Source organism: Equus quagga, chromosome 21 (assembly GCF_021613505.1).
Source record: "Equus quagga isolate Etosha38 chromosome 21, UCLA_HA_Equagga_1.0, whole genome shotgun sequence".
Lineage (NCBI taxonomy): Eukaryota > Metazoa > Chordata > Mammalia > Perissodactyla > Equidae > Equus > Equus quagga.
The window spans coordinates 30,456,002-30,589,311 of record NC_060287.1 but is presented as its reverse complement, the minus strand read 5'-3'; the positions used below and the strand labels follow the sequence as shown (position 1 = coordinate 30,589,311).

The window sequence follows — 133,310 nt, the reverse complement described above, 5'->3', positions numbered from 1 at the left end:
TGTGTATGCATGCACATGCAAACACACACAAACGCATGCACACACACTCACACGTGGGCATGTGTGTGCATACACATGCAAACACACACAAACGCATGCACACACACTCACACGTGGGCATGTGTATGCACGCACATGCAAACACACACAAACGCATGCACACACACTCACACGTGGGCATGTGTATGCATGCACATGCAAACACACACAAACACATGCACATACACACTCACACGTGGGCATGTGTGTGCATACACATGCAAACACACACAAACGCATGCACACACACTCACACGTGGGCATGTGTGTGCATACACATGCAAACACACACAAACGCATACACACACTCACACGTGGGCACGTGTATGCATGCACATGCAAACACACACAAACGCATGCACACACACACACTCACACGTGGGCACGTGTGTGCATGCACATGCAAACACACACAAACGCATGCACACACACTCACACGTGGGCACGTGTGTGCATGCACCTGCAAACACACACAAACGCATGCACACACACACTCACACGTGGGCACGTGTGTGCATGCACATGCAAACACACACAAACGCATGCACACACACACTCGTACATGTGCACACACATGCCCATCCATGCGTACACACATGCACACACTTACACACACGCATATGCACACGCTTCCTGTATAAACACACATACACGCTACGCATATGCACACATGCAGCTATGGATACGTACACAAGCATGGGCCTACACATATACACACACACACTTAAGTACACATGAACACAAATATACAGACACACCTACACATACAAATGCACATATGCACACACACAGCAAACAGAATACAGCAAAAACCCAGGTGGCTCTTCCAATAAATGGAACAAACTATCTGGGGGAAGCTAAAACTTTTCTTGCTAATTTCGGCATCCCAAGTAAAGCCCTCGCCCTCGGGCATTTGGGGGTCTATGTGCTGAGGGCTGGCGCCATCCTACACTGCGGGCTGACAGTTACCTCACCCATAACCACATCCCTCCTCACCTAGAGCGGCTACTCAGAAACCCCGGCCATGAGAGACCCTGGGAAAAACTGCCGCCTTCAACAGCAAGGGAAATACACGCTGTTGTCCTTCTTTCTTAACGAAACCAAGGCTCACTAGACACACAAGAACAAGCAAGATGAACCAAGAAAGTCAAACTGCTTTGGAGGCCACGGAGGTAACTCAGAAAACCAAGCCCAAAGTTTTTTAATCGAATTAAAACTCCAGAGAGATATCAGATAATAAAGCAATAATTTAAGAACAGGAAATGTATGTAAAGAAACGACAGAACAATGACGCTCTTGAAGGTTGGATATGCACTTGCTCAACTCATCTACGGGACAGGAAGCAGCTCAGTGGTGGCTCGGGGGTGCCGTGGAGGGAAGGATGACCAGCAAGTATGAGGAAACCTGGGGGGTGGATACGCTCACTCTCTTGGTTGCGGTGACGGTTGCAGCATATGTCAAAACCTATCAATGGCACAGTCTATGTTTAGTTTAGAGCATGTCAGCTACACCTCGTTAAAGTGGCTTTAAACGTACGCTTGCTCCACAAAAAGCCATAAAGCACTGGAAAATGAATGCAAATTTGAAGAAATTGATTAGAATTCTAGCAAAGACCCCCTTTAGGGCTTCCAGGGTAGGAGGAGAGGTGGATAGACTGCTCGACGTACATACAGTCTGACTGTTCTTATAGAATAGTTCATTCATTCTGCAGGATAAATCAAAATGTATTCCTGAATTAAGCCAGTCTGAGGACCGCAGTGTCTGCTCCCTCTTGGAATTGCTTTAGGGGACTAAACAGTGCTTTGGTTCACGTCCCTCCAGCTGGTACTGATGGAAAGTCTAAGAAGTGGTCTTATAAAATGTGCCGTTCTGTTAATTGGAGGGACGTTGTCCATCATCCATTCATTTCTCCAGCAGTCAGTTATCAAATGCTTGGGTTGGATGCACAGATAATTACAGGAAGGTGCTGTAGTTATGAAATATTGAAAGCCTGTGTGCCTGGAATTATACAGGGTACAAGGAGACCCCCACTGTCCCTGTCCTCAGGGGCTCACAGTACAGTGGGTGAGATAGTGGGTAAGAAAGATAGTGAGGTGTTATAATGCAGTATGATCGCTGTGTTTGATGAAAGCGATAAAGAGGGCATTGATAGAGGACTGCATCCATAGCAGACCACGGACCTTGCCTTGGAGGGAGGTGGGTATCACTTATTTGGACGCCCGATCCTTGGAAGTTTCTGGTGATTAACTCAACCACGAATGGAGAAGGCTTCCAAGTCCTCCGCTCTGCTCCCAGGAGCTTCCTGGGAGACACTGGAGGGCACCCACCTCATCATCTAAAGAGAGACAGGACTGGAGGGTGCAACTTGGAGCCAGGACTCAGCTACAAAGCAGTTTAGGTGATCCACATAAGAAATGCAGTAGTCCTGAGCTAAGAGCCTGGAGGTGGGAATCAGGAATGAGGTGAATTAAGCCAATACGGTGTGACGATTCAGCAGGAAGAGTGGACAGCACCTGGTGGTTGGTTATCTGGAGTTGGGGTTGGGTCACTTGGCGGGGTAAGATAGAAAGAGCAGTATACAGGACTCCTGGTTCCTCCCCTGGCGACCAGGCAGAGTGCAGGGTATGAACTAAAACAGAACAGAGTGGGGTGAGAAGGTTCCATGGGAAAGATTATGATCTTCATTCTGGCCTTTCGAATTTGAAGTGTTCTTTGGAAATTAGCCTGTGCTCCTGACCCCAATGATGAGCTGGGAGGGTGGAGAGGGCAGAACTTGGTAAAACCTAGTAAGCTCCACTCACAGAAGTCACAGTACCTAGTCAGAGCGAGACAGTCCGTGTGGCAGGAGCTGTCCTTGGTGGAGTCTTGTTCATTTTCTTTATTTGCCCTAGGGGGTCAAGGTCACATACCGGGGTGAGAGAAAAATAGTAGGACTTCTGTTAATATTTTGGTTTCTATCTTAAAAGGAAGAAAGAGAGAGAGAGAGGCAGGAAGGGAGGGAGAAAGGAAGGAAGGAAGGAAGGAAGAGAAAGAAAGGGAGGAAGGAAGGAAGGAAGGGAGGGAGGGAGGGAGAGAGGGGGAGAGAGAGAGAGAGGAAGGAAGGAAGGAAGAAAGAAAGAAAGGAATTATGCTCTGCTGCCTTGCCATGTGGGTTGACCCTGGGACCTACTCTTGCAGCAGGATGCAGACTGGCAGGTGCGACAGGAGTGCACAAGGCACTCTGATGGAACAGCTGGAGCTCCAGGTAGCATGCATCAGTGAGGCTGCGCATGGCTTCCTCACTTCCAGAATTCTGCTGTTATTGCAGATGCCAAATTCCCATTAAGAGAATTTGCAGATTATATTATCTAGTTTTTAACCAAACTAATCCTCATGAAAACAGACAAGTGCCTTACAAAGATGTCTGCCAACAATGGTATGAGGGTATTTCTAAGTAAGCAAGCAAAGTTGGACAATGAGAAAGGAACAGAGCTGGCACTTCTCCTCTCCAGGTACGAGCAACCACCAGCCAAATTAGGAAGTTTGAGCCTTGACAGTAGTTTAAAATAAACAAACTTAACCTGCCCTTTCAGGGTCAAGGTGACATTTAACAACGAGGGAGAAAGTACTTTCTGTCAGAAACGAGTGCTATGGTGAGAAGATTTTGAAAACAGAAGTTTGGAAAGGTCTCCATCATTAAGTGATTTTATTGCCAACAAATGATGTGTGACGTCTATAAAAGTTCTCATATCTCATACTTTAAAACTTGGAAACACTTTTCTAATCTGTTAAAAAGCTTCCAAAGGACTCTGTGGGTTTTAAAACCCATTTGTGAAACACATAAAAACGAATAATTTCCAATTAATTTGTAAGAACAACTCATTGACATCAAGTGCCTGGAAATTTATTAACTACATCTCAATAATAATAATAAGCCTTTGCAGATTTGGCAGATGGAATTGAAAAATGAGGATGATTTAGTAATCAGAGCACACAATACCCACCACGTGGCTCACCACGTTTTCCGAGAATGAAACGTGTAATCACATCACTGTCACTAAGATATTGTTAACAAGTCATTGAGTAATAGGAGACTTTCTAGAAAACAGAATATTTTTGACTATTGATAAAGACTTTCATTCATTGATCTTCCAAGCTAGGGGAGATGAGGATAAAAACACAATAAACATTTCAATTTGTGTTTATTTCTCTGTTCTTATAATTTTAAAATTTCTATGTATGTTTCATAATAAGGAAGAAAGAAATATTCTGTACATTATGAATAGAGTGGGGGAGACAGACAATTCAGAAATAAATATGTTTTAATTGTATGTAATATACACAGTTTATTAATATGTTATTACGTACATTATCTGCATATATTTCTATATTCATATATGCTGGAAGAACATAGAGTCGTATGCCATATTACATATAATATGTATTAAGTACTGTTGATTTTAATTATTTTGTAACGTGTGTTATATTATACAGATCTTCCTCAATTCATGATGGGGTTACATCCTGATAAACCAATCATAAGTTGAAAATATCGTAAGTCAAAAAAGCATGTAATACCCCTAACCACCCAAACATCACAGCTTAGCCGAACCTACCTTGAACATGCTCAGAACACTTACATGAGCCTGCACTTGGGCAAAATCATCTAACACAAAGTCTATTTTATAACAAAGTGTTGACTAGTTCATGTAGTTGATTGAATACTAGATTGAAAGTGAAAACAGAATGGTTGGGTGGTACGGATGGTTGTAAGCGTATCGGTTGTTTACCCTCATGATCAGTGGCTCACTGGGAGCTGTGGCTCGCTGCCACTGACCAGCATCACAAGACAGAATCGTACCACAGATCGCTAACCAGAGAAAACATCAAAATTAAAAATTCGAGCTACGGTTTCTACAGAACGCTTATCGCTTTCGCACTATCGTAAAGCCGAAAAATTGAAAGTTCAACGACTGTAAGTCAGGGACCATTTGTATTTTACTGATTATGTATAAACATTATATTTGTTTACATCTACGAAGACATATGTATACATTGTAATTATATACATAGATTTACAGATTGTATGCTTATATTATACTCACACTACATTTGTGTGCAAATGTCATCCTCCTACCTTCCCCTAGTGCATTCACTCTCCGCTCTCCTGGAAGACTACTTCACATTTTCTCACCTGCCTTCAACTCTCACTACCACGGTCCTCATCCTCACCCTTAGCTGATCACATTGCTTTCTATTTCATTGAGAAGGTCAAGCAACCACAGGGCACTTTCAGCATCCCAACTCACTATCACATCACCCCTCCCGCCAGCACCTGTCTGAGTTTGCTTCCTTTTTTCTGGGACAATGAATGGATTCCATTCTTCCATCTGGGGCCCACTGCTCTACTCATATACCAGGTACCCTCATCTCCCAACTGCACAGAGATGGCTCCAGACATCCCTCTCACCCCACCCGGTCATCAAGCCTTCCCTGGCCACTGGGTCATCCCCATGAGTGTACAAACCTGGTGTTTCTTCTCCCATCCGTAAACACACAAATAAAACCCGTCCCCTACTCCAACCGCTTCTTCCTGCTACTGTCCCATTTCTCTGTTCCCCTAAACTCGCTGTCTGCAATTCTTCTTCCCCCAACTGGATATTTACCTCCCACTATTTTTCCAAAATTTCCCTTGCCAAGGTCAACAATGACTTCCACACTGTGAAATCCAAACCTCAGTTCCCAGTCCTCCCCAAAGCCGACCCTTCGGCAGCATTGGGCACAGAGGACTTTTCTCTCCTCCATGAAGTCCTTTCTGGCCTTGGTTTCCAGGACGTACCAGTTGCCTCTCTGACCCCCTTTCCCAAGCACCACTGCTGACCATATCTGAGCTCAGCATCTTCTCTTCACTCCCTCCAAAGGGGATGGCAACAGCCTCATGGTTTTAAACACCATCTACAGCTGCCATCTCCCAAATGTGTGACTCCAGATTCTCTACCCAACGCATTCCTTGACAACTCCACTTTCAGGTCCAGGGGTCTCTCTGGCCCAAATTGCCCCAAAGTGAGCTCTGAATAATGGCCCCTCTCCCACCCCAATCTCCTCTTCTTCCTTGCAGCTGCACAGGCCCAAAGCCTTGGAGTCAATCTTGACCCCTCTCTTTCTCTAAGCAGGGTAGGTACAATAATGGTCCCCCTCACCCCAAGATTTCCACGTGCTAATCCCAGAACCTGTGAATATGTTACCTTACAGGCAAAAAGGACTTTGCAGATGTGATTAAATTGAGGATCTGAAGATGCGGAGGGGAGCCTAGTCATCCTGGTGCCCAACGTAATCACAAGTGTCCTTATAAGAGAGAGACAGAAGGGGAGTTGTGACAATGGAAGCAGAGGTCGGAGTAATGTGGGGCCATGAGCCAAGGACTGCGGCAGCCTCGAGAACCTGGAAAAAAGGCAAGGAAATGGATTCTTTTCTAGAACCTATAGAAGGAGGACAGCTCCTCTGACCCATTTTAGGCTTCTGACCTCCAGAACCATAAGATAATTTTTTGTGTTGTTTTAGCCACTACGTTTGTGATATCTTGTTACAGCATTACTAGGAAACTATTACACTCAAGAAATCCTGTTGGCTGAACCTTCAAAATATAGAGAGAATCTTACCACTTCAGGTCTTCCTTCTTGATCCAAGTTCCTATCATTTCTCACCTGGGTTATTAGAACGGCCTCCTGACTGGTTTTCAGCTTCTACCCTTGTCCCCACCCAGTGTCCTGTGCATGCAGCTCCTGAGCGAGCCTTCCCGATTGTCATGACAAAGTCAGATCATGTTAGTTGCTTTCTGTTTAAACCCTCCACTGGCTCCCTGTATCAGTGAAGGGAAAAGCTAAGCCCTTACTGTGCCCTACAAAGCCCATTATGATCTGACCCTATCACCTCTCTGATCTCAACTCTACTCACTGCCTGGATTACTCGCCCCTGCCACACTGGCCTTTGAACCCTTCCTTCAACAGGCTAGGCAGCTGCTGCCTCAGGGCCTTTGCACTTGCTCCTCTGCCTGGAATGCGTTTCCCTAGAAGTGGGCATGGCACTCTCTCCCCTCCTCAGGTCATGGTCTTCCCTGGCTGACCTAGCTGAAATCCTTTCCCCCATACACACATGCACGTGCGCACACACACACACACACATTTCTAATCCCTCTTTCCTGGTTTACTTTTTGTTTCTTCGTACTTATCACCATACATCTATGTGTTATATTTAATTATGACCAACATCTACAAGTTGTATTGGTTTATCTTATCTATTGTCCCCCCATTACCACCACTAGAAAGTACACTTTATGAGGGCAGGGATTTTTGTCTGGTTTTTGAACCGCTATATCCCTACCATCCCAATGAGAATGGGAGTCCCCAAAGTCAAAGTCAGGGAGGGGTCAGTCCTGAATGAAGCTGGCTTAGTGTCGTCACTTTAGCCCTGCTCCTGGTGAGCTCACGAGCGCTAAGTCATCATTATTCAACACACTAGGCACTGTTAGGTGTTATAGGCAAATAAGATCTTACACAAATAACACAATTAGTTAAAACCAAAGAAAGAACCCATCACAGTGGTTTAAAATCATCCCCAAAGAAAGGCACTGGAAGAGGTTCCAATGATGCTCTACCCCAACCCTAAAGTTAAATCTCTCCTGTTGGAATAATGACAATGACATCAGCTGGATCTCAGGACAGGCTACCCCAGCACACACAGGTGGCTTCCAAGGACAGACTGTCAATACAATGGGTACGAGGTGGGACAAGTCATTAATATATCATCCACCTTTCAATCTAAAGAACTCATGACTGGCACAATATCTAACCAGTCCCTAGACCCAGATCCTGCCCTGGTATTCATCCCCTAGAAGCTGGCCAGAGGGGAAGATCTGTTTACCTGCTACCCCACGGTTAAGAGGCTTTAACACAGAAGAGAAGGGAGCCTGCAAGTGGGACATCCAGGACCAAGAGCAGAATTATAATCCTTCCACTCTGGGCCCCTCCTCTGTGACAGGCATAGGTTGGATATGGTTTCTAGTCCCCACAACACTTTTGAAAGGAAGCTATTGACATCACCTTTCTATACACGAGGAGTTAGAGACTGGAAGAGATCAAGTGACTTCCCCAAGGCCACAGAGATAACAAAGGACAGGACCGGAGTTTAGACCAGATCTTCTGAGCTTGTGGAGTGATACAGGAGATGGTGCGATGCTATGACAGGAGCGACAACTTAGCTCAACACCAAGGGAGACATTTTGAGCAGTGAGAACCCCCTGCAAATGCGTGGGCTGCAAACTTTCAGAAGTGGACACCCACTTGCTTATGTGCCCATTCACCACCTCGGATGGTCCCAAGATGGCCCAAAATGACAACCTGGCTTCTGGATAGCCAGTGAGGTTCAGTCTCTAGGACCTTCCCAAAGCCTGGCTGCATTCCTGCCTTTGGCTAACATGAGATGCTCTACAGCCTTAATTTAAATTCCCTCTTGTTTAAACTGGCCCCAGAGGTTTGGGTTACTTGCAACCAGAAGAATCGTAACTCACATAAAAGCCACACAAGTGTCAGCAACTTTGAAAGAGAGCTTAGAGTAATGTAAAAGGCAGTGAACATTCCTTCTAAACTTGGAAAGGCAAAGCAACCAAACTCCAATATTTCCCCCAACACCTAATTTATAACTCGGGCTTTCTGATTTAAAAAGCATCAGAAGATCACAAAAAATAACAGATTTTAAGAGCAGATTTTAAGAATGAATCTTGAGTAGAGAAAAAAGTTCCTTTCTCAGACAAACCAAAGCAACACTAACAACAAAATAGCATATATTTTTATTCATTTTACCGGAGGTAACAAAATAGAAACTTTGAGTTATTTAATGTATCTATGCGTTCCAGCGTCTTTGGAACAGTTCATTCTTTGTGACAGCAAACACTCAGAACATCAGCTATTTGCCTTCTATCTTAAATAAATTTCTTAAATGTCTATAATTTCCCAGAATGTGCAGAAATGGTTCATTTAATAATCATTCAGCGAGTGCCTACTGCACACAGCCCCTTTCAATTTCCAGAACAAAATAGGAAGCAATTGACAGCGTCATACAGTGAAAACTTTCCCACCTGGCAAGTGAATAAGCTAGTTTATCTGCGCACAGGCGTGTTTCCATAACTGGCCTGCATTCAATGTATGAAACAGGTGCTAAGAACCAAAATAACCAAACTTGGCTTTTTAGTGCCTCTTCTCCTTTTATATTCGGTAATTGCCAAGGCTGACATGGAGGAAGTGTAGGGGGAGGAAAATGAATGGGAGGTGGTAGGATATATTAATTAAAATGTGTGCCCCTTTCCCCATTTCAGAGTCAGAATTCACAGAAACACTGAGAGTAGGGTTGGCTCCTGCCCCTTCTGGGTAGCTGAGATCTGGATCAATCTATTCCTGTGAGCCAACAAGAAGGAAAGGCTCTCTAGTGAGACAGATGCCGAAGCTGGAAGCAGAGACAGATCTTAGATTCCCATGCCACAGCTGGAAAAAGAGGGACAGTGAACAATTCCCAGAGACGCTTGAGGAATTTTGTACACGTTCTATGGTGGAACAGCTCTTAAAAGATTACCCTCAAGTTTAATTGATTTTACCTCGGAAATGTCTGCGATCATACGTAAGCAGCATGTTCTGCTTGGTTTCTGCCTGCGCTGTTGACAGCTCACATTTTCTCTGTTTTTTCCCTCCTTGGGAGCCTCCACTGATTGTTGGTGTTCATTGTTAGTGTCAGTGAGGGCATAAGCCAGAGCATCTGCCCTCCTTAAACTTATAAGGCATGACGAAGATGGAACTTACTATAAAGTTTTATTTTCTAAGTGGAAAGAAGCAGCTGACGTTTTATTACTAAATATGTCACCTGCAATAGGGCAAGAACCTTGAGCACCCAGATGTGGAAGGCATGACATTAATCCTATTGATTGGGAGCTTCCATCACTTCGCGCTGATATTTTGAGAGCTGGCTCTCTCTCAGGCATCATGCCCAGCGCTGGCCCTGAGTATCCGAGAGGGGGCCCTGCATGGCAGGCTGTGCTGGGGAGACGCAGCTCTTCCTTAGGACCGTCTCTTTGAACCTCAAGCACCTCCTACCTTCTGCTCTCAAACTCCTTACCTTTCTCTCACCTCTCCATTTCCTCTGCTTTATTGTCTCTCTCCTCTGCTTTTCTCCACCATTTTTCGTTGGTTCCTTCCCATTTTTCTGTTTCCTGTAGCCCCGGGGGCAGAGGCATCTTGGGAATGAGAGCAGGAGGATGGCCTGCTTTGCCATTTGCTGCCTGCTTGCTTATGGGAAGGTCATTCAATCGCTTTGAGCCTCAGTTGTAAGAATCTAGAGTGACAGTACCTTTTTGTGAGGATCATGCGTGCTATTTTATGTGTGTCTTAACTATTTAAGAGCTACCGAGATGAAGTCGGCATTATTACTGGAGTCATACAGACAACTGAGAAATGTCACCGCCTTTCCTTTGCTGCCTGGAGAGTGAGAGGAGAGAGAGAAAGGTGGGAATCCAAAATCACTGCAGGGATGTGTGACTTGGTCTGTCTTGGTGATGACTAACTGCATTCCAAACCCTATTACAGTCATGTCTTGAATAACGACAAGGATTCATTCTGAGAAATGCGTCCTTAGGCGATTTCCTCTCTTAGCTCAGTGGCTAGCCAGCTGTGATGGCCTGCTCTGCGTACATTTCAGGGTTCTGTTTTGCTGGTACTTTCTTTTGCTCTCACACGCTTTGTCCACCAGGCCCACTCTGCATGCTGTAAGCGGCTTAGGGTAAGCCAGGATTGAAAGAGCGTGCTGTCCTAAGGGTGATGACAGCACGGACCCACCCAGCAACGGGGTAGCTGGGAGTTGTTTTTCCAAAACTGGTGCCTCATCCTCTTTGTTACCCTTTCCAGAATGTCTGACTGAGTTCATAGAGAGTTTTCAACTCTGCAATGTCATCCACTCTGCCACAGTTAGTCTAACCCCTCGTGGCCTTTATCACATTCTCTTTTTCGTAAATACCAGCTTTATTAAGATATAATTCACATCCCATAAAATTCACCCTCTGAAGTGCAATTCAGTGAGTTGTGGTATATTCATGGAGCTGTGCAAACATCACCACAATCCAAGTTTTGAACATTTTCTTCACCTTACACCGTTTAGCAGTCACTTCCCTTCCCGCCTCTCCCAGCCAGCCCCTGGCAACCACTAATCTACCTTCTGTCTCTAAGAACTTTCCTATTCTGGACATTTCACAGAAATGCAATCATACAATATGTGCCTTTTGTGACTGGCTTCTTTCACTTAGCGTAATGTTTTTGAGGTTCATCCATGTTGTAGAATTTATCAGTACTTCACTCCTTTTTGTGGTTGCATAATTTCCCATTGTGTGGATAGACATCTGGTTTACCCATTCATCAGTTGATGAACACCTGGGTTATTTCCACTTCTGGGTTATTATGAATAATGATGCTATGAACCTTCATATATACATTTTTGTGTCGACACACATTTTCATTTCTCTTGGGTCTATATCTAGGAGTGGAATTGTTGGGTCATGTGATAACTCTAAGTTTAACTTTTTGAAGAACTGCCAAACTGTTTTTCCAAAACAGCTGCACTGTTTTACACTCCCACCAGCAACATACGATCGTTCCAATTTCTCCAGGTCCTCACATCACATTCCATTTTATGAGTTATCTCTGCATGCATATTACTACTCCCCTTGGATTTAAGCTTGCAGAGGGCACAAAATGCCCTGAGATTGTCATAATAGCAACCATAGCACATGGCATGTTCTGAATTAATCTCAGCTGTCAGTTGACATACTTTTTATTATAATCTCTTACAGTTCCTAACTAGAGGGTAAGCCTATTTTAGGAGAAAATACAAGTCTAATTTCACATCTTTCAAAGAACCCTGCACATAAACAGAACTGTCTTTCATTGGGCCCTTCCTGGATTCTTACCATATATGACCTCATTTTTCAGATGAGGAAACTGAAATTCAGGTTACTTGTCCAAGTAACTAACGTCAAAGCTGAAATTCAGACCCACGTTTTCACTCTCCCACATTGTCTTTTGCAGTGAAAGAATTCTATCTGTTTTGCAGGAAGGGAGAGAGGGAGAGTGAGACGCTTATTTAAGGACCTCTGCTTTCCTTCTATAAACACTCCAAAGGCAAGAACCAATGTTTTACTTCCTTTATCTCCTATTGTACATAGTACAAGGTGGAAATTAAAAAAGTTACTTCTGATTATATAAATTTTGAACAACGATATAATGACTAATACGCTGAAATATAAAAGTAAGGCGTAGTTATGGTCTAGTTCAATTCCCTACTTGCGACTATATCTGATAATATACGGTAAGCATCTAACCACTTGCCAATGGCCACGGAGCCATAGCCAGGACTATATCTCGCTTAAATCCACAGAAGTTGGCCTATGTGCCTCAAAGCGTCACCTCAAGGGAACCACAGAAGCGCTGCCTCTCCAGCCATCATTCCAGCGCCCAAAACACTGCCTGGCGCTTTTCTGCCGGCATCAGCTGTCAGAAGAGCGGAACTGGCTAAAGAGGCCTCTGCCCCTAACCAACATGGCCGCATTGAGGCTTCAGAGTGAGGGCGGCAGAGTGAGGATCACGTGAGGAGAATCCTCTTCTCTTATTGGCTTTTCCTCCTGGAAGGGCGGAACACAATAACCCAGCGGGGGCCGGCCTTAAAGGGCCCACGGCTAAATCCGCCAGAGCTCCGCCCTCGGGGCTGGGCGGGCGGGACGCCGCGCGGAACGGCGGCAGGCGGGACCGGCGCGCGGAGGCCGTCTCTCCGGGAGTCCCGGTGACCGCCGCCGGCTGCGACGCGACCCCGAGGGGGTTAACCGCGGAGTCGGCTGACGGCAGAGCGCGAGGATCCTGCGCGCGAGCCCGGCTCAGCCGACGGGGGCGCACGGGGGCGCGCGCAGGCGGACGCGGGGATGGAGGACGGCGTGGCCGGGACCCGGGTCGGGGCGGCGGCCGAGGCTGCCGAGGCGCGAGCGGGGCCCGGGGTGACGCTGCGGCCCTTCGCGCCTTTCTCGGGGGCGGCCGAGGCCGACGAAGGCGGCGGCGACTGGAGCTTCATCGACTGTGAGATGGAGGAGGTGGACCTGCAGGACCTGCCCAGCGCCACCATCGCCTGCCACCTGGACCCGCGCGTGTTCGTGGACGGCCTGTGCCGGGTGAGGGCCGTGCCGTGGGGCCGTCGGGCGGAGGGCGGACACTTGTTGCCCGGAGGAGGCGGCGCAGGTCGCAGCGCCGAGGTCCTGGCCGGCCCGGGCAGCCGGCGGGGCGGGGAGGCGACCCTCGGGGACGCGGCGATGCCCCCGGCTGCCCGGCCGCGGTCCCCGTCTGTCCCAGCGAGGGTAGGGGCGCGCTCCCCTATAGTCCCGGGTTCCCTGCACCTGCCGGGCCACCCGCGCAGCCCGTCCAAGGGAGTGTCAGGGGTTCGCCTTTGGGGGTAACCGCCTCCCCGCGATGCCCCTGCCCCCGGGTGTTTCCTCGGGCGGGGAGGGGGCGATGGAGTGGGAGATAATCAGGGGATGAATTAGCCCCAAAGTGGCCGAGAGCTTCTACTGTCCCCCTGGGGCTTTAACCGTCGCCGTGCCCTTACTCATTAGAGGAGGGGGTCGCCTCATTCATAGGGAAGCAGACGTTGAGCGGCGACGTGACTCACTGTTCAGAAATAGGACGAGGTCCCTGCGTTCTCAATCTGCACCATTGGAAGGAAATCCAATGTTTGGGTGAGGATCCGTGGTTGCTCATTATCCTGCAGTTGGCCAGTTTTGGTCGAATGGTGTTGGGGGGGAAGGGGTCCATTTGTTAGGCCTTCAGAATATTTAGTGAGGAGTCTTGCTCCCTGAAGGGGTGACATGCCACCATCGGGGACACTCAGTACCTGGGGAGTTGATTTTTTATTTTTCAAATTCACACAGTTTAGACACTTGGAGGGTGAGGGAGCAGATAATGAGTAATCAATGGTGGTGGTGGTGGGGAGGAGGAATTTATTTCAAATCGGCAATTAGCATGCAGAAGAAAATTTGGACAACGTAGGCGTTGCAGAATGAAGCCTGTCTTTGAGAGATATGCTCCATTAGGAGAGCAGCTGTTTAAAAAAGCAATGCTTTCCATGCTTGGCTCTGGGTCTGCACATACTGTCAATGAACTGTAGTCGAAGGCTGCTGCCAAGAGGAACACCACTGTAGAACAGAGAATGGTGCCCTTAATCCCATTTATTTATAATTTATATGCCCGTCTACTTTCAGAAAGGCTTTACAGTGGCTGCGTGCTTAGGTAAGCTTCCGTGCATGCTTTCTAAAGCAACAATTGTCACAAATACAGGGTCTCCCTTATCTTACTCTAAAACCTTTTCTCTGCCTGAGGCAAAGGTCTAACCAGCATTTCAAGTCTTTCTTAGGGGTCCTAGGCTCTCTTTCATGGAGCAAGGTCAGCTTATATAAGAGTGCACTTATTACCTTGATGTCTAGCCATTCATACTGTTGCATTTGTCTCATTCATTCATTTGTTTATTCTTTTGCTGTTTATTGAATGCTTACTTGTTCCAGGCACTGTTTTAGGCCCAGTGGAGACAGTGGTGAACGCCATGAGCTGCCTGTGGTTGAGGGGAAATAGACAATAGAAAAAAGTAAGTGAACAGGGTCACTTCAGATAGTGATAAGTGCAGTGGAGACAATAAAGCAGGATAATGTGATGGAGAGGGACCAAGGAGGAGATGGGGCTGGGTCATATCAATCAGGGCCTAACAGGGACGTTTGGAGGTTCAAGAGGTTTTAATGAAGAACTGATTAATTGGGCCCGGACTGAGGGGATCAGCAAGGGGTGTTGGACCAAGGGGAGGAAGTAGTGTTGCTGGAACCCTAGGAGAGGAGCCGCCTGGCAGGAGCTGCTGATGTGAAGGTGTGGAATTGAGATGCTGAAGCCAGGAGTGGCAGGGAAGAAATACCCTGCTCGACTTGGCCCGGCTTTCTGATCCCGTTGGCAGAACCCAGCTGGCAGCCAGGAGGCAGGGGAGCCCAAGCCATACAGTCCATAGATGGGGTCAGCCTTCCAGGGCCAGGAGAAGGAGGGAGAGAGGCAGAGAATGGCTCTGGGGACAGTGCAGGTCAAGAGGACGTGCAGAGAGGAGTCAACATGGGGCCAATTCAATCTCAGGGGCTGGGAACTGAATGACCCCCGAAGGCCTCTTTGCACAGCTTGGACTTGGCTCACAGGATGAAGCTCCTTGTGTAGATTTTGTGTGGCTGGCGTCCAGGCAGAGGGAATAGCAAACAGGAAAGTTCTGGTGCAGGAATGAACTGAGTGTATTCAGAGGGCACAAAGGGGCCCCCATGGCAGAGTGAGAGGTGGGGGTGGTGGCCCAGCTTGGACGCAGCCAGGGAATGGTTCCATGGAGGACCTTGGAGGCCATGGTAGGGATTCAGATGTTATGCTAATTGCAAAGCTGGGTGGAGAATGTCTTTAGGGAAGGAGGGTGCGTCGGGAAGAAGAGAGGAAGCAAGGAGACCCCCTAGGAGGTTCTTGACATTCGTTGTCCAGGGGAGCCGTTAAGGTGTTTGGACTAGGTTGGTGGCATTGGTGACGGAGCAAAGGAGCCTCTGTTGGAAACTGGCCTCTCCACTAGGAGGGTCAGGGGCTTCCGATGGGGGCAATAGGAGCTTTGCCTGTTGAACCTGTAAAAGGTAAACAATCGGTGAAGAGGGGAAAACCCACTGGGCTAAGGAAGTCGGAGTCCCTGAAGACGACGAGCCCTGTGATGGGCTCAGACAAGGAGATGGGAGCAGATGTGACTGCAGGCCATTGGGAAGCCGTCCTAGAAAGAGATCTTTCTCATCTAGCTGAAGCCATCCCTCTGGGTGGAAAGATGTGGCCTCTGAGGTTTCAGTCTGGCAGCTTTATTATTTTAAAGGCCATTCTTCCTTAAGGCTGGCCTGTCACCTTTGGGTGCTGTTGTGAAAGTGTGATTCTACTTCAGGTTGGTCGTGTCTGACCCTTGCGTAGGCAGACCCTTAACGGCGTTGCTGACAGAAGTCCCTGTGCTGGTGGTCTGGCCATCCCCTCTCCTTAACCAGTCTGTTGGAGGGCCCCCTGGGTGAGTGATGGTGTCTTAGCCTGCTGGGCTCCTCTGACAAAACACCACAACAGACCAAGTGGCTTAGAAACAGCAGAAGTTGAGTGCTCACAGTTGATCGGGTGAGGGCCCTCCTCCGGGTCGCAGCCTTCTCGCTGTGCCCTCACATGGTGGAAGGGATGAAGGAGCTCTTCCGGGTCTCTTTTATAAAGGGACTAATACCATTCATGAGGATTCCGCCCTCATGACCTCATCACCTCCCACAGGCCACACCTGCTGATACCATAACCTTCAGGGGTTAGAATTTCAGCATATGAATTCGAGGGGGACACAAGCATCCAGACCACGGCAGATGGTGTGAAGGAAAAAGGTTGTGTCAAACCTGTTTACATTTGTTCATACTGTTCTCTAACCTTAGTCTTAGAGGAATGAAAGAAGTTGACCTGAACTCCCAATTTATTAGAGAATTTGCATCCAAAGCTGTTTTCTAACTATAACAGTTGGGTCTGATATGTAAATTTGTTTTTGTTAGCCAGATCATCATCAATATTGTAAATAATTTATACTGAATATGTTCATTAAATGTTTATCTAAAAAATAACTGTATCGTCATTAATTTCAAGTAATATTATTAGAGAGATCCACACTGTTACAAAGGAATGCAAACTTTTATTAAAATAAGATGATTTTCTGTTGTGCAAATATTCCATTACTTTGTTCTTTCTGGGCCTTTTTTCTTTTTACTGAGAAAGCAGAGCACTGCTGCTCTGAACCAGTAATTACATGTGCTTTGGGTTGTTGGCAGTGGTTCGTTGGTTCCCTAGAATAAGAGTTTATTCAGTTGTCACCAAGCTAACCAGACATTTAAGGGTTCTCAAATAATATTGTTAGTTTCCAGGCAGTAAATATAGTTCCATACAGTAATGGAAACGAGTACCATTTTTTCGGTTGTCTGAAACATGGATCTGTATTTGATAGAGCTTTGCATGAATGCCAAGTTGGAAAATGCTAATCCTAGAAAAATTTACTCTCCTCTAGTGAATAAACTCATTTTTCTTAAAGCACATGCCCGCTTAAGATTTTTGCTACTTCCATGACTTTCTTTTAATAACATGAAATATTCTGATAGGCATAAAAGAAGTTTGAGTGACTTCTTTAAATTCTTTGTATCAGTGAAGATGCTGAGCGGTTCACATCTTAGCAGCACTTGGAATCCCTGGGGAGCTTTGCAAAACCCCCATACATTGGGGCTGCACACCAATTCAATCTCAGGGGCTGGGAACCACCTAGAAAGTTCCCCCAGGTGATTCTCATTGGGAGTCAAGGCTGAGGACCATTGTCCTAGCCAGAAGGGGTTTTGCCTGACCAGTGGCATTGTTGTGTCATGAAAAGATCTTTGGGTTCCACTTGTAGCCAGATCTGTGCCTCAGTTTCCTCGAGCTTCAAATGGGAGTCAGGCTCTTCTTGGTCTGGCACCTCCCTTCTCCTGATTGGCATGTGACCTTCTAGCCTGACAGCAGGATGATGGGCCGTCAGCCAGAGAGCTGGAGTCCTTAGACAGGTGACACATGAGATAAGAGCATTTTACTCTATCGTGGGGCTGCCCCCACCCGCCTTTGTATGCATCCTCTTCACAATGCTGCTCGCTCTCCCTCCAAATGTTAGATCCCAGACTCTTTCTCCCAAAATTTGTTTTTTGGTAGACAAGCTATCATTCAGTAGTAATTTGACTATTGACATGTTTTTAAGATCCAACTGCTGATACGCAGTTTCTGCTCAGAAGGTTGTATCTACTTGGCTGTGTTTCTGCCTGTTTCTATTATAAGTCAGTCGGTGGCAGCTTGTTGTAAAATGTGACATTCCATCAGGATAGTAACAGTTGGATCCTATTACAGTGTAAAATCCAGGCGTTTTTAGGCCATTTTCACTTTTCATCCCGGTGTCATAGTCATGTTTCTCGGACTTAAATTAGCACAAAATTTCCCCCTTAAGCCTCCTTAAGAGTGAAGCAATATTAAACTAATATGACATGGTTTAATCTACTTGGGAATGTTCAGAATGTTGTATGTTAAAAAAAACTACATAATATAAACATGCAAAATTTTTAGAAGTTATATGCTATTTCCCTAATTTTAGAATTTCTGACTCTTAAATAAATCAAATTTTTCTTTTACATCCATGAGGTTCTTTTAATCCCTCCTTCCACTCCACTCCCAAGCAAGAGTCTGGGGTTTTTTTCAGCTCAGTGGGCCACCACTATACAAGGCTGAAAGCATGCTTTTCTTCAGTAGCAGTAGCTTTAAATGGTTTCCCCACAACTCCAGGCTTTTCAAGCCCCAAGACGATTACATAAGGGAACAAAAAATTAGGCTTTGTGATAGAACAGAATAGCTAAAGCAGAGGCTGTTTGATTTCAGTGTTTATATTTCAGGCTGTATTCTTTCTTTCTTTCCCTTTTTTAAAAATGTCATCAGACAACACAGCCCGCTCTTTTTCGTACGTGTCACTGAGGGACCTGTTTGCCCTGTTCTGTGACTGCCTCACTCTCGTTACAGTAATAATAATTGTGCACATCAGAGTGTGTGCTGGGGGGAGGTAGAGCCCTCAGTGCGTGTTTTCTATTGTTAGGACTCATTTCAAGGGCCTTGGGGGACTGCTGATCATTTGCAATACAATCTAGTTGTGACAGAGTTTTTTCCTTTGTGAAAATACTAATCACCATCAAAACCTGGGGATGCTGACAGTTAATGAGACGTGAATGACTCTGCCACGTCCTCTGAGCATTGCCAGGCTGTGCCATGGCAATAGGAAGTAAAAAGGGCTCTTCCACCCTTCTTGGGCAAAACAAACATTTTCAAAATATAACATCAGGAAAATATTAATTACCTTAACTCAGACTTTGACGTTGGAGAGAGGGTTGGCATCATGTTATATAGATTTCAATCATGGTCAAAATCCTCTACCTGTATTTGATTTGGTTGGTGTAGAGTGTTGTTATTTATTTTTTTAACCTCTAAAGATTTAATTGGGTTTCATATGCTCACATTCCCCCTTGAAGTGTGTACTTGAGGAGGGTGTGGATCTTAAGCATACCTTTACCACTTATGCCTCGTGACTCTGGGGAAGCTATTTATCCTACCTGTGCCTTAGTTTCCCTACCTGTAAAATGGGGTGCTAATAGTACGTAATATCTTAGGATGTAAGTGCTTATCATAAAGTGCTTATCACAGTGACTAAGACATAGTAAACCATAACATAGCTTAAAAATAGTCTAGATGATTGTATTATAGATAAAAACATAGAAATAATATAGATAAATAAAAACAATATAGATTGTTAATTACTGCTTTGTAACTAACTCAAAACAGTGGTTTAGAACAATAAACACTTATCTCACAGTTTCTGTGGGTCAGCAATCCAGGGATAGCTCACCTTCGTGCCTCTGCCTCAAAGTCTGCAATAAAGTATCAGCTGCGGTCTCATCTGAAGGCTCGACTGAAGGAGTATCCACTTCCGGGCTCACGTGGTTGTTGGCAGGATTGCACTTCTGATGGGTTGTTGGACTGAGAGCCTCAGTTCCTTGGTGGCTGTGGGCTGGAGGCCTCCCTCAGTTCCTTGCCACATGGACATCTCCATTGGGCAGCTTACACCATGGCACTTGCTGCCGTGAGAGCAAGCAAGCAAGAGCATGCAAGACGGAATGGAATTCATAGTGTTTGCGTAACTTAATCTCAGAGGGGTATCCACCACCGTGGCTGTGTTGTCCTCGTTAGAAGGGCGTCCATGGTACAGGTCACCCTGAAGGAGGCTCAGGTCAGGGCGTGAATGCCAGGAGGAGGAGATCACTGAGGACCCCACAGGCTGCCTGCCACGGTAGCTGTTTATTAGGACATTGTTTTCTTTGTAAACTTTTCTGACTTCTGTGGAGCAGTGAATGTTCAGAAATGTTTGTTAAGGTGTTTTCTCATCTGATTTTTTTTTAGCTTCAACTATAAAAGAATTCTATAAAAGAATACAGTTTTAGGCTCCACATCTTAGTATAAAATACCTCATTGGTAGGATTATAGCCGGGTTATTAAGTTTCTAAAGTGTCAAGAGCTGTTAGCCACTGCATTTCCGAAAGAAGAGCTCAGGAAACCACACCTGTAACTTGGGCAGGCCCAGTACTTTTCCTCGCATACTAATTTCAGCAGGTGCGCTGTGTACGAAATTCCCATGTGTGATCAGAATTAACACCATAGGAAGAGGAGTTTGAGGCTAGCCTGCATTCAGAATTGAAAGACAAAAACGTTATTTAATTCAGATAGCTAATTTTGGATTTTTTTCACTCCCCATAACAATAGCTTGTTTTACTTTATCACCTTCATATTTTTGGTTAAACTTTCTGCTTTATTTTGAAGATGATAAAGTAATTTCTGTTCATTAATGTGAAGTGCTTTGTGTGTAATACATATATCATTTCATCTTTTTACAAGAATTCCCTGAAGTAAGTACTATTTTCATCCCCATTCTACAGAGTTGGAAAGTGAGGCCAGGGGAGGCCCAGTGACCCATCTCAGGTCACGTAGCCAGTAAGCGTTGGTCCTGTGATTCAAACCTAGTTTTAGCCAACTCGAGAGCCTGTCCTGTAATCAGCTTACAATATGCAGTAAGGTACATGAATTTTTCATATCTTTCACATCTTATTTAAACCCTAGGACAGCTCTGTGAAGAAACTATTTTTAGCCACAGGAAACTCAGGTTCAGATGAGTTACAACTCTTGTTCTTCCAGTTATTTATTTATATTTGATGGGCGTATTTGAATGGCGGCCCTGGTGATGTTCTTGTGTGTAAATGGAAGGCCACGCCTGGGCATTGGAGCCAGACAGATCGGATTTGAATCCTGGCTCCATCACTTCACTGTTTCATTCATTTATTCAACAAATATTTTCTGAGGGCCTGTTGTGTTCTGAGCTCTGTGCTGGTTGCAAGACCAGCTGTGGGACCCCAGGTGAGTCAGTCCGGGTCCCCAAGCCCGGCCTGCTCAGGTGCAGAATGAGGACAGTGTATGGTGAGGTAGGTCAGTGTGAGGGGGGCACAGCCCGGGACAGCCCTGGGTGAATGACGGACACCATCCCTCCCTTTATGGAGCCCACAGGCTAGCAGGGAAGATTTTTAATTTTTTTTGTTGTGTGTTATGTAAATAACCAAAGAGCTTAATGGATCCATACTAAACCACGTGTCCTTGGGCACATTATTCAGCCCCACCTCAGTTGCTTCACCTGCAAAGTGAGCTGGTCGAACTGTCTCTGTGAGGCCATTTCCGGCTCTCACAGCTGGATGGCTCTGGTTGGACTCTTCCATCAGCGAAACACGGCCTGGCCCCATGGCCCCTTGCTCCCCTGCATCCCCAGAACGTAAGATCAGGCTTTTCCAAGTAGGAATTTGCTCCGGAAGAGAGTTTCTCTAGTGTGATTCTAGTTCTCTTCCATCCAGCCCTTCCAGCCTTGCACCTGGGGGAAGACAGAGCTTGACCTCCACCCTTCCTAGGTTTTCAGCCGCGGATCTTTAACGAAAAGACAGATTAACGAGAGAAAAACAGTTATTAACGCACGCAGTGTACATGGTGCGGGAGAAACCTCAGCGAAATGTAACGCAAAGTGGAGGCTTCAAACTCGGCTTACGTGCCTCTTCAGCAAAGAACAATAAATTCGTAGAGAAATAACAGGACGGAGCTGAGCAGTTTTAGGCTTCCAAGCGGCAGCAAAGCGTAGGAAGGTAAATATGTGGGAGGAAACCAATAGAACAAAGTTTGCTTGCAGATTCCTCTGGGCTGATAAGAGTCTAGAGTCATCTCCAGCAAAAGGAGAATTTATATCCTACCTTTAGGCAGAGAAGGCAGAGAGGATAGAGCAAGCTGCTGCTTAATTGCCTTCAGCTCAAAATAACTTTATGTCAGGGAGGCATATTTTGGGGTGACATTCGAATTTCCCTCACACCCCCTCTCCAGCCTTGTCCTGCATTGTTCAGTGGGAGGCCTGTCTGCTGGTTTGTGGCTAGAGAGGAGGTAAATTTGTCACTTAAACTTGGTCTTGAATTGGTCTTGGAAATTTACCTAGGACGGGTCTGAGAGGAACCTGTGTCAGAGAGGGTATAACTGAGCCCAGCACAATTCTGTCCAGGCACCATTTGAGGATTTGCCAAAGACACAGCCTCGCAAAGCCACAACGCTTGAGTGAAACGTTTTTTTAACTCTGTCGATTATTGGGAGCTTTTCCAAATCTCCTGATAGCGTTTACTTATTGATAGGGTGACGGTATGTCCCGGTTTGTCCGTCTGGTTTATGCCTGTCATCCGGGGAAAATTATTCGTAGTACCCCCTTTTAAGCATGGATGATAAATTATATGGTTGGTAGTTACACAATTAATCATAAGCACCCTATTGATTTAGCACTTAGCATTTGTGCCACATATTTCATGTCCATCATTTCGTTTAATCCTTCTTACAACCTTCTAAGGGAAATACTATAGTTGCCCATTTTATAGAGGAAGAAACTGCCTTCTCCCTTTGCAAAATTAGTCAGCTCATGGATTCCCGCGGGAGCCAGGTGTCTGACCTGGGGTTTCTGGAACCTCGGCAGGGAGGGCCCTCAGACCCCAGCCTTGCCTTTGTCCGGGGAGGAGTCAAGGTGCGGACAGGTGGTGACGATTTCTCATCGGTGCTCACTAGATAAGGACAGAACTCAAACTTACCCGCCGGTCTGCTTCCTCCCAGCTGGCTGATTTTTATATCACTCATTTAATTCTCTGTGAAATAATGTCCTCCGCTCTTCCACCCCCACCCCACTCAAAAGAACCCAGGGCGTGCAAATAATGAGGAGGGCATCTAGGGTCACGTCGGCTAGAACAGGCAAACTGTAACAACACATGGGATGGCCCGTCCTCGGCGCCACTGGCCCTGGGTCTGTGCGGCCGCTGCTCGAGGAGGGGCGGCGAGCTTCGCCTCGAGAGCGAGTCCGATGCTGTTGAGAACGGCAGCGGTGACCACCAGGGGGCGGTAACCACACGTGTGTCCTGCGATGGAGGCGGGTGGTTGACTTACACTTCTTTCAGGCGTCAAAGACAACGCGCATCTTCAGAAGGCAGGAGCCATGCCCTGTGCTGCACAGGAAGCTACTGTAAAGATAAGTTTGCAGTCGAAACTTGAAAGCGGAGAGACAGCCCCCAGCAGAAAACCAGGGCAGTGAGGGAGCCCACGTCCCTCGCTGCACCCGTCCCTGCTGCTGGGCCGTGGGACCCCCTTTGGTTAAACAGGAAACACAGGGGCGCTGTGTTCGCCTGACGGAGTGACCCTCCTACTCCAACTAAGCGTGGGTACAAGTTTGTGACCTTCTCTGCCGTGTGCTCACATTGATTGCAATTTATTTGGACTCTGACTCAAATTATCACCATAAAGAAATACCAAGAGAGAACTCAGAGGAAACAGAAGCTTCATTTCAGGGACAGGGGGAATTTTCTGAGCCGGCTTCAGATATTAGGGCACCACGTGGATTACTTTTAAAAGGCAAAGGTTGTGGTGGTGGATAGGTCTCCAGACCTGCGTGATGGGGAGTGTTCTCTCCCATGGGAGCCCTGTCTTTGGATGATTCCAGAATTACCTGCTGCTCAGGGCATATAGTGACAGTATTCTTCTGGGCTGGAGGAGGGACTCTGGGGAACCCAGATCTTGGCTCCACCAGCACAACTATCTTTGCATCCTAAGCTGCAGATCGCAGACGGTGATGGAGACCCCCTCAGGCCTGGGTCAGCAGTCTGTAATCTGCTTTGCAGCCCCTAAAAACAGACCACTCATCGGAAAAATTCACTGGGTTGCATACAGGTCAGGAACTGGCCTAAAGACACTTGTAGATGTTTGGCAACTTCAGGGTTGGTTTGTATCTGTACCTCTCTTTCTAGAATTGCTGAATCCAGGATGTGTCTGTCCAGCTCGAGCACCTGCTTTTCCCCTGACACAGTATTTCCAGACTGGTTTTCATTTTCAAAATCAGTGCTGAATTTGTGTAATTCTTTAAAGTGAATCATAAATTTGCAAGGGGCTAACACTCTAATGCACTCTGTTTTGTCAAGTACTCATTTAATCCTCGCAGTGTACTGGGAAATACTGTTAACAGATCATAAGATACTTTGTAACCTCCACATTTAGAGTATTTCGGTTCATTAGAGCACGTTTGGGAAAGTGAGCTGGTCCTCAGCACCGTGAACCTGCCTGAGACTTTGGCATAAGGTGAGGTGGGGTGGGGGGTAGAGAGGTTGTCTGTTGAAGTGGTGACTTCCTGCATTTATTCAGGGGGTGGTTGCGCAGAGGACGGAACGGAGCATTGCGTGCTGTTAGTGGTTCGGAAAGAAGCAGTACCAGCCGGCCGCCTCGAGGGCTGGAGCTGAAATTCTAAGCACCTTCATCTTCTATCTGTAAAAGGAGGGTTGGCGGTGCCTTCACCTTACTAGGATGCTGTGAGAATTAAATACAGCACGACAATGTTTGTGATAGTATCTGAAGGCAGGAGATACTCTGAAAATATTTGTTTAGTCTCTATCAAGGACTCTGTTTTAATGTCAATATATCATTAGAGGTTTTATATTGGGTTGCTGTTTAATTTTTGTTTGTCCATTTATTTCCTTTTCATTTATTTTCTTTTCCTCCTTTATCTACTAGGTAGCACAGGAGCCACGTTGGCAAGATCGTCTGCTTGCAGGTTTTCTTACTGTGGTACTAATCCTATTTTTATGGGTCAGCCGAGAGTGGAAATGTATGCAGTGTGTTTGCATATTACCCCTGAGTGTCCACCCTTCTTTATGGACAGATACCTACCTTAGTTTGGAGTTGTGCATTTTAAAAGGCAGACGATGCAGCAGTTAGGAGGTGGGTCCCAGACCCAAGTGGGCCTGAATTCAAATCCCAGCTCAGACAGCAGCTGGCTGTGTGACCTTGGACAAGTAGCTTAACTTCTCTGTGCTTCAGTCTCTTCTTTTGTAAAATGAGATAAGAAAAGTACCTACCTTATGGGGTTGTTGCGTGATGAAAAGAGAGCATATAAATAAAGGGCTAAGAAGAATACCAGGCTCGTAGTAACTGTTTAATACTATACGTGTTAGCAATTTTATCAAAATGCAAAGATTACAGTATATATATTGCTCACTGCTATTTATCCTATGCCTAAGACAGTGCCTGCCACATTGTAGGCACGTAATAAATATTTACTCAGCAATGGAAGTAAAACACTGACATAAAAAATGAGAGTATTGCTGTTTAAGTCTGTTAGATATTAAGCCTTATTTTCCCATGAGTAATTTAGGCTCTTCCAGAAGTTGCAAAAATTATTTTAAGCCAGTGGAGTCTTCGCCTTCAAAATTATTGCAGTGATGTCTGTGTGTGTGTGTGTGTGTGTGTGTGTGTTGCAGGCACACACACTTCTGTGCACGTGTATGAAATTAACAGGCTTTGATATTGCTGAACATTTAGGAAGACTGACATGGCTTGTTATCACTTGTAAATGCTTAGAAAAAGCGTGTTTTAACATGGAATGAGCATGGCTACAAAGTTATAAACAACTCAAGGACCTAAACACTTTTAAAAATAAATAAAAGAATGGATATAAAAACCCCATGAACTCCAAAGCATAAAATCACTATTGCTGATGATAAGACATCCTAGGCTTCCTAGCACAATTTAAAAAAAAAAAATATCTTGTAATTGAAAAATAAATACCATGTTTCCCCAACCGGACCAGCCCTTTCTCCCTCCCCTCCCTCCCTCCCTCCCTCTCTTGCTCTCTTCCTCTTCCCTTCCTCCCTCCCTTCTCTCATTGTTCTTTGGATGCCTTCTAGGAGACACAGGGATCATTCCTTGGCATCTGCTGAATCTCCACCTACTGCACCAGCCAGCCTCTAGCACTCCTGATAGAAGGCAGCTGGTCACCCTTTGCCCAGTCTTGTCCTAAGAGGGCAAAATCAACTTGTGATCTGATCTCTGAATGCCACCCTGGTTTCCATTAGATTGTGCCAGGAAAGATGACCTTCTTTAATGAAATGCATGCTGTCTTCTTGGGAACTCAGTAGCCTGCTGTGCTTTTAATTAAAATATACCAATCTCCAAAAACTTGATTCTTACCCCCGAAGCGGCATGTCACCCAGCAGTCTGTTCCCAGTTACAGGAATGCAGGATGATTACATCATAGGGCAGCCCCAGTGCGGACTGAAGGTTGGAGCAAGGGGCCTTAGCATGGTGTAACCTGGGCTCATAGTACTTGGGGCCAGTTGTCTGTGCTTAGGTCCAGGATAACTCAACCCCTTATGCAGCCTGCTTGCAAGCTGACTTTAGCAAAAAGTTACCCACTGTTGTATTAGCTCTACACTGTACTGGGTGTAAGGGTGTTTAATGGCATTGGGGAACACAACTCATAATAACTACCATTTGCTGAGTACCAATTTACAGGTCATTACATTTGTCTAGATTGCTGTGTGATTAGAAGAGTAATTCATTATAAAAGTAATATTTGGTTGTAAAAGTCAATAAAAGCCTTTACTAAAAATTCCCCATCCTCTTCTCTCAACCTGTTCTTAGAAATAGCCTTTGTTAAGTTTTATATGTACTCTTTCATGTGTTTCTATGCATGTTTAAACATATATATGGTATATATAAAGAGAGATCAATGCAATTAAATATATACAGTGTATATACATTTATATGATATCATACTATATACACTCTTTTGCTACTTGCTGTTTAAAAATATTGTGAACATCTTCTTTTCTTTTGATAGATTTCATTGTAAGAACGAAACATAATTTAACCAGCAGTTCCTGTTGCTAGCCTTGGGTTGTTCCTAGTTTTTTCCCATTATAAACAATGTTGCAAGCAGCATCCTTATACATATTATCTTTGTTTACTTCTGTAAATATGTTTGTAGAGACACATTCCTAGAAGTGGAATTTCTGAGTCAGAGGCTATGCTTATTTTGCATTTTGATACATACTGCCAATCTGTTCTCCAAAATGTTTTTACTAATTTATATTACTGCCTGCACTGCATAAGAGTTCCTTTCTCCCACGTTCTTGTCAATACTGGGGATTATAAATCATTTTGGATCATTGTCAAGATCCTTGATGGATGAAAATAGTCTCTCTGTGTTTTAATTTGTTCTTCCTTAATTACGAACAAGGCTGGCCATCTTTCATGCTTGTAGGTCATTTGTTGTTGCTTTTTTTGTCCTGTAAATTGATTGTTTATATCTTTTGCTTCTTTTCTGATAAGTTTTTGGTCTGTACTTAGGAATTTGTAAGATTTTTGTACATTAAGGAAATTGTTATTTTATCATGTATATTGCAGATATTTTTCCCACTTTGCCATTTGATTTTATGGTGTTTTTAGCTCACAGAAATGTTTATTCTTTTCGTTTGTAGTTCAGATATAGAATTTTGCCTTCCTGTGTCTCGGCTTGTCTCATACCTAGCGTGTCCTTCCTGGGCCAAGATGTTAGGAGTAAGTTTTTTCTACTACTTTTACATTTAATTTTTGATGTTTGCCTTCAATTCACTGGATGTTTTGGTATAAGGAGTAAGTTAGGTTCCTGGTTTGCTTTTTTCATGTTCCCAGAGTCCCAAATCCTGCAGATTGGAAGTACCACCTAAATCGTCAAATATCCTTGAATCAGGACTTTTCTGTTGATCTTTTTGTCCATTCTGAACCAGGTTCATACTATTTTGAATGCCTGTGACCTTACATTTTCGCCTTATTTGACAATGAATAGGGTGAATCCTCCCCTGTTCTTTTTCAGAATTTATTTCCCTGGCCAGTTTCATTTTTATTCTTCTTCGTGAACTTTAGAATCATTCTGTCATGTTCAAACTATCCTTCACTCCCCTACAAAGAACGAAAACAAAAATACAACAACCAAACCTGTTGGTATTTTGAGTGGAATTACATTGGGTTTATACTTACTTGAGGAGAACTGACATCTTTGACTATTATGTTCCTATAATTTAATGTTCCTATCATTTATTAATATTCTTAATAATTTAAGCCATCTTTTGTGCCACTCAGTTTGACATTTTCTTCACATAGATCCCATTTCTTTAGTTTGTAATTTATGTTTTAGATCCTTCAGTATAAATATTTTTATGTAAACTTAAGAAATGCATTAAATTATGAGATCTCTTTTTCCACTTTACTCACCTTTACTTTCATGTGAAGGGAAGTGATGTTTCTATGTATTAACTTTGTAACGAAACACCATAGTAAAGCCTCTTACTATTTCTAATAGTGTTCCAGTTGATTCTTTTGCGGGTTTTTTTTGCATATAAAATCGTATCCTCTGCAAATAGTGATGATTTTGCCATCTTCTTTACAATATCTGTGTTTTATTCTCTCATTCACATGGCACTTCAACATTAAATTACAGTGGCAACAGATGGCATCCTTGTCTTGTACCCAACTTGTAAGGGAAACGTGCTCGTGTCTCACCACTGACCGTAACCTTGGCGTGGCGCTGTGGTATCGTAACTCACCTCAGGTATCGGACAAACACTTCCCTGTTCTAGACCTGGTCACACACAACAGACACACCCAGCTTTCTCTCCCTGCCTTTTTGTAGGCTCTAACCCAGCATTCAGTTATCCTTTTAAAGAAGTGACTTCCAGAATGTTCTATGAACCATATGTCTCCATCTGCTGTCTCCATGCTGCCTTATGGAACTCTGCATGGATGGAAATGTTCTGGATCTGCACTGCCCAGTGCAGTAGCCACCGAGTGTTTGAAATGTGGCAGATACAACTGAGGAACTGAATTTTTAGTTTTGTTTAAAGTTTAATCGCTTTTAATTGAAAAAGCCACATGTGGTTGGTCACTACAGACTCGGGCATCATGGGTCCCTCATGTCATGAAAGGATAGGATGTGAGCACTAAGAACGACCTAGTGGCCACTCAGTGTGCCCAGAGAGGTTGAGATGAGCCCCAAATCACACAGCAAGTTCCTGACTAAACTGAACCTCGAAGGCCAGGCTCCTTGTTCTCATCCTGAGCTTTCCCACTATGCTTGACCCTCACTTTACTCCTCGCCTCCCATTTTCCTTCTCTAAATGACAGCCAGAGTCCCAGGATGTGCAGCCTATAAGCACTCAGTGAGCGTGCCTCAGCACCGCTGACCCTTCACTGAGTGTGGGCTGACTCCACGACGTGCAGCTGTGAGTTTCCGGCTGTCACCTTCCTCTGCACTCACAGTCCTTTCCCAGTCAGGGCAGGGCAGTGGGCCTGGGAGGCCAGTTCCCGGCTGGTGGTCCAGGTTCTGCGTCTGGCCTCTGCAGCAGGACTGAAAGCACTGTTGGGCCCTGGTCTCATGTTCCAGCATCCGCAGGAAATATTAGTTCTGTACGCTTTTGGTCCACATGTATTTTCTAGTCCTTTTCCTGAAGGATTATAAACATCCGTGCTTCCAACAGGATAGCAGCGTGTTGCTCCTATCCGCTATGACTAAACTAAACCTACAGAGAACTCAGGTCTGCTGAGTCAGGGAGTGGGCTGGGAGAAGAAAGAACGGAGAACCTTCCAGAAGGCCCTCAGCAGGGCTCCAGCATAGAAGTCAGGTCTCAGTGATGAAGATACCACGGCGATGCTCGAGTGTCCCTTTGAAGTCTTCCTCCTTCATCTACCCTGCCTGTCACACCTGGGGGCTCCTGTCTCAGTCACTTGGGGCCACTGCTGGTACATCCTTAGCTTTCCCTTCCAGCCATCAGTCACATGAAGCAGGGTGACCTCCCCTCCAAGGAGCTCTTGGCTTTTTCTGGCCGATAGGAAGACCCTCCCCTTGCATCTGAAGGTCACTGGTCAGAGCGTAGCAGTTAAGACTACCGGCCCACCTGGGTTTCCTTCCAGCTCTGCTGCTCCCTCGCAGTGTGACTCTGGGCAACTCACTCACCCACTCTGATCCCTAGCTTGCTCGCCTGGAAGATGATAACGGCCCCTCACAGGGCTCTGGTGAAGATTACTTGAGTCCATACAGGGAAAGTGCTCCGAGGTCCAGCTCACCAGGATGTCCTGCACAAATGTCTTCACCCAGGTGATGGCTCTGCCTGCTCCGAGGGCAGGGGACCTCCAGGCTCACTCGCCCCGCCCCTCAGTGAGAGTACTCAGTGCAGGCGTATCTGGGGGGCATTGTCTGGGTGTATGCGGATGGCTGCACCAGTGTCCCCAGAGAGTCCACTTTCCTGGCCTGACCACACGTATGTCCCGGCTCGGCAGAGTGGTGGCCAGTTTATCTGACAGTAGGGTCCCAAACCCCTTGGGGACAGCTGGTCCAACCCGAGTGGGCTTGTTCAGAGCTGTCGGGACCCATTGGGTGGCACGTCCCAGCGGCCATGAAGGCGCATCCGTGTCTGAGCCTGTTGCCAGTTCAGAAGTCAGCTCCTCAGGTGGGAAGAGGCCCCGGCCTCCCGGGAGCCTGAGAACCCCCCAGTGTTTCTCTTTCTCAGCACAGGCTTCTGCAGCGGCTTAGACGGAAGCAGCCACCTGCAGGGCCTGGCCTTCAGGACCCCCCTCCCCGGATGCTGGAATCTATGATGAATAGATGGATCGTGTACACTCTTAGCAGAGTCAGTCATTTACTAAAAGGTCAAACTCAGCTTGATCAGAACACAAAATTGCCAGGATTCTGTTCTTTCTGCGGGTGTTGTCCATTTTTTGTTTTATGATGGGGGAAGAGCCTGGGGGTACTTTCTTCGAGCTTAAAAACTAGGTCACTTTGGGGCTGGCCGGTGGCATAGTGGTTAAGTTCACACGCTCGGCTTTGGCAGCCCAGGGTTCACAGGTTGGGATCCTGGGCAGGCAAGTACACACCACTCATCAAGCCATGCTGTGGCAGCGTCCCATGTGCAAAACAGAACAAGATTTCCACTGATGTTAGCTCAGGGACAATCTTCCTCAGGTGAAAAGAGGAAGATTGGCCACAGATGTTAGCTCAGGACCAATCTTCCTCAAGCGAAACGAGGAAGATTGGCATGTCCGTTGCCAATCATCCTCACCAAAAAAGTCAAATTTTTCCTCCCCCTCTGGGGACCCTCTCTTCCTGCCTCCCACCATACCTGCAGAAGGGAAATGGCTATGGTGACTTTCCCCAACCGTTTACTCAGCTCCTACCGTGTGCTGGTTCGGTGGCAATTGGCTCATGTGTGTGCTTAAGTGAACGCTTTTACAGTGTTCGTCCTGTGCGAGGCGCTGTTGTGCACGCTTAGACGTGGATGCATTGAATCCTCACGCAAACCCGGTAAGGGGGATACCACCGTCGTCCCCATTTTAGGGATGGAGTAACTGAGGCAACTGAGGTGGAGTAACCTGCTCCATGTTGCACAGCTCAGTTGTGGGAGGGGCCGGATTTGAACCCAGACTATCTTGTCCCAGAGTCGGCGCTCTTAACCACTACCCCCTGCTGCCTCCGCTCCCTCCCTCATTTAGTTTGTGGCCGCATCCCTGGGAGGTGCGCACTTGTTGCAGGAGCCCTGGAGAGTTCGTGCGCAGACCATAACCTGCCTGGGATTCAGACGCAGCCCCCGAGGCCCTGACTCCCGACACTGCTCTTCCCCGTGTCCCCGGCTGCCCATCCATCATTGCCCCTGAGCCCTGGACTCTGCCTCGCCGCTGCCCCTCCTCAAGTCAAATGCAGCTAACTGACCTTAGGGGGTTCGAGGCTCCCTTAAAGGGGCGCCTCTCCTCTTCCTTTTGTAGAACGTTCTGGGGTTTTTTTTCCGTTAAGTCTCAGGCTGCAAAGTTGTTCTGTCTTCCCACATGCTGTGGACTTGTTCTCTTTCGTCTGGACAGTTCGTATCTTCCGCCTGTCCAGCTATGAGGCTGTTTATTTTAGGTAGGTCCACTTTCCAACTCAAGAGTTGGGACAGAAATTCCTCTGAACTCATCAATTGATACATAACATTTTTGTACCTTTTCTATTTTGCAACAACTCTGAAAATAATCCCTACCCATGATCCTGAATAATAGGATAAGAATGCAGATTTTGTCCACCCCCCAGCCCTCCAGCCTCAGAATACAAACAAGTGTAAACTAGCAGTTTTTTCCCTACATGTAGTATGGAATTATAAGTCTGTCTGGGGCAGCAGTTGCCCAGGGCATAAGCCACTCCTCTAGCCTGTGCACCTGTTCCTTGAGGGCAGGGACCGTATGTGGTTCACCCTGTCCTCCGGCCTGGACCTGGTATGCGGGAACCTTCATTCAGTGACTGTCAAGGGAACGACAGTGGGCAGCTCACATACATTCAATGGGAAGGGACACCCAGGGAAGACAGAAACTAGCCCTGAACTTCCATGCAGAGAATGCCCTCGATTGTTTTCCAGACACTTTCCCATCTGTGTATTTATCAAGCCTATTTCCTATTCTGAAAACTGTGCCCATCCTTTCTCCAGGCTTCAGTTGGCTCAGCAGCCAGAGGGCCCCTGAGCCCACCATATAACTCATCGAGGCCCAGTTCCTTAATCTCTTGGAGGTTCTATGTCTTTGTCTATAAAGCAGACACTGTTGTTCCTATTCAGGCTGCCTCTTTCTTGCTCCCTCCCTTCCCAAGAGAAAGGCCAAGTGGGCTCATGTGTTAGAGCCATTCTCAGTCTTAGTAAATGCAAAAGATCGCAGAAATACCAGCTTGGTTAGCATCCTTTCAGACTTCCCTAAAAGGAAGCTTGCGACTCAAGCTGGCATCTCAGCCCATGTCACAAGCCAGATCTTATTCATAACCATTAATTATTTTATAATTTGTGATGAGGCACTTAGAGGGTTAGCCAAGTGAGGATCAGCTTTGCATATGAGCTTTGCAAAATAGCCTGGTTCTTGAACGGCAGTTCCAGGCACTATGCAAGCAGAGTTGGGTGAGGGCTAATTAGCGTTACGTTGAAACACATGAAATGCCAATATCTGAGCATTTTTGACTTAAAACTACTGGCACTTCACTATTATGCCTCTCTCTGTGATCAGATTTCTCATAGGAGACCATCTCATACAGAGCTGCTTTCATAGCTAAAGCAAGGTTGAGGACACCCTGTGAAGTCCTCGTCTGAATACACCAGGGTCAAATTTTATCGTAATCTAGATGAGGGAAGATTTAGCTCATTTTGGAAAGAGGGCCACCATCATTGATTTGTGATACTGGTCAGTGTTGGCACGTAACTGTGCTCTGGGGTCTTCTGTGGATTGAAGCCCTCGTGACTGCTCGGATCCCAGCGCCCGTCCTCTGTCTTCATGTTCCACGTGCGCTTAAAAGAAACAGCAGTACCGTCCCTTCCCGCGTCCTCCTGTCACTCCAATTAAGTCAAGCTGTTGAGGTTTTCCTGTAATTGTAGATCGATGTCTCCGCATTAATTACTGGAGTACACGGAAGTTATATAGGAAAATCAGGTCAGGGACAAGACGGCCTCAGCCAAGAAATGCTTTTCTTTGGAATCAGAAAATTCAAGTAATAGATGATTGGGATCTGTTCACTTTTTAAGGCTACACGAATTAATGTGGGGCGTTGATAAACAATTCTCTCCTTACTGACTTTGAGTCCCAGTGTAGACTAATGACAGGCACCTAGATGGAAAAGGCGGCTCGGGTGGCAAAGGGGGCCGGGATTTGTGTGGGAGAGTGAGGGAACAAATTGTCCTGTTAGACTGACTTGCCATCTAATCCCAGTGCTGGGAAAATGGGACTTACCCCCCTGCTTGAACTTTAATCACCTCCTGACCAGTGTTTTATTCAGAAGAACAGCAGCCTAAATACTGATCCTTGGGTTTTATCGAATCTTTTTTTAGCCAGTCAATCAGAGGGCAGTGCCAACAGAGTGTGGGCGTGTGCTTGGGTGCCATCCTCCTGAAATCATGAAGATGGTGCCGATGGTAGGGTTGGCCTTAGCCCAGCAGGAGAGCTACCTGCCGATGAGGCCAGAAGAGGGGTCCCGACTCCTCCTGACGTCCAGGTGTGCTGCGAGGCTGGGAGCTTCCCCGACGTCCCCTCCCCCAAGCAGAACTTCTCTACAGATGGAAGTTCAGACATCTGAGTCAGTCTGGGTAGTTTTCTCAGGTTTTCTGGCTCCTCATCATTTGTCTCTCATCTATCTAAGCCCAGACAGAGGAAGGTTTGGTAAAGAGTGTGGGATCTGAAATTCTGGCAGGGGGCAAGGGGCGGGAGCACATCTTCATTACATTTGATGGCGCCCTACAGCTCGGACCCCAGTCATGCTGCTCTTTGCTCCGTGACCCCGTATGTTGTACTGGGGGCAGGGGCCGGGGGAGGACAAGAGAGGATGGGTCAAACGAGGTGATGGCTCATTCTGTGGACTCATGTAAAATAGTGGACATCTGGGTATTAACCTGACAATCATAAAATTCAACTTGTAGGGATCTTGAGCCCTTTAGATCAATTCATGGAATTGGACTTCAGTGGCTCAAGCCCCATGTAATCTTAAAGTCGTTGTGTGGAAGCTCAGCTTTAATTCCGCTCCCCTTTATTCACTCCTTCCAGGTTTTCCCAGGTCTCCCTGGACAGCATAGCCGGCTGGCCCCTCCTCACTGCCTCCTGTCGTTCCTGCCTCAGCCCTTTGTGCCTGCACTGCCCTCCTGCTGAGATAGTTTTTGCCCAGAAAGCCATAGCTGGCTGCCTCACCTCCTTCTGGTGTTGGCTCAAGTGTCACCTTCTCAGGGAGACCGTCCCCAGCTATCCTGTTCCAGTCGTACCTCCCTCCTCTGCATCCTGTCCCCGACCCTACTTTTTATTCCTCCGTGCCACTTCTCACCACACGACACACTGTATGTTTTACTTATTATTTATTGTCCATCTCTTCCTTCCAGACTGTGAACTGCACACTGGAGCTGTGCCTGGTACACAGTAGGTGCCTAAATAAATATTTATCAAATGAGGGAACGAATCCTTCCTGACAGATTTCCACTGGCTCTGGCTGGGTGGCGCCCTGGCAGCGAGGACCGAATCCGGCTTCTCTCTGGCTTCCACGCTCTTCATCAGGACATAGCTTCCGTGGGTCCCGGCAGGTCTCTTGTTTGGAACACTGCACAGGCGTCACCTGTCCTCAGATTATAAGAGAACAGCTTGATTGGTCTTTACTAGATAAATACTTATCATCACCTCCCAGGTCAAGACAGAGAATATAGTTGGGCCCAGAAATGTCTAGACCGTCCCAATCCAGTCTTTCTGATCACTTCATTCTACAGTAATTGGCTAGATAGAGTCTGAGTTTCGACATGGCCATAGTTTTACTTATCCGTGAGATTCCAAGCTTCTCAAGGGTGGGAAACGTGTCTTCTGGTTCTTTTGTAACCTCCCTTCTGTGGCCTTGCACACGGGGACCATCACGGATGTGACAGATCAGCCTTTGTCCCTGGCTTCACCAGCGTAGGCAGAAATGCTGGGTAAAGACACAGCGTCCTGGAATGTCAGCGCCCTGCAGGGTGCTAGGTGCTGGTCGGCGCTGGGATGGGAGGAGGTTTGTTATGTGTCAGGATAATATGGAGAAAATACTCGGTTGAAGAGATGCAGTTCAGAAGGGGAATTCAGGACACTTTCCCCTGTAGGTTTCTGATCCTTACTCCCTTGTAGATCAGGGTGCTGAAGTTAATATCCTGTGAGGCCTGCTCAGTAAACATTCGCTTATTCATTCACTTGTTCGTCCAACAAATATTTATCGAACCCTTCTGACGGTGTACCCAGACCCAGGGGAAAACAAAGCCATGTCTTTGTCCTCACGGAATGTACCTTCCCACGGGAACGACAGATAATATTTTCTAAGTGTATTGGTTGTAGATGATGATTACTGCTCTGAGTAAAGCCAATGAGGGGCTGCGGTAAACAAGAACAAGAGGCTCCTAATGGGAGCCCAGAAGGTCTCTCTGAGGAAGAGATGTTTAAGCTGAGGTTTGAGGGAGGCAAAGAGCCAGGTAAGGTCCAGGCAAAGGGAATGTGGTGCAGAGGCCTCTGGTAGAAAGCGCATGGTGTGTTCACACATGAAGCCAGTGTGCACAGAAACTAGTGAGCACAGCGAAAATGGGTAAGAATTGAAAAGTGTTTGCTTGACTTCTGTATTAGTCAGGGTTCTCCAGAGAAACAAAACTAAATAGGAGAGAAAGAGGGAGACAGACAGATAGATAGATGAATAGATGGATGGATATAGATATATAGATAGGCAAAACTAATCCCTTATAAGTGTGTATATATATATATATATATATATATATATGTATGTATAAATATGTACATATGTTTATAGGCTATCCTAGAGACAGAGATTAGTTTTGCTTGTTTGGAACTTTATATAAATGGAAACACATGTTTTTAATTATTTGTGTCTGATTTCTTTTGTCCAACATAATCTTCATAAAATTCATCCGTGTTGCATGTGGTATTAGTCAGAGTTCAGAGCCAGTAGGATGTGTATATATATAGAGAGAGGGATTTATTTTAAGGAACTGGCTCACACAATTATAGAGGCTGGCAAGTCCAAAATTTGCAAGGGGGGCCAGCAGGCTGGAGACCCACGGACAAGCTGATGTCACCATTCAAGTCCAAAGGCCATCAGGCCAGAGACCCAGCAGACACACGATGTTGCAGAATTCACTCTTGCTTCGGGGAGGTCAGCCTTTTTGTTCCACTGAGGCCTTCAACTAATTGGATGAGGCCCACCACATTAGGGACGGCAATCTGCTTACTCAAAGTCCACCAGTTTAAACGTCAGTCTCCAAAAACACCCTCACAGAAGCATCCACAATAACGTTTGACCATATATCTGGGTACTGTGGCGCAGCCAAATTGACACATGAAATTAACCATCACACATAGAGTAATCGTTCATTTTCGTGGTTGTTTCTAATCTATGATGTGAATACATCACAATTTATTTATTGTTCTACTGTGGATGGCCATTTGGATGTTTTCCAGTTTGGGGGTATCATAACAGTGCTGCTGTAGCATTCTCCTACGTGTCTTCTGACATACACATATTGACATTTCCCAGATTGTGGTGCAGTGTTCTTTGTTATAACTCCAGTTTTGCTTTACTATTATTTTCGTTTTGGAATTTTATATCTATATTCATGAGAGACAGAGGTCAATAGTTTTCTTTCTTATATCCTTGTCAGTTTTTAGGATCAAAGTTAGGTTAAAATCATAAAACTAGTGGAAAGACTTCCCCTTTTTATCTCTTCTATTGAAGAATTTCTGTAAGATTGATGTTATTTCTTACTTAAATGTTCGGAAGATTTTACTGATCTTCTGTGAGGGCCTGGGGTCTTCTTGTGAGAAACTTTTTAGTTAGAGATTCAATTTCTTTAATAGATATACACCTAATTGATTTTCTCTTCTGTCAGTTTTGTAACTTGTATTTTTCTAGGAATTTGACCATTTCATTTAAAATTTCAAATATGTTGTCGAAAAATTTTTATTCTATTTTTATAGGCTTTTTAACATCTCTAGGACCTATAGTCATGTCTCCTTTTTCAATCTTGGTGATGGCAGCTTGTTTTTCCTTTCCTTTTTCTTCATCGTCCTGTCAGAGGTTTATTGAATGTGTTAATGTTTTCAAAGAGCCCACGCTTGACTGTTATTTTTTTCCTATTGTATATTTGTTTTTTATTTCAATGTTTTCTACTCTTTTTCTTTTCCTTCTACTTTCTTTGGGCTATGTTTACCGTTCTGTTTTCCTGCTTTTTGAGATTAATATGTAAATCGTTGATTTTCAGTCTCTCTTTCCAATATATGCATATAAGGCTACACATTTCCCTCTAAATATGGCTTTGGTTGCATCTTAGAAGTTTGGTATGTCATATCTTCATTATCTCTCACTTCAGATATTTTCTGATTTCCATTGTAATTTCTAAAGTGCACTGCTTTGTTTACTAACATTTGGGGGTTTTCTAGGTATCTTTTATGTTATTGGTTCACAACATAATTCCACTATGTGATCAGAAGATGCTCTATCCCAGTCCCCTGACATTTTTTCAGAATTGCTTTATGGCTCAACAAAGAGCCAGTTTCCTGTGTACTTGAGAAGAATGTGCATTCCACAGTTGTTAGGTGCACTTAACAATTTATAGTCAATTGGGTTAAATTTGATATTTGTGTTGTTCATATCATCCCTTGCCTTACTGAGTTTTGTTTGTTGTATCAGTTGCTGAGAGAAGCGTGTTAAAATTTCCAACTATGATTTGGATTTATTTCTCCTTTCTGATCTGGCAGCTTTATATGTATATTTATTTGAGGCTATATTATCAGGTACATACAAATTTAGAATGGTTATATCTCCCAGGCAGATTGGCCCTTTTATCATTATTAAATGTCTTTCTTTTCTGCTAAAATGCTTCTTGTCTTCAAGTCTGTTTGCATGATATGAGTATACCTATGCCAGCTTTTTCTGATTAGTATTTATATGATACATCTTTTTCCACTCTCCAATTTTCTGTCATCTTACTATTTATCTTCCAGTTGTTCCACTTTCCTTTCTTGCCTTCTTTTGAATTAGTTTTTATTTTTTCATTATTTCACTGTTCCCCCTCTACTAATTTATCTGTTCTTTACTGTTCTTTTAGTGGTTATTCTAAAGGTTCCAATATGCATCCTTGACTTATAAAGGTCTAACATGAATTAAAAAGTAGAATAATATCTTAGCATATGCTGCTTCTGTAGCTAATGCATTATTCAGGGAATGCCTATAAATTTGCTTCTTTTTTTTTTTTTTTGGAGGAAGATTAGCCCTGAGCTAACATCCACTGGCAATCCTCCTCTTTTTGCTGAGGAACATTGGCTCTGAGCTAACATTGGTGCCCATCTTCCTCTATGTTACATGTGGGATGCCTGCCACAGCATCGCTTGATAAACAGTGCATAAGTCCACGCCCAGAATCTGAACCTGTGAATCCCAAGCCACTGAAGCAGAGCACACGAACTTAACCGCCACCGGGCTAGCCCCAAATTTGCTTCTTTTTTTTTGTATATCAGTAGGGTTCCTAAAGACCTCTCAGAGGTGTTAATGTTATAAATAATCACCAAAATGAGTTAAAAGAGTGAAGTTGAAATCTTACATAATCTTTAGAAATTATTCAACTTTTTTGAAATTCTGTTACTAATTTTCCTAGAAAAAGGGAATATTTGTTTTAAACAAGGATAATTTATAAATGATTTTTATAATAATCAAAGTACACAGTTTATGTAAAATTTTAAAACACTGCTCTTTCAGCATGCAGAAGTAGTATCTATTCCACGCGTATCAAAGCAGGGTCCTCAGAAAACAGTTCTTCTTTTAGTTGCTAATGCCACACATTTGCATGAAGCTGTGGGGACGAGTGGTCAGTGTGCATTTAATTTTGTCATTTGGATTCACGATGCTCTTAGGAATCCTCCGGTGAAAGTCAGACTTAAAAAACATACAGGTTTATTTTCAAGGAGACTCCGTCACCAGGCAAGCAGGTACACGCTCCTGCACGGCTTGACGACGCCTGGCCTGGGAGCTCTTTTGAATTTGTAACACATGATCCAGAGTTAAAAGCAACTTATGATCTTCTCATTCTTTACCTCCTTTGGACTGATGTCCTCTGCATCCTTTGTAATTTTCCCCTTGCCCGTCCCTAATTACACCGTCTCACCTAGCAATTTGATGAAAACCTTAATAGGTGTTAATATCAACAGGATTATATTTCGCAGAGGAATGTAATTTTCCACTGCAGTCAGCGATGGAAGAAGAGAAGGGGAAAGAAAACCTTTTGCAGGAAGGATATATTTGAGGAGTTATTCACAAGAACGAACTATAATTATGAAGCCTTATTTTTACAAAGTACAAATTTTTTTTAACCTCGGTAATGTCTGTTTTCTTAGATGGGAGAAACATTAGGAAAGAGAGACACTCTGGTGTTAGGTGACTTATTTTTCATTATCATTTTTGCTTTGAAGTTGTCTGGTGAATTCATTCTGAATGAGACATTTTGGGTGTTTCTAGCTAAGTGAGTTTCTGATTTCCCTTTGGATTCTTAGCATCTTCCGAGGGTTAGGGAGGGAGGTTAAGAGAGATTGCTTGAAATAAGGTGTGAGATTTTTTCTGCCTCTAGAATATAGGCAAAAGGTTAAAGTCAACAAATTGTTGTGTGATGACAGTCAGCAGGCTGGGCACTCCAGATGGCTCTTGCAAGCTGTCTTTGGCCAGCCCTGTCCCCGGGAACCTGGACAGGAACAGCAGTGTGCATGCTCTTCAGCAGGAAGTTCAAAGAAAAGTTGTCCTGAGGTAATTGGAAGTAAACAATAGCTGTTAGTTGGATTTCATAATCTATGTGAATTTTGCGTGTGTGTGTGTGTGGGCACGTGTGTGTGTAATTTTTTTTTTTTAATGGTTAGCCTTCAGGTCTCTGCAGTGGCTGATCTGGTCACAGGACCTCTGTAAATTGTGGCTCAGTTTATCAACCTATGCAGATTCAAAGCAAAATAGAGGCTCTTTGTATCAATCCGCTAGGGCTGCCGTGTCAAAGTACCTGGGGCTGGGCGGCTTAAACAACGTACATTTATTTTCTTACAGTTTTGATGGTTGAAGTCCAAGGTCAAGCTGTTGCAGGTTAGGTTTCTCCTGAGGCCTCTCTCCTTGGCTTGCAGAGGGCTGCCTTCCTGCTGTGTCCTCGAGTGCTCTTTCCCCGGTGCATGTGTCTGACGTCCCTCTGTGTATCATCTCTTCTTATGAGGACTCTAGTCAGATTAGATTAGGGCCCACCCTAAGGGCCTCATTTTAACTTCTTTACCTCTTTAAAGGCCCTGTCTTCAAATACAGTCACATTCTGAGATAGTGGGGGTTAGGAATTCAACATATGAATTTGGTGGGGGGCGGGGGGGGGCGCGGGGTACAATTCAACCCATAATACTATTAGGGTAATCTTAGCTCTCTAGTGGAAATAGAGAGTAGAAGGTGGTTACCGGGGGCCCAGGGGTGTGGGCAAGATGGGGAGACGTTGGTCAAAGGGTACTCACTTTCACTTATAAGATGAATAAGTTCTGGAGACCTAGTATACGGCATGGTGATTACAGTTAATAATACCGTATTGTATACTTGAAATCTGCTGAGAGTAGATCTTAAGTGTCCTCATCACACACAGACACCCCCGACACACACAAAGGGAGTATCTATGTGAGGTGCTGGATATGAGAATTAGCTTGATTGTAGGAATCATTTCACAACGTATTTGTATATCAATTCATCATGTCGTATGCCTTAATTATATACAATTTTCATTTGTCAATCATACCTCAGTATAACTGGTGGGAATAAAAAGAGTCTCTGCAGGAATTTATTAGCACTGTTCTTCCTAAAACCAGCATCAGGTTGTTCTCTCTTTGATACTAAGGACTCCAGACCCAATTCCAACGTGTGTGTGTGGAGGGTTTCCCTATACCACCAATTCTCGGACACCAGGAACTCAATCCTGACACCGTCTACCCAGTGGCTGCATCAGATTCCACAGGGGAAGGGCTCAAGTCCTATAAGACGGCCCTCCCTCCTCCGCCACACACACATACACTTCAGATGTCAGTTGCAAGTCCAGGTTGTCACCTGTGCTTCTGATTGACCAACTATAGATTGACGTTTCCAACGGCCCCTCCGTGGGTTTGAGTAATTTGCTAGAGTGGCTCACAGAACTCATTTACTTACTAAATCACCGGCTTACTATAAAAGGATATAACTCAGGAACAGACAGATGGAAGAGATGCATAGGGCAAGGTATGGGGAAGGGCGCGGAGCTTCCATGCTCTCTGAGGGTGCCACTCACCGAATGGCCCTATGTTCACCAACCGGAAGCTCTCCACAGCCTGGCCTTTTGGGTTTTTATGGTGGCTTCGTTGCATAGGCACGACTGATTAAATCAGTGGCTCTTGGTGACCCGGCCCCCCTCCCCTCCTTGGAGGTCAGGGGGATGGGCTGAAAGTTTCCACCCTCTGATCACCCTGTTGGTTCCCCTGGCAACCATCCCATTGGTCGGAGCTGTGCAGCAGTGGCCTCATTAACATAACAAAAGACACCTTTATGCTCTTATCGCTTTGGAAATTCCAAAGGTTTTAGGAGTTTCACGCCAGAAACAGGACTAAGGCCAAATACATATTTCTTATTATAAATCACATGATCACAGATACACTTTAAAATGGCACCAACCTCCATCTGGCAGCCACTTGGCTCCTTTCTCTGCACCCCACATCCAGCGCAGGTGCAAGACTAAATGATTCGTCTGGCTTGGAAGAGAGCAGCCCTGTTGGCATTTGGATAAGAAATTCAGAGCCGGGAGGTCACTGAAGAGGCTGGTCCCTGATTCTGTGACCTAGATGGACACGCACCTGCTTCACAAGAATGCCGCTGAGCCCCTGGGAGACGCCCTCTCACCGTGCACGCTCAAACAACACCTAGGCCACTTCCTGATCTTGCTGGGTTTTTTTTAAGATTTTTCTTTCATAGTGATACTCTATTGAAACTGTCATGCTAGGTATCCTGATTGTGTTTAATATTTTTTAGGGCCGATATGCAAGAGAGGCTTTTCAATTTTAGTGATTTTTTTTTTTCGTTAGCAATGGCACTGATGTCTGGGGATGACTGCTATTTTTCTTTTGGGCTTCTTGCGACGTCCATGGTCAGAATCCAGCAAATGGAGAGAGGAGAGTTGGGGCCTTCGAGGGCTGGGAATTTCCTCTTCCTCCTCCTCTTTCTTCCTCTTCTTCCATTTAGGAAAACTTTCCAAGTAAAGGGAAAGATGGGGTATGAATAATACTTTCTCAGATTGAAAAGATCTTTAAGCAGCAGTATCAATTCATTCTTTGACTCTGGGAGATAATCACTTTTCTTTTGTTCTGTTTTGTTTTGTTTTGTTTTGAGGAAGATCAGCCCTGAGCTAACTACTCCCAATCCTCCTCTTTTTGCTGAGGAAGACTGGCCCTGAGCTAACATCCGTGCCCATCTTCCTCTACTTTGTATGTGGGACGCCTACCACAGCATGGCTTGACAAGCTGTGCCATGTCCGCACCCAGGATCCAAACCGGCGAACCCCGGATCGCCGAGAAGCGGAACGTGCAACCTTAACCGCCGTGCCACCGGGCCGGCCCCTCGTTCTGTTTTTTAATAAACCTTTTCTCCTTGCCTTCCTTGCTCTGCTCAGTCCTGGAACTAACTGTGCAGGGTCAGTCAGGACCCTAGAAGCAGCACCTTCATTTGATTGAGATGTTAGAATAGGTATTTTTCAATTCTAAGACACTCTTGGAAAAAAATTAGGAGGTAAGTTCAAACGTGTTGGTTACTTAAACTTTCCAGCTTGAACACGTTTCCAGCTGCTCTTTCCCACAGAGACTAAGACATCTGTGGAGCAGCTCTGGGCCTGTCTGTAGAAGGGCCTAGAACTTCCAACTCGCTGCTCAGTGCTTTTGCTTTTCCGGGTGCTTCTCCTAGTGCTTGTCTAAAAGACATTTTTGAAGCTTTAGCCTAAAATTCTCCTCTCCCTCCTCCTCACCAGTTTGGCTCACAAACGTCCCCTGTTGTCACTTGCCTTTCTATGCTTTTCCTTTACTTACAACAACTTTTATATGTAAGTGAATGGAACACAGGCAGCGTCACGGAAAGTTCACAGGTCTCAGGTTTAGACTCACAGGTCTCGGGTTTGGATCCCTGCTCCCTGCAACCTTGGGCAGGTCATTAAACCTCTCTGGGGTTGGATTTCCTCATCTGTGAAGTGGGGAGAATACTGCACACCTCTCAGGATCACACACGGAGATGAGGGGCCAAGAAGCATCCAGAGAGAGCTCTGCTGGACGCTTGGTGGGCAATTAGCACCGGCAGTCACCACACCCATCCCTCCTCCCCGCTTCGGTTCTCAGGAGAACGCCCCATCCCGTGCCTGTTTTTGCAAGCACTGTCTTCTTCAGCTGCTTCGGGTTGCAGCATATAATTCCTGCAGCCCAAAGGACGTGCCTGGATAACAGCCTAAGTGAGCTGCAGTGATATGTGAACACGAGCCCCGATCTGATTATTCTGCAGTCATTCAACCCCAGGCAAGAATGGATTCATACTTTCCACTGCCGCCTGCGCCAGCCGGTTTCCATATCAGCCGGAGCCTCAGGAAGATGGAAGGACACACTGTCATTCTTTCCATTCACACTGACCCTGCTCGCTATCAGGCCTGAATACCAGCACGTTCAGCCAAAGGAAGTGGCAAGTGCTGACCAGGCTGTGCAGACATCTGTTTCCAGCACACTTGAGGATAGATAAGATGCCTCTTGATGCTCTAAAGCTGGACTCGCCTTCCCTATGAAAGCAGAACCAATAGAGCCCCTTTCTCCTTGGGAATCCTTGGTCAGGTTCTCTTATTCTGAGCTGTTGAAGTAATTACAGTGCAGACGCTTTGAGTCTGAAAGTAATGCAATGTGACATTCTCCCCTCTGTTCCCTGGCGCCTGGTGTTAGCTGTAAAGAGTCAGATTGATGGCAAATTCCATATGAGTTCTTCCCAACAGCCCGGGGAGACAGATTGGTGGTTGTTCGTTCTATTTTACAGAGTAGAAAGGCAATTTAAAAGAAAAAAACAAAAATTCTTCTGCTCAGGGTCGTCATGACAAACCAGTGGTCCAGATGGAATGAGAGCACGTGGCCCTCGACCTGCCAAGCCACCACCTCCCGCCTCTCACCTCAGGGATGTTGCTGACACTCTGTTTCAGTTTGAAAAAATTCATCCAAGGGAAACGAGAGACAGGGCTATTTTAGGACCCCTGACTAATTCATTTTATTCTGTTTTCTGTAAAGCAAAGAGCTATTCATCAGCGAGTATAAGCAATGTCTGTGTAAGGTAACCACACTGTTGGGTTTAGGGTCATGGTTATGGAACTGGTCATGAGCATTTATTAAATACATGCATTGAATCATCTAGTGTTAGAGCTGGGAGAGACTTGAGTAATCATTTCATTCAGTGGCTCCCAAATCTGACTATTTATCAGAGTCACCCAGAGAGCTTATTAAAAATTCGGATACCCCAGTGCTATCCCAGGCCCAGGGTCAACGTTAGCACTGCATTTGTAACAAGCTCCCCAAGTGGTTCCTAAACAGCCAGGCTAAAAATCTCTGAAGTTCCCACATTTGAGAATCATTGAACACAAATCCTTCTTTTTTTTCATTCGCTCATTTTGTGTTTGTTTGCTTGCTGTTTTTGTTGTTTCTCAGGTGAGGAACCTTGGACCCAAGTGCCAGGTGAGCTTGCCTGGGGTCACCCAACTAGTCAGTGTTAGAGTTGGGACCAGAAGCCCAGCTCTGCTCTTGCTAGGGCATCAGTGTGAACAGAGCCTGAGAGGGTGGCCAGCGGAGGCTGATGACCAAAGCACTGTGTGCAGGGCCATGCAGACCACTCCTGGGAACGTTCTGTAACATGCCCAAGGCTCCTGCAAAGTCTCTGGTCAGGAAGGACCCACTAGGCTCAGGAGATTCTCAGGGCCATCTACAAAGCCGTCTCTCCCGCTCTGGGCAGACCCATCTCCCCAGGGCCCAGGCAGGGCCCAAGAAGACCAGAGCGGATGCTAGGGCTTAGCCCTGAAATAGAGCTGACCTGTCCAGTCTACCTGCCGCCCAGTGACAGCAACGTGCCTGGGAGTCCTGCTCTCAGACAACCAGTTCACTTGCCCTCACCAATGATCTTTACTTGTCAGTGGCATCAGTTAAATGGCCCACTTTTAAATGATTGTCCAATAGGCTTTGGATGGGGCACGAGCTATCTGATTACTTATTTGGCTCAGTTGAGACATGATAAGAACACGTCATCTGGTTTGTCTCAGATTTCTAGGTGGTCTGGATAATTGTTACTCACAGCAGGAGACCTACTAACCTATGATGTAATCCATTTCTTCATTTCCTCCTGCAAGATAATTCTGATGTCTTTCCTCCATCCTTCCCCTTCCTGGAATTTCTCATATTCTGACTTATTTCCAGATCAAATAGGTAGAAACGTATTTTTCCAGATTGTGCCTATCCCTGGTACTCCTTTAACATGAAGTGCAGTATGATATCCTCATTTGTTTACCCAAATCATATATTTTGGGGGGAAAAATCATGAAGTATGTAGTCAGATACAAGGGTCAAGGACAATATAAAATCTATTCCCGTAGCACACTTCTTGCTCTTTCACAATTTTGAATTATCACTTCCACAGTTGCTTGTCCTCAGGACTCTGACCTTGGCTGGCTGGGCTTCCTTATCCTATTCAACCACTTTTAACAGTGTGCTGACACACCCAGACCCCTCTGCCGGGCTCCACACCCAGCTAGCCCCTTCTCAGCGGACCTTCCACTTGGACGCTCTGCGGGCATTTCAAACTCCATGTATCCAAACCTAGGCCATTGTCTTCACTCCTGGACTTCCTGTTCTTCTTTTGTGCTCTCCCATCCACTCAGTTGTTCATGCCCAAAACAGAGGAGACATTGCTGACACCTTCTCTCTCATCCTCATTTATTCAGCCAAAAGTTCTGTCGATTTCACATCTAACCCTGCTTTCCATCTGTTTCTACTTTCCTGTCCCCACTACAAGGGCCGTAATTCAGTCTCTTAGACTGCCTCTTGCCTGGGTTCCTGCAAAGCCTCCCTCCTAGCTTGCCTGCTGTGCTCTGGCCACGTCCGATCTACCTGTGGTCTGCTCCCTGAGACCTCTCTGAAGAACTATTTACTTATCTCACTACCCTGCTTTGAACAACTCTTCCACACTGAACCATTTTCTATAAGCTAAAGTTCAAAGTCCTTACTTTGCAAAAAAGGCCTTTCCTTTGGCAACTGCTTCTATCTCTGCCCCATTCCCTAATACGGGATGTTAATGGAGGGGTGCAGAACCACTTGGGGTCCCCAGACACAGCGGAGGGCTGTGTGATGGAATGCGGCCTGCTGTTGGCTCTGCCTGGGATGCCTCCCCCCACTTCTGCATCTAATTGACCCCTGCCGTTCCTTTGGATAGCTTTTTAAAATCGTTTTTAAAATCAACTTCATATTTTAGAGCAGTTTTATGTTCACAGCAAAGTTGAGCAGAAGGTGCAGAGATTTCCCATATACCCCCTACGCCCACACAGGCACAACCTCCCCCACTATCGACATCCCACACCAGAGTGGCACCTTTGCTACCATCAATGAACCTACACTGACACATCATAATCCCCCAAAGTCTGTAGTTTACATTAGGGCCCATTCTTAGTGTGGTGGTGTGCATTCTATGGGTCTGGACAAATGACATGTGTCCACCCTTATAGTGTCGGACAGAGTATTTTCACTGCCCTAAAAATCCTCTGTGCTCAGTCTGTTCATCCCAGATAGCCTTTTCTCAGTAGAGGTCATCTCTCTTCCCAACTAACTTCTGATCTTCTCCAATGAAGAAACTCTCTTAGTCCTGCCAGCTCCTAGCCCAGTTGCTTGCCATGTTATGTTATTAATAAGTGTTTGATCAATGAATGAATGAGTTAGCAAGTTGTTTAAAAACCAAGTCATATACTTGAACCAAAGGGGAAAACAGAATTCATTAGGTCTCCTCGGGTCTTCTCCGTCCCCCAACCATTTGTATTATAAAATTCATTTGACTGCGATAGATTTCCTGCCAAGCAGCAATTAGGCCCCCTGGAAATCTGCCCAGTTTAGACTTTAAAACATTCATGTGTATTTACCAAAATATGCAGACTTCCAGGGCTAGTACATTATTCTCAATCAAAAGCAATTTATTCCTTCTAAAGACCATACTTGCTGGCTGGTTTTGGTTTTGTTTTTAATAAAATTCATCATTCTTCCTTAAAAAGAAAGGCTGAGTTTAAGAGCACACAGGACAGTCATAGACGGATTTGAAGTAAAAGGAGAGGTCCGTTGAGCCTGTAACCCCTAACAGCCGCCCACCCCACACTTCGCTTGTGTCTGAGTTGGATGGTGTCCCAGAGGCCCTTTTCTCCTTGTCACAGGCTCCTCTGGAAGCTGTCCAGAGCCCTGCCCTCCGAGAGGCCCCAGTTCTCATTGCTGGAAACAACAAGTCAGGGAGAGGACATGGCCCCCAGGCTGGAGCAGCGCAGGTGCGAACCTGCAGAGCTCCCAGACTTGATTATCACACTGATATGACAAAGACAGGGCAAAACCCTTCATGGTGTTGGGAAACAGAAGGAAGAACTAGGAGGCCAATTACGGAGTCATGGAAGTTTATCATTGGGTGGCACTGAGGGAGCATCTAAGGTGCGCCTCATTGTTGAGCTCTTGGACTCGAATCAGAATCTTCCTCGAGCTCTCTGACACGTTATACTTCTTCTCCAGCCATCACATCTGGGGTGCAGCATTTAGAGACTTTTGTAGGACCCTGGCTCTCTCGCTCACTCACAGTAACCAAGAGTTAACGATCCCAGACAGTGTGATGGAAAGAACCCAAACTCTGGTGCTACCCAGGCCTGGATTGGGCCAACTCAAGTTCTTTGAGTTTGTTTCCTCATCCTTAAAATGACGCCTACCTCAAAGAGTTGATGTGAGGATTACATGAGATGATGAGTTGGAGGGTCCCTCAGCAAAATGCTGTCTCATCTACTCTTCTGTATTTCTGCAGGCGGATTTCTTGCACAGTCCTTCTGGTTAGTGGAATTATGCTTAGGAAGTCCTAATCTCTGATCTTTCTATGTTAAACGCCTTTTAGAAAATACTTTTATGGCACATGTTCTCTGTCACCTCCAGGCATAGATTCTTGGGGCCTTAGGTCTGACCTTGTTTAAGATGGGCTCACCTCAAGAGCAAGCCATGATGTTTGGCATGTACAAGAAGCTTCATAATTGGGAGAGAAGAGAGGGAGGGAGGAAGAGAAGGAGGAGAGTCAGGAAGAGGGAAATGCTATGACTAGCAGGTTGAGTGTGGCAGTTCCAGGCAGGGACAAGGAGAAGAACTGTGCATTTTCCTGTGGAGTGTCGCTGTCCATGCTGAGGGTGGGCCCGGGCCATTTGGGGCCACCCAGGCAAGGATGGCAATGGTGGCCGGGGAGCTGTTGCAGAGAGAGGCTCACTCTGACCACCTCTCTGAAAAGCCCAGGACCAGTTTTCATGGAGTGACCCACGATGCTGTTCGAAAAGTCACTTGATATAAATGGACCAGTTGGAGCAGATCCCCTCAGATTCTGGAATCGAGAGTTTCCATCTTCCTTTTCCTGTCATTTCTTCTTGACTCCCTTCCGCCTATCCAGTTCCACCTTCCAGCAGCCATCATTTTTCATTTAGGTGGTTAACATTAACATTCTATGCTGTAACCGTTATCTATGTTTTACTCATAAGTTGATTCTAAAACCTGAGAATCAGGAAGTAGGGTTTATGCTATTATAGCTATAAAAATATTCTTCAATGCTGGGTCAAGCTATTGGTTGGGATCATGTTTCCTTCTAAGTAGGTCCAATTTCACGACCCAGGAGGCACTTGAAGAGAATGTATTTAGCATCAAAGGCAAATGGATACTCCTTTTACACACTCAGAAAGCTGTCAGCTTAAAACTGTGTCCTGTTATGCTTTACTTCATATTTAGACCTGACGTTTTTGAATAGCATTTTAATTTTTCTTCGGGTTTCTGGGGTTTTTTTTTCCCCATGTGTCATGTGATTTAATATAGTCTTGAGTTTTTGTATCTTCTCAATTATGGGAAACATGCTGTTATTCACATTTCCCATTCTGGAAAGAGAGGACAAAAAGTAAACTGTCTGATTTCTTGAAAATATCTTAAAATATATGTATTTCACCTTCACACTTGAGCCCTAATTTCTCTGCATGAGGAATTCTATCGTGAGCACTGTTTCCTCTCAAACTTGGAGGGAAAGCTCATGGTCTTCCAGGGTCTGGTTTTGCTGATGTGAAGGTTGATGTCAGTGTGATTTGCACACTTCTCTAGGTGACTCACTTTTTTCTCTCCTAAAACATCTCTCTTCCTCTTTGATATTCTGAAACGCTTTGTAGGTGTGCCTACGTTGGGTCTCTATTCATGTTAGTCTTCCTTTGGTGAGTTCTCTCCCATCTGAAGACTCATCCTTTTAGACTCCAAGAATGCTTTTTTTAGCATCTCCAATCTCTTGCCCTTCATTTACTTCTCTTCTTTCTGGAACCCTAGTAATTGAATGTTGAGCCTCCTAAATTGGTACTCTATAACCCTTATCTTTTCTATCTTTATGTGTTTTCACGATGCAGATAATTTTGGCAATTTTCTACGAATCAGAGAAGCAATGTATATTGCAACAGCAATAACAAAAATTATAAGTAGGAGTCATTATAAGATGGAATAAGGCCTTGGAGGAGGCAGGAGGGACCAGAACTGACGGAACAAATGAAGGCTTTAAGTTTGGGAAGGAGGAAGGATGCTTCTCATTGACATGATAGAGAAAGAGCCAAGAATGAGTCAAGATTCAGAAAAATGTTGTAGTACACAGGGGAGAAATGAATTCAAGTTCCTTGGCCTTGATAGTCTTATAAAGTAGAAGTTGAGGTTGTCTGCTTTGACTGAAGACTCGGGACGTAAAACGGCATGAAATGTCTGCAGAGGCAACAAATAAGTGAATGGAAGTTTGACCCAGAAGCCTTGAAGACTCATCTGAAGTTATATAGGATTTTTTTCTGTAGTGGGACCAGTTGGCCTGGTTTTGTAACCTCCAATAATTAGAACCTGTGAACAGGAGTGGGACTGAAATTTGGCAAGGCAAGCATGGTAACAGGACAATGAGGAGGGAGTTCAACCAAGGCAAAATATTTTTATCAGTGATATTAATATGAGACGTGAGCTAAATGATCTTGACTTTATCCAAGTCCGTGACTTAACGTTCTCTCTGTGGCCCTCCCCCAATCACCATCATCATGCCAAAGTTTGTCCCAGGAAGAAGTGAAACAAGGAAGTTGGAAACTTTTGGTCCCAAAATTTGACGATCTCTGCTAAAATCTTTCCATTTACATCAAGTCCATTTTCACACAGCATCCTTGGATCGTTGTTGTGAAGCCAAAGTCTCACCCGAAAGTAATTTCCTCTTTTATGCAGACTTTCCAGCTGACGTTTGCTTGTACCTAGGGGCAGAATCCAGATAAGCCAAATTCACCCACTTTCATGCACTTTAGAATGTTGAACCTGGAAGGAACGTTAGAGATCAAGCTCAGTGGTTTTGAAATGGTCTCATTTTGGGGTTTTGTTTTTGTTTTTAGTGAAATATCTTTTCAAAATGAACTCTTCCACTGAACTCGACACATACACAGAGCAAATTGGAGCTGCCCCGTTGTGCAGTAGGGTCTGCCCTGGATCCCCACGCTGAGTCCCCTTCACTTCCTGTACCATCTCCATAGCCTCCTAGGACGTCCCCCTGTTTTATGATGAATGAAAGTGAGCCCAGAAGAGGGTAAGTGGGGTCAGAACTGCACCCTGGCCTCCTCTGTTCTGTTCACTGTGCTCTTCTCCCTGCCATCTGAGAAGCAGTGGGTCCTGGACCCAAAAGGCATGTGGATGAATCCAGACCTTTGATATTCTAGCTCCTCATGGGGATGGAAGGAGCTTTCTCAGGAGAGCTTTAATCCGAGGCTTTTTTACTGGAGGCTCTTGTGAAATCTCTCGGTCAGAAGGGAGTTAACTGCTTGTGTTCTCACCCCACACATGCCCATGTGCCCTTTAGATAAAGTGCAGGTTAATTCTGTGGATTTTCCAGGCTACCATCCAAGGAACCGCTGGGTACTGTGTTCCCTCATCACAAAGAGGGCTCTTCTTGCAAGAGGATGATCATTCTCTGCCTTTTCCTGGTCCCCAATTATGTTAGTGATCATTAAATTAGGTCTTGACAGGCACGCAAGTAAAAGCAGTTTGCTGTAATTTACCAAATTAAATAAATTGTCTGAATGATCAATTGTGAAGTCATTTAAGATTTTGATCTGTATTCTCTGCATAGTTTTAATTTAAAATGAACTCATTGGCATTCTTAGGGAAATGTGACTTCTTTAATTAAAAGTACATTCACGTTTTAACATAATACTTATTTTTAAGAGGTAGGTGTAAGTTTAATTCTTCTCTTTTATTTTTTGGTGAGGAAGATTGTCCCTGAGCTAACATCTGTGCCAGTCTTCCTCTATTTTGTATGTGGGATGCCACCATAGCACAGCTTGATGGGCGATGTGTAGGTCCACACCTGGGATCCGAACCTGTGAACCCCAAGCCACTGGAGTGGAGGGAAAGAACTTAACCACTGCACCACAGCTGGCCCTAAGTTTAATTTTTATAGAATACATTTAATCAAATTTTAAGTGGTGATTTATTTTTATTTTTTCAGGAGAAGTTTGTCAGAAAACCGACATATGTTTTGACATATTTAAATATGTTCCATTCATTTATAAAGCAACTTCCCTCTGAGAACTCTCCATAATCAAGATTAGTTTGTGTGGGTCTTTGTTAAAGTTTGCAACTTGCTTGAATCTGTGACTGGGGAAAGGATTTTTTAAAAATATATATCATTTATACAAAGTCATGTAAATCTCTATAAACAAAGCATATTCTAGCACTGTACCAAAAGCAATTTGCAGCTCTTCTTTTCAAATTATATTTGGAGAAGGTTCACTAAGTACATGAGAAAATTAGATGGAGGGTTATGGTCATGTTCTATTTTTGGTTTATAATAGTGTTACTAGGTTGATCACGCACTTCATATACCAAAGTTTGGTTTCAAGTGTTAAAAAAAAAAAAAAGAAACCAAATTCACCATCATCAAAGGGCAGAGATGCATCATCAGAAAAATGTGTTATAAAGGCAATATATAGAGATTGTGACTCCTAAAAGAGTTTTAAGCCATGTAGCATAGAGTACGTGGACAACATGCTTTATATATTTTAGTGGTGGAGTGCTCGTTCAAGATGTCCGCCATGTTGCTCGATAGTCTAAACGCCTATTGCCTAAGAAGTTGTCGTTTACATCTTGTTCTTAGGACTTCTTTCCATATTTACTAGACCTCTTACACTGCTGGTACTTTAACGGAAGTTATGTGCTGAAGCAAATCATCTAGTTTTTTTGAAAATTCTTGTGCCAAAAAAGCTTCCTTCTTTCTGTCTTTCTCTCTCTCTCTTTCCTTCCTTCCTTTCTTCCTTCCTTTCTTTTTCTCTCTCTCTTTCCTTCCTTCCTTCTTTCTCTCTTGCTTTCCTTCCTTCTTTTTATCTTCTTTTTAAAATGATTATTCCCTTACTTGATTTGTTCTCTTTTATTTTCTCCAGAGCATATTTTACCTCTAACAATTTTTTACTCTGAATTTTTAGAAATGGACTTTTTCATTGTCTAGGATCTTCCAGATGGACTGGTTATCTTTAAAATCTCTACAAGCACCACGCTATTGAAAACCCAACCGTGCTCATATGGGGCCCCAGTGGTCAGGGGCATCGACCCGCCCCTTCCGTGTCCTCTGTCACTCAGCTTCAGTCTGTGGTTGGACAATGCTACAGGCTTCCCAGGGGAAGCAATGGGAGTACCACCATCTTCACACTGGTGCTTCCTCCAGCCCCTCTTGCCTCCAACCGAGGCCCCTAGACCTTGCCCAGTGGTCTTTGGCTCCAGAAAGGAATTAACTGATGACCTCAGGCAAGGCCTTTCACCTGTGTGAGATTGTTTCCTCCTCCGCAAATGGAAATAACACGTATCTCATAACCAAGATGAGAAATTGTAAAAGGTAGTATATTTGAACACCTACACACGGTTGCTGGCACATAGGATGCGCTGACATTGTTAGTTGCTTTCCCTTCTGTTTCTTTCCTCTTCTCTCCGGTTATCTGTCCATCCCCACCCCCTCACTGGCCCCATCCCAGCAGCTCTGCCGGTGGCTTCCCCACCTTAAGCAGTGCCTGGAGGGTGCACCCGCAGCAGGAGCTGCTCCACCTTTTTCTAAAGGTGCAGAGAGGAGAGACCTTCCATCCACAGCTCTGGGTATTCCTTCCCACGGGACAGTGCTCAAAAATGGGTTTCTAATCTAAGATATGTAACTACGCAAAGAACCACCACAGAATAAAGGTAACATTAATTTGTTACTATTTGTATTAAATTATTTTTTAAAAACTTAAAGGAAATAGGCTCTTATTTGAGGTTCAGTCTTTCAGGATTTATGGCAAGTCCTACACAGCAGTTGTCCCGACTTCAAAAATAAATTTTGTTCCCAAAAAACCTTTCTGCAAACCTGCCATTTAGAGTTTGTTAGGCATTTTCCCACCTGCCCCTGAAAAGGCAGGTCCAAACACACCCTGTTTAGTTGGTTCCGCCCCACTTGTCCCTGAGCGCTGTTCCTTAGAGAAACAACACTCTTTTCTGCTTAGAGCCCCTCACCCTTCACATACAATCAATATGAGATTCCTCCGACTGAGGCAAGGAGACCCATCTAAGCAGCACAGTCAGCTGCAAATGTCAAGGAATTAAGCTGGCGCCAATACACCTATGCTCCCTGGCATTGCTGCCATCTCTTACCAGCAAACACACTTCTTACACTCAGTTACAACTTCACCTTGTTGCTGTAGGGGAGGAAGACATTTCCTCTACCCGCTCTGGGTCCTTCTGCTGGACAACGAATTACATTCACATGAGACAGAATAATAGGAGACAATTAAACAAAGCTTTATAGCATGTGTACACAGGAGAGGCTCAGGCAAACTGAGCAACTCAGCCAAGTGGCCAAGGCTGCGTGTTTAAGGATCTCCAGCTACAGACAAGGAGGACGTATAGGGTAGTGGTTTGGGTCTTCAAAAGGGAGGAAGGCAACTCACCTGGAAGCGGAAAAGCAAATGTTTGGTAAATAGAACTTTGATAAGAGTGGGCTTAGCAAGGATCCTCCCAGTCTACCGGGACCCAAAGTTATCAATGGTGATGGCTTGCCCTGGGGACAGGCCTTTAATTTAAATTTCTTTTAGGCAGTTAGAGGGGAAAGGGCTAATGTTCTTGCTGAGTCTGAGCCTTTATTGTCTTCAGCTGGAAATAATCCGCATACCACAGTGGCACATGTTGGGGCAGCCTGCCCTGGACCCCATCATTGCAAAGTTGGAAAAGTGGATTCTCAAAGTTAACCGAAAGGTTAAAAGACGCTTGAGGTCAAACTCTTAACAGAAAATCTAATGAAATCGCAAGATCTTTTGATGGGTTTGATGGGGGGAGAGGTTGTGCCAAATATAGAGCACCCTTCTCTCGCCTAACGTGAGCACAGAAAAGCGTGTAGGTTTCAAGACGGAATTCCGACTACTGGGGCCTCAGTAGCCAGCTGAAGTGCTGGATGAAGCAGGTGGTGGGCTTTCAGTCTCCATATCAAACTTGCTCTTAGTGGGACCTTGGTGTACTTTCAAAGTTGGAGCTCCGGTCGTCAGTGGAAGACTCATGTCCTGGGGGAAGGTGTTTTAAGTGCCTTGCCACACAGATCTCCCAACACCTCCCCTATTCTCAGAGCTAAGCCCTTTCTACACAGTTATCCATCAAGTGGAATTTGGTCTGAGATCGACCCACCAAATGCACGAGAGGCATAGGATCAGCTCTATTTCACTCTGATTATTTCCACCCACATAGCAGGCGGACCTCTGGACTATAAAAGGCAAAAGGGAGGTACATGATTCCTCCCCTTTTTTTCCTCTTATGTTCCTATTTCATTACACCAGCAATGCAGGGACAAGTAGAAAATTCCGATGAAGCCCGTGGATGCTACAGACTTCTTTGGTTGTAGGTTAAAACTTACAGAGATTTCCCCAAGCATTTTCCCTGTCAGTACCTAGGCTGAAGTTCTGAGTTTCAAAGTGGATTTGAGAGTATTCTGAATGGCTGTCTTTTTCTACACACGGATGCCTCTTAGAGCTTGGGTTCTCAATCTTTTAAGCATTCAGAATTTCTTTCTAGTGGAAATGACCTGACCTTTTCTAACTTTAAAGCATTTGTTTCGTGCCTACATAAAACCTCAAACTGCAGAAACATGTAGAACCATCATGCGGTTTGCTGGTGGAGGCGTGGGTAGAAGGCAAAGCAATACCATTTATCAGATTTTTAGTTTAAAGCCGCAGAGAACACTGAAGCGAGGGTGCTAAGTGTGATTCTCACCTCTCTCAACCCCCACCTCAGGTGAGGTCTGAGTCTCTCGCTGGTCCCCTGTGTCTCCTCCAGGTCAGATGCGCTCTGACCGTATCCTGTTCTACCCTGGGGAACATGTGATTAGTCCATAACGGCATACGTGCGCATGTGCACCCAGGAAAACACGCATGCATGTGTGTGTGTGTGCGCGTGTCTGCACGCACTGAGAAGGGAGATCGGAAAAGGAGCTGAGAAGAAAAAGCAAGGAGAGTCTGGTTCATTGTAACTGAGAAGCTACAGGACAAAGAAACCATGTTCTTTTGGGGAGTAGGGAGCATGGCGGTGCTTGTCTTATAACCAAGACCTCCTGTAGACCCAGCACTGGGCGCTAGCCAGAGCTTCCCCACTGGAGCCCTCCTCTGTCCACACCCCTGTGTCGTTAAGGGGACATGCCACCCATTCCCTACACCCCGTCCATTTACACCACATCCTGGGTACTGGGGACCCTGGAGTTCCTTCCTAGAATGGCCCAAATCCACTTCCAAGGTCTGAATGGACCTCTTCCCCAAATCTGTGGACCAAGCCACAGGTGATGCCCTTTAGGCCAAAGAGTGCTGAGGAGCAGCTGTCTCCTGGGGCTGTGGGCAGAGCTTCAACGTCTCATCAGGGGTGCCGACCTGGAGTGGACAAGGCCCCTTGGGGAGTGACCCCAGGGCGTGGGGTGCAGGCGTGCTAGGGAGAGAAGGGGTCAGTTCTCTCTCCCCTGTCACATTCCATGGAGGGGCTCCAAGGAGTTTGAGAGTCTTGGAAGGCCATGAGCCTGGCCTTCCAGGTTACCATGACTGTCTTTGTCAACTTGAGCTGCCATAGCAAAATGCCATGGACCAAGTGACTTATAAACAACAGAAATGTATTTGTCACTGTCCTGGAGGCTGGAAGTCTGAGATGAGGGTGCCAGCATGGTGGGATTCTGGTGAGGCCCTCTTCTGGATTGCAGAGGACCAACCTCTCCTTGTGTCCTCACATGGCAGAAGGAGCGAGCTAGCTCTCAGACCTCTTCTTGTAAGGGCGCTAATCCCGTTCATAACGGCTCCACCCTTATGACCTAGTCACCTCCTAAAGGCCTCACCTCCAAACACCATCACATTGGGATTAGGGCTTCAGCATATGAATGTGGTGGGATCATAAACATTCAGTCCATTGCAATGCCCATCTTTTTTTTTTCCAGATAGGAAGATAACGACATATTTTATTCAAAATTTATTATTGATGTATAACTTTTAACCATTTAGGCACCTGGTACATGGGCCTACATTTGTTCAGCCTGCTATAAACCCAAGTGCTGTAAGATTGAGCAGGTCTGGAGTTCTTCACACAGAATTTGGAGACCCGCGGTTGGGAAAAGACTTTCCACGTCCAGAAGCCATCTGCGCTGAGCCGCCTTGACATGCCCATGTCCACACCGCATAGTTGCCCAGCCTCCGCACCCAGAAAAGGGCAGCTTCCTCTGTCCTACGGAGCCCATTTCATCTTTGCATGGCTCTGAAATAGTTCCCCCTTCTCTTAAGCCAAAAATATCCCCATTTCCACCGTGGCATTATCTAGTACATTCCAGAAAGATGGCAGGTCAGGGGAGAAGTCCAAAGTGTTTCTGGATGAGCTTAGTAACCAGTCCTCCCCATCTAGCAGACAGGGTGCGGCTCCACTGAGGCGATAAGCATGGAAAGGCTTTAAACCATATCGTGCCATTCAAACAGGAGGTGGTAGCACTCTTTCTGTGGGCCCGCTTGGTGGTCTGCACGCGCACGTGCTCATATGTATGATGGTGACATGAACCTCACCCTTATGGAGCTTCAGTGAAATGCATAAAGAAGTCATTGTTGAGGAAACACGACAAAGCCCTTTGAATCGAAAGGCATGTCATCTCTCTGTGGCTGTAGCTCTTATTAAATGTAAGTTGCAAAATTTTTGGAGAGCACATAGAAGGAAGGCCATTGGATTCATCTAACGGTGCCTTTTAAAAATGACAAAAGATAGAGGTGTCGGTCAGGAGGAGGTTCTAGTGCTATTTAATGGTACCCTTTCTTGTGTCGGCAGTGTTTCTAATCTCTTGTAGTGTGTGACACATGTATGCTCATCTCAGCGATCTTCCCCCAGTTATGGCTGTCTGATTGTACAATATGGCCGTTTCCCAGCTGCTGAACCCTCGCCATCCCAATTACCATGTCAATGGAGCAGCAGCCCAGGCTTGGGGGTGGGGGTGGGCTAAGAGACGCTGGTGCTAAGCCGCGAGTTGGAGCAGGCGGCCCTGTGTGGACCATGCCAGCCTCTGAGAGCCTGGCAGCTGTGTCAAGTTTTCAATCAGAGCTTCTCCAACAATCTGTGAGGATGACCTGCTTTGTTTCAATTTCCAATCTCTTGCCAACTAATAAATACGGTATAATAGAAATAAATTACTAGAAGAATGAAGTAGAACAGAAAGACGTAAAAAACAGAAGCATTAACTTTTTATGATTAGATGCAACAGACATGAAATTTTTCTGATAAATTGCTTTAAAAGTTTCTAAATGCTTACTCCCGGTTTCCGTTCTTACCTCACTACAGACTGGCCTCTGTCCACAGACCACACTTGCGTAGCACTCTCCTAAAGGACAAGTAGAGGTCAAAGCCGGAATTTGAAATGATAAGTATGTATATTTATAATTATGACGTTTTCATAAACTTTTCAGGGGAAAAAAAAGAAAATCAATGCACACCATATTCGATTTGCATTACTTTTAATTTATTTTTAAACCTTTTCTGGTGAACAAGGACACGTTTTACATCATTGTAATCCCTAACTGTGTTTATATTCTGCCTTTTTTGACTGCCCTTTTCTCACACCTACATCCCCAGAGCCGCTGCCTGGGTCCTGATCCTCTTCACCTGCCACCTGGGCGCTGTCCTGGCTTCCACGCTGTTCTCCCCTCTCCCCTCTGCTCTCTGTTCAGGTCAAGCCCCGAGAGGTGCTCAGCGTGGTCTTCCCGAGTCACAGACCTAGTCTCATTCCTTCCAATGGTCTCTCAGTTCTTACAGGACGGTGTCTGCGTTCCTCCACAGTCTGATCTGGCCCCTGATTGCCTCTCTGGCTTCATTTCTCATTTATTTCTTGTGCTATAATCCTTCCACCCTACCCCAACCCAGCCACACTGAACTCCTTGCAGGCCTGGAAGATCCCTGCCTTTTCATGCCTCCCTGCCCGTGGCAGTGATAAACCACGAGTGCCCAGCACTCAGTCAATGCTAGCTGTTTGTCCTTACGGAGAATTCCCCGTTCTGCTGCATTTCCCGGGATATTTTTCTATCATAAACAGCACTGGCTTAAGCATCTTTATCCAATCTATTTTTTAATACAAGAATTAATTCCCCCAAATGGAATTAGAGAGTCCAAGATTATGGACCCTATGTAAACATTGTTGCATGTTGCCAATTTGTTTTCCAGAGAGGATGAGCCACTTTTCAGCATCAACATCAAGAAATCATGAATTTTAACTCAGAAATATTGTGCCAATATTGGCCCCAATTAAGTTTTGCACTAGAGTATATGATGTCTTCTTCAGTTTGTAATAGCTAATGTCACCCTATTGGTTTTCTGCTTTGGATGTTAGTTCTGCAAAGGCAAGGGCCTTATCTTCCAATGTTCTTTCACCCTGAAAACAATGGACACATAATCAATACATGATGGCAATGATGTTGATGACGCCAAGTCTTCTGCTGAGGTGAGAAGAAGTTAAGATAAAAGGTTCGTTGATGGAAAATGTCTTCCCTATGTGTCCAGCAAAGGTGGAAATGAAGAGTATCAAAAATAGCCAGCTCAGTACATAAGATATGCCTGGACGTGGTGGCGGCAGAAGGTTGACATGGATGCGCCGTCAACATGGTTTTATTTGGGGTGAGAATATCCTAACACTTGCACTTATTGCAGGATTGTTGGCACTGTGAGCACGTCACATGTACACTGAATCCTCACGACAACTGTACGAGCTAGGACCAGAGTGCTGTTAGCCCTTTTTATGGATGAGAAAGCTAAAGCCCAGAGACATTAAATAACTTGCCCAAGGTGGCAAGTACTCAGCACGGGACAATGAAGCCAGGATTCGATCCTGGGTGGCCCAGAGCCCCAACATCAGCCTGGGACAATGCTGTGTTTAACCTCTGCATTTACCCGACCTGATGTGTAAGTTCTCTCTGTGGCAGTTATCATTATGTGTATTGTTGTTGTTAGTATTACACAAAAGTTGCAAGTTCAATTCAAGTAAATTTTTTTCTGAGACTTTTGAAAGTCGTTGCCAACCTGATGCTGCAGCATCCCTGAATACAGTAGAATATCTCCTTAAGACAAAGCCATGCTTCTAGGTCATCATAATAAAACTGTCAGGGTCCGTACTTAACACTGACACAGTACTGCCACCCAGCCCTGAGACTCCGTGTAAACTTCCCCGTTTGACCCAGTCATGTCCTTTGTAGCAACAGGATCCAGTTGCACATTGTCAATAGCTGCCTCATCTCTTGAGTCTCCTTCAGCCTAGAACAGCTCCTGTCTTTCCTGGGCTTCATGACCTGGACGCTTTTGGAGGGTACAGGCCCGTCATTTTCTGGAATGCTCTCAGTCTGGGTTGGTCTGACGTTTCCTTGCGACTAGATTCAGGGCATGCATCTGGTTTTTTTTTTTCAATTGTGGCAAAATACATATAACAGAAAACTTACCATCTTAACCATTTTTAAATGAGCGGTTCAGTAGTGTTAAGTATATTCACGTTGTTGTGCAAAAGTGTTCTTTCGTATGCGTCCTAGGCGTCTCAGGTAGGTAAGAGCCCCCTGGGAGGACGAAGGCTCTGCTGGCATTGCCACCACTCCCTCCAGTTCTCCCACTGCTGTCATCCCAAGGCCGTTTGCAAGTGCTTCCCCAGGGCATTTGTCACATGGCTTTCTTCACTTGCTGCCCTTTCTTCTGGCTCTGCTGGAAAATACACTTTCTTGGGAATGCCTGGCACGTAGTAGTTATCCAATCAGTGATGACCAAGTGGAACAGAATATACATGGGAAATTATCAAAGGTAGCGTGATTTGATTTTCCGGGAGCATAAGAAGGTCCCCCAACTGATGTCACTGCAGAGTGAATCAGTGCTCCATAAAGTCTTTTATTGATTTTTAGCCAAAATGTGACCTTAGGAGATGACCCATGAGGGAAATGGAGCGAGATGATTGTTTTATGTGCCTTCATAATGAAATTCACAGAGCGTGTGGCCAGATGTTCTTAAAGTGCTTGTTCTGCATGACCTCACAGAAACTATGAGACCGGTCTGGGAGTGCCCGACTCAGTCAACGCAGTCACATTTAAGAAACTGTAATGGAGTGCTGCACTAGAGTACTGGAGTGATAAACAATCTGGAATTTTCTGGGTAGATCCCTGAATTGGAAAAGATGGGATCTTGAGCCTTTTAAGGAGCCAAATTCCTGAATCCTATGTACCTGTGGAAAACGCAGTCGGGCAGGAGCTGATGCTGTGAGCACAGAACTGTGGCGGCCCCCTGACAGGGGCCAATATTGACAGAATATTTCTGAGGGAAAATTCAGGTTTTATTGGCATTGACACTGTGTATTAACTTCTCTTCTTTTCGTAAACAGATTACTTAGGTAACTAACTTTTGTGTAAAATAATCCAGGAAGAGGTAAACGTTTTCCAGAAATTGCTAGTTGTTGCAATTCTGCCTTCAGGTTTTTGAACGAGCCAGGTAAAACTAGCACAATATTTTTAACTCTTGGAGGAAAATAAGACTATTCAGATGTATTTTTGTTTACCTACAGATCCTTAGACTAGTATTTAAAATCCATAGGATATGCAGGCAGATCGCTATTTCTGACATCAGAAATAATCCAACCATGGCTTACAAATATAGTTCGGGGTTTATTTTTCTTTGTACTAAAAATAAAAGTTTTAAAGTAACCACTTGCCAAAAAGAGTTTCCTGGTGCTTGAGTAAATGGCATAGATTGGGAACTTTTATCCTGTGTTTATACCGATTATGATTTCAACATATGTTTGTTTGTAACTATAGTCAGAGCGGCTTTGCTACACGTCGCTCTTTTTCCTTTCTTTATTTCACTGCTAATTCTTCCTTTAGCTTTCCCCACACTCTGTTTGTGCTTCCTAGCTGATGTATCATTCTTCTGATGTCTTTGTGAAATCACGTCGATATTTCCAATTTTTAACACATTATTTTCTTTTTGTTGTCACTCCAACCAAATTTTCTTCTGGCACATTTCAAAGTGTTATATTCAGTATTAAAATTATTAAAGAATTGCAAAATAGTTTCCATTATAAAACCCCATTTTCATCGTTAGAAACTTCACAACAATCCTCCTTTTGTTAAGATGTTTTCCAGTCGATGGCTGTCCCACAAAAATCAATGACCTTGAGATGAATATCAATGTGGATATTCATTGTTTGCTTCTCTTCTTTTTCCTCAATTTTTATTCTTATTCTCTATTACCTGTTTGTAAAAGATGGAGAAACAATAAAGAAAGACCCTGCTTTTAAATTCTTACAGAAGTCTAGGTTGGTATCCTTATGTGGAGCAGTTCACTGAGGGAGCCTTCTTGCAGAAACTTCCAGTGTGGGAGTCTTCCTTACTAGCACCTTCATGTGCTGCCTGCCTCTGTGCCAGTAGGTGCCTTTCATCAGCTACACCTCCAGACTAAAGCGTGCTTGTTCGAGTCATAAATCCTGCAACTTCTATAAGCTTAAGCAGGTTCTGGGTTTGTCTTAGGGCTCTAGAAAATGCCTAGAACCTAACTTCCTGTATTAGAAGATAAATTTGGGGGAAAGATTTTTTTTTAGTTATCTTAACCCCTTCTCAGTTCAGAGCCTGAGCCCTGAATGAGCTCTCCAATGATCCCTTTGAATAGTGTTTACTGACTCACCACCCACAGGGGCGCCCACATTTCCTTGGCGTTTGGTGATTGCGACATCACAGACCCGCGCTCGTGTGGTTTGGACCCACACATCATGCAGCAGAAGGCAGTGGTAAACCACTACTGTATTTTCCCTTTTTGTTTTTCTTTTGAAATATGAGATAGTGGTGGAAGATGAGGTGGCCCAGGTTGGAAGGCATTCACTTCCTTAGGAAGAACAATGAATAAGCACGAATAGCACTGTTGCTGATGATGCAGCCAGTCTCAAGCCCAAAGGACGTCTAGCAGCTGAAGCGCACGAAGGTGAAAGCAAGGTCCGACGCTGTACCACACACACGGTTGGAACAAGGACCCTGAGAAGCATGAACCAAAGTAAACTGGAAACGGTACAGCAGGAAAGGGAATATTTAAATATCACAGTGCTTGGTGTTGCGAATGCAAATGGACTGGAATGGGACATGTTCAGTGAGACAACTACACAGTGTTCTGCTCTGGAAATGACAAACGCAAAAGAAACAGAGTGGCTCTAATACTGAGGCAGGAGGGAACACAGGCAATTAGCGGCTCTAATGCAGGGTCAGACCAAATAATATATCCATCAGACTTCAGGGAAAACCTTCTAACATAACCATCATCCACGTCTGTGCTCCAACTACGGAAGCTGAGGAAGATGAAAGTTTTTATGCAAGTATCCAAGAAGAAATTGATCATACACCCAAACAAGGTACCCTGATGCTTATAGGTGACTGAATGCATAGGTAGGAAAGAAAGCAGAATCAAACATCGGTGGAAAATTTGGACAAGGGGTCAGAAACAAAGCAGGAGACCGGCTTGTGTATTTCTGCGAAGCCAACTCCCTGTCCATCGCAAATACATGGTTGGAGCAACAGAACAGACAACTGTCTGCACGGACATCACCAGATGGCTGATATAGAAATCAAACAGGCAGGAGATGGAGAAGCTGTATTCTCTCTGCCAGAACAAGACCAGGAGCAAATTGTGGTACTGGCCCTGAACTGTTAATATCAAATATCAGAGCAAAGCTGGAGAAGAGCACAAAAAGAATCGCGGCGCCAAAGCATAACATAAACCACATTCCCGATGAATTTAAAGTCCACGGAAAAACCAGATTTGCATGGGTAAACTTAATGGACCAAGAACCAGAGGAACTAGGCACTGAAATCAGAAATATTATTAAGGAAGAATGCGAAAAGACAACGCCTGAGTAAAAAGAAAGCAAAAATTGAGATGAATGACAGAAGAAACTCTAAAAATCATACAGGAGAGGTGAAAAGCAAAAGTAAAAAGTGACAAAAGCAGCATTAGAATCCTGAATGCAGTTTTTCAGGCTGTCACACACAGATAAAGAGAACCACCACGATGGCCAATGCAAAAAGATAGAAGAGAACAACGAAAAAGGAAGAACAAGAGGTCTCTTCCAGAACATTCAAGAAATCAAAGGGAAATGGCAACCTAGATTAGGGATGCTGAACAGCCAACAGGGAAGCTCACTCTCAGGTCAAGAGAAATTAGAGAGAAGGTGGAACAGTCTACTGATGGTCTATACAGAAGAGACAAAAGGATGACAGATGCCTTTACAGAAGATTCCACTGATGAAGAACTAGGAATTCTAGAAAGCGAAATGAAAGTTGTGCTGAAAGTACTGGGAAGAAATGTCACCGGGGTGGATGGGACATTGATAGAATTATTTCAAGCTACAGAGGCTGAATCTGTCAAAATCCTAACAAGAATAAGCCAATAAATCTGGAAAACAAAACAATGACCTACAGCCTGGAAACACTCCACATACATCCCAATCCCCAAGAAAGGAGATGCCAAGGATTGCCGTAACTATGGGACCATTTCCCGTGCAAGTAAAATGAGGCTCAAGGTGCTGCCACGAAGGCCTTGACCTTATATGGAACAAGAAATGCCTGATGTCCAAGCTGGGTTTTGAAAAGGGAGAGGCACATGAGATCTAATTGTGATTATTCATTGGCTGCTGGAGTGCCCAGAGAATTTCAGAAGAAGGTTGGTCTCTGTTTTACAGACGACAGTAAAGCCTTTGACTGCGTGGATCATGAAAAGCTATGGGCTGCTCTGAAAGAAATGAGCATGCTCAGTACTTGATTGTCCTGATGCGTAATTTGATGGTGGACAAGGAGCCACTGTCAGGACAGAATAGGGACAGACAGAATGATTTGCTTTACGCAAAAGTGTCAGACAGGGGTGCATTTTCTCTCCCTGTTTAATATGTACACAGAACATATCGTATGAAAAACTGGGCTAGACTCAGAGGAAGGAGGAGTGAAAATTGGTGGAAGAAATATCAACAATCTAAGGTATGCAGATGACACCATCTCTCCGGCAGAAAGCAGCAATGTCTTGAAATGACTTCTGACAAAAGTAAAATAAGAAAGTGCCCAAGCAGGACTACATTTGAACATCAAGAAGACAAAAATCATGACTATAGAAGAGCTACACAACTTTAACGTGGACCAAGAAGACATTGAAATGGTTGAAGATTTTGTTTACCTTGGTTCAGTCAATTTAAAGGGAGACTGCAGCCAAGAAATCAAGAGAAGACAGAGACTCACGAGGGCAGCAATGAAAGAATTAGGAAAGGCCATCAGGTGTAAGGAAGTGTCCTTAGAGACCAAGGCCAAGATTATCCACACCCTCATACTCCCAATTACTACATACAGGTGTGAAAACTGAGCAGTGAAGAAGGCTGGTAGGAAAAAAATTGATTTATTTGAAATATGGTATGAGAGGAGAGCTCTACCCTGGTCTTCCCGAAAGCTGAACAAGTGGGTCCTAGAGCAATTTAAGCCTGAACTATTGCTGGATGCAAAAATGATAAACTGGGAAAGAATAAACAAATGGGACTTCAACAGACTAAAGAGCTTCTTCAAGGCAAGGGAAAACAGGATTGAAACAAAAAAACAGCCCATTAATTGGGAAAAAATATTCACAAGTTATTTATCCGACAAAGGGTTAATCTCCATAATATACAAAGAACTCACACAACTCAACAATAAAAAATCAAACAACCCAATTACAAAATGGGCAGAGGACATGAACAGACATTTCTCCAAAGAAGATATACGGATGGCCAATAGACACATGAAAAGATGCTCATCATCACTAATCATCAGGGAAATGCAAATCAAAACTACACTAAGATATCACCTTACACCGGTTAGAATGGCAAAAATACCCAAAACCAAGAGTGACAAATGTTGGAGAGTCTGTGGAGAAAAGGGAACCCTCATACACTGTTGGTGGGAATGCAAACTGGTGCAGCCACTATGGAAAACAGTATGGAGATTCCTCAAAAAGTTAAGACTAGAAATACCTTATGACCCAGCCATCCCACTACTGGGTATCTATCCTAAGAACCTGAAACCAGCAATCCCAAAAGTTCCATGCACCCCTATGTTCATCGCAGCATTATTCACAATAGCCAAGTCATGGAACCAACCTAAGTGCCCAGTAACTGATGATTGGATAAAGAAGATGTGGTATATATATACAATGGAATACTACTCAGCCATAAAAAAGGACAAAGTCATCCCATTCACACCAACATGGATAGACCTTGAGGGTATTATGTTGAGTGAAATAAGCCAGACAGAGAAAGACGAACTCTGTATGACTCCACTCATAGGTGGAAGTTAACATATAGACAAGGAGAACTGATCGGTGGTTGCCAGGGGAAGCGGGGGGGAGGGCACTAGGGGTGAAGTGGTGTACCTACAACATGACTAATAATGATGTACAACTGTAATTTCACAAGGATGTTAACTGTCATAACCTTAATAAAAAAAATTACTCCTTGAAAAAAAAAATGATAAACTGAGGCTGTCCTACTTTGGGCACATCAAGAGAAGGCAGGATTCCTTGGAAAAGGCAGTGAGGCTGGGAAAAGTAGAAGGCAGCAGGAGAAGAGGAAGACCGAATATAAGATGGATTGACTCCATGTAGGAAGCCATAGGCAGGAGTCTACAGGAGCTGAGCAGGGCTGTTGAGGACAAGACATTGCTGACATCACTCATTCATTGGGTCACCAGGAATTGGAGCTGACTTGACGGCATATAACAACAACTGAGTCACCACGGAAATCTGAGGATGTCCTCTACCTCAACTGTGCCTTTTTTGGTTCTATCTTAAGTGTTTACAGCAAGGCGTGTTTGGGTACAGCCATCCTGGGTGACAGTCAGAGGCATGACTGTGCATGTTGATGTTGTCAGTTATGAGCTGTATGACCTTGGGCAAGAAATCTAAGCTCACCGAGCCTCATTTCTGCAAAGGTGGGGTTAAGAATGCCTTCCCTATGTCCTCTCAAGGGTTTAGGGCAACTTAAATGAGTTAATACATGTGAAAAGACCTTGTAAACTGCAAAGTGTAAGTTGAATGTAACTTAGAATTATCATCACTCAGAGCCTGCATAATAAACTGGAAAATGTGAGCTACACTCTCAGAAGAACATCAGGGCCTTTGTGGGATCCAGTGCTGGATATTTTGACTGACCGAATCCACTGGAACAAGGGGATATTCAGAGCATGGCATTTAAAGCATTAGGCTGATTAGAGTATTACCAGGAGGACATTGGTGCACCTTACAAACGAATTCTCCATCCTCTCCCTTGCCCAGGAAAGTTATGGAAACGCCTGTGTAATAGGATTCATCACGGAGCTCTCCGTTAACTTGCACTTGTCTGAACTCATTCATGAGCATGTCAGCCATGATCCAGAAAAAACAGAGTCTGATGAGAGTTCTTACAGAAAGAATCCTGTGCTGTAAATCAAACAGATTGTATTAAACTTCCTGACACTACTTAATTGTCAGGCTAGTTTTCTTTTCTTCTTTTTTCCCCTAACCCTGGCCTTATTCCGAATTTTCCACTGATTCCTGGCATAAGCAGGCTACATTTATCCGTCTTTGCGTTCTCACAGTTTCCAGTGACTCCAATGGGAATTTCATGCAGCTAGGATGACAGCAATTTATGATCTTTTTTTACTATTATGATGATTACTTGGAAGCCTATTTTTAGTATTCAGGTGAAACGTTTTTATAGTGCTCCATTAGCGTAGATATTAATACACTCGAGTATTAATAACTCTGCCTGCTTTCCCACACTTCGTTCCGTTATATGAGCTGAATTATGTTATACATATTATGATCTTTCCCGTCCCTGCTGTCATGCTTTTGGATTCCCTGGACTGAGAGCAGTGGAGCTGAAGGAGCCCTTACCACTGATTTTGCAACAGATGAGACTGAGACCCAGGGAGGTGAAATATTCTGCCCAGTGCAACACAAGTTGTTTGTTTGTTTGTTTTTTCCTCTCCCCAAAGCCCGAGTACCTAGTTGTATATCTTGGTTGTAAGTCATTCTAATTCCTCTATGTGGGTTGCCGCCTCAGCTTGACTTGGTGAGCAGTGCTAGGTCCTAGGTCCGTGCCCAAGATCCTAACCTGCGAACCCCAGGCCACCTAAGCGGCAGTGCACGAACTTAACCACTCGGCCGAAGGGCCGGCCCCAAGCAACACAACTTGTTTTTGCCCAATCTTGGGCTAGAAACCAAAACTGACTCCCGGACCGGCATCCTCTCCACCAGAGTCGAACTCGGCTATTCAAAATCCTTAGATAGCCAGGTTTTCTGAAGAGAAGTGTCTACAGTATTTTGATCGTTAGAAGTTTAATGTTTAACCATTTGGGGTTTGATGTCTAAAATGGACAGTCCAACCCTGCCTTCTTAAATAGGGATGAAAGGGGTTTTTTCTTGATAATTTCCTTTCTTGATAATTCTTGATGATGCCTTTTCTAGATCATTCCAGGTTATCAATCACCCTGAGCCTCAGTCACTGTGTTTTGCTATTGGTGGAGATGGTGTGGTGTATAAGATGGAAAAACAGGGCCTGAGCTCTCTTAGAAAAGGTCACGGGCCTTTAAGACATTTTGATCTTTGTCTTCCTCGAACATATTTCTTTGTTAGTTTGTCAGTGCAGGACGCCTGTGCGAGGTAACATCTTCCATAGAGTGGCCAAATGTCTCTGGAACTGTCAGCAGCATTGAAAGCATTATGCTTTTTCCATTGGTAGTACATGGGGCCACAGGCACCTCCTTGACAGCTTGAACTTGTCATCGTAGTTTGCCACCGGGTGTGATGGATCATTCTTCACTATTGTAAGAATTTGTGTTAGGCTGGGTACAATTTCATCATCACTTTGCTTCAGATTCTGAGGCCAAGTCAAACATCCAAGAGAATTAGGCATGACATGTGGTCTTAGTTCTTCATGTGCAGAAAAAAGTATAGTGCATATCTCATAGAGTAGTTTGAGGATGAAAAGAGAATGTTTGCTGCATACCTGCCTCAGTACCTGGCAGAGAGTAAGCTGTCAATTTATGATAGCTGCTGTTGCCCATTATCTTCATCAGCATCCGTATCACCATTTGCTACTAAATCTGTTAATGTCATCTTCTGTGAAAATTGGACACCACTTTTCTCATTTTTTAAGTACATTAAATGTGAAAGTTGTCTTAGTGTTTATTTTTTAAAATTATCTGGAAATTTAAAAACCCACCACCGGATACTTGCTAATATGCATCTTAGTGTGTCATTCAGTTTAGCATCTTCGCCAGGCTTGGAAAAGGTACATTGTAATGGTTAAAGCTGTGTGCTGGGATGTCCAAGTTGGGTTGGGTTCCATTTCTGGCCTTCCCCTTGAGTTACTCCCTGACTTGAGCAATCACATTGGTCATTTCATAGATGAAATAACATACCAATTGCCACCTCCATGCCTCCTTGGATTGTTGTGGGAGTTGGGCGTTAGTCCTTCTGAAATGGGTGGAATGAGCCGTGCAAGCATGAGGTGGCTGAGTGGCGGATCTGGTCGAAGGGGCGTTACCTTTACAGATACTGTAATGGCTCCCGTGTGGTCTTCCCAGCTGTGAATATTTCATCAACAGTGCGGTATGGGCACCCTTCTCTCCATGGCCCTTAGACCTCTAGGTCATGTGACTGATAGAGGTCTGTTACACAGTAAGAAAGAAAAGCTACATAGTACTTGGTCTTCACCTGAAACGTGGGCTGAGACGTTTCTCTGCTGATATTGTCCAGCAATTTGAAAATTGTTCTAAATACTTTCCCTACTATCTGTATTACCATGATTGTAAAAATAATCTCAATATTTTCCCTACTGACTGTATTGTCATAGTTGCAAAAATAACTCATGTCCAAGAGAGTTCTGTTGTATACTTTTACTGTCAGAGTAGGAAATTTTTCATCAGAGACCTGGCTTTCTTGAAAAATTGTTAAAACTCAAATTATAGATTTTCAACTTGTGCGAATTATACATTTTATTATGAAAGCCATCTTAGACCATATATGTCGATTTAGAATTAGTATGGGTAGTGCTGACCTTATTTTAAATCCTTTATCAACTCTTCACTACTTTTGTTTTTGCCTTTTAACTTTTTGTAAATACTTTATTATGGAGGTTTGTAAACGCGTACAGAAGCAGAGAGGGCAGTCTAATGAACCCCAAGTACTCAGCACCCAGCTTCAACAGTGACCAACACATGGAACTCCCCCCCCATCCTCATACCATGGGGTAATTTTAAACATACCCCCAGGCATCATATTATTTCAACTGTATGCATCTCTAAGAGATAAGGATTTTTTTTTCTTAAAAAAAAGATAAAAGTCCTTTCTCAATATCAAATTCCCATTCTGTGTTCAAATTTCCTCAGTTGCCTCATGAAGCTATTTTTGTAATTAGCGTGTCTGAAGCAGAATCCATCAAATGCGCCCGGTGAATTTGGTTATATATCTCTTCTGTCTCTTAATATCTGGGTTCCCCATCCATAGTCGTTTGCGTTTGAAGACACTGGATCCTTTGTCTGATAGAAGATCCCACAATCTGGAGGCAGTGATTGCATCCCTTTAGCATCCTTTAGCACATCCTTTCCTCCTTCTGTTTACTGTAATCTCATAAGTCTGGGAGACTGGTCAAAATCAGAGTGTTTTGTTCATTTTGGTTTTGTTTATCTGAGATGTCGTGTTACTGACTGCTGTTGCACCTCGAGAGGCACACAATGACTGGTTGTCTCTCCTTTGGTGTGTCAGACGGATCCATCCCAGGATCACAGTGTGATCAGTCTGATCCAGCTTATAAAATTCCCTATTAACTTTTCCGCTGATGGTTTCAGCAGCCATTGCTGACCCTTGCCTCCAGACCCTTCATTTCACTAGAGTTTCAGCACTTGAAACCTAACTTTCAGCACCCAATGCATGATTCATTTTGAAAGATTTTCCAAAAATATTCCTCAGTGGGTATTAGAAACACTGAGTGATTCTAATAAAATAGATTTTTTTTGGTAAAAGCAATTCAAAATGTTTTCACATTTTTATATAGAAACATGCTTTTCAAGAAGCTAATTAGAAAAACAATAACAATTCTGTCTCAAAGAAAGAAGGTATGAGAAATAATTAGTAAAAGGTTGACTTGTGTACTCTCTTCCCATAAGCTCCAACTAAAGATTTGAAATGTGCATTGTTTCCAAGAGTTTGTTTATTTTATGTTTGGGTTTTTTTTTGGGGGGTGGGGAGAAGATTAGCCCTGAGCTAACTACTGCCAATCGTCCTCTTTTTGCTGAGGAAGACTGCCCCTGAGCTAACATCCATGCCCATCTTCCTCTACTTTATATGTGGGACACCTACCACAGCATGGCTTTTGCCAAGAGGTGCCATGTCTGCACCCGGGATCCGAACTGGTGAACCCTGGGCTGCTGAGAAGCGGAACATGCAAACTTAACCGCTGCGCCACCGGGCCGGCCCCTATGTTTGTTTTTATTTAGGGAATAGAGAACACAGTAATTTTAAAGCATTTGTCTCCCTTAAAACACAGGCAAATCTAGGCAATTTAAAATACTTGATGTTCCTTTTGCTAATAATGTAAAAAAGAAAAATCAGTGATTAAATATTGAAATGACCCTTTAAATAAAGCCTAACGGTGTGCAACCTTATAGAGCAGGAACACCTGTGCTGCTTCTAATTCCCTTTGCGCCTCATCCTGCTTCTAGACTTCAGATCTCTCTTTGGTCTGGAAGGATTTCTGCTTTATGGCTTCTTTGTTGCATTACCAGGAGATCTGATTCTGGAACTGACGTCGGTAAGTTTTGGTCATGAGCCCCGCACTGTGCTACAGGCCCATCTACTAGAGTATATGATGTCCCAGAGAACCCAGAAACGGTGGTCTATCTTATAAATTAATGGCCAAAAGTTTATTTGGGACATAGGGTTAAGAATTTAAAATTGTACCTAGGTTTCTGGGTTTTATATATCGTTTCAATTTTTATATGGCATAGCCTTCATCAGAATCATTTCAGGAAATGAGAAAAGTAGGATAGGGTTATGAGTCAGCCATGGAAAACTGCAGCATGGAATGAATTAGTCAGAAGAAGGGTTTCGGTGGCCAGCGTGAGCTGTGTGCTATCAGGAAGTGGCGTGACTTTCCATGATTTTACATACTGTAAATCATGTGGCCTAATGCTCCAGACACCTGGAGTTTCTTCTTTTCTTTTTTAATCATAAGTTTTGAAATAAAATTGAGAGGTACTATGGAGCAAAAGCGCCACAGCCCTCTCAGTAGTCGGCAATCCCTACTGTCAGCTCCAATGGATCTCCCCCACTCCTCCCACTCCATCCCGGATAGGGGCACTCACACGAAAGACCCTGGAGCTGCCAGATCAAGTCCGATCAACGACTGGCCTTGACAGTCTCTGCTACAAAGGGCGGCATCTGGCTCTTTCTTTGATTTCTAACACTTTTTGTCATACCCCTGGTCTTGCTGCTTATAAAACCAGGCCATTTCTGGTCCGCAGGAGAGTTGCTTCTCCCTGTGTTATGCTGTGTTTTAGAAAGGGACTCTGAAATGCAGATTCAGGCCGTGTGTTCCTATCTTCCATCAGCCTGTTAAAGAGAAAAGAAAAACTTGTGGAAATGGGTGGATTAAGAGTTTTAGTCGTGTGATGTCTGTAAAATGAAATCTCTAGAGGAAAATGCCGGAAATATATAGACAACCACTAAAACTGGAGAGAAATACGTTTGTTGTATTATTGGCAATGCAAGTCAATTAAAATATAATCAAGTAATCAAGTCACCTCTTCTCTGTCTGTTATGCTTGATAGGTACATACAACATTTAAGAATTATGGCTTGGGAGATATATATGTATGTGTATATAATTATTTATATACGTATATATGATAATGTAGTCATTTATTTATATATAAAAAATATATACATATTTTTAACCAGCATATCTAATGGAATAATTCACATTTTTTTAACCACCGTATCTAATGGAATAATTCAGTTAAGAATGGAGCCTGCATGTGAGTACTGACATTCCCCATTGAACATCAGTGAAATTTCCAGTTGACTCTGATGCGCTTGGCAACCTGGTAAACATTTTCTCTGGAAGAATCCTGTAAACCGCGTTTGCCTGGTTTGCCATTTGTGGCAATCTGGCAGGATTCCTGTGGAGAAGTGTTGGTGCACGGTTAACCCAGGACAGTTTAATATTCTTGTCACATGGTATCGCTGAACAATCAAGGCAGCCATGCTTGGCACGTTCTGTCTCCCCTCTGCCTTAGACCAGTGCTTCTCAAACCTTACCTTGTGCCGTCGACTGAATATCCAGGTCCCCTGAAATTCGTATGTTGAAATCCTAATGCCCAACATGCTGGTGTTAGGAAGTGGGGCCTTTGAGGGGTGATGAGGTCATGAAGGTGGAGCCCTCATGAGTGGGATTAGTGCCCTCATAAAAGAGACCCCACAGAGCTCCCTAGCCCCTTCTGCCATGTGAGGACACAGTGAGAAGATGGCACTCTATGAACCAGGAAGCAGACCCTCACCAGACACCAAATCTGCCGGTGCCTTGATGTTGGAATCTAGCCTCTAGAACTGTGAGAAAGAAACATCTATTGTTTATAAGTGGCCCAGTCTACGGTAGTCTGTTACAGCAGCCAAACAGACTAGGACAGTGTGCATAGGCATCACCTGGGCATCTTGTTCAAATGCAGACTCTGCTTCAGTAGATCTCAGGTGGGGCCTGGTGCTCTGCATTTCTCACAAGCTCACAGGTGATGCCTGTGCTGCTGGCTCAGGGCCACCCTGTGCGTATCCAGGCCAGAGCTAGATAAAGGAACTATGTCTGCAGAGTTAGCAAGATGCCAAACCCTAAAAGGTGTCGCTGCCTGATACAGAGCCCTTCTTTGTTCACAACCTCAAGTCTCTTTACATCATGTTAACCCTCCCCCACCCAGCAGGACTGGGAAACACCCCAGGATGGAGGGACCCTCATAGCAGCATAGCGTGAGTCCCCTGCCTCCCTTCCCACCCAGCATCTCAAACCGCACTGCGTGCAGCACATGACCGTCTGCCCCAAACTCTGCCAAAGCCTCATAAAGGTCTGGCGGTTCCTTCCCTTTCTCCATTGACCGGCCCCTTTCTAGTATGAAGACGATTTCTAGAACTGCTGGCCATCTAAGTCTTCTCGTGGGACCCATGGGCCCTACTCTTAAGTAGTAATTCTAAGATTTTTTTCCACAGCCCACTTGTCTTCATCCTCCGACATACAGAGAAAGGGCTCAGAAAGTGCAGAAAGGCAAGAAGGGATTTCAACGTGAGTGACCAAGGAGTCATTGCAAGAAGTTCTATGAATAAAGGTTGAAGAGGTTTAAGAATTCTTTAAGGCTGATTTAAAGAAAGAATGTTCACCAGGAGTGGATCCCAGCCTAGAAACTTCAGCAGTTCCTGTATTTCAGAACCACTCATTGTCAGAACGTGGGTTTTAGACTAGCTGAAGAATTATTAAGCTAAAGTGACAGAGCCACTTTCTGCCACCTCCTTTCCCTTGATTTCCCTGATGGAAATAGGTTAAATCTTTAGTTGGTTATTTTATTACCATGGAATTTTCAAGTAAACCAGCAAATCAGCATCATTATTTTAAGATCCTAGGAAATGTGATTCAGGATTTGTCATTATTTTTTCCAAGGAAGAAACCATTATAGATATTTTCTACAAGGATAAATTTCTGTGACTTTTCCATTAGAAGCCAGCCAGCAGACCTTTCATCCCCCTAGTTTGAAAAGAAACACTGTTCAGCATGTAGGAGTAAAAATAGTTACTACTGGCGTGCATACATCCTCAATAGTTTCCCTTCGTGCAATGGGTGCCTTTGAAAGCCTTTGCGCTGTTCTTCTTGAGTCTTTGTTTAGGAAGGAAAAAAAAAGCCCATCCCAAATGATTGCCAAGAATGTGGCATTTGAGGGGTCAGTCCTGTGGCCAAGTGGTTAAGTTCGTGCACTCTGCTTCGGTGGCCCAGTGTTCGTTGGTTTGGATCCTGGGCAAGGACCTACACACCGCTCATCAAGCCATGCTGTGGTGGCATCCCACATAGAAGAACTAGAACAACCTACAACTAGGATATGCCACTATGTACTGGGGCTTTGGGGAGGAAAAAAAGGAAAAGAGGAAGATGGGCAACAGATGTTAGCTCAGGGCCAGTCTTCCTTGCACACACACACAAAAACAATGTGGCATTGAGTTTGATCATTGTCATAGACTTGCTCGTCTCACTTTAGCAACATCAGAGTTCTGTGGTTTTGCGTATCTGAGTGACTGATTTCCAGCGTGGAGTCGGATGATGGCAGAATACGAATTCCAGTGGATACGTGATAAAGCCCTGCACACTCCACTAAACCTGTGTGAAGGCAGCTGGGTGTGTGTTCCAGTGGTGGACTGGAGATGTCATTACATTCCTGTCTATCATTTCCTTCCAGAGACTTTTCCCTTGAAAACATGAAGGCAAACCAGATAGGAACTGGTGCTTCTGCAGGCCCCGTATGCCGGGATGTTTAGTAGGAGTAGCAGTTCAAGATGGGCACATTGTATGTTGTTACAGACTCTTAAATTGGAGGTGTGTTAGTTTCCTAGGGCTACTGTAACAAAATACCACCGGCTGGGGGGCTTAAATAACAGAATTAATTTTCTTGTAGTTCAAGAGGCTGGAAGTTCAAGATCAGGGTGTCAGCAGGGCTGGTTGCTTCTAAGGCCTCACTCCTTGGTTTGATGGCTGCTTTCTCGCTGTGCCCTCATACGGTCTTTCCTCTGTGTGTACACAACCCTGGTGTTCTTGTGTGTCCATATTTCCTCTTCTTATAAGGCCACACTCCTGTAGGACTAGAGCCCACCCTAACAGCCTCATTTAACTGTAATTACCTCTTTAAAGGTCACAGTCACAATTTGAAGGGTGGGGGGTTAGGACGTCAACATACGAATTTTGCGGGGACACAATTCAGCTCATAACAAAGGTCAGAGAAACCCCTTTGAATCTGCAAAACTATTTGTCAGACTCAGGTCACTTTGCATTTCTTCCATTTCTTTTCAATAACGGTCCTGTCTTCATCTTAGTAAGGAGAAGGCAGATCTGGAATATTGTTGCGGAAGTCAAAACTGCAACAACAATAACGTGATTCTCTAATTGGTATTCAGGCCACTGAAGAGGGTTTCCTCTGTAAGAATAAACTGTGGGACTGTCTGCTCCTCAAGGAACCATACGGGAGTTATTTCTTGGCCCCGGCACCTGGCTTAGTCGGTGCCTGCCCCACAGTAGATATTCAATGAATGGATGAATAAAAGAATGAATTAATTGATGACAATGGCAAACCACTTCACAGCTGCCTCCACTCAGAAGTATTTCAGAAGAGTCAACCATTGAAGCTACCAACCTCCTCCTGCTCCTCCATCATGACCTCCACCCCGTGCAGCTCTTGCGGGATGGCTGCTGTAGATGCCACAAGTGGCACTAAGCCTCGTTTTGCTTTAGGGACATAGAAAACAGGCAGTATTGTGCAGTCCTGTTTTAACCTGGACAGGAGGGGCACCAGCACCACCCTGTCTGTGAAAGAGGACTAATTTCCCAAGTTTACGTCCATCATTCGTCCTTTTGGGGTCATAGGCACCCACTGCTTGTGCTGATTCTGAGCAACCACAGCGAGTCATCTGGTAGATCCATGTTCAGGCTCAAAAGCAGATTAGAACGTCACTAAACCACAACCAGGTTAGAAAATGAGCATTGCGATGAAGAAATAAAAATAATAATTATATAAAGTCATACGCACTCCTAGAAAGTGCCTTCGTGGCAGAGTTCACCTTTCTGAATGCAGGCTGCCACAACTGTGGCTACTGGCTGGCTGACTCTCTTCTTTCGCCCGGTAACTTTGAGGCCCACTGAGAGCATAAGGCGGAACACTCCGGGACCCAAACCAAGCATGCAGGGGCACGGCGCCTTAGTCATTGGCCAGAGACGCTGGGTTTTCTTGCGTCAGATAGGATGGAGGCAGTAAAGAGCATGAGTAACCGAAGGCAGATGAAGGAGAACTTCAGACATGACTATTTGGTCATTGTCCAGCATCCGGCAACGAAATCGCATCATCTCTCTCCTGGGTGTTTGACCACAAAAAGCCAGTTTGTTGGCAGTGCAAGTTAGAAAATCTACACAAAACAAGAAGTGAGCACACAAAATCAGGGCAGAGGGAAAGCATGTGTCTCTTCGTAATTGCTTCATACTCTGTTACATCCTTTACTTGAGTTTACACTATAAACTTAGAAGAAATTAGGTTTTATTTAGGTGGCACAAAGACAGAACCTAACCTTCTTCTGCCAGCCCATTTTGCCCTAGACATTAGTAGATTTACTGACAGGTCTAGAACTTCTTAACAGCTTTTTAAATTCTCATGAATAATGTTTTTCAGTTAAAACAATATTTCTCATGATGTTAAGCGAAATATCAGTTTTATCACAATATAGTTAAAGGTGAAGATTTTTTAAATACCCTAGTGGAGTTTAAATTGTATCTCCATACAGCTGTTTAAAAAGGTACTGTGCTCAAATTTCAAAAATTGTAATGTTGCAGAAGTTTTAAATCCTGAGCATGTACTGATTTAGCCGTTTTGATGATTTTTACCCTTTTGAGAACTACACTTTTTCAGTTTAAATCTGAAAACTCAGCTTTCCCAGTTTAAGTCATTAAAAAGCTTTTGCAGAAATCAGAGAAATATCTTTTTATTGAGAACTCATTTGATTATTGATATGTTGTTGTTTTCCCAATTCTTAATCATCCAGCACGTGCCTAACCATACAAAACAAATTTCCTGTTTAGCTTTGAAAGCAAAAAGTACATTGTAATTAAAACACATCAAATGTCTTAATTCAGGGCTTCTCGAAAAGTGGTAAAGTGCAGTTGTTGAGAACATGCACTTAGAATCCATAGACTTTGGTTCAGAGTCCTCGTTTCAAAGCTGAGTGGGTGCCTTGGCTCAGGCTGTTGTAACAAATACTGTACTCTGGGCAGCTTAAACAACAGATATTTATTTCTCATGGTTCTGGAGTTGGGGAGTCAGAGCTCAAGCTGCCAGCGTGGTGTGGGTTCTGGTGAGAGCTGTCTTCCTGGCTCAAAGGTGGCCACCTTGTTGTGTCCTCACATGGCGGAGAGAGAGCGAGAGAGCCCTGGTGTCTCTTCCTCATTTGGCAAGGACACTAATCCCATCATGGGGGTCCCATCTTCATGGTCCCGTTAGTACCTTCCAAAGGCCTCAGTTGGAACACTGGAAGTTTGGGAAATTAGTCCTCTTTCACAGACAGGGCGGTGCTGGTGCCCCTCCTGTCCAGGTTAAAACAGGACTGCACAATACTGCCTGTTTTCTATGTCCCTAAAGCAAAACAAGGCTTAGTGCCACTTGTGGCATCTACAGCAGCCATCCCGCAAGAGCTGCACGGGGTGGAGGCCATGATGGAGGAGCAGGAGGAGGTTGGTAGCTTCAATGGTTGACTCTTCTGAAATACTTCTGAGTGGAGGCAGCTGTGAAGTGGTTTGCCATTGAATTTTGGGTGGGGACACAATTCAGTCCATAAACTGGGCAAGATACTTAATTTATCTCATCCTCCTGGCCTCTTCAGGACAGATTTTTACTTTTTCTTTTGGGACTATTTTTTTCCAAATTTTCTGTCGTAGGAATATTTACCTACATGGCAGGAAGCAGAGGCGGGGAGGGAGTCCTGTGGTGGACAGAGAGCAGTAGGCCTAAGTGACAAACTGGTCGCCCATGAAAAGTCTTCTTGACTCCATTGGAAGTGCCCCATTCTCTCGGCGTGCTGGGAAAGTCCCCGGGCCTGAGCCCATGCTCCTGAGACATCTGGACACTGGGGGCCTGAGCGCTTCACTGGCTTCACTGCTCCTGGGTTCTGGGGGTGGCATGGCTGCAATGTGGTGGGAGTCCTTCTGTGACTCTGAGTTCCAAGGAAAACACAACCCACAAAATCCACCTGTCTTGCCCACTGTACAGACCTTTTAGAAGAATGGATCCCAAAATAGAGGTTTGGAGAAATGTTCATTCACGTAGTCCCGTCCCTGTTATCCAGAAAGTCATACACTTATGACTAACCATTCTCTCCACCTTTTATATTTTCCAGCTAGGACACAGTAATAGGTCAAGCTACATATACCTTTCCTGTTTCCCCTTCTAATGGGAAAAACACACTATCTTTCCATATCTGAAATGGAATTGAACATTTCTTGTAAAACATCTATCTCAGGGGAAAACCCGTTGCTATTCTAAACCTGCTTCCTCCTATTCTTCAGTTCCTGGTATGGTGGACGTTGTCTGTGACCTCTGACTTCTACTTTCTGAGTTGGAGAGTTATAATAACTTGTTTGCTTATTAATATTTGAGAGTGCTGTGTTTATCTTCAAACTGCAAAGACAGTTTTGCTTTTAAGCTGCACTGATTTTTCCTTTCACCTTCAAGATTGTGGTATCTTCTTGGTATCAGCTTCTAAAATAAATAGTAGTTACACACCTGTTGAGAGTATAGTAACAGCATTATTGGGATTTTTCAAATAATTTAATGCTGAGTTATACCAGTAAATGATTTTAAGTTAAAGCCCATTTAGTTTGAAACCAAGAAAATGGTTTCTACGTTAAAAATAATAATAATAATGATAAGAAAGAAACGGCAAACAAGTACCTAGAGTCAATATTTCTATGTCATTTCCTCTTAGAGGCGAAGTTTAGTAAGTTCTCAGCCTGCTGGCCATTGTTTGGAGCAGGAGGTTGCTATCAAGCAGGGACTTTTTTTCTTTCTTTTTTTAATGGAAAAAAGTGAACTTTTGCCTAATGTGATTTGTGGCCATTTTCTGAGTCACTGCAATGTTTGTTATTCATTTTATTTCTGTAAATCACTTTCTTTTACTATCCCTCAGATGATCCAAGAGCCTTGTTGCATCTCTGAGGGATTTCTTTTTATTCAAGACGGACTGAAATCTTTCAACATTTCTACATGTGTGTTTCAATGGACCGGTTGAAATGCAAACAGTATCTCCTCCGGACCCGTTTGAAACGACACGTTTCAAAGGAGCTCCATATTAAAAGACGTCATTCTTTCCTGTTGCACAAGAAATTAAATGAATGCGTTTGGCGTGCTGGGGCTATTCTTAGGATGCTTGAACAAACCTGCTTAATTTTAGATCCGAGAGTTATTATCCCCCTGGGGACCTCTGAAAATCCGTGGGAGACAGTCGGGTTGCAACCATGATGGAGGGAGAGCTGCTGGCCTTTTGGGAGGGGGGAAGGGAAACCTGCAGGGTGCAGAACAGTCTAGAATGCAAAGGACAAGTCTGCACGAGGAAGAACTGTTTTGTCTAAAATGTCATTGGTGTAACTGTTGAGAAACACAAACAAAGAGAAATCATAGGCTCATCGAATATTAAGACATAAAGGATCTTCCCATCTGGTCAGACTCCTTCGTTCTGCAGAAGAGCAAGCAGAGGGCACACATCTCTTTTTCAGCGTTTTCCTCCACCCCAGCCCCACATTGCAGAAGTTTTCATCAGAAACCACAGGGAGCCCAAGAGACACTTCCTCATTTCTAAACTGACTTTCTTAGTCATGGCTCAGATAAGCTTTCTGTGGGGGACCGCGGCTTATGTACTCCGCCAGCACAATCTTCAGTTAGAAAACTTCAAGCCGGGGTTTCGGGAGTGTGGGTCATACACATGGACAGGCCCCCACTGCCCATTGTGCAACGCTGTGATCTCCCCGGGAGAGCAGGAAGCAAACTTGAGGTGACACTGACACGAGGCATTGGAGGGGGCCTGCCTCGGTGACTTAGCGTTGCTTTTGCCTTCCGGTTCGGTTTCTCTGAGGGATCATGTCCTGCTGAGAAATATATGGGGCTGCCAAACCGGAGGCCCGTCCAGCCTGCCCCCGATGGCAGGCATGGGGCTCAGGAGAGGTGGTCCCAGCCGCCCTCCCACCACTGACACTGGGCCAGAGAATTCTGTTGAGCTTGTCAACATAAAGTCGCATATAAAAGGCCTCCATCTCTCTAGGTGCTTCCTGGCCTTCAAGGATAGATCCTGCAGCTCAGGTCCCACAGCCTGTAACAGGCGCCCCTCCCTGCACCAGGGGCACTGACTGCTCCCTTTGCTTTGACATGCCTCGCTGATCCTGCTGTTTGCTAAGACTTTAAGGATAGTTCCATGAACTCGCCTTTCACTCTGACCTGAAATGGGTGCTTCCTGAGAGCAGGGCCCTGGCTCCTTCACCTCATCTCTCTCTCAGGGACCAGCCTGGCTCCTCAGACAGGGAAGATGCTCAGAAAATGCTTGTTGAATGAATGGGGAAAGGCAGGCTAGGGGACTGAAAATCGGATTTTCCCCCACTCATTTACAAGTTTTAAAAGGTGCCAATTACCTGTTTTCTATTTTTTTCTAAATTCCTCTTTTTTAGATCAGTATTTTGGAGTTTACAGAGAGCATGATCATTAATTCATTCAGTCATTCAGTTAACAGATGGTCGCTGAGCTGTCTCCTGGGTGGCCAGCTTGGGACTAGATGTGGAAATATGGCCGGCCACAGGAAGGTCACTTTCCAGCCCTAAACCCGGGACCAGTTGCACTTGTCATATGTGCCAGCAAGGAAAAAGTGCTCTTAATGGAGGACTTAACCTCATCTGGGGGGGCCAGGGGCTACTTCTCTGAGGGGGGATATTTAAATATTCAAGAGGGAATCAACCAGGAACGGACGCAGGAAGTGCTCCTGGCAGAGAAACCAGTTTGGATAAAGACCCTGCAACCTGAGATGGGCCTGGGGAGCACAGATTAACCAGGATAGTGTGGCCAGTGCCGGACTGTGGCAAGGACGAGGGTGGGACCTGCCCGGGAGGTAGCAGGAGCCGCTTGTCAAGATGCTGGATTTTCTCCTGAGAGCAAATGGAGGCCACAGAAGGGCTGACAAGAGGAGAGGGGTGAGCGATATTTTGACGCTCGCATTGGGGATGTCTCAGCTGGCTGAGGTAGTACATTTTCTGAGGCTTACCTTCCAGAATGCCTCCCAAGACACGTCTTCTTCCTTGTATGCCAGGGCCTGTAGCTGTTGAGTAGCATGCAGAGAACTGAGTGGGGCTGCCAGCCATCCTTTCCAATAAACAGGCTGCCCTAAGCTTATCTGAAGGCACCGGTGGCCATCCATGGGACATGACCTCCCCAGGACCCTCTGGGTGACCCCAGCGAAGGAAGCCTCATAGGAGCGAAAGGGGAGTTGGAGGATGACTCAGGAACCAACCAGAGAGCTGGAAAGAGGGATGGGGGTTTGAAAAAGAGTCAGAAATCACAACAAATATCATAGATATTAATCTGACTAAATCAGTAATCTCTTTGAACATCAGTAGTCTAAATGCACCAATGAAAAGATGGAGAATATGAGAGTGGATCAAAAAGTAAGACCCAACCATATGTCGTCTATAAGAAACCCACTGTAAATGTAAAGACACATATAGGTTAAAAGTAAATGGATGGAGAAAGATAAACCATGCCAACACTAATCAAAAAAGCGTGGGAAAAAGCTGGAAGGAATGAGAGATGTGCAGAAAGAAATGGAGGGAGACAGAAAAGGGGTCCACCATGACTGCCCGTCTGCAGAGTGCCAGGCCCTGGCACTGGCTGAACCGTAGGTGTGGGTCATCTCATTGTATCCTCACAACCACCCTACAGGGAGGTCCTGCTCTTATAGTTTTAGTGACTTGGGTCCGCCCCTCCTGCTTGCAGCCTCTCCGAATACGGGCTGTGATCCCACCCGCCCTGGCCCACTTCAGTTAGAAATCTTCTGCAGCTCCTTTAGCGGGATTACCTCTAGCTGCCCTTGACCCTTCGGCTGAAGGGGAAAAAGGGACTTTCTCATGGTCCCCTTTTCTGCTGTTTGCAGAATGTCCAGTGCTCACTCTGATCTTACACCTGAAAGGGAAAGTCTAGAAGATTCTTTTGTTTTGTGCTTTTTAAAACTTTTTCAAATGCAACAAAAGAACCAGAGGATTCTCAGAAAATATAACGATCGTCCAGCCGCGGCTGCCTTCACTCCCTGCTTGCAGTGAGCTCTGTGCTGGGTGCGCCCTTTGTGTACACCAGAGGTGCTCAAACTTGAGCGCGCATCCTAGTCACCTGAAGGACAAAACACAGAGCTTGTGATTCAGTAAATATATTCTGTAGCTGCGTAAGGAATTACCACAAATTTAGTGGCTTAACAACACCCGTTTATTAGCTGACAGGTCTGTAGTCAGAAGTCCAGGCATGGCTGGGCTCTCTGCTCAAGGTCATGTAAGGCCAGAATCAAGTCATCGGAGCCAGCTCTGTTTCTGCCTGGAGAAGTGGGGAAGAATCTGCTTCCAGGAGCATTCAGGTCCGCCTTTCCTTGTGGGGAGAGGCCACTTGCATTCCTTGCCACCTTGCACCCTCCATTTTCAAGCCAGCAACAGAGGATCTCTCTCACGGCAGATCTCTGGCTTCAGAAAGCCCTGGACCCTTTTATGGGCTCGCCGTGGATGGTCTTCCTTCCACAAGCTGCGCTGTATAACCAACCTGATCACGGGGTACAATCTATCATGGCCACAGTCCTGGAGATTATGCAGGACGTGTCCACCAGGGAGCGGACCATGGAGCCATTTTAGAATTCTGGCTTGTACAGTAGGTGCAGGAAAAATCTCCACCTCTCACAAGTTCCCAGGTAAAGAGATGCAGCTGCTCTGGGAATCAGCGTTTGAGAACTACTTACCCACACCAATTCCACAACTTTTGACTTAGATTGTGCCTAATTTACAGACGAGGAAACTCAGAGTTTTAAGTCTAGAGGAAACACTCAAAATATACAACAACTAGTACCTCGTGGGCACCGACCAACCAGAAGGGACATCGAGCCAATCAGGACAGGTTCTGGCTGTGAATAATGACTGTGGCCCTGCTGACCGGCACCAGTTGACCCAGCAAGTACGGACCGGAGCCAGTGCTCATGCCTGAGCTGGGGCTTTGCCTACTCCACCACGCTAAGAGTCAAGAGCAAATGTCATCCCACCAAGGCCAAGTCAGGAGAAGGGGAAATAGAGCAGTTTATTGATTCCAAATCCATCTTCTTTTCATCATTCTATCTGCTCTATGTTCTGTAAAGCCACCTTTCTCAAGGTTAAAATCTGAATTAGTTTCCTATCACTGCTATAACACATTATCACAGATTTAGTGGCTGAGGGGCCGGACCCGTGGCCAAGTGGTTAAGTTCACGTGCTCCGCTTCGGTGGCCCAGGGTTTCGCCAGTTCGGATCCTGGGTGTGGACGTGGCACCGCTCATCAGGCCATGCTGAGGCAGCGTCCCACACAGCACAGCCAGAGGCACTCACAACTAGAATATACAACTATGTACTGGGGGCTTTGGGGAGAAGAAGAAGAAGAAGAAAAAAAAAGATTGGTAACAGATGAACAGATGTTAGCTCAGGTGCCAATCTGTAAAAAAAAAAAAAAAAAATTAGTGGCCAAAAACAACACAGACTTATTATCTTAAAGCTCCAGAGGTCAGAAGTCTAAAATCACTCTGAATGGACTAAAATCAAGATGTTGGCAGGACTGCGTTCCTTCCAGGAAGGAATCTGTTTCCTTGCCTTTTTCCAGGTTCTAGAGGCTACGGCATGCCTTGGCTCCCTGCCCGGCATCGCTACAATCTCTGCTTCCATCATCACGTCTCGGTCTCTGACCCTGACCCTCCCCCTCCTTCTTATGAGGACCCTGAAATCACATTGAGCCCTGCCCTAGACAATCCAGGGTCGTCTCCCATCTCAGGATGCTTAACTCAATCACATATGCAAAGGGCCGTCTGCCATATAATATAACGTGCTCACAGGTTCCAGGGACTAGCACGGGGATGTCTTTTGAGAGGCTATTCTTCAGCCTACATCACCATCTAAGGCTCGCATTTGTGTGGCTCCCAAGAGCAGACACGTTCCTAGAACCTGCCACATGCCAAGCCCTTTGTAGTCGTTAGGTCAGTTAGTGCCGCAACCACCAGATGAGGTAGCTTCTGCTATTGTCCTTCCTTTGCAGACAAAGAAGCTGAAGTCCGTGGGAGCTGAGAAACTCACCCAAGGTCACACAGCTCAGAAATGGCAACGCCAGTGTTCAAACCCAGGTGTTCTGGCTCTGGAGTCCATGGTCTTTACCACTGTGTTGGGTGCCTCTCATAGATGTGCAGGTGAAAAGCAGGCCACTTCATATAAATGGCAAGAAACCAAAGTCACCAACCCTGCCTCAACCCCTCACCCGCCCTTCCTCATAGTCCGCTGTCCCTGGTAAGAATTCTACGCTCCTCTGGTGTCTCAAGTGGGAAAGCAGTTAAAAACTTTGGTCTCTCCTTTCTTCCTTTCTATGTCTAACCAGTAACAAGGCCTTGTCACTTCTGCCCATGTCTGAAATGTTGTTCCAGTTACTCTTGCTGTGAAACAAACCACCCAAAATTTAGTGACTTAAAACCGCAAGAAGCATTTATTTTGCTCATGAATCTGCAATCTGTGTAGAGATGTTCCTTCTCTCCTCCACGCGGCGTCTGCTGGGTTTGCTTGGCTGGGGACCAGAGAACTCACTCTCAAGATGTCACATTCACATAGCTGACAAGTTGTGCCGACTCTCACTTGGCAGCTCAGCCAGGGCTTTGGGCCAGGGGCCTCAGTTCCTCTTCACGTGGGCCTCTCCACAGGCTGCTTGGGCTTCCTGACAGCATGGTGACTGGGTTTGAAGAGAACGAGGTGGAAATGCATGGCTTTTTATGACCTAGTGTCACTTCCACCATCTAGATTGGGTTGAGGCACTCACAAAGGCCCTCCCACGTTCAAGAGCAGGAGACATACACCCCTCCCTCTGCTAAGAGAATGGCAAGTTCTACAAGAGCATGTGGATGGGAGATGACGTGGCAGCCATCTTCAGAATATTCAGTCTGCCAGACCTGTCATCACTGTAGCTCCCTGCGTCCTCCTCACCCCGCTGACCCTTATCAGTACATTATTCTCCAAGCCCAAATTTGGGTACATGAGCTAACAGAAGATTTTGTCCAATATATTCATTTATTTTGATATCCTTATCAAAATATTAAATATGTAGCCACATATACTGCATGAATTGTCTTTATTTTAGAAATAAATCAAAGTATGCCAAGGTAAATTTGTCCTGAACTCCAGTACATCAGATTAACAAATATCAGCACTTAACCAATGCTACGTAAAAACGCACTCAATCAAAGAAATTTGTTCAAAGTGAGTAAAGTTTTTATGTCCTTTAATAAAAGCAGCTCCTTATTTGATTCTGCATGATAATGGAGGAAGAAAATGTTAACTTTCCTAATCCTTTCCCCATCCCCTCCCCCCCATTAGGAATGAGGAAATACAGAGATATATCTTTTTCCCACGCATTTAAAAATCTAACCCTATTTTCAAGGCCTTTGTCCAGAGGACTTTCCGTAACTAGACTAATTAGGTAGAAAGATGGGATCATTAAATACTAGACTAGCCTTCACTCATCACCACCCTCCACCTCCTATATCTTGACCCTTATTGCCTGCAACACACAATGGACATGATTCATCTTGCCCCTGGAGTTGCAGTCTTGTCTCCCAGGGTTCAATGTTAAGCCCCTGGAGGGACAGGAACTGTGTCTTGGGCTTTGAATCCCCTAGTAGAGTACTGAGCACCTGGTACTGGCTTAGGATGTGTTTCCTGGTTGATTTGGCGAAGAGCTTTTTGAAGGAATGGTCATGACTTACTCTTTGTATCCCCATGAAGAATCACGTACTTGGCTGCATGCGTTCATTCAACAGATATTTGTGGAGAATCCTAAATGTTCCAGGATCCATGGCGTGGTCTATCCTTAGTTTAGCAGAGGAAACCAGTTAAAATGTGGTAAATGCTAAGAACCAGAGGTTCCCGGTGTTATGAGAATATGTAATAGGTGTAGTTTGACCCAATCATGGAGTTTGAGAAGGCACATAGCAGATCCTTGTTAAATGGTGGTTGAATGAATGAATGAGTGGTTTTCCTTTAGACTTGGAAGTCTGTTCTTAACTCCAAACAGCCTGTGCAAGAATCTGCTCAATGAAGGTACCTGAAAAATATGTGTCTCATCTCCAGGTAGGCAGCACCCAGCCCCAGAAGAGCTCACCGGTCCAGGGAATTTCTCCTATAACTGACTTGCTGCCTGGAATTTTCCCCTTAATGATGCATTCTTTTGGGGCTAAGACTTTGATCTCCACAATTTGCTGATTAAATTGGTCGTATACATTAAACAGCTGTCATTGTTAATGCCGTAATGGGAAGTTATTAGGGAACATGCCAGTCTTATTAGAAGGGAGCTGCAGAGGGCAGGACAATGCCAGGGAGAATGGAAAAGACCTGGATGTGATTCTGGAACAGCAAGAAGAATGGAGAAAATAACACAGAAGAGGAAGTAGTAAATGTGGGGACAGGACAGTGATGAGAAAGAATTTCATAGTTTTGCTCAGAGAAGGCATCCTGCTGGGGGACATTTGCAAGGCCTGAGTAGGAGATTTTCCAAAAAACATTGCATATCCTCTGGGGCTTGCAGAATGTGCTGCGTGAGCTCTGTTCACACTAATGCAGAGCTCCGCCCAGCTACCCGTGCTGGAGCAGGACAGAGTGACAGCACTGCTTTCTGGCATGCGTCGGGCCTTTACTCCAGGGAGATGACTCTGTCAACACAACTGATTAGCTGGGCAATTCACCCGATAAAGACGGTTGGCAGGAGAGGTTATCAAAGAAAAGCAAAATAAATATTTTCTGGTGAAATCCCTGTTTCTAAAGATATTTAAGTAAGAAACAGAATTCTTTCAACACTTGGCACTCCAAAATATTAATGGGCTAAAAATACCAGGTTTGGGAATTGTGCATTACAAATACTCCCAGTGCAAAGAAATTAAAGCCGTAATACCACAGCACTATGCGAAGAGGGGTAGATTTCTTGTCCGACTAAGCTTTACCCTTATGTCTGTTAAGCATGGTTAACCATGGTTTTCATGACCATTGACGTATAATATATAGCGGAGGGAGGGGAAAAAGGCAAGCTTATTTGTTATTACAAAAGAAAGTAATGTTCATTGTGGAAATTCTAGTAAGTCCAAGTAGGCAAAAAAGGAAAACATTGCAATTTTCTTTAATACTAACATGCATTTTCTTTTCCCACCAAAATGGAGTCACAACAATAAACATTGCTTTGTCACTTGCTTTTTTCTTAACAGCAAGTTGTGGACATCTTTTTAGGTCCTTAGATAGTTTTCCCCTCCTCCGTGTGAGTAGCTCTATAGCCTGTTGAATGGATTCAGCATGTTTATTAACTGGTCACTGATTGGATGTTTAGGTTGTTTCTAGTGTGTTATTTGCATAAACAGCATTGCAGGGAATGTATTTGCATCTAAATCTTTGCCCACAGCCATGAGGATTTCCTTAGAATAAATTCCTAGGATGGAAACTGTTGGGTCAGTATTCAGAGTTTTAGTTGACCTGGTTTATATGACAAGCTTAAACCAATGAGTTTGCTGCTTATTTTACCATATTCCTTTAGAAGTCCCTCACAAGGATAGATGAGCTAATGATCTGGAGTGGAATCAGTAATATTTTCATGGTGTCCAGTTTAAAGTCTGCCATATCTGTGAGAAATCTCAGATGATTAACTTAGGGTACAAATCTTTGACCTTGGGTCTTGTTGGTTCCTTGACCTTGGGTCTTGGTTCTTTGACCTTGGGTCTAGTTTGCTGGTTGGTTGGTTGATTGGTTGGGGGACATAATGACACACCCCAGGTTCCTTCAGGAATAAAAGATTTGTCCCCCGGTTGCCCTTGGCAGTCGCCCCCTTTGGGGATTACTTTAGCTGAGGAGAACCACCTCCCTAAGTCCCCTCCTTTCTCAAGGTAGCCCCTATCCCAGAGCTGACCAATGTGGGGGTATCAAGGCCCAGCCCCTCTGCTCCAACGAGGGCTGTCCCATCTTCAGAACTTCCCACAGGGTCAGCGAGGCTTCCATTGGGAGCACACTGTAGCTCTACTCTCCCTCTGCCTAGTCCCAATTTCTCCCCTCCCTTCCCCTCCCTTGCCCTTCCCTGGGCGTTGATCCCAGGAACACTCCCTAATAAACCTCCTGACTCAGATTCTGGAAGCAGCCAGTGACTGTTGAGTTTTTCTTGGTTGGTTGGTTGGTTGGGTCAGGGGGCAGAAGTGGGGGCTGAACAGACCCCAGCTGTTGATCACTGTATGTGACTCATAATTTCACCCTTACAGAGGGCAGTACTGCCACTGTGACCTCCCTCAGGATGGAAGAGCCCAGGGCAACTCCCACTCATGGGGAGGGTTTCTTACAAGTATAAAGTCAGGCGTGATCTTCCTAAGAGTTCTTTCAACATAAGAAGATTGATCAAATCAAGTTGTATCCTAGATTTTTACAAGAGCTGTTTAAAAGGCTGTCTTCTCAGAAAGGTCTTTTAAAAACCTGTGTTGAAAACCTCACCCTGAACATACCTGGGTCTCAATCTACTTTCAGATAATCTTTCTGACTGCGTCTTCTATTGCTGGTCATGACAAAACATTTATGCCTCCATTGGTCGTAAGCTAGGTCTGTAGAAATCTGTAAGAGTGTTAAGGTTCTGATCCACAGCCATGCTGGTCACCTCCCTGGTATGGCCAAATCACGTATAACTAACAATTGCTAAAGAAACCAACTGTGGTTTGTAAACATTTGAGCAGAATCTAGGCCATCTCCATAATGATGTCTCCACTGTTCACTTGTGTTACGGTATAATTTCGGGCATGGGGGAGAACATTCTACAAATCCCTAGGGACTCACCCATGGGAATCTATTGTGCTAGTGAATGGATCAGAAAAAAACACAGAATTGCTGTGTAAGGGGTGAGGGACACGCTCTCTAAATGTATTATTTGGAGTAGATTATTTGACAGAACATTTGGGGCCCTGGGGATGGATGGTAAGCTGCCGTACGTGTATTCTTACTTCTCACAGTGTCTGGCTTATAGCAGGTGACTAATCTATTTTTGATGACTTACTAAATTAAACCAGAGGCCAAAAATTCAGATGCCTTTGGAGTCGAGAGCAATGGGGCCATTGATATTTGGAGAGCATAGGTTTGGCCAAAGTTTCAGCCATGGTCACGTGGGCCTCTGGGCCCCAGATCGCAACATCTTCCTTTTTTCTATCCTCCGGAGGCCAGGAATTCTGTTTCTGTGTGAAACCTCCCAACTTTTCAATATTGACAGCTAATTTTTTAAATATTAAGCTGCCAGTTCACAACCAGTGAACGAAGCCAGCCATTCTAGACCCCTGGTGGAAAGAGGGCAGCGCTTACATCTCAGACGCTCTGGTGCAAAGGCCTGTGCCCCACTTTTAGTCACTTGACATGAGCACCCATATTTTTCTAATGAACAAAGTTGGCATAATCGTTCCCTTCTTTGATGGTGTGTGTTAATATCCAAGTGTGGTGGTGTCTTGTTTGTTCTGTGCTTTTTAAGTATGTTTTGAATCATTGTGTTACCCCTATGAAGAGGACATGGCATCTTTCCTCATGCGACGTATTGCCAGACTTTTAAATAATCAGCGAAGAAGGCAATGTAAGTGTAAAAAGACAGCGTGTGCCACGGCCTATTAGTAACTTCTCAACCACAGTCGCGGGAACAGGGCCTGTGGGTAATGGAAAGACTAAGAACACTTAACACACTTTTCTCTTCTCCCACACTTGGCAAAAAACAATTTCTGAGCTGACTCCTGAGTTTTAAAGCTGGGTGTGGATACAGACTCCGCGTAGCAGGGTTACTGAAAACCGTTTTATATGTGGTATTAAAGATTCACAGATTTCAATTTTACCCCATTTCCCCCTCCCTCTCTTTCGGTCTTCAGTGTAGCCAGTCACTCACCGAGCATCAATAGGCTATTTGCATTGCGCCCACCACTATGCCAGGTTCCCTGGGAGAACCTACCAGACTGAGATCCGGCCTCTGCCTCGTGGCAGCACACAGCCTGGCCAGGCTTTAGTTGTGTCAGTTGTTCCGAGGTGAGTCTGGAGTATGGCAAGGAAAGGAAGAAGGCTTTTCCATCAGCATTAACACTAAGCGTAGAACCCACACTTGGCGTGTAAAGGGTTTTATTGATGGGAATGAACCAGTCTAGGGCTGGGAAAGCTGTTTCGCACTAGAATGAAAGATCATCAGGTCCTGGTGGTTGATGAACGGTGCAGTGGCCGCCCGTCACCAGCCCACCCCGGCACAGCTGTTCCTGCCCAGGTTTTTGTCACCGCAGGTTTGTGCCCTTGCCTGAGAACGGCTTCAAAGCAGAAGTTAAAATCAGTAATTGAAGCAAGGTGGGTCTGGAAGGGAATAGACTACAGAGAACAAATCAGGAATGATTAATGAGAGTGGCTTTGGCCCCTGTCATCTCTAAATAAACGTTACCTCCCTGAATCGTGCGGCCGCTGGTCTCCAAGTTATTAAGTATAGTTTTGATTTGCCTGTGGCTATTTCCCCATCTTAAGCATTGCAAGCAGTGCGTTTCCAAGAAGTTACAGAAGGGTGGTTAACCTTTATGTACTAAGGAAAGATTGAGGTAATCAGGAAACAAGAGTTAATGGGATTTCGAGTCACATGGAATTTACCAAACAAGACGAAATCTTGTACAAACTGTGACCTCTCTCTTAAGGCATAAATTTGAACACGCTCTTCCTCCCTAATTTCTCCCAATCAATTGGCTGTTTTATTTTATCTTATTTCTTTTCTTTTCTTTCTTTGTTTTTTTTTTTCAATGATGGCAATTTTCCTTTATTTCCACCATGAGCTTTAATGGATCGTGATTACCATTCTGCTAAAATACGCATTTAGCATTTTCATCATTGCATCCATCCTTTTTGGCACTGGCATCAATAAGCCACTTTTCTTTTTTATTTAAGTGATTGAGAGTTCTGTGTTATCTCAGAAATACAAATTATTTGTACCCTATCTTGTACTAACCTGTGCAAAGTATCAAACGATATTTCAGGCTTTTCTGTTTTTTTCAAAGCGTCAGGAATGTGCCAGGCTGAAGTTTAGTATTAATATCATTTCTTGTGTGTTATCCTGCAGATTCAGAAGATTAATGCTTATCAAACTTAAAGGAGATTTCCATTTAAGATGGTTTTCTCATTTCAGATTTAGAATTCCAGGGGGCGTCATCCTCTGTAGTGGGAGAAACAGCGCTTGACTGTTTTCTCGAGGGGGTTCTGAAAAAAGCTTATCTGCTTTGTTTTACATTTTCCTTGAAATGGAGGCCCCTCTCCGTGGCAGAGCAGATTTTACCAGTAATAAAGCAAATACTAAGAGCAATAAATTCCTGAGCCCAAATCTGGCCTCCTGACCCCATTCCCCGATTACCCCTAAAAGTGAACAAAACTGGAAATTCCTTTTGAGATGCAAAAGAAGAAGAGTTTTCCTGTTCTCTTTCTTACCCTGGATCATTACGAAGAAGCCTAAAGAAAGTTGGGAATTCAATCTCATCGCTGCTTCTTGGATAAATGGTCTCCAAATGTTTTTGATCATGAACTTCATTGGTGGGAGATTTTTGAGTACCGCCGCCAGTAAAAGCATTTTATTTGTAAATTCTGTACAATCTCTGCTCTCCACTGGGCACCTTATAAAACACACCCTAAAAATAAGCCCTTAAAAAAGACAAGGGGAACATATATTCAGTTGACTGTGTTCTTCCCACATGCAAAGTATCGTGGAGACCGCTGCTGTAGATGCATGAGAATCATAAGGCTCTGGTAGTGCCGCCTGGGGTGGGGCCTCAGAGTCTGGAGCTGATGGTGCAGTCCCATGCCCCGGCACCCTGTGAGCCCCCACACAGCAAGGGCAGAGAAAGGACACCAGGAATGTGATGGCACCCGCTGAGCAAACACCTTAAGCAATGCTGTACCACATCCTATGACAAACAGGAATGGCGTGGCCTTTGCTCAAAGACACAGACTGCCCTGCAGTCAGGAGCATGAAGGGCCATAGCTCTTCGATGCCTGGTGAGTTCCAGCTCCTCACCTGCTTCAGATGGGCCCTCCCCAGTTCAGCCCCTGAACTCCACAAGCATTCATCCGCATCTTGGGGGAGTGCCCTCATGCAGCTTTCACTGTGGTGGGGAGATGACCAAGTTAAGAACAGCACCAGAATGCCAGGCAGACTATGGTGAGAGCCGGGGGCCACCAGGGTTCAAGGATGGAGAGAACATTTAGTTGAGAGGGGCGCCTCCTAGAGAAGTGGCCTTTGTGATGGGCTTTGAAAGATGAATAGGAGTTTGACAGACAGAGAAGAGACAAGGGAGGAGCTGGCTGAGGGATCTGAGGAGAGTAGGTGCGGCTGAGGGCATGTCTGAGAGCCATGGGCTCCATGGCAGAAGAAGGCCCCATGCCTCACTGGGCATCTTGCCTCCACCCTGCCCTCTCCCACTGTTCTGAACCCAGACATTGGAGTGATTCTGGTCTACAGAAGTCAGACCATGCCCCTCCTCTGCTCAAAACCCTCCAGCAGCTCCAACCTCAGTCAGCACACAAGCCAGAGGCCTTCCAGTGCTAAAGGTCTCATACAGCCTCGTTTCCAGCCACTTTCTCCAAGTCCCTCCTTTACAGGCACCCTGAGCCTCCGGCTGGGCCTTCAACATGCCTTGGGTCTCTGTGTCTTCTGTTCCCTGGGCCTGGAATGCTGTTCCCCAACACCCCGCAGTTCACTCCCCCGCTTCCTTCAGGTCTTGATGCATCCTTATGTCCTCTCAGAATGCCTTCCCTGGCTAGTCTTTCAACATCTCTTTTTCCCAACTTTTCTAGCCCTCCTCTCTGCCTTATTCTCAGCACTTATCACTATTCCAACCTACTGTATATTTCTCCCCATCTAGGATGTAAGCTCCGTGAGGGCAGGAGTGTTGTCTGTTTTGTTCACTTGAACCCCCAACATCTAGAACAGTGCTTGGGTGAAAGAATGGATGGATGAATGGATAAATGAGTGGATGCATGCCTGGATGGACGCATGGATGGACAAACAGAGAAATACTAAGCGAAAGGCTTCCCCTTCAACCTAAGGAGCAATGGGAAGTCACTGAGCTTTTATAGTAGAAGAGGACTCTTTTATGTTGTAGGAATTACACGCTATATTGGAGCAATAAGAAATTGGCCACAGTGAGGCCAGTTAGGAGGGCACTGTGGGTGCAGAGGGCTGCCTGCAGTGATGTGCTGGGGGAGCAAAGGGGTACAGAGAACCTACAGAGCTTGCCATTGGCCTGTGGGGAACAGGGCATCCAAGGTGCCCTGGATGGTCCAGCGGAGCGACTAAGAACAGAGATGGGGAAATGAGCTCCAGTACCAAAGGGCACTGTGCCAGGTGTGTGGAGTCCATGGAACAAGCATGGAATCTGTAATTAAAAGACCACGGTGAGTCCTGGCTCTCCACTTGTGTCTCAGGCACAGTGCCTACGTCAGCTTGTTCAATCCTCACCACAACGGTGAATCTGATATTAACCCACTTTGCAAGTTGAGGACAAGAACACCTATCAGTTAATAACACCTCTCAGACTGGGAAGTGATCGAGATGAGTAAGGGGGTGAGCCGCTCTGTTTTTCTTTGGTATGGTGACTTAGGTTGGGGAAACAATGTTCCACATTAGAGAGAGAAGGGCTGCAAATACTCAATAAAAAGGAGGCTATTCCATTATCTCAGAAACTAAAAACTCCACTACAAAGTAAGTTTCATTCAATTCCAGATAAATGCTCTGACACCTTTTATCATTTTCCTTCCCAAGAGACCTTTTGCAAATTGCCCCATTCTTTGCTCTGCTTTGGTTTGCACGTCAAAGTCAGAACTCAGTTTCCCTCCCTGGTCATTTTGTAGAAAGTTCCACCCAAGGCACATTCTTGGTGTAGTTGTAAACTCCTTGGGGTTTGTAATGGATGTGCTGAGGTCATCCTAACTATGTTTTAGGAATGCTGTAATGGAGTTGATGGAATTCAACATAAACCTCAAATTTTCCTCACTGAAAATAGAAACTTCTTAATGAAAATATGCTCTTACTATTTGGAGCCAGAGAATGCAGGTTAAAAAAAACTCATTTAAGATTTTTATGGTGTGAATGGAAGAAATGCAAAGCATCTAAAGCTTTCAGTTGACTAAAGCATTTCATTTCTTCAACTTCTGGTTTCAGTTTTACTATTTTAAGTGCAATTCTTAGTATGCTTTTCAAAAGTTCTAATGAGACATTAGGCACTGCTTCCTTCAAATCTCTTACATCCAACCAGCAAACAAGAATCGAGAATGTACCTGTCTCCCAAACCACCAGGGGTATAGAAGTAGGAAAGTGAACATTTTAATTTATTTATTTAATTTTTTTCTTTCTGCTGTTTCTCTCCAAATCCCCCCAGTACATAGTTGTATATTTTAGTTGTGGGTCCTTCTAATTGTGGCATGTGGGATGCCACCTCAGCCTGGCCTCATGAGCAGTGCTATTGTCTGCACCCAGGATCCGAAACCCTGGGCTGCCTCAGTGGAGCTCTCGAACTTAACCACTTGGCAACAGGGCCAGCCCCAAAAGTCAACTTTTTGTATACTTGCTGTCAACGAAGATAATCCATAACCAATCTATAAATGAAGATTTGGGTGAGTTTATTCTAAGCTAAAATGTGACGACCATGGCCCTGGGCCTTTCTTCCCAAAGGAAGAAAGGGCACCAAAGAAGTGAGGTGTACAGAGTGGTTATATACCCCCAAAGAGGATGTTTCACATATGATTGAAATGTCCCTTTTACAATAGTCACGAGACTGCTCTGTCAGCACGGTGATTGATGGACACAGCAGGTAGGTCTGCTGTCTCGGTGGACACAGCAGGGTGGCAGGTCTGTTGTCTCTAGCTGGGTGGTCACAGGTGGGCTGGGTGGTCAAAGGTGAGCGCAGCAATCAGTTACTAGCCTAAGGAAAGATGCTTATCCTTAAGGAGTTGCCAATGTGGGGGAAGTTGCACCTTTATCTTAAGGGCATTTGTTCTGGCCATAGTGAGTGTTTAAAGCAGATAAACAATGCATGCTCAATGGCCACGTCAGGCCCTTTTGGAAAAAACAAAGGCTGAATTAGGTTTACACCAAATGGCTTCCTCATATACTCCAATATATCCTACTGCTTGCCATTTCTATTTGTCATTTGCTTTGGATCAGTTTTTATTTTCAGTGGGGAAAATTGCTATTTACAAACTGAATTCTCGCATAGGATGTTTAGAAACCCAAGTTTGTGGATAATAGGCATGCAGTCAAAGAGCGGACATTCCTAGCAAGAACTGTCAGCTTAGCAGATGAAGGGAAATCGAGATGAGTGTAAAGCAGTGTTCCCTCTGGATACAGGGACAGGTGTCTGTCCCCTTGGCCAGCCAGGGTGTTGGAGCACCATAAAGGAGCCACACTACTCAGAGTGACACGATGGAAACACAAATCTACTCCACACCTCTCACACAGCTGTGGAAGCCTGCACCGGTGGACCCTGGGTGCCCTCTCTCCTGGTCCAGGGTGCTGGTATACTTTGTGACTCAGTGATTTTTGCCAGATAGCGAGCGTCCAATCCAGCCTCCCTACAGTTGGCCACGATTTTGAGCCCCTTTCTCTGATCTGAAAATGGAAGCACTCAAGTTCACTAAATTTGGTTCAGATGAAGCTTAAAATCAGTTCAAAGACAGGTGCAGAGTTATACATTTTGTGAGGGTTTTGGGGCAGCCTAGTGAAAGATTGATCGTTGATCATTTCTTTCTTTTTTTTTTTTTTAAAGAGAGATGATCTTTCTTTTCACTTTTTTTTTTTTTTTAAAGATTGGCACCTGGGCTAACAACTGTTGCCAATCTTTTTTGGTTTTTTCCTGCTTTTTATCTCCCTAAACCCCCTGTGTACACAGTTGTATATCTTAGTTGCACGTCCTTCTAGTTGTGGGATGTGGGACGCCGCCTCAACGTGGCCTGGCGAGTGGCGCCATGTCCGCACCCAGGATCCGAACCCTGGGCCGCCACAGCAGAGCGCGCGAACTTAACCACTCGGCCACGGAGCCGGCCCCTGATCGTTTATTTCTATGAGCAAAGATGCTTGAGCAATCTTCAAATACCTCACGATTCTTTCTTTCTTTTCATCCCTATAATGAAACCAAAATTGTACATTTGGGTGACTGTACTGTTGTCTCAGACAAACAGAAATGTTCCAGATTTGTCTGCACGACTGAACTGGAGCTTCATGTCGCGATTTTTAAAAGAAGAAGGAGACAGAGGAGGAGAAGAAGACAGTGAAATTAGCCTCTTCTTCCTCCTCTGATCACCTATGAACTCTGTTTGCCAAAGTGGACCCCAGGAGAAAGAGAAAGGAGGGGGCAAGAGGTTGGAGCTCAGGGACGGAGTGTACTTCAGAGAAGATCCCGGGCTCCCTGGAGAAGAGGAACGCCGTTCTGTGTCTCCTGCCTCCCCGTCCCCTTCCCGTTAGCCTCCCCACCAACATCTCCCGTACTCACTCCACCAGCACCAAAGTCTGCATGTGCCTCCAGAACACACTGCAGACTGCACGGAAAATGCAGCTCGTCCATGCGCACACTCCCCATCGCCAGGCACCATCAATGTGGCAATTTCCCCAGGGTGATTGATGTATACCAAACTATTGACAGCGTTCCAAACTTTTTTAGAATCTATGCGTTTAGATCTTTTCAGGTTGGGAGTTATGGGTAATTTGGCAAAGCAAACACCATAACTGGTTTCTTACATAACTCTACAGTTGGCAGCAAATTAAGCAATGCGCCTTCATACAAGAAGACTCTGCTTCTCCTTTTTTGGAGGGACATGCTCTGGTTTGTTTTTTCCCCATTGCATATATTCTTTTTATTATTGACTGACTTCAATGATTCTTTGAAGTCAATTTTTTTAAGTGTGAATGGCAGGGTTCCATTTAACTTTCAGAAGCTTGAGAGGTGTATCTGTGTGCCTCCAGACTAGAGAAAGCTTTTATAAATAACGTGAGTGCTTTTAGGTGATAATGAAATTGGGGAGTTTGAGAAGGCCTTTGGACCCAGACTGCCATAGGGATCTAAACTGGTAAAGTGCTTAAAAGTTCAAAGAGGGGCCAGCCTGGTGGTGGCACAGTGGTTAAGTTCGCATGCTCTGCTTCAGCAGCCTGGGGTTCACTGGTTCGGATCCCAGGGGCAGACCTAGCACTGCTTATCAAGCCATGCGGTGGCAGCATCCCACATGCGAAATAGAAGATTGGCACAGGTGTTAGCTCAGGGCCAATCTTCCTCACCAGAAAAAAAAAAAGTTCAAAGAGTTGCAGCCTTTTGAAAGAACTGGCCTCCTGCCATCCCAGTATGTTTCTCCAAACCAGACGTGTACCTGAAGAAAGGCCAGCTGAATTAACTTTTCAATTGTAGTGTACATTCTTTCTATTTCTTCTTCCTTTCCTACTTAAAAAAAAAAAAATCAGTTTGTGAGTATCAAAGCAGGGCAACCTCTTACTGTTTCTTTTCTCAACTTCAGAGACTAGATTCTCTAAACTGTTTCTGTATCTTTTTCTGAATTCAGTAGCTGTTAGAAAATGATCAAAGTGTTGCATATTCCTAGTTCTCAAATTACAATAATAAAGTTTTCCAATGAAAATCCTAGGATGACTTGAGGATCTCTTCCCACATTTTCACTGTGGAATACAAGTGGGAATTAGGACCTTCATCCAATAAAGTTAAACTGGGGGGGAAAAAAGCCCCGTATTTCGCAATGAATTCCACTTTTCTTCTTTAGAAACAGAGTTCATTGACCAAGACAGATTTCAAAATGTTTTCTCTAACACCCCAATATGAAACTTTGATTGAGGCTTTCAGGAAATGACAGGGATCAAAGAACTCACCAAGACTTTGGTTTCCAGGTTTCCCAAAGCCTTGAAACTTCCCTGGAGGCTAATTGCTGTTTACTGCTGTAGATCTTCCTCCTTTTTCTTCCGTAACATTTTCCATCTTAAGACGGTTGTCCCATTCAGCTGAGCGGCGTGGTGTCTGAGTGGCTGAATGGAATTACTACCAGTGGAAACTATGCTGCAACAGGGGTCGATAAAGCAGCTGCAGAGCAAACCTTGGCTGTTTTTTCCATCCTCCCCAAGCAAAGTTAATTAGCATAGGGAAAATGACTAAGGTGTTGACGTCATCTCTTTCCAGTAGAAACTTACACTCCGTCCCTGTCTGCCAGCAAGCATGCAGGACTTGACTCAGGAATTTGCTGTCCAAACAGGATGCTCTAGAAGCTGCGCTTTTGTTCCCAGGGGGCTGGACCTCGGTGCTTTATAAGCGCTGGCTCCAGAAAGAACCCACAGCCTCTTGTACAGGAACCCCACTTGGAGCTCGGCTGTGTGCGTCTCTAGGGCTTTCACTGTAAAGAAAGCAAGATGCATTTTAGAAACTTTAACTACAGTTTTAGCTCCCTGATTGCCTGTGTGGCAAACAGTGATATCTTCAGCGAAAGTGAAACCAGGGTAAGGCTTCTAATATAATGTGATTTCTGAGAGTTTTCAAAGCATTATGTTAATTGGGACTATTAACTGAAATATTTGGGGGGGTGGTTTTTGGCTCTCTTGTGGGTTTAGGGGTGTTGAAATAAATCCAAATTACTTTGAGCCTTAAAAATCAAAAGCTGTCGCCTGAGGAATTAACTAGGAAGGAATTTTTAAAGCTCTCAATATTTGAAAACATCCAGGTCCCCTGACCAACTAGGAAGGCAGAGTTTGGGCATCGTGTGTTTTTCATTCTGTGCAGGTTTGTAAGTAAATTTCTTGGAGGGAGGTCTTTTCTGGTGATGAACAGGATGTTTCACTTTGACGTCTAGAATTCGGAATATTTGATTTTATCTTAGGAAATAAATATTGTAAAGACATTTATATGTTTGCAGTAATTACAAGGGTCTGTCCTCGAGTTTCCAGATTTCTCTAGCTAGAGAAAATGCAGTCGTGGCAAATAACAAAACTGCATAAATAACTTAAGTGTGGGGTAAGCATACCTCCTGGAAAGCAGCTCTCATTGATGGTAATTAATGTAATTAGTAATTTTAATTATTATGCTTTGCTTCTCCATTTGATTAAAATGCAAGATTTTCATCAATAGCTACCCAGCTATCTAAATGATCTTTAACAATATTGTATATGGATGAATTCTGTATGTTCTGTTGGGGGGTGTGGTGTTTGTGTTACGTGCTTTATACCCAAAGCTGTATTGGGACGTATGAAGTTTTCTTCTTTTTTTTTTTTTTAAGTCCAATTTAACTCCGTAATTGTGTACTATGCTTGTGAGCCAGGACTGCAGTTTTTGAACTAAATATTAGAGCACATTCTATATGTAGAAGTATAAAGTCTGTGTATTTAGTATTAGCCTTATGTGAGTAAAATCACTATTTTGTTTATTTAATTAAGTAGAGATTCTATCCAACAACTGTAATAACTAGATATCAGTTATCAGAACAAATTAGATTATTTTGTAAGAGAATGGTATAATAGTATCATGGCCTTAACAGATAACGTGAGTTCTGTTGTGTTCTTGTCCTAAGCCTTGATTTGTATTCTAAAAATATTCACGAAAGTCATCTCACCTAAATTATGAATCATAGCTTCAAAACTACACAGTTGGTCACAATGCCCATCGATGAGGTCATGCGAAATTCCAAATTTACACAGACATCCATATGCCAGAAATTTGCCCATGCACAGAGAGGTGGGGAAAAAAGTCAGAGGCAGCCAGATGAAATCCCATGTGAAGCATCTGCTCTGCTTTCTTTCTCATTCTTTGCCTCTGTGAAACCCCTCATGGGAAAGTCACAGAAATTTCTAGAAACTAAAGAAAAGCCAAGGAATTTGCAGAGAGAAAGTTGTGGGTTGTTCCCACTCCCCGTTAACAACCTGCCTCTTGGAGACACCACCAGACCTGCTGGCAGCCCTGCCATGTGGAGCGAGCACGTGGTCCAGGGTGGCCCCTTCGCTCCTCCTCTTTCTATCGCTGAGTATTCTTGAAGACGTTCTCATCTCTATTCAGAATCCTCTCTCTCCTCTGCAGAAGTCCTGTGCTTTCCATCAGTTTCTATGTTACTTTGTGGGCCCTGCCTCCTCTTCTGCACCAGTCCCCTGTGTAAATGGCATGCTGCCCCATCCCGACTCTCAGCCACCCCCTTCTGCCTTTCACAGGGGTTCCCGAACTTTCCTCAGTGTTTAGTCTGGAATAAAAGACTCGTAAAACACAGCAACTAAGTCCATGTAATCTTCCTCAGTTTCAACTGCCCATTGCTCTCTGGTTGGAATGCTGAAGGATTGCAGCGGCCTCCCAGCTCCCCCCACCGACACCTCCACCCCTGGACCCACCAAGGGGGCGTCCCCCAGAGCTTTTCCCAGGAGGCTGATGAGCTCTTTCCTGAATCTAAGCTAGTAACCATTGACCTCGGGCATTTCAATTCTAAGAGCTCCTGCTGTTTCAGAATTTTCACCAGCCCTTATAACATTAGAGCTAGAGATGTATATATGTTCAAGCCAGCCTGCAGAAACGGCTCCATTGGCAGTCCTCTCATCTTTTTAAACCAGTATTATTTTTAGAGAGTTAAAAAGTAACAGATTGAGTGGGAAAACAATAGTGGGAATTTTTTTTAAACCCACTTCCTTTACGTTAAGAATGTAAGGCTTTTTATTAACTTCTTTTCCAGTTCAATAAAAATGGGTTTTTCAAATTAGTTCTAGCGCTTTTAAGCCCTAAAGAAGTATTTGATGCACACAGCAAAGCCCTCAGCTGAGTGGGGGATGGCCAAAGGTCACCAGATACAGGAACTGTCAGGCCAGAGGGGTGGCAAATTACCAAGCTGGTCCTCTTTCGAAAATGCTCATTCTACTTTAAAAGGAAGGTTTCTGTGACTATAACAAGTATTTAAGTATTAGTAAGTGTTCTGCTGAATAAATGAAGTTAGTAAATCGTATACATCCTTACTTTCATATAAAATCACCTGTATTAGAATTAAAAGGGCACAATCGCTCAGAGGAGAAAGTTGAGTTTTGTCTTCTGGAAGAAAGAAGTTAGGAGTTCTTGAAATGATACTAATAATTATCGGTATTATAATTACTAGTAATTACTAATTCCATTGCTCAATAAGAAATGTAATCGGTTGTCTAATCAAGGGTCATATGCTGGTAAATTTTAACTCCTTTCATTTTATTTTTCAGGCCAAATTTGAATCCCTCTTCAAGACATATGACAAGGATATCACCTTTCAATATTTTAAGAGCTTCAAACGAGTCCGAATAAACTTCAGCAACCCCTTATCTGCAGCCGACGCGAGACTCCAGCTACATAAGACTGAATTTCTCGGGAAGGAAATGAAATTATATTTTGCTCAGGTCAGTCGAGTTCATCAATCCTCCCACTCACTCCTTCTAAAAATAGCTTGTACATCAATTGAGTTGATTTAAGACTCCAAGAGTTCATCTTAAGAAGGGCAAAGTTCATACTCCAAATTTTCCTTGTCTGCCCTATTTTAAGAAAACATCAGTGTGTATTTGAAAGCTCTCTCAGAAATGGTTCCTGACCTCCTTGGGTTGAGTGATGATGGAAGGAAGAACGAGCTGGTAGAGAGCAGTGTTGTGGGCACGGCTTCCCCAGAACCCCAGAATCTGTGTAGCAAGTTTTTATGAATTGGCTCAAGGATCAGGGCTAATGACTTGCTCCAGGCCCAGAGCAGACCAGACTGGCTCCTGGCTCTGTGCAGGTTCTCAGCAGCCTCCTCTCTAAGTGGAGAACTTGTAGTCTGCCAGCAGGATACACATCAACACAGGGCTGCCAGGCCCGGCTTGAAGGAAAAAAATGAGTTGACCAGACATGTACCCAAGACTAAGACTTCCTCCTGGTAGAGGGGTCCCAGCCCCAGGGCACTCAGGCGGTGCTGTGAGTGGGTTTGCTTTTTCTCTTGCTCACCACCCTTCCAGCTCTCCCCCTGGGGACCCTCCATGATAGGTGGCCCACCTTCCAGGCAGCTCACAAAGTTCCATTTGATGATGTAACAGGGGTCGAACAGGTTGGCAGTGGGGAGGGGGAAGAAGCTTCTCTCAGATTCTGCTCCCTGGTTAATGTGAACCCCAGTCCCCTGTGGGGGCTCTGAGTTCCACACCAGTTTGGAAGCAGACCCTGCAGAAAGGCTCCAGCCCGAGAAGACGAACTTGCCCGCCCTGCCCCCTGGTAGTGGATGTGAGGCAAAGCCTTGGCCTTGGATCCTTAGTGCTGAGCTCACTCCTTTGTGCATTTCTGGGGTTCCATGTAAGTAAAGACTTGGTCCCTCCATGACTTTTTCTGATTATTAAAGTAAATGCCTGTTCATTCTGAAAATCCCCTAAACAACTGTATAATCCTAGAGACGTTGCTTAGCCTGTTGGAGCTTCAGCTGCACTTTTGTGATATGAGGAGCTAGAAGAAATAGATTCTGAGATCCCTCCTGACCTGGACGACAGTGGCTTTATTTTTTCCATTTCTAGGAAAACCATTTCTGTTGATCTTCCCTCAGTCTGGGTCAAGCATAGTTACTTGCAGTCCCCGTGCTTGGAGTCCCAGGCTGGGAGGGGCTTCTAATCACGTTTGCACTAAAACCAGAGTTCTTCCCTCCCCCTCCGCTCATGGACCCTGTTACCATTCGTCCCTGAACTGCCCGGTCCTGCTGCCCCCACGTGGCTCGTCCCCTCCCGCCTGTCTTCGGTCGTTCAGTGCTGCTGCATTTCTTCAGTTCTTCCCTCGAGAAACATCCGCCTGTATTTATTTCTCTCCTCAGACTTTACACATAGGAAGTTCACACCTGGCTCCACCGAATCCAGACAAGCAGTTTCTGATCTCTCCTCCTGCCTCTCCCCCGGTCGGTTGGAAACAAGTGGAAGACGCCACTCCTGTCATAAATTATGATCTTTTATACGCTATCTCCAAGCTAGGGCCAGGTAAGTGGTGCTCTCCGTGGGGAGCGGGGCAAGGAGATGTGGAGAGATTGCGCTCCGGGTCCGAGACACAGATGCTCCCCCGCAGCAGGGAGCAGTGGCGGCCCCATTGCCTTTTCAACTTTCCGTGTGATGGATGCCAGTGGCGTTGTGAATCTTCTCTATTTGCATTCTTCCTCATCACTGTAACTCACGCTGGGAGCCTGCGTGCCTGCCTCGGGCCTCATTCCTTGGGAAGGTGTATAAGAGGGACTGTAGCTGGCCATGGGGACCAAGCACCGTGACCCTCCCACTCGGCGTCACCTGAATCCGTCCCCTCACCCACTGAGCACACCTCATCTGGGTGGCTCAAGACCTGGCCCCACGTCCTGTTGCTCCAAGTGGGGATGAGCAGGTGGACTTTGGAGAGGCAAAACAGACCCCTCCCTTTTAGGAATTTCATTGTAGTGGAAGGTAATTTTGACCGTTCATCTCATTCTCGCCTGCCCTTTTGAATGTGTGAGGGAACAGAGAACCATCAGTTGTCGTAAGAAAGAGCCCCAGTCTTGCATGCCCTGACTTGGCCCCATACGGGTGCTCCCCCGGCAGGGGGAGGCTCCAGTCCTTTGCAGGGATGAAGGGAGACAGGTACTCTGGCTCAGGCTCCTCATCTGTAAAATGGGTGTTACCCAGTGGAGTGACCGGGAGAGGAGACCATTGTGGAGAATGCACTTTAAACAGTATCTGGCTCATAGGCAGCACTCAATGCATGTTTTTTGAAAACAATAAAATGTTAGTGACCCCTGTCCTCTCTGATAGCGTTTGGATGAGAGGTGGGTACAAGAGGGTCTTGGGGTACAGATGTTTGAGCCCCACTCCTGCCCCATCTTTGGAGCAAACGCAGTAAGTGCTGAGACCATCAGCTTTCTCCTTGACCAGCAGTCCGATGTTCCTTTGGGTTGAGAGTTTTATTTTCTTGGACCATCAGCAGTTTCGTATTGAAAAGATCACATTTCTGAAAACATGGCCCGACGGAAATCCCCCGTGTGGTAGGAAGCAAGGATCACGTTACTTACTGCTCATCCTGGCGTGAAGGTCAGGATGGAAAATGGCTGGTCTGAGGAAGCGTGTGCTTCTCCGGGCAGCTCCTGGCCCAGGCGCATCCCCACAGCTGAGGGTTGGAACCTGCTGTGATGTTAGAGGAGGGAGAAACAAAATCTCCACCTGCAGAGAGGTGTCACACTGCTCCAGAGGCAAGGAGAGATGCTAAAGAGAATTCCTCACTCTCCAGAATGTACCACTCCCTTCCAGAAGGCTTATTTGAGAAGGCTTTATAGAAAATGGACATAATGTCCATTGGCCCCTTAGTTTACTTAACAATGAGCTTGAACAATATTTCTTATCTCAGCTTTACTTTGCCCCCAACAAGATTGCACATACAGTCCTACGCCAAGCTTTCCAGACTATGATTGATGGGGAGCTAGATAAGGATTTGTCAAGAGCCTCCTGACCCAGGGGGACTCTGACCCTCCACCTTAATTCTTGCCAGGAGAGAGCAGAGGCGCCTTCACCTTCTCAAAGGCAATCATGATGACAGTCCAGTCTCCCCTGTGGGATAGAGGGAAGGGAACCACCTTTTTTATGAGTCACAGCGCATTCTGTGTTCAGAGGAGTCGCCAGAGCAGGGTGAGGCAGGAAGCCCTGCTTAGCTGCCCTTCTAATCCAGTCAGGCAGGAAGAGAACTTGGAGGAAAACCCACCCCAGGCTCCCCCGCAACTGAGAGGTAGAGCAAACTGAAGCAAGCTACCTCCCTCCCCACCGCACCCCTATCTGAAATCCCCAGCATTTCTACTACTCCCAGCTTTCCACCAGTAACCATTCACGTTCCATTTTTCAACATAATGAAACGAGGTGACACTTATGGGGAATGGGTACCGTGTACCAGGTACCAGTGCTTTGCCTGCATTCACTCATGTAATCAGCTCCCTGAGATCAATGCCTTTATTATCCCATTTTACAGAGGAGGAGTCTGAGGTGCACAGGGGGGTGAAGGGACATGCCCATGAGCACCGGGTGCTAAGCGGCAGCACTCACAGGCCAAGTGCTGGCCTCTGTGCTGCGCTGCCTTCCTCAGCTCCCAAGATGCAGACTCTTCTGTGGCCAGACCGGTGCCATAGAGCGCTGCCAGGGCTTGGCTGCTGCAGAAAAGTCCCCCAGCCCTTGCTGGACCAGAGTGGCCTGAACTTGACTGAACTGGAAAACTAAGGCTGACCCAGAGCAGCAGGACACTCCTGGTTCCAGGGGGTTGATAGCTGTCGTTTGAAAAAGGATGCCGTGGTCCAAAATGTTTTGGGAGCCCCTGGTTCAACCAGCCACCCTTGTGTCTTCATGCAGGCCCTCCTTGTGCCTCCTGTCCCCTGGGGTGCTCTGTGGAGGAAGGCTCACTCTGTCCTGTCCTGACACATTTATTCATGTGGCATCTTTTCCTGAACAGATACTCCTCACACCACGCTGGTTGGGGGGGGGGGGGGGGTCGTCTGGGTGTTTCAGGAGACCTGGTGGACATGTTAAGTGTAATTGGAAAACACATTCTTTCTGTACCTTTCATCTTCCTGGACTCAGAGTATTTGACTGAAAGCAGAGTAATATGCAATGATGATATTGTATATTACAGTCATATGTCACTTAATGATGGAGACACATTCTGAGAAATGCAACCTTAGACAATCTCGTTGTGGTGGGAACATCATAGAGTGCACTTACACAAACCTACTACACACCTAGGCCATATGGTACTGATCCTACGGGACCACCGTCATGTATGCGGTCCGTCATTGATCGAAATGTCATTAGGCGGTGCATGACTGTGTGTGTGTGTGTATATATATATTTTTCCTGGATGAACCAGCAAAGAAACACTAATCCGGAGCATACCGGCCATGTCCCTCAGTCCCCACTGAATGTCCACAGACCCCTACTGCTATTCCAGTTACTGTTGCCCATTGGCTGTCAGTGACTTCCCTGAGTTACCCCGCAATCGTTTTCTTTCCCCAGGGGAAAAGTATGAATTGCACGCAGCGACCGACACCACTCCCAGCGTGGTCGTCCACGTATGCGAGAGCGACCAGGAGAACGAGGAAGAAGACGAGATGGAGAGAATGAAGAGACCCAAACCAAAAATTATCCAGACCCGAAGGCCGGAGTACACGCCCATCCACTTAAGCTGAACAGGCACCGGGACGCAGAAGTAATCCAAGTCATACTCAATGGGGAGGAATCTTTTACTGTGGAAGTGGCCGGTCACAACTTTGGAGGTGGCAGCCGTGATCACGGTGGCAGAAATTCCAGTTCATGTTGCTCAGGAGAGAGGCAAGGCTTTGTCTCCTGGTTCTAGTGCTGTGCGTCAGTCAGTGTTCATGGCTCCCAGGAATGTCCTGGGCCAATCACTGAGTCTGGGGTGATCGCACAAGGACATTTGGGAACGTCTCGAGAAAACTGATAACGATAGTGTTTTGTACTTGTTCTTTTCTAGTAGGTTCTGTTTTTGCCAAGGGCAGGTTGATAATGGGTCCGGGGAGAGCCTTCTGTTTCTAACCAGCCCACGGGGTAGACTATCTCTACTGGTAGGACAAGGCACTGCGTGAAGCCACGGAGTGTCTGGTGCGGAAAGGTTGCGAAAACAACAACCATACAATGTGGGAATTGTAGTGTTTCCTTTCTTCCTCTCATGTTCTAATGTTTGTGCATGTATATTACTGATTTTCATGACTAACCTTTGTTCGTATATAGAGTTCCGCCATTGTTGTTTTACATCTTTTGGGAAGCTAGGAAAGCATTTGAAAAATCTGTCGCCTCTCCAGATTCGTGACTCTCTTTGCAACAGCGCTCACACGTGGAATTCTACGGAACTCACTCACTCAGCACCCTGTCCGAAGCAACCTACAACTCAGTGCTTTGGCAAAAGAAGTCGATCTGAAATTCCTGTGTAGAGTTTCGCTTATAATATTCAGAGAACCGCAGTTTCACTGCCAATTTTTTGTGGATAAGAAATTTTAGTTTAGGTGTTTTGGGTAGGACATCGGTTTCATTGATTTCTTTCATGTGGTGGTTTATCTCCATGAGTCATAGCCAAAAGCCTTTTAGGAGAGCTGTCGGGTGACATAGTTGATTTTTTACCCCACTAAAACATCAAGATAAACTTGTAAATACAGCTGATAGCATATATTCATACCTGTTGTGCACTTGGGTGAAGAATCTGGGAGTGGGAAAACAGTGTAAGACGTATTAACCCACTGTGAATTGTATGTTGTAGAAAATGCTGTCACAGCATTGGGCAGGACTCGAATTCAAGGCGTGTGAAGTGGGTAGCCGATGTGTGGTGACATGAGAGAGATGCAGTGCCTTTTCCCATTAATTCCTGATGGAATTGTTACACTAGGTTAACGTTTGTAATGTTTTTCTAGTTGTAATGTGTATGTCTGGTAAATAGGTATTATATTTTGGCCTTATGATACCATAACAAAATTTGTCCTTTGGAAATACCTAATGCCGAGCTAACAGTGCATGCTTTGGAAATTCCGAAGATGGTTTTCTTTAAGAAGCAAATACATTTGGTGGTTCATGTCAAGAAATTGACAGAATGTTCTCAGAACCCTGTTTACAGAACTTGGCAGGTTGGGTGGGGCAGGTGAGGGAGAGACCATTGCATAGCTGTCAAGTGTTCCTAGTGAAGTGCTTTTAAACTGGAGAGGCTAACCTCAAAATATTTTTTTTTAACCGCATTCTATAATAAATCGACACGATATGCTCTTTACGGAAAAGTTATGTTTGTCATTTTATTTCTAATGATCGGTCTGCGAGCCCTTTGAATTCTGCTCTATCAGAAGGACACATCCCGTCTTCAGTTTGAGCATAGAAACTGCTGATCCTTTGTTATGGTTCACGGAGGGTCAGCCACACTAACAGTACGTCACCTCATAAAGGGGAAAAAGGATGAAATTGGAAGTTTGAGTATTTCCTTTGTCTAGGGAGATGATACTATGATGAAAACTAACTGCTCCACTAAACAGTGTTTATGATTGTTAATTTGAGGAGTTCTCCTTCCTGTTAGGAAAGCTGTCCACAGAAGGTACGAAATCCCAAAGGCCAGTTATGTTCAGAAAGTCCATCTCGAGCCTTCTGGTTGAATCTCAGGCAGCCTTTTCCCTGGAATTCTTGTTACAAAGGGTCATCAGCTTCCTGTGTGCAAGGTGTAAACAACCAAGTATGTATTTGCTGAACACTAGCAAATGACATTCATCTGGATCAAGATTAACATTCGGCATTTTTCCATGAAAATTCACATGCTTCTCTTGTTTCCTTTTATGAATAGCCTCATCCAGTCATTTCCCAAGAGCATTTACATATTTCAAAGCCATATATGTTTGAAATTGAAACCTGTTGGGAATCCACATTTCCGTCAGGTTGGTTGAATCTGATTAGTGAGCAGATTCACTAATTGACCACTTAGTGGGGGAGGGGAGCTGTCATTTATCATTTGGAATCTCTAGGAGCCCACGGATAAACAGAGCTGGGTTGAGACGTGCGCCAGCCCAGGATCCTGCTTCATAAATAACGCTGGAGCGAAGCCAAAATGTGTTGTCAGTTAACTCAGACGTCCAGCAGGTCCGCTTACACAACTGGGGAAATGTAAGTGGATGGTCCCACTGCCGGGGAAGCCAAGAGATCCTGGAGCAGAATTCGCAAGTCAGCCAACATCCTCACTCATGAAGGATGATGTCTGATGAGTAGTTCTGTGGCAGGTACGTGGGGCAGCCTCAACTGAAATTCTGAAACCAATAATGCCTGCGGTTGCTGGTTACCAGGCTGATGGATATGAAGGGCCCCCAATCATGAATGTGCCCAGGACTCCGCATTTCTTTGTCTGGCCCTGCTTGTGTGAAGACTCGGTAAAATGCAAACTGACAGACGCAAAGTGGGTGGCATCCCGCAAAACACACGCTTTGTCATTGATTGACTGCGTTCCTTAAATAGATTTGATAGTCTGTATTTCTGATCTGATGGTAAGTAGCTTAGGGCCATCCAAGAAAAGAAAATCAGCCCCTCCGAAATGTATGCTACATCCTAGTGAAGGGTAGTAAACGATGAAAGAAGCATAACATTTCACGCAGCTGTTAATACTTGGGTTATTAACATTGATTTGCAGTCAGCGACCATTTAAGATTTTGCATTTCCAGAACACTGTGTGAATTAGTGCCCACAGAAGACTTGGGTTTTCAGAAAGCTTTAACTTTAGGTAGAATATACAGAACTCACTACAAAGTAAATAGGTTTTATCAAATACCAAATTGCAAAGGATTCAATACACTATATGGACATGTTATCATCAAAAATGAATCGGCAGCTGGGGTCTGTCATCCTTTACGGCTTTTGCAGAACCCCAGGGAATGTTTGCCTCAATATAAGTGCCTATCAAGTAACATTCACCTAAAAAGCAACAATTCGGAGGGAAACTGCATAAATAATTTCCTTAAAATTATTTGGGAAGAAGTTAGAACATAAGGAAAAAATATATTCTTTCTTCCCCAATTCTCTGGTATTTTGATTCTAAAGTAGGACATGTCAGGAATTTTTTCCAGCATGCCACCACTCTTGGCAATCTTTAATTCACATCTGAAATTCTCACTCTTGTGACTCACCAAAAGTTACATAGCAATCAGGTAGATGGATTTTGTTCTCGCATACCTCATTTTCTCCAGCAGTCCCTCCCTGCTGTTCGTGAAAGGTCATTTTAATCATGGCTATGTTTATGAGAGACAGAAGGAAATTATTTGCAAGTGATTGAGATGTGGTATCTATATTCGACATTTCTTTTTCTTGTGAGATTCTGATTAGGGCTTCATGACGATGCTACACAGCAAATGGGAGCCAAGGATTGCTATAGCCCCAGGTCACAGCTCGCTCTTTCAAGGCCATCAGGCCACCGCTCCTGGCTGACATTGATACTCTGATCAGTGGAATTTTCAGACAACTCACCATGTTGTCTTCCCTATGCACCATTATGCATGTTCTCTCTGTCTAGAACATTATCCCACTGCCCCAGCCCAGCCTAGGCTAACTCCACAATGATATGCACTCCATGAAAGCAGTCCCACATCTATCCTACTCAGATTTGTCTGGATCACTTGCAGCCACCACTGTGCCCAGCCTGCTGCCTTCAATAAATGTTACTGAAATAATTAACTGACTCATTGATATTTGTCAGACAGGTCTCCATCATTAATGTCTCTTTTCCCTAAGAATCATTCTTAGCTAGTCCTGCTGAATCTCCCATTGTATCCCATACTTCCCCATTGCCTTTTTATTGACTTATTTTTTTTATATTATTGCCTTGTTAGCATAATTGTTAAATTGTTTGTGTTCCCTGTTAGAACATAAGTCAAGTGAAGGCAGGATTCCTGTGGCCTGTGGCTCATTGTAGAAATCAACAAAAGATGGAGGGATGGATGATGGACAGATGGGTGGATGGATAGATGGGTGGGTAGTTGGATGGATGGATGGGTGGGTGGGAGGATGGGGATTTCAGAGGCAGAGCAGTGAGAGGTCACTAAGAGAGAATAGAAAATAATGAGGCATGTTGCCCTCTCCCTAGTCAGTAGAGCCGATAAGCAGCTCAGTGCTTTAACCCAACAAATTGCCAGGCTGCTGAAACAACAAGAACGGGAGAAAGAGAGAAAGAGACATAATTGTGTTGGAGCAGGGCAATAGAAGAGGAAAGAAAAGAAAACTTTTTAAAATTTTCTTCTCAAAACGGAGCAGTTGGCTAGAAGATGAGTGACTGGGAAGGGGCGGGAAAGAAACTTTCAGGTAGATGGAAGTGTTCTGTATCTTGACTGAGCAATGCAATAGTAACAACACAGTCACAGTAAAACAAAGTCTATACATTTCCCAAAACTCATCAAATTGCACACTCAAAATGGGTACATTTTGTTACGTGTAAAGTATGCCTCAATAAAGTTGATTTAATTTTTAAAAGTCAGCATAAAAGAAAAAATTTCAAATCTTGGGACAATGGGCAACAGTTGGGGGAAGGTGTCAATTCTCATTATATCCTGGAAAAAACATTTTCAAGTGTCTAATGCTTTAATAGCATTCTTTTTTTTTTTTAGTTGGTGCCTAAGCTAACATCTCTTGCCAATGTTCCTCTTTTTTTTTTTTTCTTCTTTTTCTCCCCAAAGCCCCCCAGTATATAGTTGTATATTCTAGTTGTAGATTCTTCTGGTTGTGCTATGTGGGATGCCACCTCAGCATGGCCTGATGAGTGGTGCTAGGTCTGCGCCCAGGATTTGAACCGGTGAAACCCCGGGCCGCCAAAGCAGAGCACACGAACTTAACCACTCCACCACGGGGCTGGTCCTAATAACATCCTTAAAACACAATATTATACAGCAAGGCAAAGCAGCACCCCAAATTAGTGTGAGCACTCTAATTAAGTTTTTCTAGAAAAGCTTGATATGTCCATGACAATGTTAACTTTAAAAATCAACTTTTTGATATTTATTTCCTTAAAGAATAATATACACCCTCAAATAATCAGTGGTAAATAAAATTGACTTTAATGTGTCTTTAATGTCAACCCACCCTCTCCTGAGACCTCGAGCAGCAGTGACATATTGGACCAGGAAAATACATCTGTAGTGATACATTTGAAATGAATGAACTATTGGGAAAAGAAACAAACAAACAAAAGAACCCGCTATGTTTCTACAAGGTCAATTTTATTTCTGAAGCTTCTAAAACATTTTTCCTGCAAACTATACAAAATCCATATCATTCTTTTTATTACAAAAATAAAAAAATTTTAAGCACCATGAATATTGGAGAAATAACTTTTAAATGTTATATAGGATCATGAATAACCATTATAAATAGTGGCTCATATCAAATACGCATGTCGATACCTTCCAACATCTAATATTCTTCATTGGGTTTTATTACAGGCTCAGTTGCCAAATAACCTCTTTTAACTGAGTTCATTTGAATTCATGATTTGGATAAGGTAAAAATAGGCCCAGCTTCAGTTTTTGGTCTTCATGGCAGGTCTTTGGTGAAAAAGCAAAAAATTTGCTTTTGTAGAGGTACTGTTAAATAAGTGGGTATGTAGAAGTTTCTTAAAATATCTTCATATTGAATAATCAAGAATGGAGGGATTCACATAGATTAAATTGGCTACGGCATGGTATGCCTTGTTTTTATTAAATTGTTGCACACCCATAAACACATCAACATGAAATGCTACCATGGAAACAAACGTGATGGTGGGAAAAAAGTGCCCACAGCCTTCTCCCCACCACCCAGATTTGCTGCCTGGCTCCTTGGCTGGTACTGGGAACTAAGGAAGCTGAGCTCCTAGGAAGCCCAAGGGACCACTTGCATCTGGGAAAATAGGAGCTCCCATGGGAAAAGAAAGAATCAGGGTAGACCTTCAGAGAAAACGGGGAGCTGATCCTGCCCACGCCAGCTTTTGTCTGATTCTTCAGGGAGCTTTCATTTGTGGCCAGTGAGAGACTCAGAGCAACTGCTGAGCTCAGGAGCTCGAGAGACAGACAGACAGATAAAAGAGCTTGAAAACCACACTGAGGCGGGACTTGTTTTCATTTAATATCTGGCTGGCCATCTGCTGTTTCTTAAACCCAACTGCAATGCTCAGGCACTGAACTGCCTCGGCTTTGAGTCAGCTGGTTTTCTCTGCTGAATTTCTGGGCTGAATTTCACTTCCTAAATGGTTTTTCTTCTTGTTTGGTTGAGAGCCACCCTGTTCCAGATTCTTGGTGGATATATTCTTTAACCCTCCCGGTATTGTGGCTTCATCAGGACACGTGGTGTTCTTCTCCCTGAGGTTACTCACCATCTCTGAGCCGAGTCTAATGTTGTAACCTATTGAGAAGTTATTCTTTGTATGGATGGTTTTCTTGTTTTTTGTTTTTTTTTTAACCCTTGTAGGCCCATTAGGAAAAGAATGGAAAAAGTTTCCCCTTGCAAGATGTTTAACTAGGATAATATGCTACTAAGTCTGGGCTCCTTTAGTCCCCAGAGGATCTCTCAGGTCCTAGTGTCTGGGGCTCCTCTCTCTGAAAGATCAATGTCTTCCTGGTGAGTGGTCGAGCTTCCCGTGTCTGAGAAAGCAGTCAAAGGAAGAATCTGTGTTCAGAGTTGGGAGAGGAGAGGCCAGAGGTCAGGAGAGGTTAGGGTTGGGGTGGGAGAAACAGAAAGGGGATGAAAGGAGAGAACTGAGCCTGTAAGCAGCCGGGGCCTCCCAGGAGGGAAGACTGGGGAAAGCCTGACTCTGTCTTTGTGGGTGAGATTCAGCGCCAAGGACAAAGCCTCCTCCAAGGTCCCCCATGGCCAAGCTTGGCGAGGACGCAGTTGATGGCTTCCCCTGCGAAGGATGCTCCTCTTTGTCCAGGCCATGCAGGCCTGAGCAAGGAGCAGAGGAAGGGCTGGGCCCTCTCCATGGTGTGGGAAGGCAGAGTCCTAGACTCCCTGTGTTCATGGAAAGAGCCCCCGAAATTGACCTCCACTGAACTGCCTGCCAATCTCAGAAGGTGGGTTCCTGGGCCAAATTTCATTTCATCCTATGCTCAGGGTGGCTTTTTTTGTTATTTTGCTTTTCATTTATTCAGACAAAATGTGCCCAAGTCCAAACTTTCTTTTGTCTTAATTTCCAAGCAGGACCCTTAAACCTATCCCTTCTCTAGTGTTCCTTGTCCCCATCAGTGGCGACACCATTCACCCAGCTCAGCTGAGAAATGCTGGGGTCATCCCTGACTGTCCTCTTCGTCACTCCTCACGTCCACTCCACTCGCAAGTGTTCTCACCTGTTTTCAAATGCATCCGGAGTCCCCCTCCTTCAGATCGCCTGGTCTAAGCCATCAAGGTCTCCGCCCCGGGGTGCTGCAGGAGCTTCTTGTGTGGTCGCCCTGCATTGCTCTGCTCTTTCCCACTCCAGTCACTTCTCCACAGCAGCCAGAGGGACCTTCCTTACCCCAGGTCAGATCCTGCCACACCTTTGCTCATCACCCCCCAGTGACTTTCCGTGCGTGACCACCTGGATGATGGATCCAAAGATATCCAGGTTCTAATCCCTGGGACGTGTGGATGTGATCTTATAGGGCAACGGCACTTTGCAGGTATGATTAAGATAAGGATTTGAGCTGGGGACATGATCCAGGTGGGCCCAAGATGTAATCACAAGGGACCTTAAAAGAGGGAAGTAGGGAGAGATCTGACGACAGAAAAGAGATCTGAAGATGCTCCACCACTGACTTTGAAGACAGAGGAAGGGGCCACGAGCCCAGGGATGCAAGGAACACAGCTCTTGAGACTGGAACAAGCAAGGAAAAGGATTCCTCCCAGAGCCTCCGGAGGGAGCACGGCTTTGCCCCCACCTTCACTTCGCCCAGTGAAACTGATGTTTGGCTCTGGCCTCCAGAACAGACAGGGAAGAAATATGCACTGTGTTAAGCCACGAGTGTGGTACTTTGACGCAGCAGCAGTAAGAAGCTAATACACTCCCGACTTAGAAGGGAATTTAACATCCTTACTGGGCTCTGAGGCCCTCTCCCTCCTGGCCTCTGTCCTTCATGTCTGACCTCCTCTTCTACACTCTCTGCTGGCTCAGCACTGCCCAGTTACACCTGAGCACATGCTAAGCACCCTCCTTCGTATCTGAGTTTGCCACAGATATTAACTTCCGTGCAGTTTCCAGGACAATGCTGAAAGAGGTGTGGATGGGGATTTTTAGGCCTCTGCCTTGGGCTCTGAACACTGGAAACTACTAAATTTCTTCTAGAGGAGGAAATTACACCATCGACCCATGTTGCCAGCTGCCCAGGGCATGCGATGACCCATGTTGCTCCAGCCTTGTCGGGCCACATAGACTAGGCAGTGGGTGGACCACTGAACCAGTGGTGTGAATTAGGAATGACCAAGAATTCAGAATACTTTCTGGAAATAAAGCTTCCTCCCCAGGGAGTGAGGGTTGTGGATCTTGACTGGGATACGCTGCAGGGACCCTCCAAGGATGGTGGTTCAAAGGAGGCAGAGGCAAGTGACTAACAGATGGCCTTAAGGACTCAGGACATTTCTATTGCTAATGCCCAATCTTGGGTTATCTCAGCGGAGAGCCCAAGTCCTTCGAAGCAAGTATTTGGGGGTGGGAGGGAGCTATACAAGGTCATACAGACAGTTTCACGGTGATGGGCTGTCCACCTGATTGGGAGAGTCCTGGACTCAGGCCATGGGTCAAGGGTACCCTGAGGGACAGACTTTGCTCTATCTAAGCTCAGAGCAAGCGAGTTTGAGCCCCACTCACGGCTTCTTCCAAGTACAGAGGCTGATGGAGAGGGGTGGAGGAGAAAGCGAGGGGAGCATGATGCAGAAGGAGAATCATGGCGCCAGGCAAGGGCCGCGTGCAGAGGGGGCAGTGCTGAGCCAGCAGTTCACAGCTCAAATGACCGCCTTGCAGGATTCCCGCGGCCTCACCAGCAGGTCTTTGCAAGCTGGCTGCCATGCTCTGGGATACAGCCCCTGGGCCTGTTGTGAAAGACGCAGAATGGTGTGGCCAGACCTCACACAGGGCAACTGTGCTCAGGAGGAAGAGACTAGAAAGAGTTCTGCCAAGTTCCTGAGACTGCCCTAAGGACAAGTACCTACTGCCAATGATGTGAACGCTACAGTGCACTTGGGGGGCCTTCAGAGACGAGAAAGGGATAAGAGAAGGGGCAGTACTGGCCCCTCTTCCATTAGGGACCCCTGTGCCCCTGCCTCCATCCTCACCCCAACTCCCAGATGATGGACAGAATGGGAGGCGTTTCATCTGCTGACAGGGGCCTGGCTGTGGGAGCCCCCCACTGATGTACTCTGCCACCCACCCGGGCAGGGCCTGCCTCCCCTGCAGAGAAGCAGGCTTCGAAAGAGGAGACCTCAGGCATAAGCAGAGCCTACCTCCTCCCAGGGCCATGGTCCTGACAACCGGGAGGGAGCTGGGAACCTAAGAAGATGAGCTGGGCCTGGGAGGTGGCTGAGCTTCAGCTTCTGTGACCGCTCACCAGCCAAGGCCACCAGCGCCCCCTGCTGCCAGTATTGAGCTGTGCACACTCAGAGAGCGGTGAGGGGAGAAATACAGCACCTTGGGACAGGAAGTTCGGACGGAGGCAGAGGCCAGCGTTACATCGGGCATGGAAGGGGAGGCAGAGAGGTGACCTAGGCAGGCCATGCAGGGCCGTGTAGGAGAAGGTAAGGGGGCTCAGCAGCGGGCACCCCCCGTCTGAAGAAATACTTCCTTTATCCCCGGCCTCCAGAGAGTTCCCCGGACGCAGCAGAAATCTGGCGGGAGGCTGTGCCCCCCGGGGTTGGAGAGAACGAGAGTGGGATTGATAAGGATGCCTTGTGAGTTGGGGCCGAGCGCTTGCGGTAGGCAGAACGGCCAAGATGCCCCCACAATTCCCACCCCCACCCCAGGTGAACAAGCCCTACGTGAACCCCTCCTTGGGTGTGGGCAGGAGTTGTGACTATGATGGGGTATCACTCTCATGATTATATCGCTTTATATGTCCTGAGTTCTACAGGTAGAACTCAGTGCCCTACTCAAGTGACTATGAGTTAGTCAGAGGAAAGATTATCCTGGGTGGGTCTGACCTAGTCAGGTGAGCCCTTGAAGGAGACAAGAAGCCAGGAGGGCTCTCCTCCTGGCTGGGAAGAATTGAGCTGCCAGGTTGTGGGAGGAGGGTCATGTGCCAGGGACCTGATGGAAACTTCTAGAAGCTGAGAGCAGTCCCTGGCCAATAGCCAGCTAGAAAAAAGGGAAGTCAGTTCTACAAATACAAGAAAACGAGCTCTGCTAACAGCTGCATGAGCTTGGAAGAGGCCTCTGAGCCTCAGGGGAGACTGCAGCTCTGGTTAACACCTTGATTTCCAGATGGTCTTGCCTGGTGAGAGGCCCTGAGCAGAGGACCCAGCCAAGCCATACCAGGACTCCTGACCCATGGAAACTGTGAAGTACAAATGTGTGCTGTTTTAAACTTCCAAGTTGGTGGCAATTAGTTGTGCAGAGAGAAAACTATACAAAGGTGTGAGGTGTGACCTCAAATGACAGGTGTGAACTCTTCATCAGGGCCAGGCTCACAGGACCATAAGGCCAGCACATCTGGGCCAGGCTGTGCACCGCTGTGAGCCGCCAGCCCCCAGTGGACCTGAGCTCTCCTCCCCCAGGCCTGTACTGCAGCCTTCAAGCCATGTTGATGTAAATGTTAGTTTCTTGTCTCCTTTTTTGATGAATGCATAAGATATTTTAGTAAGCTCTTTCCTAGGCAATTTTACAAAAAGATGCATCTATGAATTTGGATGGGTTTAATTTGTGGTTTTTTTCAAGGGTATGATACTCTTGGTACAAAGTATTCCTGTAAAATATGCAAAGTACAGTTACTATGATTAAAAAAATCAGGCTTCTCATGACTATTTGAACTAATGGAAGACTAGAAGCACAGATAATACCATACACAGGTTAATATTGCAACGTTTCATTCAATGCTCATTTAAAAAGTATTCATGGAGGATGCAGATATGCCAGACACTGTTGGCAGAGCTAGAGATGAGGGGAATAGAAAGGACCAACACGGTACCCACTCTCACAGAGCTTAGTAAGAGGAATCAGACTGGAAACATGTGAACAAATCCATTAAATCATTTCAGGTAGTAAGAGATGCCATGAAGAAGATAAATAAGATGCATCTGTTTCCTATGGGTGCTGTAACAAATTACCCCAAACTTAGTGCCTTGACACGACACAAATTTATTATCTTCTGGATAATAAGTTCTGGAGGTGAGATAATAAGTTCTGGAGGTGAGAAGTCTACAATCAAGATGTCAGCAGGGCTGTGTTCCTTCCGGAGGCTCTAGGGGAGAAGCTGTTTCCTTACTTTTTTCCAGAGGATACTTACATTCCTGGGCTCGTGGCCCCTGCCTTGCATCCCTCCAAACCTCGCTTGTTTCTGTCACCTATTTTAATCACCTCCTCTTCACCCTGCTGGTGAGGAAGGGAGTCCTGCCCCAGGGTTATGGGATGCAGAACACTCGACCACAGATACATGAGATCAACTGCAGTTTATTAGTCTCGTACACTCACAGCCAGAGGAGAAGGACATTGCACACCAGGCAGGGCCATACGAGATGGCACTCAGGAACAGAGTGAACAACGAGGGGCTGTGGGAGGAAAGCTTTGTAGTAACAGTAGGGTGGGGTGACCCTTGGTTCTCACAGGAGGGTAGCATGGGCCTGCTTGAATAATTCCACTAGCTGGGTGGGAACTGAGTCCTGCTACTCAGGAATAAGCAAGAACTGAGCCTGGTCCCCTTGATAAGGAGGGTCGTTTGGCTGGGGGACCTCACCCGTGGGAGCAGAGTCCAGAGGGGAACTTGCAGTTAAGCCATTTGAAGTCCTCTGAATTCCACCAGATGCCAAGGCAGCACATGTCGAGTCTGATTTTATGTCTTATACCACATTGTCACCACTCCTCTTCCTGGCAGAAAGTGGTTGAGGCAAAATTTCCACCCATGTTTGTCTGACTCCAGAGCTGTTGCTCTAACCACCACATCACACAGCCTCTCTAGTGCTGTGGGTTGTGGTGGCCAGTGTGTAAAGATGGCCCCCAAGGAGCCATGCCTGCCAGCATTCATGCCCTTATGAGGTCTGCTCCCACACTGAGTCTCAACTGGCCGTAAGACTCAATTTAACCAATAGACCGTGGTAGACATGACATTGTGTCTGTTCTGGGCCTGTGAAGGCCTGGCAGCTTAGAGGGTGAGACCCTCTAGGGAGAGAAAGGGTACAGTGGGGAGCACCAAGATACCAGTCACGTAAGCAAAGAAGCCATCTTGGAACATTCTAGCAAAACAGAGTCTCAGAGACTATAGCCCCAGCCAACCTCATGGAGCAGAGGAATGGCCTGCTGAAGCCAGGTGATCCACAGTGTAGTCAGAGAGAATACACTCGAGGCTGTTTTAAGCTGCTAAGTTTTGAGGTGATTTATTACTCCGATAGATAATGAAAACTCCAGTTTAAATCTTCTCTCAGTGAATTTTGCACCATTAGTGAAGCAGAACCACTTCCGCCTAGTGCTACAGTAAAGAAAGCAACCTGATTCTCTCTTGTACGAGAAGAACCCTTGGGTAAAGAGACTTGTGTATCAATAAAAAAGGATGATGGAAGCCCTCCAGCTGTCCTACACTTTTTATCATTTATATTCACTTCTGTGGATATTTTAATAAAGCTTCCTCACTCTTTGCAGATTCCCCGTGTTTAAAAAAGAAATATTCTGTCACAATGCTTGATTGTTCTGAAGCCTTTCGAGAGAGTTACTGCATCCATGTTCTTCCAGAAACACCGAAAGCATGACTTCAACCCATTAGCTAACCTAGCCCCGAGGTAACGTGTTAGGTTCTTTGTATGGCTCCAAAGAAAGATGGTGTGTAATTCCAGGTGGTGGTGTCATTAGGCACAGCCGCTGTTCTAAAAAAACATTCTAAAAGCCAGAGGAGGTGTCTTTAAAATTTTTCAGACTCATGCCAAAGCTGCTAAGTCAGTGGTGGCCTCCCACCAGGCCCTCCCACCTCTCCCGTGGTTTATGATGCAGCAGAGTTTTGAGGGAAGGCATTGTATTAAGCTAAATATGATCTGCTCAAAATTTCCCTGCCACCGTTGACTTAGGTGTTCTCCTGAGCAAGGGAGATTCCAGAACACCCCATCCCAGGGTCATCATTTAATTCCCCCAAGAAAGATGTTTGAGGCTGACATGCCGACATGTGTTTATTTCTGTCACCATTAGAGATGTACTTTTCTTTCAGAAAGAAGTCTCCACATGCCTAGGAGGGCCCAGGCCCTGGTTCTCGTCACAGTCTTCCACCCAGCCCTCTCTCAGCAACTCCAGAATTACCCATATCTAGCTGGGTACATTGATTTCCCCTCAATGTTTCCAGATCTCAGTCCACCCAGTGACTTGAGCTAGGGCCGTGGAAGGGACCCCCTGTTTCCTTGTCCCCCACTTCACTCACTTCTCAAGTCCTGCTCATTCTCTCTTCTTTCTTTGGAACATGAGCCCTGCGCTCCAATCCCAGAACTCCCCACCCTCCACCCCACGCCGAGCCCTATGCAACCACTAATCTCCTTTCTATTTCTATAGATTTCGCTGCTCTAGACTCCCATATAAATGGGATCATATAATATGTGATCTTTTGTGACTGGCTTTCTTCACTTAGCAAAACATTTGTGAGGTTCATACACCTTGTAACATGTGTCAGTACATCATTCTTTTTTATGGCTGAGTAATATTCCACTGTATAGATATACCACATTTCAATTATCCATTCATCAGTTGATGGACGTTAGGATTGTTTCTACTTTTTCACTATTATGAATAATGTTGCTACGAACATTTGCATAAAAGTTTCTGTGTGGGCATACTGTTTTTATTTCTCTTGGGTGTATACCCAGGAAGTAGAATTGCTGGGTCATATGGTAACTCTATGTTTAATCATTTGAGGAACTGCCAGACTGTTTTCCAAATCTGCTGAACCATTGCACTCGCCCACCGGGAGTGTGTGAGGGTTCCAATTTCTCCACGTCCTCTCTGACACTTAACCGCTCTCTGACTTTGTGGGTATGAAGTGGTGTCTTGCTGTGGTGTGCATTTGCATTTCCCTGACGATTAGTGATGTTGAGCATCTTTTCCTGTGCCCAGCTGGCCACTTGCTTTGGTTTGAGAGGAGGGGCTTCATTTTGCAGAACATCCTACCATTCTCTCTCGCTCTCCTCCTTCCCCTCTGCCCTCCTAAATCCCACCCACCCCAAATGCACACCCAGGTCCAAACTCTTCTCCCTCCATTACATTGGGTGGCTCCCCTCTTTCTCTGAAGGCCCCGTGCCTGTCAACACAAGGGCCCAGGGCGCTCCGGGTCTGCCACAAGTGGGCTTACCTGACAGAGGCAGGACATCTCGCACCAGCTGCTTAGATGAAAATTTCTCCATCTTCCTACATCTGTGTAACTGGCACATGGGAGGGGCTTACTAGTGGATAGCTGTTAGTATTTATATGTGTTTGAATGTATGTGTTTACTTCTTGGAAGTGCTACAGATTCACAAGATGAGGAGCTCCTCCAAAAATTCAGAAGGAAGAAAAGGGTTTGGTGGCATATGTTGAAATTTTGGACCCCCAAAGAGCCCACTTTTCATAAGGATCTACTTTCAGTAAAGTAAAACAGATAGTTTTCTAAAGAAGAAAGAGCCTTAGAAAGATGAGAAACTCACTCATGCCTGATGGTAGCCATGGCAAGATTTATATGTAAAGCTCAGAAATTCTAGAGTCCTGCTTCTTAAGGGAAACTACTGGGGCTGAATAAGGAGCAGTGTGACTTCTGATTGTGTGTCATTACCAGCCTTGGCTGAATTCCAGTCTCAGGCCAGTGCCCTGAGCATCTCTTTGTACTTCACATGTGTCAAGAAAGAACAATCGACAGTAGGTCCTCAATGCACTCTTGTTGACTGTTGGAGGGACCGGTAGGTCAAGTCAACAGGTGGGGTCAGGTAAAAGAGGGCAGGGGGTGTGGGTGGGGAAGGAGGATGGGCTTTCCTAATCATAGCACAAGGGGCGCTCCATCCAGGTAGGCACTAGAGATGACTAGGAGTGACTGACAACAAGAACTCCAAGGTAAGTCTACACCCATATAAAGGACAGGACACGTCCTGGGATGAAAAAAATCAACCTGGGTTTTGGTCTTTATTCCTGGTTGGTGCAAAGACATGAGAAACTAACAAGCTGGGTGACTTTGTCAAATGGGGAAATCACCCTCAGGCCAGTTTCTCCGTCTGTTGAATTCATTTATTCTCTGAACAGTTATTGAGTACCTGCCAGGTACCCAATACAGTGCTGAATGTTGGGGATAGCAATGAATCAAAGTCCTGATAATCCAGCCAGGATCGAGTGCAAGAGGAAGGATTGGGCCTTTCTACCTGAGGAAGCCCAAGAAAGGTTACTACAGCAAGGTGGTATTAATGTTGATTCTTGACAGATGGGAAGGACTCTGCCACATGGACCAAAAAAGGAAAGGTGTTTTAGACGATGTTGTTGGTACAACAGCAAACACCTGCAGAAGGGGAGTGTTCATCTAGTCGAGGTATGGGACCTCTAGATGCACACTCCCCCGGTTGATGATAACACTAAGCTCAAGGCCCACCTTGGGATCTAGTGACCCCCAGGGCTTAAGAGGTTATGATGGAGTTCACTGTTTCTGGAATCCAGAGAGTAGCCGAGGTGTACCTTGACCAGAGATTAACAGATGCCATCTTTAGCCTGCAGAAGTCATGGACACTCCACCCGCAGACTGGGGGCCTGCCAGGGATGAGATCATAGTTCAGGGGTGGGTTCTCAAGTCTGGGCTTGTTCCTGGGGCACTGGCATGGGGCCCACATGCTTAGAGGTTTCTTCTGTCTACCAACGCTTACACCTCTAGGCTCTGCTGGCTAATATTCCCATATACTCACCAACCATGCCTCTTGGACCCAGAGACGAAACCTTCTCATCCACCTCCATCCTGCCCTCAGGGTCCAATAATTCTATTTGTAGGCCCTGAAACCAATAGGATGATCTCATCCTTTTTCGCAGACAGTTGGGTATCTACCTCTAGGACAAGAACAAGAGTTGAGACCTGGGGATGGGAGTGTCCTCCCAGACCAATAGGTCCCTGTCCCTACTTCCTGCTAGAAACCCTTTCCCCACTCCCACTGGAGCTTTGAGCAGTAGTCCCCAAGCTCTACAGGGGGAGTTGCTCTCATCTTCTGTCTGGAGCAGACTGTTCTGTGTTTAAGAGTGTGGGGGCCCTTTTTCTATCACTTTTTCTCTGGGCAGTAACTTATTACAGTGAATAACCTTGACTTGCTTTGTCCTACTCTCTGCTGTGATATGTACATAAGTAGAGTTCTTGATCCTTCTTCACGAGACTTGAGATGACCTTCCATCTTCTACTCTTCTGAGCTCTTTTGTGCTTGTGGCGCAGTCCAACTTCCACAGGAGGGCAGCTTCTCACCTGGCATCTACACTTGCTTAATCTCACCCTTGCTAAAGCAGGAGACCGCAGTGGCAGGCCAGAACAAGTCCTGTAGCCTTGGGCTAAGGGTGGATGACACTTGAGTGATGTCCCCCAAAGTCCCACCTCCCTCATCCACCCCACAGCAGAAGTTGGCGGACAGTTGAAACACCTAATAGTAAGGATAACTAAAATCCTCATATCTTTTCTATAAGTAGGAGGTTACAGCTTGGAGCCAGGCACCTTTGCTAACCTCTTGGAGAGACAGGGAGACAGGGCGCCATCCACCTTGATGGTCACATTTCAAAGACTTGACTCCAAGGTCCCTAAGAAAGACATTCCTAGAAAGCAAGAATGATAAGGGACTTATTCAGATTTTTGGAAGATTGGCACACATCCCAAAGAGAAAGAGAAAGAATTCTAAAATAAGAACTCAAAGACAAGGGAGGGAGGCGTTCTCTTTCCCTTTTGGGACCAGGGAAAATGCTATTTCTTGTTATTTGTATTTACCCTTATACTGCCTAGGAAATTAAGGAGCAACTGAAGACCACTGAAGGGCAGAGTGCCTGGGAGAATGGTCCCCCAAGCCCAGGGGTGGAAGAGCTTCTGTCGTCCAGGCAGACTGGCCCTCCTTTTCCTGTTCGCTGGCTGCTCCACTTCCCAGGCCACCGGCCAGTCCTGGAGCTGCTGTCTCCTGAGGTCTCACAAGCACCCTCCCAGATCCAGCTTCCCTCGTTTTCCTGTCCTCATTCCCACCCCCATTTCTCTGTCTAAAACCTGCTGTCTGCCGCAGTGGACTGACCTTGAGAACGCAAAAGTCCTTCTTGCTTTTGAGCCACCGGAATCGGCAAGTAGTTCAGAAAGGCGTCCCCAGGACCTGGGGAACCGAACTAAAAATCCAGATACCTGGGACACTCCCCAGACTAATTAAACCAGGACCACTGAGCAGTTTTGAAAGCTCCCCCGGATTCTAAAGTGTGACCAAGGGTGGAAACCTCTGGCAGGCGGCAGAACATGGAGCCATCTTTTGTGTATTACTGGGGAGTCCAGACTGGAGCCTGTGAGCGAGAGGAGCCTGTGAAACTCTGTAGGGAGAGGAAGAGTAAGATTGGGGAGTTTGAAAGATCCTCTGGTGGCCATGAGGAGGGTGGACAGGAGAGAAGAAAGGCTGGAGACCACAGAGGAGATTGTTGGGTGATCAGGTGAGAGCCGTCTGGGCCTGGGCTTGGCAGGGGCAAGAGGGCTAGAGAGAAGGGGCAGAGTCTGAGAAGGGTTAAAGAAGCACTTCGACCTTGCTCACCATCGCTCAAGGTCCTCCTTTTCCCCTTCTCTCTGTTCTTAGGTTTCTGCAGTCTTTAAGTCAGTTCCCAGAAGAACAGGAGTTAGCGTTCACGCTGGGAAGTCTGGCAAATGTCCCCTCATGAGGAGGCAGGAACATCTGCTTACATCACTCGTCAGAGATGAATTCAAGGGGGAGGTCATTCTACCAGGGCTGTGGGAGGGGAGGGAGATTCTGGATAACTTTTCTCTCTTCTCGATTTTATAAATTTTTCTAGCATGGTTACATTACTTTAAAGGAAAACCAAATTCATGATAATAAAAAGCATCATTAAACAATTTCTGCTTGTGGTTAATATTCTCATGGCTGATTCCAAGTTCCTAAGATGCAATACTGGGATGAAACCCAGGGGTTACTTTCTTCAGTTTTCTTCCTAACTGTCTATGAAGGAGAATGAACCATTTCCCCATATACTCAATGACAGAATTCCCTAAAATGGAATATTACAGCCTTTAGTGTGTGGCTAAAGTCCTGGGCCGGGGTTTCAGGTTAATTGCAATTTCAGATGGTGCCGTCTCACCAATCACAGAATCCAAAGCTAGGCTGGAAATTGCTTCTTCCCAGTAGGGGACAGTATTTCCTGTTCAGTCCTTAACTGTGATGTAACATGCCCCCTACAGGGACTGAAAGTTTCTCCTCTTCTTAACTCGCCCTGTTACTTCCTGTTTCCGCCATGGCCACAGGAAAGGGTTTCTCATATTTGAGAATTCAGCAAGAATGCTGGTTGCATCTCTTTTTTATCTGGAAAACCTTGACCTACTTTGCATCCTCATCTTGTCAGACATTTTAGCAACATTGGCCAGAGGGAACCACCCCCTCCTTTTCGAGACACCTTATTTTCCTGACTTCCAGGATGATGTTCTCTCTGGCTGTTGCTTCTCGCTCTCCTTTCCTGCTTTATTCTCCTGAGAGACTGAATAAACAAATGGACAAGGCCAGGTCAGACATAAAAATAGAACTCTGACTCACAACCTGCAGCAACCTGCCCCCGAAAACAACATCTTATCTCTAGTAAGCAGCCCAGGAAGCCAGACGGCTATCAGCCAGGCTTGTCCGAAGCCAGCGTGCTATCTCGAATAACATTATGGAAGCTAACCAGTAACTTCTATAACAATCAGCCTCAAATAGCCAGGACTTGACTGATAACTGACAGCTTCCCCAGTTTTTCCCCCCTCCCAACTTGGAACCAACCAGAGAAAGACAAATATGCTGCCTAAAACAATCATAGAGGATGCCCCCCTTCTAGTTAGCTGCCTGCATCTTCCCCAGGCCCGCAGCCTCCAATCAGGACACCTGAAGTCTTCTCTTTTTTCCACTATGAAGCTTTCCCGTTTCTCTGCCTGTCTTTGAGTCTCTAATAAAATGGCAGTGTTGGTGGCCGACTCCCTGGCTGCAACACGCTCTGAATAAATAGCCTTTGGGTTTCTCATTTAGTTAGTCTTTATTTATTTGCACACTTGTCTATGAAACTCTAACCCCTGGAGTGTCTCAGGACGGATCCTCAGAACTCTCTTCTCTAAGGACCCTTTCTCCAGGGAGATTTTATCAAGTCCCCTGGCATTAAGTACCATCAATATGCTGATGACACCCGAATGTGTGTCTCCAACCTGAGTCCTCTCTGAGCTCCAGATTCAACATACAACTGCTCACTTCTAGACACGGACTTTGAAAAGCACCCCAACCTTCACATGTGCAAAAGACAAACTTCTAGATCTTTCCCCCCTCCTCCTCAATTCAGTTAATGACACCAGCCTCCACACAGCTGTTCAGGTCAAACCCAGCTGACTTCCTTGAGTCTTATTCTCACTTCTTGGGCTCTGCCACATTATTCAGAGCCATTCGGGGACTTCTGACACCTCTGCTTCAAGATGGTTCTCAGATCTGTACGTTTCTCGCTCTCTTCTCTGCAACCAGCCTAGTTCAAGCCCCGTAATATCTCACATGGACCACATGGAGGCTCACTTCATGCCTCGGAGCGAATGAGTGAGCAGCTGGGTTGATTTCTCACTGACCTCCAATATCTAGCTGCTCTCAGTGGTTCTAAAGAGCCTTTTCAGCAGATGGAATTTATCTTCCAGGAAACTTTGAGATTACATTTCATGAAAGATATGATCTTAACAAGGAACTGATGAAATGCAAAGGTCATTAGTCTTTGAGTTAGAACTCCTCTTGATAAAAAAGAAGCCAACGATTTCCATATTGCAAAGGATCTGTAGATCCACTCATCCTCAGCAACATGGAGGCCAAGGATTGATCACATAATACTTGTCAATTCTCCTAGGCTGTCATTGTATATAGTTTATGTATATACACATATAGTATTTGTTACATGTTCTTACAGATCTGTGTGTTTGTGTATGTATCTCTATATATATATGTACATACAAATATATATGCATATGTATATTTCAAAACTAGGAAAAAGAATAGAGAATAACATGGTGATTACCCAAGTAGCTGAACCTAACTGTATCACAACTTCTCATTCTGCAATACATGCTCCATATATAGACAAAACATTATAGGTAGAAGTGAGACCCTCTGTCCCCTGTTTCTTGATTTTCTCCCCCTTCCTCCCTCTGCAGAGGTAACTGCTATCATGAATTTGGTATTTATAATCTCATATGTGTTTTTATATTTACACTAAATTTTGTAAGTCCATAAGCAAGGTATAGTTTGTTTTACCAATGGCAAATTTTTAAAATTTGCCTATTTTAGGTATTATTTGGCAAATTAATTTTAAAATTTTAACATTGTTATATATATATATTTTTTTAATTGAAGTATAATTGACATACAATATTAAATTAGTTTCAGGTGTACAACATAGTGATTTGATATTTTGATGCACTATGAAATGATCGCCCTGCCAAGTTTAGTTACCATCTGTCAACAAACAACGTTATTACCATGTTATTGACTATACTCCCTATGGTGTACATTACATCCTCGTGACATTTATTTTATAGCTGGAAGTTTTTACCTCTTGATCCTCTTTATCCATATGGATACACATTCTGATTCATTCTTCATGCATTCTTGCTTTCTTTCCATCATTGAAACTTATTAAAATATATAGAAAAGTACAGAAATAATGAATGCCGGCTAGGTTAATTTTCATTAAGTGAACATGCCCATGGAACCACGAACTGGATCAAGAAATAGAGCGTTGATTGCAAAGCAGAAGCCCCTCACATGATGTCATCCAGTCAGCATCTGCCCCACTCTCCCAAAGGAAACACTTTCCTGCCTTCTCACACCACAGTTATCAGTCTGAAAACTCTATAGAAGGAATCACAGAGTTTGTAGACTTGTGGCTGGCTTCTTTTGCTCAACTTTATATCCGAGAGATTCATCTATTTTTTTGCATAGAAGTAGTTTGTTATTTAAAATTTTTTAAAATAGACTTTATTTTTTAAAACAGTTTTAGACACTCAGAAAAATTGAGAAGATAGGACAGAGAGCTCCCGTATATGTCACATCCAGTCTCTCCTATTATTGACCTCTTACGTTAATATGGCACATTTGTTACAAGGAATAAACCAATGTTGACATGTTATTAACAAAAGTTCATAATTCATTTCAATTTTCCTTCTCTTTACCTAGGGTCCTTTTTTTCTGTTCCAGGATCCCGCATTACGTGTAGTTGTCATGTCTCAGACTTGCCCTTTTTTGATACTCTCGAGGATTTTGAGGACGGGTCAGGTATTTTGTAGAATGCCCCTCTATTGAGATTTGTCTAATGTTTTTCTGGTGATGAGACTGAGTTATAGGTTGTTGGGAGGAGGACCACAGAGGGGAAATGCCATTCTCATCACATCATAGCAAACGTGCATGCAGCACGATTTATGACTGTCGATAGTGGCCTTGGTCACTCATCTGAGGTGTTTGTCAGGTTTTTCTGCTGTAAAGTTACTCTTTTTCTCTCCCCTTCCATACTGCACACTTTGGAAGGAAGTCATTATGCACAGCACTCACTTACCGAGTGGTGGGGAGTTTTACTCCCGCTCCTTGCAGGCAGAGTATCTATACAAATTATTTGGAATTTCTCCACATGCGAGATTTGTCTCTTCTTCCTCATTTATTAATTTATTCAGTCATTTTTATATCAGCTTGTACTCATGGATATTTACTTTATACTTTGCGTTATAATCCAATACTACTTTGTTTTGTTGCTCAGAGGTTCTGGCTTTGACAGTTGGGAATTCTCTCAATTGGCTCTTGGGTTTCTTTGACATACACCCCATCAATGTTTAGTTTAGTTTAGTTTTGAGCACTTCCTTGCTTTTGAGGACTACCAGACGCTCTAGGCTCCTGTTGTATATTTCCTGCCCCAGTCTTAGGATGAGCCGTTTCTCCAAGGAGCACTGATTTCCTTTTATTGGAGAATAGTATTGAAAACCAAGATCCGGGTGCTAGGCTTGCTTGTTGTTACTGGGATGTCGTTTCCCATAGGCTCTCTCAGATGACAGAGCAAAAAGGATGTATGTTTGTACTAAATCGTCTATATATACTCATCTGTACATACTTGTATGTATAACCATCTGTATCTACATTAAGCTAAATGTGAAGTCATACTGATATCTCCAACTCAAATCCATCACTACATAGATCATTCTGGCTTCCTTCCCTTGCTTATTGATGAACTCCCACTCCAGTGGTGAGAAACCTGGTTCCCACCATCCACCATCCATTCACATACTTGTTCCATTCCAGTATAAATTATATATAGCAGTATTGGAATTGTTCACCAGGACCCCTGTGGGAAATAACTTTATCAACTAGAGTACAGTGCTCATACGCAGTTTCTCTTGCCTTTAGTCTTGTAGATCTCACTCATTTCCAAAGATACTTAGGTCAACATCTCTCCCTGTGCCTCTTCACCCCCTTAGTGAGGTTGTTTCATACATTTGTAACACAGTTAAATTCTCTTGTCACAGTCTGCCTTCCTTCCTGGGATCTCCAACCTTCTAAATAATTTTTTAAAACTTGCATTCATTAAAATTCATTCTTTGTTCTGTAGGTTTTGACAAATGCATATCTTGTATCCACCATACGGTAATTTTACTGCCCTAAGAATTTACATTGCAATAACTTTACTGCCCTGGGGCTGGCCCCGTGGCTGAGTGGTTAAGTTCACGCGTTCTGCTTCAGTGGCCCAGGGTTTCACTGGTTTAGATTCTGGGTGCAAACCTAACACCACTCATCAAGCCGTGCTGAGGTGGCGTCCCACATAGCACATCTAGAAGGACCCAGATCTAGAATATACAACTATGTACTGGGGGCTTTGGGGAGAAGAAGAAGAAGGAAAAGATTGGCAACAGATGTTAGCTCAGGTGTCAGTCTTTAAAAGAAAAAACCAAACCAATAACTTTACTGCCCTAAAAATCCCCCGTGCTCACCTATTCATTCTTCCCTTCTCCCCCCGAACCCTGGCAACCGCTGATCACTTTACTGTGTCTATAGTTTTGCATTTTTCAGAATGTCAAGTAATTGGAATCATACTATAAGTACTCTTTTCATACTGGCTTCTTTCAGTTAGTAATAGGCACTTATGTTTCCTCCATATCTTTTCACGGCTTGATACTCGTTCCTTTTATTGCTGAATAACATTTCATTTACGGAGGTACCACAATTCATTTATCTGTTTAATTAGTTCCTGAGAGAAGTGTGTTAAAATTCCACTCTGTTTATAATTTGTCTTTTTCTCTTTTTCATTCTATAGTTTTTGCTTTATATATTGATGATATGTTAAGTATACACAAATCTAGAATTTTTATATCTCGCTGATGAATTGTCTTTTATCATTATAAAATGCTCCTTCGTATGTCTAATATGCTTCTTAGTCTATTTTGTCAGGTATTAGTGTACTTACACCAACTTTCTTTTGTTTAGTGTTTGCGTTGTGCATTGTTTTCTGTTCTTTTACTTTCAACATTTCTGCATCCTTATATTTAAAAGGTGTTTCTTATGAAGCACATATAGCAAGTTTTGTGCTTTTATCTTGTCTGATAATCTTTGTCTTTTCCTTGGAGTATTCTGTCTTTTATACATACTGTAATTATTCATGTGTTTGGGTTTAAATCTACTATCTAAATAATCGTTTTCTATTAGTTCCACCTGTCTATCTTCCTTTTCTTTCTTTCCTTTTTTGGACTAATGAAGCTACTTTATTTCATATTTCCTCATCATTAATTTATTATCACTATGTTCTTTCATTATTATTTCAGTAACAACAGCAGAGATTACAACATGCTCACTGAATTATTAAAAATCTTTATTTTGCCTTCAATTTTAAAGGATGTGTTCACTGGGTATAGAATTCTAGGTTGGCAGTTATTTTATTTCAGCACTTTGAAGATGTCGTTCCATTCTCTTTTGGATTCTATCATTCCTTTTGAGAAATAAGATATGTATCTTATTGAAGATTCTTTGAAGTTATGCATCTTTCTTTTCCTCTGTCTGATTTTAAGATTTTCTCTGTTGTTTTCTGCATTTTTATTATGATGTGCCTATGTGTGACTTTCTTTGAAGTAATTTTGCCTGACGTTTTTAACACCTCTTTAAGCTGTGCCTTGACTTTTTAAAATCAGTTTAGGGAAATTCTCAATCCCTATCTCTTCAAATATTGCTTCTGCTCCATCTACTTCTTCTCTACTTCTGGGGCTCCAACTGCATGTGTTTTTGTCCCTTTGCCTATATCTCTTATACTCCTTTTTGTATTTTCCAGTATTTTTTCTCTTGTGCATCACTCTACATACTTTTAAGTGACATCTTCTAATTCATTAATCTTTTCTTCAGCTGTAACTAATCAGGTAGTAAATCCATCCACTGAATACTCTTTATAAATTCTAGCTTTCTGCTGAAATTCTATTTATTCATGAATTAACTCTGGAAATTTATTTTTTCTGGAAAAAATATATATATTTCATCCAAATATTCAAATTATGTTTCTTGAGTGGCTTTTCATTTAGTTGATCTTTTTCAATTTTCTTTGTCTTCTTTTTTGTTAATTTCTGTTCTTAGTTTAAAATTTAATTCTTTCTTTGGTTTATCTCATAGTTCTTCTTTTGTTTTTTGAGTTTATTTTCTGTCATTTTTCTATTTAAAAATGTATTTAATGCTATAAACTAACCTCTATAAGCCACTTTATGAACCCAGAGGTTTTCATATATAACACTTTCCGATGTCATTTAATATCTTATTATTTCTACAATGTTTTCTTCTTTAACTAGT

General features: G+C 44.9%; 1 protein-coding gene across 1 annotated transcript; it reads left to right on the top strand.

Moving 5' to 3' along the window:
* The first annotated feature begins 12,841 nt into the window (after positions 1-12,841).
* On the top strand, positions 12,842-109,413 carry RCAN1 (regulator of calcineurin 1). Its single transcript, XM_046648313.1, has 4 exons — positions 12,842-13,267; positions 102,873-103,046; positions 104,465-104,624; positions 107,655-109,413. The coding sequence occupies exons 1-4, from the start codon at positions 13,025-13,027 to the stop codon at positions 107,825-107,827; spliced, it is 750 nt and encodes a 249-aa protein (XP_046504269.1). The 5' UTR covers positions 12,842-13,024; the 3' UTR covers positions 107,828-109,413.
* Positions 109,414-133,310: the final 23,897 nt, after the last annotated feature.

Bases quoted from the DNA above. Each gene is read 5' to 3' on its own strand.
- RCAN1 (XM_046648313.1), top strand. From the start codon at position 13,025: ATGGAGGACGGCGTGGCCGGGACCCGGGTCGGGGCGGCGGCCGAGGCT. The intron at 13,268-102,872 runs GTGAGGGCCGTG...TTTATTTTTCAG, and splicing joins TCGTGGACGGCCTGTGCCGG to GCCAAATTTGAATCCCTCTT. The intron at 103,047-104,464 runs GTCAGTCGAGTT...TTCTCTCCTCAG, and splicing joins TGAAATTATATTTTGCTCAG to ACTTTACACATAGGAAGTTC.